Raw genomic sequence first — 144,179 nt, 5'->3', positions numbered from 1 at the left:
AAAGCAAATTGCTTCCCTAAGCTTGAATGAGAAAAAAAAAAACGAATCAGCTGAATTCTAGAAATGTTAAGTGATCTATTGGCCCATTAATGTTACCACATTCCTTTTAGAGGAGTGTTCAAGCCCCATGCCTCTATTTGAAACCGTTCCATAGAAGTGTTATGGGGTTTACATTGTATACCTATTAGAAACCTAATGCAATGTTCAGTTTACTTTCCTCCCCATTCATGTCCCAGAAGAAGCAAGGAGCTTGGGAATGGTTCTCACGGTTGCCTGTGCAATGGGGAGAGAGAAGTGAAAGAAGATAAAAGAGTCTAATGGGACAGGAGAACAACAGAGAAGGGGTAGAGGTGATGCACTGGCCAGGGAAAGGGAATTGGGGGGGGGCTGACAGGGTGTTAAGACAGAGGATCTTTACAGCTGATGGATGGGATGTGTCTGACACACTCGGCTGAATTATGTTATCAGCAGCACTTTGCCTTAAGTAGTAGAGGACTTTGTACTGGGGAGTGAAGAAAGAAAAGGAGAGAGGAGGGGGCCATGGAGGTCAATGAATGAGAATGCGAAGAATGAATGAAGTGGGTGGAGAAAGTGAGACGGGATCAGGTAGGAAAGTTCAAGTAAAAGGTAAAAGATGCAAATATCAGTAGGATGAGCGTCTCCTCTTAATCAGTAGATAGCCCCATATTCTGCGGTTATTTTTGAATACAAAAAAGCTGTACTTCCAACCATTTCTAATTCTAGTCTGATTCTAGTTATATATTCGATATTGGCCCCAAGGTTCCATTTGCACAGAATACGGATCTCACAGCAGTCAGACACCCTGGGCCACAGTGTAAAATGTAGGCTAAATCTACGTTGGCTGTTCCCCACCCTTATCCTATCACGCCCAACCTTGTAATTGTACCCCTAAATTCACCTTGGCCTCAGAATGTGACCCCTTCAAATTCATATTTGAACTTGTATGTTAGAAGGTCTAAATTGTGTGTCTAAGAGGCGTCCTTACAGCCAGGATTCCTTGCTCAAATGTGAATCCAGATCCTACCTACATATATACATATATACATATACAAGTTTATTTCCATGCCTCCTGGTATAAGGGTTTTGTCCATCGGGAAGGATGGAAAGTTGCAACTACAACTCACAGCAGCATCAGTTACCCTTATGTCCCATACTCATGTCAGTCGCTGCCACTATATTCTTACAGAACTATTAAATGTGACAGTTTCTGTTTCTTCTGCACTGAATGTCCCTAAATATTTCCATTGAAATATTTTGAGACAAAACATTCAATTTCAGTTGTTCTGCTTAAACTTTTTTTTCTGTCAGGGCAATGTCATAAATTAGATAATAAGTATGTTTGCAATTTGTTTTTCAATAGGGATAGTTAAAATGAGTGCAGAGAGTTCAGTGAGGATATAAATCTATAGAATGTTCCCACAGGCCATTAGGCCAGTTGCTACTATAGGCACCATCTCTCCTTACTATATTATACTTGCTATCCCACAGTCACACTCCCTTCCTAGAGACTATTATCCACTGTTAGTATAAGCACCATCTCTCCCTACTATACCTGCTATCCCACAGTCACACTCCCTTCCCAGAGACTATTATCCCACTGTTACTATAGACACATCTCTCCCTACTATACCTGCTATCCCACAGTCACACTCCCTTCCCAGAGACTATTATCCACTGTTACTATAGGCACCATCTCTCCCTACTATACCTGCTATCCCACAGTCACACTCCCTTCCCAGAGACTATTATCCACTGTTACTATAGACACATCTCTCCCTACTATACCTGCTATCCCACAGTCACACTCCCTTCCCAGAGACTATTATCCACTGTTACTATAGGCACCATCTCTCCCTACTATACCTGCTATCCCACAGTCACACTCCCTTCCCAGAGACTATTATCCACTGTTACTATAGACACCATCTCTCCCTACTATACCTGCTATCCCACAGTCACACTCCCTTCCCAGAGACTATTATCCCACTGTTACTATAGACACATCTCTCCCTACTATACCTGCTATCCCACAGTCACACTCCCTTCTCAGAGACTATTATCCACTGTTACTATAGGCACCATCTCTCCCTACTATACCTGCTATCCCACAGTCACACTCCCTTCCCAGAGACTATTATCCCACTGTTACTATAGACACATCTCTCCCTACTATACCTGCTATCCCACAGTCACACTCCCTTCTCAGAGACTATTATCCACTGTTACTATAGGCACCATCTCTCCCTACTATACCTGCTATCCCACAGTCACACTCCCTTCCCAGAGACTATTATCCACTGTTACTATAGACACCATCTCTCCCTACTATACCTGCTATCCCACAGTCACACTCCCTTCCCAGAGACTATTATCCCACTGTTACTATAGGCACCATCTCTCCCTACTATACCTGCTTTCCCACAGTCACACTCCCTTCCCAGAGACTATTATCCCACTGTTACTATAGGCACCATCTCTCCCTACTATACCTGCTATCCCACAGTCACACTCCCTTCCCAGAGACTATTATCCACTGTTACTATAGGCACCATCTCTCCCTACTATACCTGCTATCCCACAGTCACACTCCCTTCCCAGAGACTATTATCCCACTGTTACTATAGGCACCATCTCTCCCTACTATACCTGCTATCCCACAGTCACACTCCCTTCCCAGAGACTATTATCCCACTGTTACTATAGGCACCATCTCTCCCTACTATACCTGCTATCCCACAGTCACACTCCCTTCCCAGAGACTATTATCCCACTGTTACTATAGGCACCATCTCTCCCTACTATACCTGCTATCCCACAGTCACACTCCCTTCCCAGAGACTATTATCCCACTGTTACTATAGACACCATCTCTCCCTACTATACCTGCTATCCCACAGTCACACTCCCTTCCCAGAGACTATTATCCACTGTTACTATAGACACCATCTCTGCTATCCCACAGTCACACTCCCTTCCCAGAGACTATTATCCACTGTTACTATAGGCACCGTCTCTCCCTACTATACCTGCTATCCCACAGTCACACTCCCTTCCCAGAGACTATTATCCACTGTTACTATAGGCACCGTCTCTCCCTACTATACCTGCTATCCCACAGTCACACTCCCTTCCCAGAGACTATTATCCACTGTTACTATAGGGACCATCTCTCCCTACTATACCTGCTATCCCACAGTCACACTCCCTTCCCAGAGACTATTATCCCACTGTTACTATAGACACCATCTCTCCCTACTATACCTGCTATCCCACAGTCACACTCCCTTCCCAGAGACTATTATCCACTGTTACTATAGACACCATCTCTCCCTACTATACCTGTTATCCCACAGTCACACTCCCTTCCCAGAGACTATTATCCACTGTTACTATAGGCACCGTCTCTCCCTACTATACCTGCTATCCCACAGTCACACTCCCTTCCCAGAGACTATTATCCCATTGTTACTATAAGCACTATGTCTGCTATTCCTTAATGAGAACACAGACTATAATTAATCAGGATGGGTTAATATGAAAGAAACCAGAAATAATTAAAAGAGGACACTCCTGTTTATTGATGTAAAAATACAAATACTGCCTAAGAAGCATCAATAGCAGCAAATATAAATGAAAGGGGTTGCACAGGTCAGGGACCTTGACTAATTACACTCTACTAATTCATTGCTTTCTTTGGTAAATGGTATTATGTAATTAATGTATTAGAGGCTCATGATCATTTGCCCTTTGAAGTACAAAGGGTGCATTTATATTCCTACAGGAATCCCGGGATTATTTATAGGCTATCAAAGAAGATTCATTTTGCTCCAAGCTTAACTTTAATGCAGGACACTACTGATGCCTTTATGTTGCTTAGTGGATTATCCCCCTTTATTGAAGGACCCAAGATCTGTTTCATATGTTGCTCCATAGAGAAACTTTCACTTCAAAGTCGGATTATGCAGGTGATTGCCGGGGCCGTTATGTTGGATCATTCCCATGGTCACTTTTTGTCAGTTTTTAATGACTTATGTTATTACTTTAATAAAAAAAGAATATCCAGCAGTTATAGAAAGTGGCTGTAAATATCAGCCGGTAATACCCTGTCTGGGAACCACATGTTTGCCCTTAATTAAGGTTGTATTTATGGGATTTTTTTCCCTGCATTGGTATCTGGAGAGAACTCAAGCCAGTGGCAGAAGTAAATGTTCAAGTTCAAGTTTTAAACACCCCATCATGCTTCTGCACCAGTCCCATCAAGTAATAAACACACATTTGGTTTTCTCCCAGTACCCTCGACTTTCCAAGTGGTCATCTCAGATTTACCTGTTGTAGATGCACCATTGAAAGGTCAACTTTCATCCAAACTGAACACAAGTAGGGCAGTGGTTGCAGTCGGGTGGTTGCTTTCCAACATCTTACCACCTGCTGATGTCCTATGGAAGGCAAAAAAGACAATTTAGAACACCTGCCCAATGAACATCTCAAACCAAGAGGAGTAATATGACGTTGGAGTCCAGTTTGCTTCTATAACAGCCCCATCTCTTCTTTGAAGGTTCTTACTAGATGTTGGACCATTGTTGGTAGGAATTGATTCCATTCAGTGACAAGAGCATTAGTGAGGTAGGACACTGATCTTGGGGATCAGGCTTGGCTCAAACTAGTGTTCAAATTCTTCCCCCATGAATTTAGTTGCATCAAGGTCAAACCAGTCAAATTCATCCATTATCATCTCAGCCAACCCATTTTGTATGGACCTTGTCTTTTGCATGGGGCGTTATTTTGTTACAATTGAGTTGGGGAAGCCAATGATATGCAAGGCCTGCAGTACAATCTATGGTACTTGGACAACTGGGGTAAAGGCTACTTACCATGGAAGTCAATGTGAAATGAGCTACCATGACTGCATGATAGATTTTGTTGCCCACTGCTCAGAAAATGCATTGTTTTCCATAGCCTACTAAAATATGCAAGATATTAGCTATATTTAACACCCGCCATTGTATATATGATTTCTTTTATTGCTCATATTTGCTTGGAAGGGATGTCCTCAGACCCTAGTCACTGGTGCCATCTCATGATACTTGTAGAAGGCTATACATCCCCTAATAGTTGAGAAAAAACAAGTTAAATGGGTAATACTGTATATTGTACTTTATATTTGATAGTATGAATTCCACAGCTTAAATAACTGTATCAACACTGAGGCATCTTCCATGTGGGTCTGTTAAAAAGTATACAATCGTCTCCAAATCTACTCCAAATATTTTAATTACAAAGTCAAAGTTCTTTGTTTTCTAAACATTTCACTTTATTTTGTGGCACAAACTTTATGTTTTGATGATTGATACCCTTTACCATATCCAACATTGTGTGCTCTACAGACTAGTGATTGGCGCCCCATTCAAAAGCTAGGATACACTCAGTATTGGGATCCATTATTTACTAAACAATATATTTCAGTAGCGTTGTTATTCCAGGTGTAGGGCTCTTAGTATTGTTTTTTTCTAAGTAGACCTGGTGGATTCCTCAAACACAAGGAGAAAGCTGAGTGTGAGGTCCTCTAGCTAATTGTGTTTGTTGTTTTGTTTAAATGCCAATCATCGTCTAGCTCAACTTCACACTCTTGTTGACAAGCTGATGGAGGCCTGACCCCCCCATAGCAATAAATAAAGAGCGTTCTTTCCTTTAGACCTTTAGGTTATGAAGGTTGGACCTGATCTTTGCACTACAGCATAGTTAGAATAACAACAGACATGGGTGCAGCCCTTCAACAACAACAAATACACTGATTAGTATTTCCATTCCTTTAAGGGAAAGTTAACCCTCCTTTTTCTTTTTTATATGTTTGGAGTGCAAGTAGAGGAAGATACCCAGGGACCTACAAATAGTTTTATAGGAACAGTGGCTGGTAGAATGTATATCAAAGCGAGATGACTAAAGTAGGGGCAGATTTATCCAAATATGAAGCCATCTAAATGTCTTCTGTTGTTTCTGCTTTAATGAAAAGGTTATGAATACAATCCCCCCTCTCTGTAAATTAGAAGGATATGAACGGTTCCGGGACCAGGGGGTAAAGTAAATTCAAGGGTGGTCAAGATCTTTGCTTTATAAATTGAGAACGAATGTTTAAATTACAGTAACATATATTTAATAAGCTCTGTGAAAAGGAACATTCCTGGTACCTGCAGATCCGACCATGAGACATGGGTGTAACTAATACGTTAGCCAGGGTTTCAGCTCAACAGTGAGTGCCTTCTGGGCCTTGGGCCTCTGTTTCTCTGAACCATAACTGCCCTAATGGAAACAGCACAAGGTAGGACATAGTCTACAAGCAGATCTTGCTAGAGGGGCCAGGAGTTTCTAGTTACACGCCTGTGTGGAAAGGAGTGGAAAGAAAACCACCACAATGTTTTCCCATTTTAGGTTCATCAGTGGAATTTCCCCAGAAGCCTTTCTTTTCAACTCAGCTGGTTTTTCTAGAAGGATAAGGCTAAGCCCACATAGTGAAGAAGCCATCAAGGCTCAAGGACAGGCTATGAGACCTTCCGAAGGTGCTTCATTGGCACAATAAACACAAAGTTGTTTGCGAAGAATAGAAACAGATCCCCTTGTGGTGTATTTACAAATGCAATGCAAACTGGCCTGTTTTTGTAACCGCAGTGCTGTTTTTTCAGCATAATTGTGGCCACCTTGTAAGTTGAGTCCACTACAGCTTGTTTTACCATTCAAATTCCTGCCTTGGCACAGCTCACCTTGCCTAAACTACAGCTTTCTCTCAGCCTGGCTGGCCACAAGTTCCCTTATTACCTCCCCCGAACCTCCTAATTTGTAAATATCCATTACAAAATAACCAAAGCACAGTAGGACCCTTCTGAAGTCAAGTTATACTCTACCAGTACAGGACATGGCATGGTGCTTTCCAAATGAAATCAGTGCTACCAGTGCAGGTCCAGACTGGGACTCAAAACAGGTCCTGGCATTTCAAGTACACAGAGGCCCAAACAGCCCCCTGTACCAGTGCCAATGACTGTTGCCAACACCTGAACTTTTCTACCTTTCCACAGATGATGAGATGATGATGGAACTTCATGGAACAAACTTGACTTCCCTTTTCTTAGCTTGACATGGTTTTATTTCTTGGATCTTTTCCACTTGGAACCATTTGCTGAGCCAAGTTGGCTCCTCTGTATATGAAGCTTTGTTCACATTCCATCTAATTGTAGACTGGACACTGGCAGGGGACCACATTTCCCTGGACATCAACTCCTTACAGTGTCCCAGAAATACATTGACTTTAATGATGTTGAGCCAACTTGTCTAAGGTCACTAATAAATCTGGAATATTTAGTGCTTTTAGAGCTCGGTATCATAAGAAGAAGAATATGTAAATCAAATGCTTTTCTTGGCAATGTTAAAACAAACCAAACAACAGTTTATTTTCAATGTCAGAATAACTATATTCCAATGTTTAAGAGTTGATACTGGTATGAGGAATAGATAGACTGTACCATGTAGACACTGCCTCCTGTGTGCTTAAATCCAGACAATTGGTATAACCTTGTAACCAGCTGAATCAGCAGCATTATAAGGGCTACAGACAGAGCCACAGTGCCACCATTCTGCTTCCTTGCAGATAAATCACTTTGCTGTGACTCTAAAGCAAGAAAATGCATGAGAAGAGCTTGGGGTATTAATATAGTAGAAGGGTGGGCACAATGGCTGGTTATTGACCATAGAGAGAGAACTACTACTTTTTTGCTTAGTAATGATTGGTCTTCTAACTGATCTCATAGACTGCAATTTAGATATAAAGCCTATCCTGTGCATATTACTTGCTTTGATGCACCCTGAGTGGGGTTTCTACCACCACAGGTCTCCTCACTGGCAGAATCATTATTGATTCTTTTTATCTGGTTGGATAAAGATGTCGGGCAGGGATATGTTCCAAATTTTCATTTTACAGTTGTCACTGTGACAATAACAGTGTTCTACAATTTGTTCTCTGTAATACAATATGCTCATCTATCTATCTATCCCTCTATCTATCTATCTATCTATCTATCTATCTATCTATCTATCTGTCTGTCTGTCTGTCTGTCTGTCTGTCTGTCTGTCTGTCTGTCTGTCTGTCTATCTATCCATCCATCCGTCTGTCTGTCTGTCTGTCCATCTGTCTTTCTGTCTGTCATCTATCTATCTATTCATCTATTTACCTAATAATTTACCTAATATCTATCTATCTATCTATCTATCTATCATCTATCTATCTATCTATCTATCAATCTATCTATCTATCTATCTATCTATCTATCTATCTATCTATCTATCTATCTATCTAGCTAGCTAGCTATCTATCTATCTATCTATCTATCTATCTATCTATCTATCTATCTATCTATCAATCTATCTATCTATCTATCTATCTATCTATCTATCTATCTATCTAAAATAATTATATACTTTGGAGAGATTTAAACAAAGCCCATAATCCCTACTTATTCGTGTAACAACGTCAGGGTTAGGGTTCTGTTTTGTCGTAATGTAATTTGATGTCGGGCTCTGGACTATGTTGTCTCCGATACACTCTGACGTGTTTTCGCTATATTTTGGTTTCCATGGTGACTATGATTGTCCACCTTCTGGGATTTTTTTTCTTGTAATTTAAATATGTGCATTTCCTTATATCTGTAATCATATTATTTAGGAGCCAATGCCTGGAATGGAACTAATAACATCTCAAGTATTTGCTGTGTTTGAAGACCTGCTTCTTACTCTCAGTGATGTTATTATGGGACAACATTAGCTGGAGGTTGTGTGAGCACAGATCACGTCTCCCAGGTGAAAAGACTCTGCCCTAGAGCATTATCATATGATTATCTATCATCTATCTATCTATCTATCTATCTATCTATCATCTATCTATCTTTCTATCAGTGTTTAGGAGCTGTCCAAATGCTGGCTCTATCTATCTACTATATATTTATTATCTATAATATATATATAGTAATAATAATAATAATTATAATAATAATAATAATAATTTACCTAATATCTATCTATCTATCTATCTATCTATCTATCTATCTATCTATCTATCTGTGTATATATCTATCACATCTATATCTACCTTTTAATCTATTTAACATCTATCGATCTGTCTCATTTGCTCATCATTATTAGTTTAGGATCACACTCACTAACAGGTTTCTGCCATCCAATAGATAGGGGATTTATGGATTTTGGAAACATTACATGTAAACAATAAAAGCCAGGGCACAACAAAACAACAAGCAGCATAAGAAACATCCCACTTCATGGGGAGGTCATTGCCAGATGAGCCATTGGAGAGATTGTGGTCTTATAATGAAAGGAAAACACATGGGCCTGAACTGTTTGTGAAGATGATTCCCATTAGACTCTCTGAAATTCCCCAGCCTCATGTCATATAGTGACTTTTCCTTCTGGAGCTTCCAACAAGCAGCTTTTCTCCATGTGGAAATAATCAATAGCTGAGAGGAAAGCTGCTCCCATAATTAAGGAGGCATAATGGTTACTCAGCAGCCGGAGGAAAGATCAACTGTCCACCACCAAAACGTGTGTTGATGGGATAAAAAATATATGGTCCCCAAGCATATGTTTCCCAGCCATACAGTGTACAGGGACATAAGGACACCACATGGGGTTGAATCCCAAAGGCCACGCAAGGGATCGGAGTAAAGTGTCTTGTGATATAAACGTTGCAGTCAGTCCCAGAGGTGACTGGTAAAATTTAGGAGCAGATACATTCCAATCTGCCCCTCTCTCTCTCATTTCTTTAAATTATTGCTTGTTTTTATTGAAAATCACTATTAATGTTGGCCAGAGTGTTGACCTGGCAATGGCTTCATGTACGAGGCAGTTCTGGTTACAATAGACTGCAGGTTAGATATTCTCATATTGAAAACATATTGAATAGCAGTGACATGCTGAGAGCTCCTTAGATTTTTCATTCTCATTTCATGATTAAAATGATCAAATGACCCCAAGGGAGAAGAACTCTACCGCCACCCCAGATTTCCAAACATAAATTAACTGTTCAACTGGAATATCAGCCTGGCCTAAATTGCTGATCCTTTATTTGTTGTGCAACCCCCAGGAGGGGTCCCTGGAAGTGTTCTACAACATATATGTTTGGAGAAGAATTATCAGAAGAGAACATTAGGGATGAGAAAAGTTTTTCTCGTGGGCGTTCTACTGAGATCCCTCGATTGACTACGTCTGTCTCATATCCTCACATCAAGATTGATTTCTTGCCTGACATTCAAACATCAAGATTGGCTCCTTAGTCTGACATCCCTGTCTCAGGATTGATTAGGTATTTTGTTGACGTCTGTCAATCATCAATCAGAGGAAGCAGGAAGCCTGAGATAAATGTGGAACACCGTCATGTAATTTCATGTTCCCATTGACCCAATGCATTTTGGCAACATTTTGTGGTTTTGTGCATTTTTTAGAATGGTTTCACAGGTTTTGTGAGGAGGACCAATCTCCCGACTAGTTCTCCTTCAGATGGAATGAAAGGGTAGCTAGTGAAGTTGAGATATGAGAGCCCAAAGATCTTGAGATTAAGATAAAAAGGTTCACCAGTGTCTCTGGAGACATGAACAATGGTCATAAAGAACAGGCTTGGTTGGGGCAGGCAGCAGATATGTAGAAACCAAAACTGGCAACAGCAGAATGCAGGTACAGACAAAGGGTCAGCAGCAATATGCAAGAAGGTAAAGTCCATGTCCAGGTCAAGCTCAGCAACAGTAATCAGGAGCACCAAGCAAGGTACAGAGGGAAAACAGGCAAGAGTCAAATGTCCACTTCAAGGATCAATCATTGACTCACCAGGAATGTCCAAGCACTATTCTGAGAGCTGAACCAGTTTAAAATGTGTCCTCCAGTCTTGCCAAATCTGGGCTCCTTCCTTGAATGAGGGGACCTGCACCAAACTGTTCACCACTAGCATAAGATCCATGCAGTTGGTTTGGACCAAGCCCAAACTAGAATTCTGTAGATTTTGGCAAATGGCAGAAGGGCTGCTGTAAGATGTCATAGATATATTGAACCTGTGGGGATTGTTTGGACCTCTATGTGCTTGAAATGCCAGGGCCTATTTTGAATCCAACCCTGGTTTGGACCCTTATTTCTCATAAGAACTTAATGTGTCCAAGTTTTGGGCCCTCTAAGACATCCAAACTGTCAACTAGGGAAAGGGAAATACATTCCTCATTATTCTGCCAGATGTAAATTGAGTGTTCTCTTCTCTTCTCTGATTCTGCATCTCATCTTTATCAGTTTTCAGCAGAACTAGTGGGATAAAACCAACAAATGACAGAAAGTAGAATGTATGCTTTGTGGCATTTGCATGGGATTATCCTAATCTTATTTTAATTGCAAACAGTTGCATGTGTGGTTCATTGTTATATTTGGATACACCACAAATAATTTGTATTATAAGATAACATGGCCAAGCCCTTGTGCGTGCGAGTCTCCATCTGCTTCGCTTTGTCCACCCCCTGGTTCATCCTACTGACACTTGTAATCTCTATAAATAACACCTCTCTGTATATAACTGTTCTACTTGGTATTTAAAAAAAACAAATAATCCAAAAAAAAAAAAATAGGGTTTGTGCTAAAAATAGACCCTGTCCATGTTAAACTGGGGTAAAATGAAATGTCCCTATTTTTGTTCTATTTGATTGAAGAGCTTTGCAGGAAAGTTAAATGCCAGGTATCAAGAGGGGCAAGAAGAAGTCGGTGCTTTCCATGCAGAGTTTATATAATGATCTATATTTGTGTGAGATTCCTCTGTAGATTTGCTGTGGGATGAGATGGATTTATTTAGTCTGTAGCTCACTTTCAGAAGCAGGTGGGAAAACTTTGAATAATGATGAGTTTTTGCTTTTATAATAAATGAGGTTGAGATGATAATGTAGAAGACATTCTAGCAACTGACGCCTTTTACAGTCATCTCTGCCTTAGCATCAACTCTTTTTAATGCTTTTTATTACCCCTCTATATAACCCCTCTTTATAATGCTCCCTATTGTTTTTTATAACCCTCCCTATAACTCCTTTTATTGCTCCATATATCCCTCCCTATAACTCCTCCTATTGCTCCATATAACCGTCTCTATAACTCCTCCTATTGCTCCATATAACCCTCCCTATAACTCCTCCTATTGCTCCATATACCCCTCCCTATAACTCCTCCTATTGCTCCATATAACCCTCCCTATAACTCCTCCTATTGCTCCATATAACCCTCCCTATAACTCCTCCTATTGCTCCATATACCCCTCCCTATAACTCCTCCTATTGCTCCATATAACCCTCCCTATAACTCCTCCTATTGCTCCATATAACCCTCCCTATAACTCCTCCTATTGCTCCATATAACCCTCCCTATAACTCCTCCTATTGCTCCATATAACCCTCCCTATAGCTCCTCCTATTGCTCCATATACCCCTCCCTATAGCTCTTCCTATTGCTCCATATAACCCTCCCTATAACTCCTCCTATTGCTCCATAAAACCCTCCCTATAACTCCTCCTATTGCTCCATATACCCCTCCCTATAACTCCTCCTATTGCTCCATATAACCCTCCCTATAACTCCTCCTATTGCTCCATATACCCCTCCCTATAACTCCTCCTATTGCTCCATATACGCCTCCCTATAACTCCTCCTGTTGCTCCATATACTCCTCCCTATAACTCCTCCTATTGCTCCATATAACCCTCCCTATAACTCCTCCTATTGCTCTATATAACCCCTCTCTACAACTCTCCATATAATGACACCTTGTTTAATATCTCCTTATTATTTACTATATAATAATAACTAATGATATTGCTGGGATTACGATTGTTTTACACCCTATGCATTTTACCACTTCTTCGTGTTCTTATTTCTCCATGAATCCTCCACCAGTAATTCATTCCATTCTGATGATTTCCTTTAATAAATGATCTTTCTCCTCATTAGCAATGTACATCCTTTGGTGCCTCCCCGGAGATTCCTCAATTTGTTTCATTTGCAGATTTACAAAATGATAGAATTATTAGAGGAAATGAAGTGAGTGTGCCCAGGGCAAAAGGTTGCAGATGCGTTGGGCATGCCATTGAGGGATAGTAAGGTACTCAGTAAGCCCGGCTTATTACAGGGACACAAATCTTTATAGGAAATGATAGATCAATGAGTCTTTTTGTCTCACAGCTCAAAGGTCATTTGGCAAACGACTTAAACATTTGTGAATTACATGCCATAAATATTTCTATATCTTGGGATATGCTGCACAGCATCTTCTGCACATTAAAGGGGCCCTTTTGTCTTCCAGGATCAGATCTATACCACTGAGCACAATTTGCCTCTTCTTTATAAAGGAAACCGCAAAGAGAGGGATGGGGGTGCCTTAACACAGGTTTTCGATTTTGGAGACTCAGCTGGTTTTAATACAAGTCTAGTCATCTCTATTAGTCTTTTATAATCAACAGGTTCTAAACCATGTTACATTCCTTGCTCTATTTTATTGAAGAGGATTTATACTGAAAACAAAGATGCAAATTCTGTCAAATAAAGCCTCAAAAACATTCATTCTCCAATGGAACGTGGGCTAAACTAGTAATGGACAGTAGGATTATTTTTGCCCCCAAGCTAAGGAACAAGCTAAGGATCACTGTAAATGAAACATATTATTTTTATGTATTACAAAAGGTGTAAATAAAGCATTTGTTATTTTACAAATGGCCAAGAGGCCCCCTCTGGAACTGTGGACCCCAAGCAGATGCCCTAGACCAGTGATTCCAAAACTATGGGGATGTTGGAGTTGGAGTAAGAACTGGGGTGATTGGTAGTTCTCTCTCCAAGATACACCTGAAAGCCCATCTTGAAGGTCAGTAAAATTTGTGGTACAATAGAGATAGAGGAGAAGACTGAGTTAACACATGGGGTCTGGGTGTACATGCTCCAGAGCTACAGCTCTAGGTAGAGGAATCCAACCATGGAGAAACTGTAGGCACTCACAGGTCCCACAGACAGAGGTACTTCTGTTTCTCCATGGTATAAACTTTGGGGTAAATATGTTTCCCTGTCCCTTGATATTCTTGAAACTATGACTGAAATACCAATATTTTCCTATGTCTGAGCTTAGAGGTGCCATGGCCAAAGGTTGGACTTTCAAGCGGGGCTCCAATAAAAATAATCGAGTGGAACGCATTAGCCTTGTTTGTAAGAATGACCTTGCAGATTGGGGGGCAGATAAAAAGGGTATAGTGATAAACAGTGAGGGTATAGTAGATGCCTTCCTTATACTGAGTGGGAAACATTCTCCTCGTTGAGTGTCGATGAGGATCCCAACTCACTTAAGCTCCAAAAGTGTGACAGTCCCACAATCTGTGTTATATCAATATGTGATAAAGCGTTTTACTCATTCTCACCTTAATTCTTTCCTTTGAACGTCACAAGGTCACAGGAGATCTTTCATCCCATCCACTTTAGACGTTTCTCCTCTCTCGTGAGTGGTTTTAATTAACCTTAAAGCAAGATTGTGGCACGGCGCTGACAATGGTTTTACATTTTTCTTAAGAGAGTAACAGTTATACCTCACTATCGAGGCCAGATGTGTAACAATACTCAGCCGTTGACACATCATCATTTATATGCCATAAAGCAGTTCTAATATAGCGGGATTGTGATTACAAAGGAGACATTTTTCATGGTAATGCAATAACTTATACTAAAGTATAAGGTTTTGATTAACAAATATGGTTTTTGGTAGCACATTTTAAGGGAATATTGTACTGTAAGATATTAGGATATCAGGAGTTCTTTTACCCTATCAAGCCACAAGACAGGTTAAGTAGTTCTAGACAGGTCACGGAATTTCCAGTTGGGGGTAAACCATGTGTTGACATCAATAAGCGCCATTTATAAAGATATATTTTATAGGTTATTTAAGGTTTTGGCATATAATAACTATGAGATTAAGAGATTAAAGGAGTGCCCCACACACACCCCTAAGGCCACTCACCCCATCTGGGTCCTCCACATGCTGATGGCGCAACACCCCATGACCCCCACGTGTACCTTTGCTTTTTCTGTTGCAGTCAGGGAAGGCCGGGGGGAAGAGAGTCCAACCGGCCCAGTCCGATGCTGCCTCTGACAACTAAGTCCCCCTCCACAGACCCTTCTCCCACCTCCCAAACTGTACGACCAGGGACTCACCAAAAATGTAGGTGCCATCTCATGGCACTCTGGTCCTCTACACTAAAGGGGTCCTGAGTTGTTAGAAGGACATTATTTGAGAATCATGCTCTGATTTTAAAAAAACAAGGCCAGTGTTGCTCAAATTATAATATATAAGAAGTCCTTACAGCCAGATTTTTTCTTAGACAACCTATCTATGGTCCTTCAGTTGGCAAAATACAACATTCAACAACCTCTCAAATTTGTATTTCAACATCAGCACAGGGGCCTGGCCCCTCAATGACTTTTAGCTCTTCACAAGAACTAACAGTGGCCCTGTGTATAGTACTGCCTTATTGTGATAAAAGTTATGTCGCTTTTATGGAAGGGGGTTTGACGCATATTTAATACCTCATGTAGATGCTAAGTCATTTTTAAGTATCATAACTGTTGTTCCTGGCCCGTAACTCTTCCTGTACAAGGTCTTGTCCCCCATGAGACCAGAAATGCTCTAGTTCAGAAGGAAAAGGTCATGGCTTTATTTGGAGACAAAAAACAAGAACATGTGGCCAACTAGGATTAGGATTAATGAGGTCAGACAGATAAATTAGAACTGTGGTTTTAAAGGAAGGAAAATAATTTGGTAGTAAATTGAGATACTAAAAGAGGTTTGTAACTCAATTTGTTGCATAGGGGTATGTCTGGTGTATTCAGTCTGGGCAACAAGGGAATAAATAACTTCTAGCTGTGCCCCTGTGATAGACTTTAGGAGTCCTTAGATGCCAGTGGATTAAGGCATTACTGAGCTGCTTAGCTGTTCAAAGAGCAAGTAGAGCCTTGATTAAAATAATTTTTTAATTATTAGTATTAGGGAAATGTGCAGCTTCCTGTGGTCGGCAAAGTTACAGTCCCCCAAGCTGAATTTACTTTCTAGATTTCTTCTTCTCCTTCTAGTACTAATCAAAATGATCTTAAGATTTATCTGACTACCAGCCATTACATGTTCTGTGTGATGTATTTAATAAAGCGTAAATAAAGCAGGTGTTCCCAACATGAAGGACCATTTTTATGGCTTCAAATGAAAGTTTGGTTCCTCAAGCCTCTGTTCCTAACATCCTCTCATGTACTTGTAAAGAGTAATCATATCACTTTGCAGGTGCCTTATGTCCAGAGAAAACAACCCCAAAAGTCATTCCTCCTAGTTGAATTCGTCCATTCCTCTTACCAGTTCTGTTGCACATCTCTGCACTCTCTTCAGCTCATTAATATCCTTCTTCAGGACTATATTTAAGACAATGCCTTACCAGGGACCTGTAAAGAGGAAAATAATAATTTTATCCCTCGAGTTAATGCCTTTATTCAAGACAGCACTTGAGTTGCTAGTGGATGTGCGTGAGAATCTCTGTTATAGGTTATCCAAACTCAAATTCACTTCAGAACTGCAGGTTTGTTCCACTAGCACCCTAGGGTGTTACAGCCCCAAGACCAGTCTTGGAATGTTCAGAACTGGCTTCAGGTCTCCTGCATGGACATTTCAGTAATGAAGATGGATGCTATGAACTCTTAATCTCAATAGTGTGGCTGATCAATCACTAAAGGCAGTATTGCACTGTATCTCATAACATCTCCTGGAATTCATCCAGAAGTCATTGGCAACTTTAGTTTCTCCTCACCATAATTTCTCTACATGAGAATGCGTGAGTGAAGGATGGGCAAAATTATGCAACGCTCCCCTTTTAATCTCATGTTTTTAACTGTTTTGCTTGGATATTTCCCTGATATAATGTACAGTGAGGACTTGAACCTCTAAGAAACATAAAACAAGAGGTCCAGCCTTAACTGGACCACACACACCATCCCCATGTCTCTCCCTGTAACAGGAGCCATACAAAAGGCCTATTATAAAAGCTCGCCCCTTGGACAGAGTTTTCTGGGTTATTGATTTATTGAATTAACCAAAAAGTAAGAAGAGACAACTTCAGACGGCATTCATGGGTAGATCAATTATATAGATATGCGCTGGAAAGATGAAAACATAGACATTTAGCTATTGATTGCCAGTCAATGGCCTGGGGGTAAAGGAGACCAGTAGTCTACAAACTCTAGAGCTCTTAGGATAAAGCCATAACACGAAATAATGGTTTGTTAGGTTAACATTTGAATCAGATGTGTCAGAATGTAGGAAACCCTTTTAATCATGTCACACAAACAAATAAGAACATAAGAAGATCAAGACCATTGAGTCTTCAAGATACCTAGTAATTCCTGAAGGTCTCTCAGAAATGGCAGATCTTAGTAGATGCAAGGACTGACATCAACACCTCAACCGAAGTACATTTAAACAGGTCATGGAATTCTAAAGTTGACTATTAGCAATAAGCTAAAAAATGCCATTTTGTTTCTAGTGAACCATAACACAGTAAATTATTTGCCTTCCTAATAAGCCTCTTCCCAGCTTATAATTTAAAATGCAATCGGGGGTCGTTGATACTAGGAACCAAAAATATGTTTCTTTGTGAGGCTGGGCACATGCACAGGTATGGGACCTGTTATCCAGAATGCTTGGGACCTGGGGTTTTTCCAGATAAGGGATCTTTCCATAATTTGGATCTCCATACTTTAAATCTACAGCACAATTGGATACCTCAGTGGGTGGGTTGGGACAGGTTGCGTAGGGTTCCTATAAAGTAGTTAAGTGGATCACTGAGTAGCAATTAAAGATCTTAATCCAAAAGTGGGCAAAAAAAACAAAATTCCCAGGGCTATGTAAGTCTCCATAATAAGCATTGGTATCTTAACAAAACGCACCTTCAGGCATATCTGTCCAAAAAAATAAAGATATATATTGAAGTCTAATTGGAGCTCATCAGGATTAGCCTTTGGGCAGAAATTCAATCCTATGGAGAGAAAAAATGTTTTTTCTCTGCAGATAATGTTAATGATCCACAGTTCTTGGCTGTTTGCTTTTTCTCCTTAATTTATGCGGGGGGGGGTTGGTGCCATGTTCCATTATGTTTCTTTCTGTCAGCTTTGTAATAGGAAGTAATGAATATGCTGAGATCAGAGGGACACAAAGCTGCTGCTTCACATTCAGCAGGGCCTGCCTATCCTTTGGTTTCTTTGTACTGCTGGTCATGACTGTGTACAAACCCCTGAAACATTATTGATATAGTCAACTCTTTTCCAGCCAGTGTCGGCCTCTTGCTTCTTTCCATTTGGCCTATTTCATGGTCATTCCCTTTTTCTTTATGGGAACAAAGAGGATTTCTAATGGAGGAATAGAGTATAGTATGTAGAGAAAAAAGACTGGGAGAATAAAGAGGTTGAGTGGGAAGGAGAGGAGGTATAATAGTTTGGAAAGTGGGCCCTCAACCTAAGGTCTTCTGGTGGGCCCCTGGCAGTGGTGTAACTAGATGTTACTGGGCCCCACAGTAAATTCATCTTAAGGCCCCAACATATCCAGAATAGGGTTTCCACCCGGTCGATAAAGGCCTTGGCCCTCACCAATTTGCTTAGAACTTACTTTTTTCGGCCTTCAGGCCATCTCGCGACGTGGGCCTTTTGCGGCACGTTATGTGGTTCCGCCCCCTTTTTTGCATCACAGAATGTCCCGTTTGTTCCCGCCCCCACCGGCCGGTAAAAACATTGGCAAAAAAAGGTGGCAATCCTAATACAGTACGTTGAAATTGACAATTTTTTGAGTCTCATGGGGCCCTCTATACCTCCTGGGCCCCCTGCAGCCGCTTCATTTGTAGTCACGCCCCTGGCCTCTGGCATCCCAGTCCAGAACTGTTTCCAGCCAAATCTTAGTTTCCCACCATTTACAGTATTTCAGGCATCTGTGACTGCGTACATACCCCTGAAACATTATTGATATAGTCAACTCTTTTCCAGCCAAAGCTTAGTTTCCCACATACATTTCAAGCACCTGTGAGTCTAAGGTGCCCATTTATTAAACCTCAAATTTATCTGGTCGAGGTTTTAAGTGAAAAAAAAAAACCTCGACTTTGTAGAGATTTATCATACCCCAAAGCTGATAAAAATCGGAATATTCCATCTCAAACCTATCGAGGTCACGAAGAAGCCAACGGCAGATGTCCCTGAAGTTGTTTCTTGACATCGTGATCTGCGCTGGATAATCGGATAAAATCAAGTTTCTGGAGCAGCAATCGTACGATATGTTTTTTTCGCTTTGACTTTGGCAAGTTTGGTCGTCTTTGTTTTCATTAAAAAAATTAGATTAATTTGAGTTTTAGTAAATAATGCCCTAAATCTTTAAAGTTCAAGGCATTGTGAGAATTGGAGTGTTGGCTGGAGGGGAACTGGTTCCTGGTACATATAGTCAAGAGCAGCAGTGAAGGGAATAACAAAGGACAGACTGATAGAGGAAGCAAGGATGGGAGGGACATATTTAGAAACAGTCCTTTATAATAATAATGAAATAAATGAATAATGAAAATGCTTACAGGTCATTTGTTACCGTTGTGCATTATAGGAGATGACTCCAAGCCAAGTAGTTACTCTTTACTGGAATGGGAAATAGGCTCCTGTTCTGTCCATGTTGCCGGAGTGCTTCAGTTACTATGACATTTAATTAACAGGCAAATAACTTGTTTTACATCAGTCTGGGAGAAATATCCCTACTTAAAAAAAATCAAAGAGTTTATCGACGAGACTGTGAAAGGAGTAATTCCCAAGACTTATTCCATTTTCAGGAGATCAATGGAGAGAAGAGCAAAGAGGAATTTACCTTTAGCTTTTACTCGCTGGCAGACGGAAATCATCTAAGCAGCTCTGCTTTGGCTCTTTCTTTTGTTTTTGTTTTTTCTCAGTTATTTGCTTTTATTCTGCCTCTCGTCAAAGTTCTGTTCAGCTGCTTCAGACAATTTGTCATTGGAAACCACAAACAATGATTGGGGGACCTTTACATTGTGGTCTAAGGGGCCCATATATTGAACCTCAAATTTATCTGGTCGAGGTTTTTCGTGGAAAAAAACGTTTTTTAGAGATTTATCAAACACCAAAGCTGCTAAAAATCTGAATCCAAAAATATTCCATCTCAAACCTATCAATGTCATGTAGAAGCCAACTCCCTGAAGTTGTTTCTTGACATTGTGGTCTGTGCTGGATAATCCGATAAAGTCTGGGTTCTAGTCCAATAACCGATAAAGTCAAGTCCAAGTGTTGACATTGTGGTCTGGGTTCTCGTCCGATAACCGATAAAGTCAAGTCCGAGCGTTAATCATACAATACGGTTATTTATCAAAATCCTAATTTTTCAGATTTTTTAAATAAAAAATTTTGACCAAACTAGAATCCACGATTTACCCTTATTTATCAATAATAATACTTAATACAATTCAGATCAACAAAAACCACGACTTTTTCGGATTGTTGCATGAAAAATGTTAATTTTCCCATTTGAAATCTAAAAAGTCCTAATTTTTCGTGAAATCATCGAAAAAAACCGAAATGTTCGGATTATCACACAAAACCCAACGCAGACAATTATATCTTCCAATTGCAAATAGGACCAATGCCGTTGACTTCTACAGGACCACGACAGGTTGAAGATGGAGTATTTTCAGATTCTGACTTTTTGCAGCCTCAGGGTATAATAATTCTCAAAAAATTGGGGGGTTTTTTCAACAAAAAATTCAGGTTCTATAGTTTTTAGCATTCGGACTTTAATAAATAACCTCCTAAATCCAATACAATTGGATACCTCAGTGGGTGGGTTGGGACAGGTTGAGGTGGGGCAAAGGATTCCTAAAAAGTAGTTACGTGGATCACCGAGTTGCAAATAAAAGTCTTAATCCAAGAGAGGGCAGTGGGCAAAAAAATAAAAAAATGCCCAAGGCTATAAAAGTCTCCTGAATAAGTATTGGTATTATAATAAAATGTACCTCTAGGCATATCTGTCCAAGAAAATAAAGAAATATATCCAAGTCTAATTGGAGCTCATCAGGTTTAGCCTTTGGGCAGAAATTCAAACCTACGGAGAAGAAAAATGTTTTTCCTCTGCAGAAAATGTTAATGACCATCAGTTCTTGGCTGTTTGCTTTTTCTCCTTTATTTACGTTTTTTTTTTAGGTGCCACGTTCCGTTATGTTTCTTTCTGTCAGATTTGTAATAGGAAGTAATGAATATGCCGAGATCAGAGGGACACAAAGCTGCTGCTGCTTCGCATTCTGTACGGATCATAGGACTAATGGGAATGAAGGATTTGTTCGGGGACTGTCGCGGGATAAAAATAGGTCCCATTCGCTGCTGTGGAGCACATTTATCAGGCGGTGCACTTGAATTTGATTGTAATGTTCAAAAACTTGTAAAATTAAACTTATACACAGTAGAATCCCCATTTTACGTTTTATAGGGGACCAGAAAAAAATGGTGTAAAATCCAGGAGAATGTATTATGCATAATATATAGGTGGGACCACAAAACAACAATTTAAAATGAGGGAAAACTTAAAATCGGGGGATGTAAAATGGGAGTTCTACTGTATCGCTGTTTTTAAAAGTGTCCCTGGGCAGCGGCGATGTAGGGTCCTGTATTGGGTCGGAATAACTGCAGGTTTCAGGAGGAAAGCCTCCAGCTCCAGCATTGGACTGGGGGGCCCGGGGACCACCGGGGCTGCTGCTAGGGCCCCCCACCTAAGGCCCCCCACCCCAGGCGCAGAGTGCCCTCTGGCTCCCCTCCGTGAGCCGCAATCCGCCCCCCCTGCGGCTCCCTTTATTTTCATTCAGCTGCGCAGGGGTCCAGGAAGGGAAGATGGAAGCTGCTTCTGGCTTCCGCGAAAGCACTGGTTCTGGGCCGGCAGGGCCCACGGGTTTTTTCCCAGTGTTCCGCCAGCCCAGTCTGGCATTGCCTAGCTCCCTGACTGCAACCCTGGACTGGGATTCAAAATAGTCCCTGGCATTTTAAGTACACAGAGGCTCAAACAGCCTCCACCAGCCCACTAAATAGTCTATGGTAACTTACTGCAGCCCCTCCGGCATTTGCCAGAACCCACAGACCTGCCTGACCTCCATGGGTAACCTGCTGAGATACCAGGCTTGATTGCAGGTTCTCATCCCAACTGTCTCCCCTCAGTTAAAAGATCATTTTCTACCCCTGACCTCGTTGATACTCCTCGTTGAGCGACACCACATCCAGCAACTGTGGCATCACTCCTGGTTTCACAAATCCCGGGTCGGATTAGAAAGTAACAATTTGCAGGTAGAGGTGGGAAGCAGGGCTCAGGTCAGTGGGTCCAGTTTGGGTGGACCCATGGAGGTCTTTACTGCAAGGAATCCATGGGATAGGCAACAATAATAGTGGCACAGCACCCTGGGCTGGTGCATTTTCCAGGGACGGGTAGCGATGGCCTGGGGTCAGTGGTTAGAGATATCATTTCTGGGTGGTGCCTACAAACTCAATAGCCAACACTAGACAAGGTGGGAATTCTTTTAATTCAATGGAATATAAAGACTGTGACTAGTGCCGCATTTTACATAAACCGAACATTATCTTCATATTTGTGTATGTGTGTGAGTTACTGCTCCTTTAATAATCTGCTTCTTAGTAGAAACAACACTTTCTAATTCTCCGTGGGCACTTAATTACATTATTATCTCCTTAAAAGGTCTTTGTCTCCGAAGACAATGACATTGTGAGAGAAACCCAATAATAATAACAATAAAAAAAGGAAGGAATGAAAAGCACTGGATAATAAATAGAAGGGTCTGTAATTGAATGAGTAAAAATAACTGTTTATTTATAGAAGTGAAATGAAGCATCTGTTAATGGTTTGTAGAGATTCGGAACTTGCCAATGGATACGGCCGTCAAAATCCAAAAGTTTTATTGCTGGGTAGAGACCAAGGGGCCGCAACAAGTCTAATTATGCTGGAATTTAGACTCTCTATTGACACTCTATTGATACTCTATAGTCACTCTATTAACACTCTATAGACACTCTATAGTCACTCTATTAACACTCTATTGGTATGCTATTGACACCCTATTAACATTTTATTGACACTCTATAGACACGCTATAGACACTCTATTGACACTCTATAGACACTCTATTGACACTCTATAGTCACTCTATTGACACTCTATTGACACTCTATTGACACTCTATAGACACTCTATTGACACTCTATTAACACTCGATAGACACTCTATTAACACTCTATTGACACTCTATAGACACGGTATAGACACTCTATTGACACTCTATAGTTACTCTATAGACACTCTATTAACACTCTATTGACACTCTATAGACACTCTATTGACACTCTATTGACACTCTATAGTCACTCTATTGACACTCTATAGACACTCTATTGACACTCTATTAACACTCTATTGACACTCTATTGACACTCTATAGACACTCTATTGACACTCTATTAACACTCTATAGACACTCTATTAACACTCTATTGACACTCTATAGACACTCTATTGACACTCTATTGATACTCTATAGTCACTCTATTGACACTCTATTGACACTCTATAGACGCTCTATTAACACTCTATTGACACTCTATTGACACTCTATAGACACTCTATTGACACTCTATTAACACTCTATAGACACTCTATTAACACTCTATTGACACTCTATAGACACTCTATTGACACTCTATAGACACTCTATAGACACTCTATAGACACTCTATTGACACTCTATAGACACTCTATAGACACTCTATAGATACTCTATAGACACTCTATTGACACTCTATAGACACTCTATTGACACTGTAGGGAGAGGTTGAGAAAAATCATATAGTACATTTTGACACTCTATAGACACTCTATAGACACTCTATTGACACTGTAGGGAGAGATTGGGAAAAATCATATAGTAAATATAACATCTATTTACCTAACATAGTAACTGCATGTATATATACAGGTATAGGACCTGTTATCCAGAATGCTTGGGACCCGGAGTTTTTCAGATAACAGATCTTTCCATAATTTTGATGTTCATCCCTTAAGTCTACTAGAAAATCATATAAACATGAAATAAACCCAATAGGCTGGTTTTGCTTCCAATAAGGATTAATTATATCTTAGTTGGGATCAAGTACAAGCGGCTGTTTTATTATTACATAGAAAAAGGTAATAATTTTTAAATATTTGGATAAAATGGAGTCTATGGGAGATGGCCTTCCTGTAATTCAAAGCTTTCTGGATAAAGGGTTTCTGGATAACGTTTTCTATTCCTGTATATCGATATGGTAAGTGGCTACAAAGCTCCATGTAGGGTGCTTGTTCTCCTTTATTGACACAGTAATGTTTTGAATTGGCTTTTAAGTCAATGTCACAATATGGTGCATGGCTTGGTAGATTGTGGGTGGGGTCTAAGGCAGGAGGAATGCTGACGAGGCGGAGAGTAATGGCCGCTCCCAATGATATGAATTAACACAATATATACAGATTAATACAGCTTCTTTGCAGAATACTCATAACGGGTTTTATATATTTCCCCAGAGTGCAAGTGCTAAGGGGTGCAAGAGTATGATCCTCAATACTCTGTTAACAAGCACTTGCACCCCAGGAAAAGCCGCTTTGCTTCTCAATTCCGCACAAGGATCATTCGAAAATTCAGGGATACTTTCACTTTAAGGGACCTTTAAATACTCAACATTTAAGAGAGAAGCAGCCGGCGTTTTTAAGTGAGTAAATGGTAAAAGTGGGATAATTATCGATCCTATGACATATTTGTGCAGGTCTGGTGCAGATTTACTGAGTGATGAGAATAAAGTCGAACTTCTGTCCTGGTGTAATTTTAAGGCTCCATTTATCATGCCGTTTCTTTCCTCCAGAAGCTGCGGGCGCCGCTCCAGAGGGTCTATAACAAGGACGTGGGACCACTTAAAGAAAATCTTAATCAAGGATTGGAAACATAAAGAGGGAGTTAAGGGCGATGCATATTTCTCCCGTCAGATTGTTATTCACAGCAGAGAATGTGCCTGACAGCTCGGCATTTGGGAATAGCCGGGATATTATTAAAGACACACACACAGTGGCCGAATAGTTCAGGTACAAAAGGAATATTTCTTTTTCTGCCAAAACACGGGAAATTAATCCAAGCTGAACGACTTTATTCTCAGTTGTATATATATATACAGTATATAGAGAGAGAGAGAGAGAGAGGAATCCACCCACAGAGGTAACTGCTTTGCACTTAGGGGAACGGGGCAAGTGTAATTCTGATGTACAGAAGGTGGGCTGGGTATTGGGTAGGGCAGAGGTGGGAACAGTAGGAAGGCTGAGGCCAAATCAGGGTTGTTTAACCTGAAACCTTACAGCTGGTGCTGAAATTCAAACCCCAGGATCCTCCAGATGTACAGTAGATACTGAGAACATCTTACTCATAATAAAATATGGAAGCATGGTGGTACTGTGGGTAGGATTGCCAACTGGTACTGCTGTGGCCTTAAACTGGTCGTTAATGGGAGCAGGAAGGTGGGTGGAAAGTGGCCACATCAATGGGCAATCAATGGAATCTTCTAAACTCCTTGTTCAACATTGGGCTGATATCAGTCATGAAGTCCATACACAGGCCAAGAATAAGGCAGTTGCTCTGAGAAGAATGGAGATGATGTCCAACAACCAGAGAAGTTATCCATTGCAACGAATCAGTGATGAGCTTCAATGAGACTATAAATGCAAGCAAAGATTTCATTGGTCTCTTAGAAAGAAGTTAGGGAGGCCCAGGGCAAAAGTTGGAATAATCCAGTTCAGAAGTTAGAGAGGCACTGTGCAGAAGTTAAGGAGGACCAGTGCAGACGTTGGAGCTGCCCAGTTCAGAAGTTAGGGAGGCCCAGCGCAGAAGTTGAAGTGGCCCAGTTCAGAAGATAGAGAAGCTCAGAGCAGAAGTTGGAGTGGCCCAGTTCAGAAGATAGGGAGGCCCAGAGAATAAGTAAGGGAGGCCCAGTGCAGAAGTTGGAGTGGCCCAGTTCCGATGATAGGGAGGCCCAGCACAGAAGTTAAGGAGGTCCAGTGCAGAAGTTGGAGTTGCCCAGTTCAGAAGATAGGGAGGCCCAGAGCAGAACTTAAGGAGGTCCAGTGCAGAAGTTGGAGTTGCTCAGTTTAGAAGATAGGGAGGCCCAGAGCAGAAGTTATGGAGGCCAGTGCAGAAGTTGGAGTTGCTCAGTTCAGAAGTTAGGGAGGCCCAGTTCAGAAGTTAAGGAGGCCCAAGGCAGACATTAGTGTTGAAGCCAAGTCCAAAGCCTCTGCTACATTGTTCTACCAAAGTAACAGACCAATAGGCCACAGCTGGATTTTTAGGTAACAGTCCCTGAAGTGCAAAATGTTTTTTGTGAGTGGCTGAGACACCTCCCCACTGGGCCTGTCTGTGCCCTATAAATCCATAGGGACAGCAGGTGCCCGTGTGTGTAGAGCCCAGTTTAACAGCCTCCTTGTTAAATTCTTTAACACCAGCGGTAAAGCAATAAATGTACCTTTTCTGCTCTTTACTAAGTCGGAACAGACTGTGCCGCATTGTTCTAGGAACACAATGTAACTTTAGTGACCTTTTTTGTGCCCAAAGCAAATTGATTTTATTCCCAAGATCTCAAGGTTTTTTTTCTTATTGTTAAGGATCTGCGTTGCCTCTCTCATTGCCTAAAATAGTCATTAATTACCTTTCACACATTCTGAACTGGAGCATTAGCATCACAGCTTTCAGGGCAGACTATATTTACAAGACAAAAATTATATAATTTTCACAGAGGTTTTTTTAAATATAATTTTTTTGGCAATTGTAATAAAATATTATCAGACTCTGCAAGTATATGATTAATATTGTCTGGACATTATCCGTAAGATAGGGAAGGACAGGAGATGATATATATGTGGTCCCTGAGGAATCTGTGACCAGGGGAACTATGAGTATCACTCATGTATTACAAGGGATAATGTACCCCCTACTGTAAATTATAAGGATATTAGAAGTCACTGAGGGGTTGTTCTGTGACCATATAAAGACACAAGGCTGCAGGCTGAGTTATACAGGGAACTCTGAGTATCACTCATGTATTATAAGGGATAATGTACCCCCTACTGTAAATGATAAGGATATTAGAAGTCACTGAGAGGTTGTTCTGTGACCATATAAAGACACAAGGCTGCAGGCTGAGTTATACAGGGAACTCTGAGTATCACTCATGTATTATAAGGGATAATGTACCCCCTACTGTAAATGATAAGGATATTAGAAGTCACTGAGGGGTTGTTCTGTGACCATATAAAGACACAAGGCTGCAGGCTGAGTTATACAGGGAACTCTGAGTATCACTCATGTATTATAAGGGATAATGTACCCCCTACTGTAAATGATAAGGATATTAGAAGTCATTGAGGGGTTGTTCTGTGACCATATAAAGGCACAAGGCTGCAGGCTGAGTTATACAGGGAACTCTGAGTATCACTCATGTATTATAAGGGATAATGTACCCCCTACTGTAAATGATAAGGATATTAGAAGCCACTGAGGGGTTTTGTGACCATATAAAGGCACAAGGCTGCAGGCTGAGTTATACAGGGAACTCTGAGTATCACTCATGTATTATAAGGGATAATGTACCCCCTACTGTAAATGATAAGGATATTAGAAGTCATTGAGGGGGTCTGTGGCCATATAAATGCACAAGGCTGCAGGCTGAGTTATACAGGGAACTCTGAGTATCACTCATGTATTATAAGGGATAATGTACCCCCTACTGTAAATGATAAGGATATTAGAAGTCACTGAGGGGTTGTTCTGTGACCATATAAAGGCACAAGACTGCAGGCTGAGTTATACAGGGAACTCTGAGTATCACTCATGTATTATAAGGGATAATGTACCCCCTACTGTAAATGATAAGGATATTAGAAGTCACTGAGGGGTTGTTCTGTGACCATATAAAGACACAAGGCTGCAGGCTGAGTTATACAGGGGACTCTGAGTATCACTCATGTATTATAAGGGATAATGTACCCCCTACAGTAAATGATAAGGATATTAGAAGTCATTGAGGGGGTCTGTGGCCATATAAAGGCACAAGGCATGAAGCTAGACATTTTTACAAGAAGTGAAGTCAATAACCTGAGAGTGGAAGTGCAATAGAGAAAAGAACAGTGGGATACATTACTGTGAGTGTATAAGCTAAAATAATGAACAAAAGGAGGAAAATGCTCTAAAAGCTAACAATCTAATGAGACGTGGGATTTTTTTGCCCTGGTGTCACTGTCATGCACTGAAATGTCACTGGAATGACAGAGGTCTGTGTCATGCGCTGCCGCCCTGCCTATGAACTCAGCAGTAGAAGTGGGTCCTGCAGGGAGACAATGGGTCCATTCTGCTGCAGCTCAGACAGATAAGGAGCGAGGGGAGACCCACACGATACAGTCACCCGTTCTGCCACTACAGAGAGATGACAGTTGGGTACAGTGACCTCCAGGGTGGGGGAATTACGTAGGAGGAGAACTGTACCATAGGAAGCTGCTGATGAGTTGGATCTCAATTTAACCCTTTCTCCCCCACATCCAGAGTAACCAGGACACATTGAGCCGTCAGCTTTGTGCACCTGTCAAAACTGTCACCCGAAATAAAGTCATTTGGTCTGACTGCAGGTATGTCAGACGCCATTGATGCTCTTGACCTGCAGTTTGGTCTGGACCCAATTGGGAATGGAAGCGGAGGGACTGAGAGGTGCTGAACCCCATTTTAGCAGAATCACCTGCACTTGCGGATGTTCTTGTGCCCTAAAGTTATTAACATTATTCATGTATGAGGGTCCTATAGTATTTAGGTTAATAAACTAAAGGGGTAATTATGGGTGCAAGGGGCAGTACCAGACCTTAGTCCTAACCGCACCCTTCTCTGGACCTTATTGCTTTAATAAAACACAACAGTGTGGAGTAACTAGATGTAACTGGCCCCACAGCTAATTCATTTTAGGGCCCCAAACATATCCAGAGATTGTCCTGGGTTGAGGGAGTCTTTAAGCCTTTAGTTACTGTAAGGGCGAGGGATGGGAAATTTTAACCTGTTTCGCCAAAAAATAGCTGCCGGTGAAAATTCGGCAAAATGCATTAAAGTCTATGAGCGACCAATTTTTTTTGACACGTGACATTCATATTGCGCTGGCGTACGCTTCGCGGCACTTCGCCAGGCGTAGTTTCGCCAGCGATACGCAAATTCACTAAAATCCGAAGTTGCGCTCAGGGGTAGCGTAAGGTTGCGAAGTTGTGCTAGCATTGATTCGCTAATCAAAGCGAAGTTAGCGATGGTTAATTTGCATACCGCGCCAAATTCAAATTTCAATGGAGGTATATGTAGCATCACTACACAAGCCTGGGAAACCTTCAAAACATCAAACAAAATGTTTATTTTGCCCTACACATGTGCCCACTGTATAGTTAAGTTGCCATGAGTTAGGAAATGTAGGGGGGAAGGAGGGGAGCCCCAAAAATTTTTTCGATCTTTTTCAGCCTATCACCCATAATAAAGAAAAAATTGTAACTTTTTTTGAAGCAATCCCTATCTACTCTATTGCGCTTCGCCTGGTCTGAGGTGGCGAAGGAAGTCTAGCGTAAAAGGTAGCGTTCAGAATAATTTGCGCGTTAGTGAATTTGCGTAGTTACGTCCGTTGCGCAACTTTGACAGGCGTCAGGGTGCGAAGTAACAGTAGTGAAGTTACGCCAGCGTCCATTAGTGCATCGGCGAAGTAACGAAAATGTCCAACGCTAGCGAATTGCCCCAGATGAAGTCTAATTCACTCATCCCTAGGGCCCCTCCTGATCTCAGCTGACAGTTGTGTGCCCTTACAAGCTGCACCAGCAACAGCTCCCGCCTGGAAATAAGAAGGACATGAGCATCCCATGGCACCTTATCCCTCCCTATTGCTTCCTTAGGTGCCCCGTTGTCATAGCAACAACCCTCTCAGTCTGGGTGCAGGTCTGAACCCAAGAACAGCACCCCCATGTGGCCTGACCAGGACAAATTGTACCTTTATAAGTGAGGAGGGGCCACGCTCTCCCCTGCTGACATTTATTCTGCCATCAAATGACCTTCACTCAACAACTGTCACATTCTGGGACCTGAAAGTCCCTGGGTGGAAGAAACGGATATACTGTAAATAAAAAAAGAATTTCTAGAGAGGAGACCAGATTCGTCTGATATTTTGGCAAAAGCATGAAATGCTTTCAATAAGGGACCCTGGCAAAACAGACCCAAAGCTGGTGAGGGAATTACTAGGGATGCACGGAATCCAGGATCGGGTCGGGATTCTGCCTTTTGCAACTGGATTCTGATTCATCCGAAACTTTGTGCCTGGCTGAACCGAATCTGAATTTGCATATGTAAATTAGGGACCGGAAGGGAAATCACTTGACTTTTCATCACAAAACAAGGAAAACAAAACTTTTTCCTTTACCGCCTTAATTTGCATATGCAAATTAGAATTCAGATTCGGTTCGGTATTGGACCGAATCTTTCACGAAGGATTCAGGGTTTCGGCCGAATCCCAAATAGTGGTTTCTTTGCTTCCCCCACTTGCCCCTGATGTGGGTTCAGGGGCTGCAGTTGAAAATGTGAACTTTTTGGATAACGGGTTTCTGATGCCAAACCTGTACTTTCATCTGCGTTTCCCCACAGTGGACCCCTCGGATACTCAGGTCCCAGGCCTATAACCGTTCCCTTATTCCACAGCAGGAATCAAAACAGATCCTGGTACCATTGTGTTTCCTAATGGGCCTTATTTGCCTTTAAACACCCAACCCATCGTTGTTGAACTGTAAGTCAATACCCCCGTGTTGTATTGAATTAGCCTTTGTGTATAAAGTCACTTGTATAAATATCACTTGTAGGTCAGACTGCTCCTTTAATCAGCGATATCATTAGTTGCATCACTAATCCCAGGAGGTTCTGACCCGTTCGACTTGTCGCTGGCACTTTTCCTGCCGGCAGATGCCCAGTCCGTGGGGAGCCGATGCCCCTGTCACTCTTGTTATTCTGATTTCTATTCCTGTAAAACCAGAAGCTCGTGCAGAACAAACCCGCTCCTTGTCTGGACCTTCCTCTCCTCGCCCGGCACCCGCTGCCCTTTCTTTCAGTGTTCTGCCCCGGGGACAAAATATCTGCGGCGGCACCTCAATGGCAGCTTTGTGCCACTCGGATAAGGATAAAACTGTCATCTCTGCACAGAACAGGCTGATCTTCCTCTCTCTGTCATTAACCCGTGAAGCAGGCGGCACTGATATGATTGAGATGCCAGTTGCTTGGTCCCCACAGCCTAGAATGCTATCTATTATCTTATAGACATTATCCAGAGACCTGGTATCCACCTAGGATCCAAATTACAGGAAGGCTGTCTCCCATAGACTCCGTTTTAATAAAATAATTAAAATTCTAAAAAACTGATTTCCTTTTTCTGTGTAATAAGAAAACAGTACCTTGTACTTGATCTCAACTAAGATATAATTAATCCTTATTGGAGGCAAAACCAGCCTATTGGGTTTATTTCATGTTTATATGATTTTCTAGTAGACTTAAGGGATGAAGATCCAAATTACAGAAAGATCTGTTATCTGGAAAACCCCAGGTCCCGGGTGTTCTGGATAACAGGTCCCATACCTGTACTTGATCCCAACTAAGATATAATTAATCCTTATTGGAAGCAAAACCAGCCTATTGGCTTTATTTCATGTTAATATCCAGACCCCTTATCCTGAGCATTCTGGATAACACAGGGATCCCCAACCTTTTGAACCCGTGAGCAACATTCAGAAGTAAAAGGAGTTGGGGAGCAACACTAGCATGAAAAATGTTCTTGGGGTGCCAAATAAGGGCTTTGATTGGCCATTTAGTAGCCCTTATGTGGATTGTCAACCTACATTGAGGCTTTCTTTGACAGTGCACCTGTTTTTTCCCCATCAAAACTTGCTTTCAAGTCTTGAGTTCAAAAATAAGCACCTGCTTTGAGGCCACTGAGAGCAACATCCAAGGGGTTGGAGACCAACATGTTACTCACGAGCTACTGGTTGGGGACCACTGGGATAACAGGTCCCATACCTGCATTTTCCTTTATTCTGCACACTCCAAAAAAAGCTTTTGCCCAAAGAATTAACAGATGGCAAATATATATAATAATAATATTGTAGCCCAGCAGTAACAGCAAAGTCTATTTTTATATTTGCCCCAGAGGGGGGAATGGTCAGACCTTATTGGGTGCCCCCAATGCAGCCACTGGGTCTGCACTCTTTATAATTACATTCCTGTTTTATAGGGGTGGTTTCCCCTTTGAGTTAACTTTTAGTATGTTATAAAATGGCTAATTCTAACCAACGTTTTAATTAACCTTCGTTTTTTTTCTTTTTTAGGGTAAGGGCTAGGGATGCACCGAATCCACTTTTTTGGAATCGGCCGAATACCGAACCGAATCCGAACCCTAATTTGCATAAGCAAATTAGGGGTGAGAAGGGGAAAAATTTTTTACAAAAAAATCATGTGATTTTCCTCCCCACTCCTAATCTACATATGCAAATTAGGATTCGGTTTGGCCAGGCAGAAGGATTCGGCCGAATCTGGCCCTGCTGAAAAAGGCCAAATCCTGGCCAAATCCCGAACCGAATCCAGTATTTGGTGCATCTCTAGTAAGGGCACAGAAGAAGATTCGGGGAGATTTAGTTGCCCGGCAACAAATCGCCTCTTCTTCAGGTGACTAATCTCCCTGAAAAGCTTTCCCGCCGGCTAGAATCGAAATCACCAGTGGGATGGCACTCGAAGCTCTTCGTTTTCCGAAGTCGCCCGAAGTTGCCTCATGAGGAAACTCTGGGAAACGAATTGATCCAAGTGCCATCCCGCCCAGTGACATTCTAGGCTTTTCAGGGAGATTAGTCGCTCGAAGAAGAGGCGATTTGTCGCCGGGTGACTGAATCTCCCCAAATCTTAGCATATGCCCTTACCCTTATAGTTTTTGAATCATTTGCCTTCTTCTTCTGACTCTTTCCAGCTTTCAAATGGGGGTCACTGACCCCATCTAAAAAACAAATGCATTGTTATTTCTCCTCTTTCTATTTTGGCGTCTCCTAAACTTGATTATTATGTAAATTTTAATGTATTGATGTTTTTAATTAGTATCAGCATATAAGGCATTGAGCCCTTGCTGGCTCCACCTCTGATGAAGTCCCAGAATGAGGCATGAAATGCGTCAGGTGATCACATATGTCATAGTCTAGGAGTTAAGTCTCAAGGATACCTGTTTTTAATACACGCTTGGTAATATAGTTTTTTTGAAATTCACCAGTGGCTTGTTCTACTAAACTCCTTTAAGGGCATGTAAAATAGGGATGTGGAGAAGTTTCTATGGCCTATGATGAAGTAACAGAGGGTATGAAACGCGTAAGGGGGTAAGGCGAAATACCAGTTGGTCTCTATGTCTATTCTTTAACCTAATGTTAAAGGAATACTGTCATGGGAAAAAATGTTTTTTTCAAAATGAATCAGTTAATAGAGCTACTCCAGCAGAATTCTGCACTGAAATCCATTTCTCAAAAGAGCAAACAGATTTTTTTTATATTCAATTTTTAAATCTGACATGGGGCTAGACATATTGTAAATTTCCCAGCTGCCCCTGGTCATGTGACTTGTGCCTGCACTTTAGGAGAGAAATGCTTTCTGGCAGGCTGCTGTTTCTCCTACTTAATGTAACTGAATGTGTCTCAGTGGGACCTGGATTTTACTATTGAGTGTTGTTCTTAGATCTACCAGGCAGCTGTTATCTTGTGTTAGGGAGCTGCTATCTGGTTACCTTCCCATTGTTCTGTTGTTTGGCTGCTGGGGGGAAAGGGAGGGGGTGATATGACTCCAACTTGCAGTACAGCAGTAAAGAGTGATTGAAGTTTATCAGAGCACAAGTCACATGACTGGAGGCAGCTGGGAAATTGACAATATGTCTAGCCCCATGTCAGATAAAAAATCTGTTTGCTCTTTTGAGAAATGGATTTCGGTGCAGAATTCTGCTGGAGCAGCACTATTAACTGATGCGTTTTGAAAAAAAAAGAATTTTCCCATGACAGTATCCCTTTGAATAAAAACTAGCTTTTTAACTTTATTTCTGAGTTTTTGGGGATATTTGGGATTGTTTTTCGATATCTGTGCCTTTTGAACTGGGGGCCAGTAACCATGGCCATTTCGACAGGCCTTCTAAATTGCAGCATTTAATTGTATTTTTTGGTTTTTTGCATCCACCCTAACCCAACCCAAGGCTGAGAAGGAACTTGAAGACCCAAGTTTTAGGGGTACACAAGGTGATGGGCAGTAAATGAGGGACTGGCCCTGGAGACCACGTGAGCTCTATGTGCTGTGACTGGGCAATGGTAAAAAATACATCAAATTGGGAATAAAATGTAGATTCTAAGACATTTATTATGCTGCGTATTTTTTTCATGGCCCAAAAAAGTGCCAAATACAGAATTGTTTTGACTGTGTATATTTAGTAAGTCTTTCATGTCATTGTCCCGGGAGAGAAAACATTATTCTGGGTCTTGTTAATAACCAGATCATTATCATTTCTTCTAGGAATCGCTCAATTCACTCCAGTGTGCTCCACTTTCTACAGCTCCCGAAGAATTCCTAAACATCCAAACGTCCCACTGGGATTGTCTTTTATCTGCGCTTTTATATTGGCGGCTGTACGGCAGCCCCCCAGGGACACAGCGAGAAACACAAAGAGAGAGAAGCTTTCAGCTCCACTTTCACCTGTAAATGACTTTGGGAGAAGCAGGAAAGAGTTTTATGGAAGGCGTGAGATTAGTGGCTAATACAGAGGTGATTTATCTGTCAGGATAATGGATCCCATTGCTGGGGAAAGGCCATAAATTTTGGAAAGACCCTGCACAAGGTGGATGGGGGGCCTGGATGACTTCCAAGGGAAAGTCGATATTGTGTAAAATATTAAGAGATACGGAGGGGGAGGCTGTAAATTGGAGGGGGATAGAGAGAATGGAAGGCAGGGAGCGGGTGAGTGATGGATTGCACCAGAGAGACGGGAAATATCAGCCTGATTAATAATTAGACGTATGGGAGAGAGAGAGAGAGGGGGGGGGGGATAGAGAGGGAGATGGAGCAGAGAGACAGAGACATCCGAGAACAAAAGAGAAGAGACAAAGGGAAATATTTGTAGAGGGGTAATGAGACCCACCTGGAAGGGGCCATTCAGAAACACATGTTCTTATTAAACATGATCTTATTATATGTTGGGTAAAGTATCCAAAACAGCCAGGACCTGGGGTTTTATGGATAAGGGATCTTTCCATAATTTGGATCTTCATACCTTAAGTCTACTTAAAACAAAGCCAATAGGCCGATTTTAATTCCATTAAGGATTAATTATATCTTAGTTGGGATCAAGTACAGGTATGGGACCTGTTATCCAGAATGCTCGGGACCTGGGGTTTTCTGGATAATGAATCTTTCCGTAATTTGGATCTTCATACCTTAAGTCTACTAGAAAATCATATAAACATGAAATAAACCCAATAGGCTGGTTTTGCCTCCAATAAGGATTAATTATATCTTAGCTGGGATCAGGTACAGGTATGGGACCTGTTATCCAGAATGCTTGGGACCTGGGGTTTTCTGGATAACGAATCTTTCTGTAATTTGGATCTTCATACCTTAAGTCTACTAGAAAATCAAATAAACATTAAATAAAGCCAATAGGCTGGTTTTGCTTCCAATAAGGATTAATTATATCTTAGTTGGGATCAAGTACAAGCGACTGTTTTGTTATTACAGAGAGAAATCAGTTTTTAAAATCAGAATTACTTTTAACTAAAATGGAGTCTGGGGAGACGGACTTTTCAGAGCTTTCTGGATAACGGGTTTCCAGATATGTGAATGGAAGAGCCTTGCCTTAGCCGAGCAACTTCTTGTTGTTATAAGGGGGTGCAGTGGTGTAACAGGGGGCCATGGAGGGGGTCCAAGCAATTTTCCTTTATGAGAAGTGTCCTTTCATAAAAATCTTAGGAATCATGTAACATATAGGGGGTTATTTATTAAAGTCTGAATGGGAAAAACTTTAGTGAAAAAAAACTCAGGTTTGATTATACCTCAATGATGGAAAAAGTCTGAAAATCCGGCATCTCAGTGAGAGAAGTAGTGAAGATATCCTGATCGGCGCTGGTTTTCGGGAAAAAAAACGATTTTCACGTTTGTTTCCCACACTGTACTTTTTCAGGAAAATTTATTGATAAATAAGGGTAAATAACATATATATAGTATATTTCAGAAAATAATGGGATAAATTTGGATTTTGATAAATAACCCCCATAGTGTGGGAGAACTCTGGGTGCCAGTAGGGTCAGTAGTCTAGTTACATCCATCCCAAAAAAGGGATGACGTTACCAGGGAGAGGATGGGGTTTGGTCTGGATCTGGGGTGTGGTTGGGACGTAACAGTATTTGGCAGAGCCCATCCATCATGCCTTTATATAGTGCTGGAACGCCTCAGTGGCTTATAATATCCTTATATTTTACAACAGGGGGCAACTATTACAAATTGAAAGTGGTGGTTCACCTTTAATTTAACTTTTAGTATGTTATAGAATGGATAATTCTAAGCAACTTTTCAACTGATCTTTATTTTTTATAGGTTTTGAATTATTTCCAATTCTTTCCAGCTTTCAAATGGGGGTCACCGACCCCATCTAAAAAACAAATGCTCTGTAAGGCTACAAATGTATCGTTATTGTTAATTTTTATTACTCCTCTTTCTAGGCCTCTCCTATTCATATTCCAGTCTCTTATTCAAAGTAATACATGGTTACTAAGGCAATTAGGACCCCAGCAACCAGACGGCTGAAATTACAAACTGGAGAGCTGCTGAATAAAAAGCTAAATAAGTCAAAATCTCCTGTCTGTCCTTTGTAATGTGGCCGCATGCAAAATGCCACGGTCATGAGCCTATTTGTATTATACATATGAGGCAGGAATCAGAGGCTGCAATTTGCATTATTTACAGGCGTTGCTTGGGATTCATTACAATAGGGAAACTGGGGCTATTGTATATCAAAGGGCAAATAATGTCTTGTCACTGCTTATAAAGACCTGCCTAATAAAGAGGTAGAAGGTGTTTGGTCTTTGTCTCCCTCTAGTGGTGAGTAGTGGCATTCGACTGTGACCCTCTTGGCTGCTCAGAAGAAGGGATTTCAAGAATATAATATAAATAACCTTACTGTGTTTTCGTATATCTTTTTATGTAAATGCTCCAGTTCAGCCTTGCTTTATGGCAGAGATTCTAAGTATGAACTCAGCATATGGGCACATGTCTCGCACGACACATAGAAAGATAATTTACCTTCTGTCTAGGACAGAATGGACCTGAGAGCAAGATTGTAGCCAGAAGGCAGACTGCTGTAGAGCCCTATGGGTAAAGTGGGTAGATATGCGATTCGCTATTCGGGCTGCGGGTTCGGGTCTTAGAAATTGGTTCTGTGCAGGACTCTTGGCTGCTGTGAGTCCCCCTTTTCCTGCCCCACCAGACCCCATTGTGGCCACATAGTTTTAATAGTTTAACCTATTTGTAGACCATACATAACCTGGGCGTCACTTTATAACACCCCCATTATTTAATTTTTTTTTACCAATTTACTGGTTTAAAAAAATTCCCATACTGGGGCTGGGGAAACAAGGATTCAGATGGGTGTTAGTGCTGAGTGCTGCTGCTGAGGAACACTGAGCTCTACCACCCCACTGGCAGAATTGGGGTCTGACTGCTGCATGGGCATCTTCTTTGAGAGATGTGTGGAAAGGCTGTAGCCATAATTGGAATACTCAGAGCAGAATACTCTACTGGATACCTCTGCAAATTTGTTTCGGGGACCCCACCACCAGTAATGAACTGCACCTGTAGCCCAAACCTGCACCTCACTTCCCCTCCTGCTCACTCCTGGTAGATAGAGGCAGGGTGTGAAATAGAACTATATAGCAGGGTCTCCTATATTATAGTTATCTCTGACCTAGAGAAAAATCCTATGTGGGCACAGGGACAATATCAAGACCCCCATACAGTGATCTGCCTGGAACCAAACCCAGAACTCCAGCACTACAAGCAGCAACACTGTGCCAACATCATTAACTATTCCCCTAAAAGAAAATAAATTCTGGCTATAAATCGTGCTTGTATTAACCTTATTTTTCAGCACAAAACGTTGACATTGATTATTGCACCTTATTATACCCAAATGGGGTTGATTCCTATTAGCAGAACATTCGTGGTGGTTCCGAAAAGGAAATGTCATCTCTGGACTCTGGTGCCCTCCTGTGGCCACAATGAAGAATGTTAACGAGTTTTGCTTTGTATTTTCCAGACAGTAAATTAGTTATTTTATACTATTATCTTCTCTTCCACATTTTATGTCTTCCTGTTATTTCAGTCTATTCCAATCTGCAGAGTCTTTATTTTATGTTTCTGTGTTATTTCTCTTATTTCTCTGCAGTTTGGGGTTATAATATGTATAATATATATAATAATGTGTTCAATTGATCTCGCCTCCCTCACTGGTCCCCTTTACTTTCTCTCCTGCAATTGCTTGGTCTCCTGTCTTCCATTTCATTCTTCCCCATGTCCCCTCGTTATGTCTTTATTCTTTATTCCTCCTTTTGTCTTAGCTTCGTTTTCTCATGTTAATGTTCTCCCTCTCCCCCTTATCTGCAATTCCTCTCTCCCAATTCTGTGATCATTGGAATATTCTTGACCATTAGCTTTCCTCTTGGATCTCCTTATATCTTACCCTTATATCTTATTTATATTCCCAGTCTTCTCTTGTGCTTTTACTATCTACTATCTTTCTCTTCTGCTCTTTAACTTTTAGTATGATGGTTTTTTTCTGGTTATTTAGCTTTTATTCAGCAGTTCTCCAGTTTGCAATTTCAGCCATCTGGTTGCTAGGGTGCAAATTTCCATGCAGTGATGTGAATAAGAGACTGAAATAGGAATAGGAGAGGCCTGAATAGAAAGATGAGAAATAAAAACTAGCAATAACAATACATTTGTAGCCTTAGGGTAAGGGCACACACTGCTATATTGGGAGAATAGTTGCCCAGCGACAAATCGCTTCGGGCGACTAATCTTCCTGGGATGGCGACTAATCTTCCCGTGTTGGCAGACGGAGCGATACGTTTTCCAAAGTCGCCCAAAGTTGCCTCACAAGGAAACTTCGGGCGACTTCGGAAAGCCGAAGCGATCCAACTGCCATCCTGCCGGCGATTTACATTCTAGCCGGCGGGAGGGCAGTTTGGGGAGATTAGTCGCCCGAAGAAGAAGAAGTGATTTGTCGCTGGGCGAATCTACCGAAATAGCAGTGTGTGCCCTGGCCCTAAAAGAGCATTTGTTTTTTTAGATAGGGTCAGTGACCCCCCATTTGAAAAGCTAGAAAGAGTCAGAAGAAGAAGGCAAATAATTTAGAAACTATAAAAAAATAAATAATGAAAAGTTGTTTGAAACTGCCCATTCTATAACAAACTTAAAGTTAATTTAAAGGTGAACCACCCAATTAACCTTATGGGTGCTCTACAGACACAAGGATAGCACCTTCCATAATAGAAGGATCCAAGAACACGTTGCAGGCACTAAATTAGACCAAATCTTCAATAAAAAGCAACATTTCACCTTGAATGGGATCAACACAAACAGAAGATATAAGGGGAATCCGAGGAATTGAAAACAACTCTCAATTTAATTTTGTTCTAAAATCAGATGAATACACTGTGGGTCTCCATGAACAAACCACGGGCATTCTGTACAGGAATAGAGAAATGAAATGAGAAGCATCTCAGGTTCCCCAGCTGAATAGCTCCATATGCTCTAAGGGAAGCGGACAAGGTAAATAGAGGATTAAAGTCGGCTCAGTATTCTTCATAATATCCCCATAATAACCCCAAACTATTAGGTACCTATCCCCAAAGACCAAGAAGAAGAAAAAACTAGATAAGGGTCTCAGCAAACCCCGAGTAATAGAAAGAAAGATCAGAAGAGCCCACATAATGTTGTTCAAACCATGAATTGTGAATGCAAAGGCAGGTGCCTGGTGAAGTGGTGTGACCCTGCATGAGACAGGCCAGAATAACACTCAAATGAACGAGACTTGGAAATGAAGCAGGAGGGTCCAATTCGCATTCCCTCGTACATGAGCACCGGGGGGCCACCAGCTGAGACCAGTCGACTTGATTACTAGATATCATAATAAATCACGAGCTGAAGCTGCTATGAAGAATATCCAGCAAATGTTCCCTGATGGGGACATGTGTAGCATTTCTGGAAAGAAAAATAAGGATTTCACAGACCCTCATATTCAACCGTATGCAGAGCCCCTTCACTGCCAAGGTCAGACTGGGCCAGTGGGACACTGGGAAAAAAACCCAGTGGGCCCTGGTTCTTGTGGGCCCCACTGTCCGACCCTTGGCCACGGTGCTCCTCTCCCATGTTGATCATGGATGCGATAAGACTAAAGTGGTGCGTGCGAAGGCACCCCATCTGAATTAATAATGGTTCATTTATGTCTCCAACCACAGCTGTGGTCGTGCCAAACTAGCAGTTAACAACATTCATTAAAGGTACACGTGGCCAAAGGTCATCTTTGCACTTCCCTATAGTTGAACTTGGTGCCAGGGGTTTGTCCGGCCTGCTGGCCATGCAGGGTCATATTTACCATATAATGCCTGTGACTAGGGGCAGCAGCTTTAGGTGGGTGTCGTTTGGTGCCTATATGGTAAATATGGTGCTGAAAAAAGAAACACTGGGTAGTTGCAGGATAAATAGAGCAGGTCCTTCTGCCCATGCAGTGATTGAGGGTTGAGAGGTCAGGCTGAAGTCCTAAATACTGCATCTTGGATCGACCACCACCTTCAAGCTTCCCACAGCGAGCCATGTAATTAGGCCTAAAGAATCAAACGCACGTCGTTTTGAAAAAAAACAGAAATCACATAAAATTACACGGAGTAAGATGATACGTCCTCAGCTGGAACACTCACTGCCGAGTTCCAAACGTTCCCGGGAAGAAACACCAGGACAAGCCTATCTGTCGGGAGCATGGGGGTTTTATGGGTGAGCAGCTACACGAAGCCTGCACCCCTTTATAATGTCAAGCTTTGGCTGGAGAGATGCAAATGTCACCGTTGTCCTGCGTCGTTGCAGCAGGATAATTCCTTCTGTGAGGGAATAAATGGTTCTTCACAATCTAGTAGGTGCCAGGAGAACATTAACTAGAGTTAACTGTAAAGTCTGGTGGAGAAGGTCCAAGGCTGTTTATCCATGGTTCAGCTCAGGTTCCTTGGTTCAGGTTCCAGTAAAAGAAAACTGTAACCCTGATAATTATGTGAGGGTGCCCAGGGATCATAACTTATTGCGTGCTTCTTACTTGGAGGGGGAAGTAGAGTAATGCCCCAACACAATGTAAGATCTATACAGAATGGCTTTGCTGAAACGGAAGTACAAGAACTAACTAGTCTGTGCAGTGCCCTGACCTCTACCCCACTGAACCCCTGTGGAATGAACTAAAACCCGACTGTGAGCCAGGCCTGATCCCCAACATCACTGTCCAACTTCACTAATGTTCTTGGGGCTGAATGGAAGCAACTCCCACCGACAATGGTCCAACAGCTTCTGGGAATCGTCTCAGAAGATTAGCATCAAATGGAGGAGCAACTTCATATTCATGCCCTTGGTTTGGGATAGAGATGTTGGACAGGCAGGGGCTCTGGATACTTTTAGGGTGGTGGCACACAAGGCTACTGAAGGAGATTAGTCTCCCAGCGACAAATCGTCTCTTCTTCGGGCGACTAATCTACCCTTCATGCCTTCTCGTCGGCTAGAATGTAAATCGCCAGCAGGGTGCCACTCGAAATGCTTCATTTTCCAAAGTCGCCCGAAGTTGTCTTATGAGGAAAATTCGTGTGACTTCTGAAAGCTGAAGCGATCCGATTGCCATCCATCCGGCGATTTACATTCTAGCCAGTCGGTAAGGCATTTAGGGGAGATTAGTTGCCCAAAAAAGAGGCGATTTGTTGCCAGGAGACTAATCTCCCCCAGTAGCCTCGTGTGCCACCACCCTTAGCAATATTGAGTATACATATATATTTATTGACACTGACATGAAGAACCATTACTGGCCTGGTGGTCAACTTAACTCTCAACCCTTCCATGACAAGACCAACACATAGCAACCAATCAGCAATTAGATTGGAACAGTCACCCACCAGTTAGCAAAGATCTGATTGGTTGCCATGGGCAGCGTTTGTCTCCAATATCAATAAATAGGCCCCTAAGTGTACGGGGAAACCAGAGATTAAGATTGACGCCTGACATTGCTGTGGTTTAATGTTCCATTCCATCTGTGAGGTGTTTGTATAGTCTACGTATTTGTATTTCTATGCTAAACTAAAATCTCCCTGTGTGAGCAGATGGTTCAGCCCAGCACCACTACAGTCAATAGGGTGGCTGAACCACAGGTGGACACAGGTGGGGGTGGTCTCAGTATAGTATATTGTATATGGGAGTGTGAGGAAGGACAGAGAGAACCAACTGACACCTAGCAAGCTGGAAAGCTTCTAGTAGAACTAAAGGGTCCACTCTCTACCCCTAATAAAAACGAAATTCCCACTATAGGGTTGTTTGAAAGAGAACTGCTATAAATCCTTTGATGCATGATTAGGCCTTAGAACATTTGCCCCGCCCCCAAGACGTGGTTGAGAAATTGGTAGAAAAGTAATTATATAATTTCATCTGACTGAAATAATCGAGCGCAAATGCGTTGTCACGTCAAGCCCAATGTAACCATGGGAGGTGTAGTCTGCAAGCACACAGCACGCCTAAGGCAAAGCGAACTGCGAAACTACAAGTACCACAGTGCACCGCGCGGTCGGGGAAGCCAATAACAATGTTGCTGTGGAAAAAACAGGTAAAGATTGCGCATGCGTCTTCCGGAAGCGTGTTTCATGTGGAGGTCAGAGCGGAAGGAGGTGAGAGATCATTAGCCGTGTGGAAGAACAGGGATAAAAACAAATATATTTGTGGCAGGGCGGTAAAACGGTAATGTTTAACGAGGAAACTGTGCAATTGTAGTTATAGTAATGATAGTGGGCGGCTCTCAATGCATGCTGGGAACTCTGAGTCTAACTACAACTCCCTGTCACTGCCTAAAGGTCATTGTAGCTTCTACAGGCACTGATAGTCTTCAGTGTGTGACAATTCCGCTGGGCCCCAGTGTATCAGTTGTTTTAGGGCCCCACTAAACCTTAAATAGAGTGTGTTTATCAGCCAGTGTCCCTGCAGCCTCAGGGTCTGCCCCTCTGTACTTCCAGCCCTGACAGTTGCACTTTGGGGGATTCTTATTGACAGGGATCAATGGGAGACTCGCTGATAACTGGTTCAGTATGTGACTATGGGAAACGTCTTGCTAGCGGCATCAATGGCTTTGCTTGGCTCAACAGAGCTTACGATTAAATTCAACTAATTATTGGCTCCCTGGGGAATGAGTAGGAAATCATGCAGTGTTTAAGTGCTGGAGCAGACGATGGGAGAAGATAAAATGGATAAGGCCGGTTTATATAGTGAATCAAGTACCCCCTATTGTAAAATATAAGGATGTTACAGAGCAGTTCCATGACCATATAAAAGCACCAGGCTGAATATACAGATCCTGGAACTCCGAGGTCCTGCAGCGGGTCGGGTACCCACAGAATGAGGGTAGGATTTTTAGGTGTGGGTATAGCTGCGGGTCTCATCTAAATTTCTTATGTATTTTAGTCCTTTTAAAATGTTACAAACCGTGTTTCTGCCCCGCCCACTTTTGATGATGCCACTTCCAGTTTGCAGCAACATCACTTCCTGTTTGATGGTGGTCGGCGGGTTGCGGGTCGGGTTGCAGATACGGCAGTTGCGGGTCTGGGTCAGGTAGCGAATCAAAGTGGGTAAATATGCAGGTTGCGGGTCGGGTCCAGGTCTTAGAAATTGGTTCAGTGCAGGACTCTACTCCGAGGTGACTTCTAAAGCTGGCCATAGACGCAGATTCGTACGATTTACGGACCGTGTGTGAAGAGTCCCAACGAGATCGGTCGTTTGGACGATCGACTGACAATAATATCTCTGCATGTATTGCTTCCCAGTAGAATCTGTCAGCCATACGTTCGCACGATTGCTGTGACGGGTCGGGCAGGACATCGGCAGGTTTGTTGTCTTTGCTGCTTTATTTTATCTGAATGGCTAGGGATGGGCGAATTTGACCCGTTTCGTTTCACCAAAAAAATTCGCTACCGGTGAAATTTCGCTGACGTCCATTAAAGGGATACTGTCATGGGAAAAAAAATTTTTTTTCAAAATGAATCAGTTAATAGTGCTGCTCCAGCAGAGTTCTGCACTGAAATCCATTTCTCAAAAGAGCAAACAGATTTTTTTATATTCAATTTTGAAATCTGACATGGGGCTAGACATATTGTCAATTTCCCAGCTGCCCCAAGTCATGTGACTTGTGCTCTGATAAACTTCAATCACTCTTTACTGCTGTACTGCAAGTTGGAGTGATATCACCCCCCCTCCCTCCCAGCAGCCAAACAAAAGAACAATGGGAAGGTAACCAGATAACAGCTCCCTAACACAAGATAACAGCTGCCTGGTAGATCTAAGAACAACACTCAATAGTAAAATCCCATGTCCCACTGAGACACATTCAGTTACATTGAGAAGGAAAAACAGCAGCCTGCCAGAAAGCATTTCTCTCCTAAAGTGCAGGCACAAGTCACATGACCAGGGGCAGCTGGGAAATTGACAAAATGTCTAGCCCCATGTCAGATTTCAAAATTGAATATAAAAAAAATCAGTTTGCTCTTTTTTTGACACACAACGCCATACAAGTCTATGGGCGTCATTTTTGCGGCGAAACAAGGTGAAAAAATTCGCCCATCCCTACTAGTGGCAGGGCACCGACCGATCATTCATCCGATATTACAGGTAATCTGCACGTCCATGGCCATCTTAAAATTCCTCATTTTGCAAGAGTGTGTACTTTATTTATTATAATACTCACGTTTCAGTGAGTCATGTGACAGAAATGACATCAGAACTCACTGTTTATAACTGATGACATCAGAACTCACCGTTTATAAGAATATAATTTACAAGATATTCATGGCTTTTGTGTATTATAAGGATATAATTTACAGGATATTCGCGGCTCTTGTTTTATATAAAAATATGGTGCGATTGGAAGGTACGTTTTAACTCTTGTTTCTTTCTAGCTTTGATAACAACCCGTGGGACCAATGGCAGCACGACTGTTAGAGACGATTGGAAAACTTGGCCTGGGATTGGCTGTGGCCGGAGGGGTGGTGAACTCCGCATTGTATAATGGTAAACTTCCAAATGTCTTTATATCCTAATTATTATTACCATGTATTTTTAGAGCACCAACATATTGCACAGCTCTGTAAAATAAATGGGTTTATACAAAGAAATCACATGATTTACATACATAGACCATAGAGAGTTACATAAATAACTGCCCGTCTCAATTTGTCATGAAAACAGGACTCTCAACCACACGTAACTCTTGGGTTTGGCTATGAGGGGTTTCTCAATCACCTTACACGCAGGTTAGACTAACATCAGACACCCCAAAACATACCAACACCCAGAAAATCCATTTGCTGCCACCGTCTATTATTAACAGGCGATAGAAACCTAATGTGACTTCCCCTGCCTCTATCACAGGTAATAACTCGCACTACAACAATGCATCAAACACTCTCTCCTATGGTAGATAGTCAGGGGTTCAACTAGCACTCCGGCAGCCAAAGGGTTATCTCCTGCTAGCCATACTAGTTTAACCCATTCCATGCTTAATACATTCTCCTTTTGTTTTTTCAATGTGTGTTCTGCTCTTTATTCTGAGTTCTGTGTCATTCAATTCTGCAGTCCTATTCCTTTCATTCTTTCTCTGTTGTTTATAATCAGTCCTAACACCCCCTTTATTTTGTCTCTTTAAGTGGACGCTGGACACAACGCAGTGATGTTCGATAGGTTTCGAGGGGTGCAGGATGTGGTTACTGGTGAGGGAACCCATTTCCTTATTCCCTGGGTCCAGAAACCCATCATTTTCGACTGTCGCTCTCGCCCTCGCCAAGTACCTGTTGTTACAGGTAGCAAAGGTGAGTGGTACCAAGCTTGTTCCAGGGTTGTTTAAATCTTTTAAAAATCCAATGGTGGTTGTTTATTTATTTTTTATTTTTTTTACTGAAGACCTACTCATTTCTTTTTCTAGATCTACAAAACGTTAACATTACACTGCGTATACTTTTCCGGCCCATGGCCAATCAGTTGCCGCGGATCTTCACCACCATTGGAGAAGATTATGATGAGAGAGTCCTGCCCTCCATCACTACTGAGATCTTGAAATCTGTAGTGGTAAGTGCCAGGATTTCTAATCCCTAATTAAAGGGTCATGATTTTTATGATGTAGTTTTTATTTCTAAATGACACTGTTTACACTGCAAATAATTCGATCTACAATATAAAATTTAATTCCTGAAGCAGCAAGTGTATTTAGTTGTAATATTGGTGTGTAGGTGCATCTCAGGTCATTTTGCCTGGTCATGTGCTTTCAGAAAGAGCCAGCACTTTAGGATGGAACTGCTTTCTGGCAGGCTGTTGTTTCTCCTACTCAACGTAACTGAATGTGTCTCAGTGGGACCTGGATTTTATTATTGAGTGTTGTTCTTAGATCCACAGCCATTTAGCAGTAAAGATCTGTGTCTCCAAAGATGCCCCAGTAGCTCCCCATCTTCTTTTCTGTTGATTCACTGCACATGCTCTGTGCTGCTGTCACTTATTGAGCTTAGGGAGCCACTCACAATATACAGTACACATAGAATAGAAATGTCACAATATAAGGCTGATTAGTAATTTAATACACATAATTACTACATGGCAGCACAGAAACCAGTGCAATTAGCATCAGAATTGAATAATCAGCAAACCTGTAGCATCATCTTATATTACAGCCAGGGAAGCTCATTTTCTGCTGGATAATTAGTGACGAGCCCTAAGCTTAGCTTTTCAACAGCCAATCAGAGCCCACTGAGCATGTGAGTGTCACAGACACTTTCCAAGATGGTGACCCCCTGTGACAAGTTTGAAGTCCTGGATCATTGCTGCTATTGACAAGCTCAAACTTTAGGCTGGTGCACTATATAAAATATGGTATTTTTAGCCATATTAATTTTTAGTGTTTAGTTCTCCTTAAAGGCATTACAAGTCATCGTGAAAGGATTTGTACAAGTAGTTTTTGGTTTTGATTAACTTTTCCATGTATAGTTGTATCAATTCTCTAAAATTTGTGTTCCAGGCCCGGTTTGATGCAGGCGAGCTAATCACACAGAGAGAGCTGGTGTCCAGGCAGGTGAGCGAGGATCTGATGGAGAGAGCAGCCACCTTTGGTCTCATCCTGGATGATGTTTCACTGGTGAGGACATTCCCCTTCCTGATCAATATACCAGATGATTGTAAAATGTCTAAATAACGTTCGTTTAGAATCCTAGAAATCTCTGGATGGAGAGACACTTTGAGCATTTTTTTGAGAGGTGGAATTAAAGTACAAGTAGCATATGTGGAATTAAGTCATGAAAGGAGGTTGTTTTTGATAAAAATAAGTAAGACTTTCTCCTGTATGACCATATGGGTCAGTACATAAGAGCAAACCTGGTTCCTCTCACTCATATGACTAAAGATGAAACTACTAATAAAGTAGCTTGCACCCTGTACTATGATGCTCCTGTGAGACCTGTGGAATAAAACAAGTGCTTGGCACAACAGTCTTGCTGGTGGAAGTTGTAGTAACACGAGTGGGACTGTTAAAGTTGGCGAAAAGCTGCTGAAAATCCATCGGAAGAAGAACAAAAGAAATGATTGGGTAAAAGAATTTGCAGCAAGGATATTTTCACACTTAGGGATATGTAAAGTAATCATTTACTGATGTGAGAGCCTTTTTCCATAGATGTGAGTGCAGTTTAATACAAGCCGCCCCAATTCTCATCGGTTTTAAATCATCCCACATAGTTTTGACGGGCAAGTGTCTAAGGGGTCCTGAAACTGACCTTCAGGTGTATTGGCAGTCAAGTGCTGTTTCTGGACCATGAGTGGGTTTGTGTTTAAATCAAATACAATTGATTTAACTCTGTGATCTGTCAGCTGGTCCTTTCAGTGTCTCCAAGCCTTGGAATTAAAGGAGAAGAAAAGCCACGGAGGCATTTTATTGCCAATAGATTAGCTGCAATAGAAGTGCCCTGTTTGTTTTGGATAGCAGCTGCAGTATTAGCTTGGTGTGACATCACTTCCTGTCTGAGTCTCTCCCTGCTCACTCATAGCTCTGGGCTCCGATTACAGCATGGAGGGGAGTAGGAGCAAACTGAGCATGCTCAAGCCCTCGCCCTGGAGGTTTAAGCTGAAAACAGGAAGTCTGATTTTTCATTCTAGCCGGCGGAAGACAAGGGGAAGCCGTTCGGGGGGATTAGTCGCCCCGAAGAAGAGGCGATTAGTCACAGGCGACTAAATCTCCCCGAATCGCCAGGTGTGCCTGGACCTTTCTGATAAGGCTTACTTAGTGTTAACATTTCCTTCTCCTTTAAGAGTCACGTGACTATCCTCATTAGCCAGCGCAGCTGTACAGTCAGTATTTGACACTCGACCAATCGGCAGTTTGGGAATTCCCCCCAGGCCTAAATCATCCTAATTTCTTTCACAAATTACCTGGGATTTATAGACACTGTGATAATAGATCCCCTTGGCTTTTGGTTTTAAACCTAATTGTTAGTAGTGGGGTAACAAGAAGATTAACTTCCTGCAAATGGGAAGACACTTTTATCTTCTATCCATGTCATCTATATGGCAGTTTTGCGTTATTAGTGTGGTGTATAATTTACAGACTCTAGCGCTTCTTTTATTTCCCTCCCATCCAGACACATTTGACATTCGGTAAGGAGTTCACGGAGGCCGTAGAAGCCAAACAGGTGTCCCAGCAGGAAGCAGAGCGTGCCAGGTTTATCGTCGAGAAGGTACTTGAGTGAAAAGGGTGCTTAGTTTCTAGCATGTTATAGAATGGCTAATTATAAGCAACTTTTCAGTTGGCCTTCATTTTTTTATAGTTTTTGAAATATGTGCCTTCTGATTCTTTCCAGCTTTCAAATGGGGGTCACTGACACCATCTGAAAAAGAAATTGTCTTTTCTACTTTTTATTACTTTCTATTCAGGCCTCTCCTATTCATATTCCAGTCTCTTATTGAAATCATTGCATGGTTGCTAGGGTCATTTGCACCCTAGCAACCAGATGGCTGAAATTGCAAACTGAAGAGCCGCTAAATTAAAAGCTAGATAACTCAAACAATAAAAAATTTAAACCAACTGCTAATTGTTTTGGGTATATCACTCTACATCAAAAGTTCCCATACTTTAATGCGGGGTCTACTTCTAGTGATGTTGTCCCATTAGGATCTACATCCATAAAAGTATTGTTGCCATTCTTTTCCATGGAAAATATGACTTAAATATTGATTGATGAGAAAATGTATATTGTTATATTTAACAAACAACTGCTTCTTAATATAATAAATATCTGAATGAAAAGCATGAAACAGGAGAGTGATCTATATAAGCTGTGCCTTGAGATCTACTGATCACCTGCTAAAGGTCTGGATCCCGATCTAAAGTAAACTTATAAATAATGGTGTATGGCTCCGTTCTTAGACCAAAAATCAAAAATGAAAAAAATTATAAGATATTAAGTGGTCTCTTACCAGGGAAACCCCCAGTCCAGAGGTTGCCAATCATTTTTTTGCAAAATACGAGGAATTCAAAAATAGGAATAGACCAACTACTAGTAAAGCAGTAGCCAGAGTATATAAAAAGTTAAAAAAGACTTTATCAGGACATGAATAAGCCTAAAGGTGGCCATACACAGAGAGATCCGCTCATTTGGCGAAGTCGCCAAACGAGAGGATCTCTCCCCGATATGCCCACCTTGAGGTGGGCAATATCCGGCTGATCCGATCGTGGGCCCTAGGGCCCAATGAGCGGATCCTAACGGTGGCTTTACGGGCGGTCGGATCACAGGACCGCTTCAATGAACAGATGCGGGCGCAATCCTACGCGATTTTTAGTCCCATCCGATCGAGATCTGACGACTTTCGGCCAGATCGGGGAAGCCCATGTATGGCCACCTTTACACGTTTCGTGCTTAAGGTGGGCACTTGCTCATAGGCTGATCACGATCTACCTTTTAGGCACCCCTGCTCTATATCATACTAAGGGGCCCATTTACTTAGCTCGAGTGAAGGAATAGAGGAAAAAAACTTAGAATTTCGAATGTTTTTTTTGACTATTTCGACCATCGAATGGGCTACTTCGACCTTCGTTTCGAACAATTCGAACTAAAAATCGTTCGACTATTCGACCATTCGATAGTCGAAGTACTGTCTCTTTAAGAAATACTTCGACCCCCTAGTTCGCCACCTAAAACCTACGGAGGTCAATGTTAGCCTATGAGGAAGGTTTCCATAGGCTTCCTAACAATTTTCTGATCGAAGAATAATCCTTCGATCGATGGAGTAAAATCCTTCGAATCAATTGATCTTGATTCGAAGGATTTAATTGTTTGATCGAACTATTATTCCTTCGATCGTAGGAATAGCGCTAAATCCTTCTACGTCGATATTCGAAGTCGAAGGATTTCAAATCGGCAGTCGAATATCGAGGGTTAATTAACCCTCGATATTCGACCATAAATAAAGTTGCCCCTAACTGTTCATTTAATGGTGAACAACCCCTTTAATGGGACACAGGAAACTGAAAACTAGACGGCTTACAGTTGTATAAATGTGTTCGGTATGCCTAAAGAGAGAGAGCGTATAATATATGATCGATTTTGCAGATATGTCCTAATGGTATACAACATCCAAAATCCTGACCCGTCTCTTTGCGTCTCCTTTTCAGGCTGAACAGCAAAAGAAAGCAGCCGTCATTTCAGCAGAAGGAGACTCCAAGGCAGCAGAGCTCATTGCCTCCTCACTAGCGGACGCTGGAGATGGGCTCATCGAGCTGCGCAAACTGGAAGCCGCAGAGGATATTGCGTATCAGTTGTCTCGGGCTCGTAATGTCACTTATCTGCCCTCAGGACAGTCGACGTTATTACAGCTGCCACAATAATCGGATGATCCGCTGCCACCCCATTTTTTATTTTTGTCCCTAACATAGGTTTTTGTTATTGTCCCTGTTACCTTGAGAGATGTTACAGAAGATTGAGTATGAAGGTGAATCTCCTGCAGAGCAGCCTTAAACGGAACGGACTTTAACCATAGAGCTATTTGAATCCTGCCCTTATATTTCTGCATTTTCAATTGAATACAAATGTTTTTCAATGGAGGGCGTGATACATTCTTGTTTGATGCACTTGTATATGTCACAAGTAAAATCTGGCCTAATGTGGCTTAATAATAAAAGTTCTTTCTCAGAGGATAATTATCTGATACAAATCCGATCTCTCATTTATAGCGGAACCTTTTAAATCACCTATGGGTGATGGAATGTAAACGGGAAGTGACTTTATACATCTAATGGGGACATGTCACTATGGATTTAGTAAGTTGTTTCCCTTGTGTCCCCACTGCCACTCAGCAGCCCATTATTGAATTGGTAGCACTAGATAGGTACCTAATATATAGAGACAAGAGGAAAGTGTTGGAAGGGTTACTGTCTGCTCTCTCTCATTTCCCTACAGAAATAGGGATTGGTAACACTAGATAGGTACCTAATATATAGAGACAAGAGGAAAGTGTTGGAAGGGTTACTGTCTGCTCTCTCTCATTTCCCTACAGAAATAGGGATTGGTAGCACTAGATAGGTACCTAATATATAGAGACAAGAGGAAAGTGTTGGAAGGGTTACTGTCTGCTCTCTCTCATTTCCCTACAGAAATAGGGATTGGTAACACTAGATAGGTACCTAATATATAGAGACAAGAGGAAAGTGTTGGAAGGGTTACTGTCTGCTCTCTCTCATTTCCCTACAGAAATAGGGATTGGTAGCACTAGATAGGTACCTAATATATAGAGACAAGAGGAAAGTGTTGGAAGGGTTACTGTCTGCTCTCTCTCATTTCCCTACAGAAATAGGGATTGGTAGCACTAGATAGGTACCTAATATATAAGGAGAGACAAGAGGAAAGTGTTGGAAGGGTTACTGTCTGCTCTCTCTCATTTCCCTACAGAAATAGGGATTGGTAGCACTAGATAGGTACCTAATATATAGAGACAAAAGGAAAGTGTTGGAAGGGTTACTGTCTGCTCTCTCTCATTTCCCTACAGAAATAGGGATTGGTAGCACTAGATAGGTACCTAATATATAGAGACAAAAGGAAAGTGTTGGAAGGGTTACTGTCTGCTCTCTCTCATTTCCCTACAGAAATAGGGATTGGTAACACTAGATAGGTACCTAATATATAGAGACAAGAGGAAAGTGTTGGAAGGGTTACTGTCTGCTCTCTCTCATTTCCCTACAGAAATAGGGATTGGTAGCACTAGATAGGTACCAAATATATAGAGACAAGAGGAAAGTGTTGGAAGGGTTACTGTCTGCTCTCTCTCATTTCCCTACAGAAATAGGGATTGGTAGCACTAGATAGGTACCTAATATATAGAGACAAGAGGAAAGTGTTGGAAGGGTTACTGTCTGCTCTCTCTCATTTCCCTACAGAAATAGGGATTGGTAGCACTAGATAGGTACCTAATATATAGAGACAAGAGGAAAGTGTTGGAAGGGTTACTGTCTGCTCTCTCTCATTTCCCTACAGAAATAGGGATTGGTAGCACTAGATAGGTACCTAATATATAGAGACAAGAGGAAAGTGTTGGAAGGGTTACTGTCTGCTCTCTCTCATTTCCCTACAGAAATAGGGATTGGTAGCACTAGATAGGTACCTAATATATAGAGACAAGAGGAAAGTGTTGGAAGGGTTACTGTCTGCTCTCTCTCATTTCCCTACAGAAATAGGGATTGGTAGCACTAGATAGGTACCTAATATATAGAGACAAAAGGAAAGTGTTGGAAGGGTTACTGTCTGCTCTCTCTCATTTCCCTACAGAAATAGGGATTGGTAGCACTAGATAGGTACCTAATATATAGAGACAAGAGGAAAGTGTTGGAAGGGTTACTGTCTGCTCTCTCTCATTTCCCTACAGAAATAGGGATTGGTAGCACTAGATAGGTACCTAATATATAGAGACAAGAGGAAAGTGTTGGAAGGGTTACTGTCTGCTCTCTCTCATTTCCCTACAGAAATAGGGATTGGTAACACTAGATAGGTACCTAATATATAGAGACAAGAGGAAAGTGTTGGAAGGGTTACTGTCTGCTCTCTCTCATTTCCCTACAGAAATAGGGATTGGTAATTATAAATAGGTGCCTAATGTAAAGACCCTACTCTGATTCCGTTTCCTATATAATTTATAACCAAACACTATGGGGCAGATTTACATAGGGTCGAATATCAGGGGTTAATTAACCCTCGATATTCGACTGCCGAATGTAAATACTTTGAATATCAAAGTCAAAGGATTTAGCGCTATTCCTACGATCGAACTATCGAAGGAATAATCGTTCGATCGAACGATTCGAAGGATTTTAATCCATCGATCAAAGGATATTCCTTCAATCAGAAAATTGTTAGGAAGCCTATGGGGACCTTCCCCATAGGCTAACATTGGCCTCGGTAGCTTTTAGGTGGCGAACTAGGGGGTTGAAGTATTTTTTAAAGAGACAGTACTTCGACTATCGAATAGTCGAACGATTTTTACTTCGATTCGAAGTCGTAGTCGACTTTTCTTCTATTCCTTCTTCTATTCCTTCACTCGAGCTAAGTAAACTATGTTATTCTGTTTATCTCTTGTAACAAACAGCAGGAAATGGTATAGGGGCCCTATACCATTTCCTGCTGTTTGTTACAAGAGATAAACAGAATAACATAGTGTGTTTGGACAGACCTTATTTTGGATATTTTACAGCTTCAAATTGTCACTTTTTAGGCAAATGTCACATGGGCATATTGTATCCCTGCACGTTTCCGTCATTAACTCCTGTTTCATGAATGTGCCTCCACTTTCAGGCTGAAGAGCCTCCTGTAAAATAAGCCGTCCGTGTAGAGGAATTTATTTTGTGCTGATGTGACTACTGAGTTTCTTTGTGACCACAGAAGGTTGCTTTATGGTAGCAAATCTAGAAACATGCTCAGTATCCGAGCCGGTGTCTTGCACCATCGTTTGCCCTGTATTTGAAAAGGTCATTAATGTTTATTAAGCTGCTATTTGGATATGCCTTTTGGCTGAGTTAATATGAGAGTGAGTGATAAGGAGGGAAAGTAAAGAGAAATATGGTGCCAAAAACTTTCTGAACAGAAGTATTAACTGCTGGGCAAATTGTGTAATCACTGGGCAAATCAATGGGTGGTTCACCTTCAAGTGAACACTTAGTATATTATAGTGTGGCTAATTCTAAGCAACTTTTCAGTTGGTCTTTTTTTTTTTTTAATGATTTGCCTTCTTCTTCTGACTCTTTCCATCGGGGGTCACCGACCCCATCTAAAAAACAAATGCTCTGTAAGGCCACAAATATATTGGTATTGTTGTTTATTCCTCGTCTTTCTATTCAGGCCTTTCTTACTCATATTCCAGTCTCTTATTCAGATCAGTGCATGGTTGCTAGGGGAGTTTGGATCCTAGCAACCCAATTGCTGAAATTACAAACTGGAGAGCTGCTGGATAAAAAGTTAAATAAGTGAAAAACCACAAATAATAAAAAATGAAAACCAGTTGGAAATTGTCTCAGAATATCCCTCTCTACATCACAGAAAACACAGCTCAGTTCAGTGGGTGTCCTACACTGCACATGCGCAATGATTTCTCTAATCCCTCACTCGGCGCATGCTTATTGCGAGTGTCAGAAGGTCGCCTCTCACGGCTTTACATGCGCATGTGCAGAAGTTAACTCCTTTTGCTCAAACGCCCTGACGTACACAAGCTTCGCCAGGCCACGTCGCGCATGCGCACCGTCATCTAGATGTCCGGGCTGAAGCTCTCTCTGTCACGGCGCAGGCGCGCGTTCGCTTTCCCTGCCCTCCAATTGCCCTGCGCATGAGCAGTGAGCGGCAACACGTCCCTTGTCCATGCGCAGATCGCTAGGCAGAGCCTGGAGCTAAGGGGATGCGCGATCCCGATACGGAGCGGGCAGCGGCCACGTAGCTGCGCGGCGCCGGGGGCGCGCACGGACAGGGGGGGTCTGCTCGGTGTAGTGACGTGAACGGCGGAGGAGGCCGTGGGCAGCAAGAAACTCCCCGGGAGCCATGGACCGAGAAACCCCGGGAGGGTGGGTAAGTGACATACCGAGGTGATTATTGTGCGAGGAGCGGGAAATGCAGGATGAGGCCTAGTGAGAAAGAGCAGGATAAAGGGGCACCCGAGGCTCAGAGCAGCCGCCTGAACTGATCCTCTCTCCGGCCTGTGTTGCCTTCACTTTACCCTGACACCTCCAGCCTCACAGCTTCTCCTCTCCTCCCTGGGGCCCCTCACACTGGCCCTTGTTGGGGGAAGGGTGTGTTACTTGTTTGTTACTCACCCCCTGCACATCCCTCACCCTTCTCACCCCCTGTTCAGCCCTCACCCTACTCACCCCTCACCCTACTCACCCCCTGCACATCCCTCACCCCCTGCACATCCCGCACTCTACTCACCCCCTGCTCAGCCCTCACCCTACTCACCCCGCACTCTACTCACCCCCTGCTCAGCCCTCACCCTACTCACCCCCTGCTCAGCCCTCACCCTACTCACCCCCTGCACATCCCTCACCCTACTCACTCCCTGCACATCCCTCACCTTACTCACTCCCTGCATATCCCTCACCTTACTCACTCCCTGCACATCCCTCACCCCCTGCTCAGCCCTCACCCTACTCACCCCCTGCTCAGCCCTCACCCTACTCACCCCCTGCACTTCCCTCACCCTACTCACCCCCTGCACTTACCTCACCCTACTCACCCCCTGCACATCCCTCACCCCCTGCACATCCCTCACCCTACTCACCCCCTGCTCAGCCCTCACCCTACTCACACCCTGCTCAGCCCTCACCCTACTCACACCCTGCTCAGCCCTCACCCTACTCACCCCCTGCTCAGCCCTCACCCTACTCACCCACCTCAGCAGCCCCTGCACCTCCTGGGGAAACGTTCTGCCCTGGGTTTCCATTGTGTCCCATTTGCAGAGAGATGAGGGATGTGGCTGGGATTCATTAAACAATAGGGGTGTCCCAGGTCTTCTCATGGGGTCCCTGGCACCCACCCTGTTGTGTCCATGATATAATTATATTTTGCTGTTATCAGCAATTAATCCCTATTGGAACGAGCCAGAAGGAAATCTATGACATAAAGAGGTTGTTCACCTTACAAACACTTCTTTTCACTTCTGTTGCTTTAAGATTGTTCACTGGAAACAGAGACTTTTTTTCAATTACTTTCCATGTTTTATTTTTACCCTTTCCCAAAAATGTTCCTGTCTCTATTTCAGTCTGGCAGCTCAGTGATCCCCTGAACTGTTACAATTAGTTGCTACAATGAGTTGATCCATTTCTCATCTCTGGAGTATCAGTAACTATTGTATCAAGTCTAACAACTGCCTGTAATGAAACTCGCAGGGACAAAGATAAGAAATGTATCAACTAAATGTATCAATTTAGATCAGATAAAGGGGTTGTTCACCTTTGAGTTATCATTTAGTAGGATGTAGAGAGGGATATTCTGAGACAATTTGCAATTGGTTTTCATTTTTTATTATTTGTGGTTTTTGACTTATTTAGCTTTTTATTCAGCAGCTCTCCAGTTTGTAATTCCAGCCATCTGGTTGCTAGGGTCCACATTCCCCTAGCAACCAGGGAAGCAATTCGGGGAGATTAGTCGCCCCAAAGAAGAGAGCAACTAACAACTAACTCTCCCTGAATCTCCAGGCGTGACATTACCCTAACAGACTAATAGTTAACTTAAAGGGGAACTACCTCTTTAAATAGTATGCAAACAGTGGTATTGCTTATGGAAATGGCAGCAGTATGGCAACTCCAACATGAAAGTAACAATAATATAAAGAAAAAAGCGATGGCTCTGTGCGCTGTACTGTTTGTCCTTATCCTCTTGTAATAGTTTGAGGCCCAGTTTGGGATTAACTGCTGAAAGCTGCGGGTATGATCTTTAGTAAATGTTGCCTAAAGCTGCCCTGTTATGGATGAGTACGGCCTCAGCTTGTTTTCCACTAAATTAGGTGGATTATCTGATAATTTAGTATATTTAAAGGCTCTGATAGTTTGGGAACTCGCAGTGACGTTGCTATGGTTCCACCTCTCTTAAAGGAACAGTAACACCAAAAAATGGAAGTGATTTGAAGCAATAAAAATATAATGCAGTGTTGCCCTGCACTGGTAAAACTGATGTTTGCTGCAGAAACTCTACTATAGTTTATATAAACAAGCTGCTGTGTAGCCATGGGGGCAGCCATTCAAGCACAGGATACACAGTAGATAACAGATAAGTACTACTATAGTTTATATAAACAAGCTGCTATGTGCCATGGGGGCAGCCATTCAAGCACAGGATACACAGTAGATAACAGATAAGTACTACTATAGTTTATATAAACAAGCTGCTGTGTAGCCATGGGGGCAGCCATTCAAGCACAGGATACACAGTAGATAACAGATAAGTACTACTATAGTTTATATAAACAAGCTGCTGTGTAGCCATGGGGGCAGCCATTCAAGCACAGGATACACAGTAGATAACAGATAAGTACTACTATAGTTTATATAAACAAGCTGCTATGTGCCATGGGGGCAGCCATTCAAGCACAGGATACACAGTAGATAACAGATAAGTACTACTATAGTTTATATAAACAAGCTGCTGTGTAGCCATGGGGGCAGCCATTCAAGCACAGGATACACAGTAGATAACAGATAAGTACTACTATAGTTTATATAAACAAGCTGCTATGTGCCATGGGGGCAGCCATTCAAGCACAGGATACACAGTAGATAACAGATAAGTACTACTATAGTTTATATAAACAAGCTGCTGTGTAGCCATGGGGGCAGCCATTCAAGCACAGGATACACAGTAGATAACAGATAAGTACTACTATAGTTTATATAAACAAGCTGCTGTGTAGCCATGGGGGCAGCCATTCAAGCACAGGATACACAGTAGATAACAGATAAGTACTACTATAGTTTATATAAACAAGCTGCTATGTGCCATGGGGGCAGCCATTCAAGCACAGGATACACAGTAGATAACAGATAAGTACTACTATAGTTTATATAAACAAGCTGCTGTGTAGCCATGGGGGCAGCCATTCAAGCACAGGATACACAGTAGATAACAGATAAGTACTACTATAGTTTATATAAACAAGCTGCTGTGTAGCCATGGGGGCAGCCATTCAAGCACAGGATACACAGTAGATAACAGATAAGTACTACTATAGTTTATATAAACAAGCTGCTGTGTAGCCATGGGGGCAGCCATTCAAGCACAGGATACACAGTAGATAACAGATAAGTACTACTATAGTTTATATAAACAAGCTGCTGTGTAGCCATGGGGGCAACCATTCAAGCACAGGATACACAGTAGATAACAGATAAGTACTACTATAGTTTATATAAACAAGCTGCTGTGTAGTCATGGGGACAGCCATTCAAGCACAGGATACACAGTAGATAACAGATAAGTACTACTATAGTTAATATAAACAAGCTGCCATGGGGGCAGCCATTCAAGCACAGGATACACAGTAGATAACAGATAAGTACTACTATAGTTTATATAAACAAGCTGCTGTGTAGCCATGGGGGCAGCCATTTAAGCACAGGATACACAGTAGATAACAGATAAGTACTACTATAGTTTATATAAACAAGCTGCTGTGTAGCCATGGGGGCAACCATTCAAGCACAGGATACACAGTAGATAACAGATAAGTACTACTATAGTTTATATAAACAAGCTGCTGTGTAGCCATGGGGGCAGCCATTCGAGCACAGGATACACAGTAGATAACAAATAAGTACTACTATAGTTTGTATAAACAAGCTGCTGTCGAGCCAAGTATGGTGACCCAAACTGCTGAAAGTTCCCATATCTGGAGCATTCTGGAAAACAGGTCCCATACCTGTACTTGTATTTAGAAACACTAACCAGTACTTGTTAGAAAATAGTTGCCGTGAAAGATACTAGAACAAACGCTTGTCAGGTGATTTCAGTGCAAGTCTGTAGGGGGTGCTATGGCGGTGCCCAAAACAGCTCCATGTGCCATTACTGTTAAACCTATGGCTGGTGGAGCAGTCTGTGTTGCCATTAGGGAGGCACAGAATTCACTATTTTGGATTTGGCCGAACCCCTGAATCCTTCACGAAAGATTTGCATATGCAAATTAGGGGTGGGAAGGGGAAAACCTTTTTTACTTCCTTGTTTTGAGACAGTCACATGAGTTCTCTCCCTACCCCTAATTTGCATATGCAAATTAGGACCCGGTTCGGCCCAGCAGAAAGATTCGCCCAAATCCTGCTGAAAAAGCCTGTATCCCGAACCGAATCCATATGCAAATTAGGGGTGGGAAGGGGAAAACCTTTTTTACTTCCTTGTTTTGAGACAAGTCATGTGAGTTCTCTCCCGCCCCTAATTTGCATATGCAAATTAGGGTTCGGTTCGGCCCATAAGAAGGATTGGGCAAATCTAAATCCTGCTGAAAAAGGCCAAATCCCGAACCGAATCCTAATTTGCATATGCAAATAAGGGATGGGAAGGGGAAAACCTTTTTTACTTCCTTGTTTTGAGACAAAAAGTCACGTGATTTCTCTCCCTAAGCAAATTAGGATTCGGTTTGGCTTCGGCCGAATCCTGCTGGAAAAGCCAGAATCCTGAACTGAATCCTAATTTGCGGGAAGGGGAAACCCTTTTTTACTTCCTAAAGTCACATGAGTTCTCTCGCCATGCCTAATTTGCATATGCAAATTAGGATTCTGTTCAGCCCAGCAGAAGGATTCGGCCGAATCCCGCACCAAATTCTTGATTCGGTGCATCCCTAGATGCCAGGGAAGGAGAGGGCAAATGTTCTGCCTACTGTATAAAGTGAATTCAGAGTTGAAAAATAATGTTTATTTGTAAAATAAAAGAATATAAATCATTTAAGGTGATTGCAAATGTGTTTTAATTGATTTGGAGGCTGGGAGTGTGTGGCTGCTTGTGTCTGTCACTTCACATTGTAATGACAAGGTCAAACTGTTTCTGCTATGGCTCCATTGCATTGTAGCAATGCTGTTTGGGTGGGCCTTGCACTTCTACGGCCCATATAAAAAGTGAATGCTGTGATTGTGAAGGGCAGATTTAGATGTCGTTCGTACGAGCAGAACACCATATTGAAAGTGTTGTGTACTTCTCTGATTATAGTTTGACTCCACGCTCAATGGAACCCAGCAATATCTTGGTTATTTAAAACAATACTGAGTGGTAATCATTCATGTGGGGTAAGCAGTGGCCTTAAAGGGATCCTGTCATCGGAAAACATGTTTTTTTAAAAACACATCAGTTAATAGTGCTGCTCCAGCAGAATTCTGCACTGAAATCCATTTCTCAAAAGAGCAAACAGATTTTTTTATATTCAATTTTGAAATCTGACATGGGGCTAGACATTTTGTCAATTTCCCAGCTGCCCCTGGTCATGTGACTTGTGCCTGCACTTTAGGAGAGAAATGCTTTCTGGCAGGCTGCTGTTTTTCCTTCTCAATGTAACTGAATGTGTCTCAGTGGGACATGGGTTTTTACTATTGAGTGTTGTTCTTAGATCTACCAGGCAGCTGTTATCTTGTGTTAGGGAGCTGTTATCTGGTTACCTTCCCATTGTTCTGTTGTTAGGCTGCTGGGGGGGGGAAAGGGAGGGGGTGATATCACTCCAACTTGCAGTACAGCAGTAAAGAGTGATTGAAGTTTATCAGAGCACAAGTCACATGACTTGGGGCATTTGGGAAATTGACAATATGTCTAGCCCCATGTCAGATTTCAAAATTAAATATAAAAAAATCTGTTTGCTCTTTTGAGAAATGGATTTCAGTGCAGAATTCTGCTGGAGTAGCACTAATAACTGATTTATTTTGAAAAAACAATTTTTTCCCATGACAGTATCCCTTTAAAGGATAAGTAAACCTTTAAAATGAGTGAATGTAGAATTGATGATGGTGTTATTCTAAGCACTTTTGTAATTTACACTCATTATTTATTTTCTTTTTATTCCAAGATATTAAGGCATACATATATTGTTAATATGAATGAATTTTGTTCGAACAGCGCCACCTGCTGGTCAGTTTCCCACCAGTCTGACCAATCAAGGAAGTTGTCAGGAGAAAGAAAGAGGCTGATGTTCTTCTGCTTAGGAATAAAATTAAAAACTTTTCTCAAATCTTTCCTAAGCCGAGAACATCAGAGCAGCTTCATCTTTCTCCTGACAACTTCCTTCAAGTTCTATAAAACCGTGGGCAACACTGATTTTAATATAAAAGAAAGGCAACAAGTTTCCTTTAAAAAATATAAAAAAATCGAGGCCATCAAACAGAGACTTTATAGTGACATCAATTTACTTGTCTTACATTTTTTACAAAAAGTGAAATAACATCTTTATTCAAAACTGTGTTGCATGTGGTTAAGTATCTTTGCTGGTTTGAGAAATATTTTTTAAAGGAGATTTAAAAAAATGTAGGATGCAATTTCTAGAGATAGGGGGGAAGATAATGGGCCTTTGTAGATCAAGGTCACTTGCTGATCATTTACTTCTCGTTTTTTGCAGGTAAGGTTTTGTAACGACCACTCATTTTAGGAGGGTGACTTGGACTCTCCAAATTCCAGAAATACTGGAATTTAATCCTGTTTTTGAAACTGTCATCCTCATCACACATCCATCACCTTGCAGGGGGTCTGTACTATCTGGAAATGTTGCGTCCATCAAATGTTCAACCTGACCCGATGGGGCAGACGGCTAACTCCTGCCAAAAAATGCTGGACAGTCGCCCGGCAGATGTTTCTGGAATGGTCGTCAATGACCCATGCCTGATGAATATCCCAACCTCATTTTACCACAGTACAAACCAGGAGCTCGATTTGTCTAACAAAACGTTCAAGAGAGAAGTTGGTGGTCCGTTCTCTGTTATGATGGAAAATAAAATGGGGAAACCACATCTCCTTGAGACGGATCAGCAAAACTTCTTCCGGGACAGCAAACCAATCAATGAAGTGCATTCTGTGAAGGGTGAGAGAGAAAATTCTGGGGAGTCGGAAGAGGAGGAGGATGATGATGACGATGATGATGATGAGGATGACGAAGAAGGAGAAGAAGATGAGGATGAGGTCAACTACAAGAGAGAACAGATTATTGTGGAGGTAAACCTCAACAACCAAACCTTGAATGTCTCCAAGGGGGACAAAGGTGTAGCCCAGGATTCTTCACACATCAAGACAAGCAGCGATGACGAAGAAGGAGATTCCGGAGAAGATGATCAAGACAGTCACGAGGATGAAGAAAACAATCCTCTGCCATTGGACGGTCAGACCAATATGCAGCATGGCAATCAGGACCAAAAAACTGAGAACTCAGACATGGTGGGTGGTGATGGAACCATACCTGCCAACTCCACAAAGGAACTGGGTAAGGGCGGGGAGGCTCCAAAGAGGAAGAAAAAGACCCCAAAGGAGCCTAAATCGCCCTCTGACAAAGCAAAATCAGAGGAAAAAGAGACCCTGACCTGTGACAAGTGTCCCCGGGTCTTTAACACTCGTTGGTATCTGGAGAAGCACATGAACGTCACGCATCGGCGCATGCAGATCTGTGACAAATGTGGCAAGAAGTTTGTCTTGGAGAGTGAGTTGTCTCTTCATCTACAGACGGACTGTGAGAAAAACATACAGGTGTGTGCAACATAACATAGCTGTGGATTTTGCTGGGGGGGGATTCTAAGATGGGTTTTCATAGTTTAATTAACAGTGAGACTTGAGCTGATCTAGAAGTGTTTATTCCCCAGAATACATATCAAACAGGACCAATGAATATTACAGATATTGGCCTCTTCCAACCAGCCTTTTAGCTGGTCTTCGCTTTATATTTTTATACTTTTTGTTTATTTTCCTTCTTTCTCTTTCCAGTTCTCAAATATCTGTAAAATTCATCGGTCCTATTCAGTCTCTCATTCAACCACTGCCTGGTTCCTTGGGTAAAACAAAAAATGGCCTGTGATGTGATCGTTGTGTTTGTGACATTTCTCTTCCATGTAACTACAGTGTATCACATGTAACAAGACCTTCAAGAAGCTCTGGTCCCTTCACGAGCACATTAAAATAGTCCACGGCTACGCAGAGAAGAAGTTCTCCTGTGAAATCTGCGAGAAGAAATTCTACACAATGGCCCATGTCCGTAAGCACCTGGTCGGTAAGTTTCCCACTGCTTTCTCCCACATTGCGGCGATGTCATATGTTAGTAACGTCTTGCCGTCGAGACTCTGCTTCATGTGGTCCAACATTTGTTTGGGCCCTTAGCCCAGAAAGTCCCGCACATAATAAAGCATCACCGTATTGCAGACACACAAAAACAGTAAATAACTATTCATCCTCATTTAAGTTTTCAATCAGCTGCCTAGTAAACAATGTCTTTGTATAATTGTATTGCTGTCATGGGCTCTCTGCTACAATTTTTATTTTTTTTTGGAGGTATTAGCAGGATTACAGTTCCTCATGATAGCGCTGGACTGTCTCAAGTTTATAATTTTATTCTTGTCCATGAATTAACGTTAGAACTGTAGTGTGTGTGTGTATATATGTGTGTATATATATATATATATATATAATACACAAAAGCCATGAATATCTTGTAAATTATATCCTTATAAACGGTGAGTTCTGATGTCATCAGTTATAAACGGTGAGTTCTGATGTCATTTCTGTCACATGACTCACTGAAACTTGTGTATTATAATAAATAAAGTACCCCCAGTTGCAAAATATGAGGATATTAGAAGTTACCTTCGACCTCGTGTTTTTATATGGTCATGAAACTCCTCTGTAACTTATAATATCCTTATATTTTACAAGAGGGGGTACTTTATTAACTATATATATATATATATATATATATATATATATATATATATATATATATATATATATATATATATATATATATATATTATATATATATATATACATACATACATACATATACATATATATATATATGTATGTATGTATATATATATATATATATATATATATATATATATATATATATATATACATACATACATATACACAAAAGAAACAAATCTGGTGCACAGCGATAAAGAGAGAAACGCCTGTGTGCTGGTCAAATGTCCATGATAATTATATCCAAAAAATACAGCTGCACCAACAGGACTTTTATGAAAACAAAAGTGCTTTTATTCAACGTTTCAGCCCCGTACTTGGGCCGTCCTCAGGAAGTCCTCACTATATATATATATATATATATATATATATATATATATATATATAAAAATTCAAAAGTACCTGCACTCACGTTTCGGCCCTCGTGATAAAGGCCCCAACAAGGGCCGAAACGTTGGAATACACAAGTGATGTGTCAATAAATCTGTTTGATTAAACTACTGGAGTGCTGGTCCATTTTGAACTGTGTGTGTGTATGTATGTATGTATGTATATATATATATATATATATATATATATATATATATATATATATATATATATATAATTGGTTGCATTTCCACCCAGGCACAGCTATTATATTTATCGAGAGTGCCGGCATCTCTTGGAATTATATATATATATCTATAAATAATCAGAATGATCGGTGAATGTCAAGTAAACTTCAGTTGCCTCGTCCTTTGCAATATGCAGCTAGGCTACACTTTGCACAGCATACACTAGGTGGCGCTATTACTACAAGCTATCCTGACCGGTTTCCATTCTATTCTAAACTATTCCGTAACGCAGTAGTCCCCATAAAGTTCGATTGGGTGCATCACTCTCTACATAATACTAAAAGTTAGTTTAAAGGTGAACAGGCCCTTTCAAGTTGAATGTTACTGTCTATGGTATTTCAGTCTGGCAGCTCTGTCATTTCAGGCGCAGAATCTGAACTGCTACGATTTGCTCCAATAGTTGATCCATTTCTCAGCAGCGTCTGTGGAATATTAGCAACTATTGTACAGTATATTGTACAGAACTAAAGATTGGGGGCGTTTTTGGATGCGCAGATCTCCCTGCTAAAGGGCTGTGCCACCCAAAAACATAATGTGCTTTAAGTTCTCCTCCTAATGAGTTTCCAATGAAAACGCATAAAAATGATACATTTGTCGTGTGCACTGTAAACATGAAGCCAACAATGAATGTTCTTTTCTTTATGCAGCTCACACAAAAGACATGCCATTCACATGCGAGACGTGCGGCAAATCGTTTAAGAGAAGCATGTCCCTGAAAGTCCATTCCCTGCAGCACTCGGGAGAAAAGCCTTTCAGATGTGAGGTAAGAAATGACCGTGTTACCTGTGCTCCCCTGCTCCGTGCCCCGCTTGTTCTTTAGTGCAACGCAAAAGGCCTATTTCCAGTATAAAGCCTCAACCCCCGGCCTTCCCACGGATCATTTTGCTTTGTTCTCCTTTACTGTAAAGCAGCTTTGTTTGTGAACCCACTGCTCCTTCATACAGTCGGCCTCTTCAGCCCAGCCACTTCTAGGTTCCAGAGCATTACAGCTTATTGTGTGTTTATACGTTGCCAGTTTCTGCTTGCTGCTGTCCCTCATTTGTGTAATTGAGCACAAATTCAGCAGGGTTTTCAGACTTAATCTTCCCACCATGTCATTTCTTTTGACTTTCTTTTAGTACAATGTGTAAATGATTGCAGACCTATAATTACGCAGATTCCCACCTGCGCTGTAGTCCATATTCTAGTCAGTAAGTTCAGTTAAACTATAAAATCTCATATTTGATTGTTTACTATGGGCAGTACGGCGGCCCAATGGTTAACCCTGCTGCCATTGGAGTCTTGTGTTTAGTTCAAGGCATCTGCAAGGAGTTTCTATGTTCTCCCCATGCTTGGGTTTCCTTTGGGCACATTTTCTCCGTCTATATCTGTGTAATAACGTTTCAATCATCCTTTTCCTTCTGAACTCAGAACTGTGATGAAAGGTTCCAGTACAAGTACCAGCTGCGGTCGCACATGAGTATCCACATCGGACATAAGCAGTTCATGTGCCAGTGGTGCGGCAAGGATTTTAACATGAAGCAGTACTTTGATGAGCACATGAAAACACACACTGGTACGGTCGACTTTTATTTGTGTGGTGTTTTCTGTTTAGCAAACCTGTAAAAAAGACAGATTTTATGTGATCTTCAAATTAGAAATTTATTTTTACAGTGAATCAGTAGTCATTTGTTGTTCAGTGGATTTTAATTTTAACATAGGAAAATGCTAGCAGGAAAAGCCTTGCTCGTCTATTGTGGATCCGCAATAAACGAGCAAGGCTTTTCCTGCTAGCATTACCCATGATGTGCTGGTGTGTTCTTTTCCTATGTTGTATTTGAGGCTGCCAATTCCTCTATCACCGAGCACCTGGGATTCACGTTTAGTTGGGTGTGCGAGGGGAATTCTTCCCTTTTTTAATTTTAACAGCCTTTAGTTTAAAGCTCGGCAGGTTGAAAGGATTATTATTATCTTCACTAGATTCCGTGTTTCTTCTTTTAGGAGAGAAACCCTTTATCTGTGAAATCTGTGGCAAGAGCTTCACCAGTCGCCCCAACATGAAGCGCCACCGCCGGACCCACACGGGTGAGAAGCCGTACCCTTGTGACGTTTGCGGCATGCGCTTCCGTTTCTCCAACATGTTGAAGGCGCACAAGGAAAAGTGCTTCCGAGTCACCAGCCCAGTTGGTGTTCCTCCAGCCTTGCAGATTGCACTCGGCAACCCCACACTCTCCAACCCATCACAGGGTGTCACACACCTTCCAACGGCCCATGTTCCACCCCCCAGCCCCACGCCACCACTGAACCTAAACGTTCTAAATACCCTTCCTCCGCGTCCCATCCCACACCCATTCTCCCATCTGCATTTACACCCACACTCCCACACACATCACCTTGCAGTACCCCCTGTTCCTCACCTACCACCACCCCCAGCCCTCTTCAAGAGTGAGGCATTGAATCATCGGGGACATAATGACGACAGTTTCCTCCGACACCTGGCAGAGAAGACTAGTGCAAGCCAACATCATTAACACCAGTGCCAGCCTCCAGGTAGAAGTGCCACCCTAACGTGTGGAACTGCCCCACTTAGGATTTTGTTGAGGAACACTTGCTCTGGCGAGGCTACAACAACACAACAAACCTTTTTCCTTTGCTGAGAGTAGTAAATGGCTAAAAGGGTGATTGCAAACCTTAATTACAAAAAACCACCGTAGCCTAGAGCAATGCTGCATCTGTGGGGTGGCATACACAAGAGTACAGCATTATTTTAATCTATAACATGTCACCCCAATGTGGCACAGAGTCCGGTCCTGCTGGTGGTGTGGCCAAGTGTGGAGCAGACTAACCAGACCCTTCCGGGGGTGATTAACCTGGTTGAAAACGAGTTAAGAATTCACTTCACATCGTGGGGTGTCCGCCCCCAGCTAGCTCGATATAGAATGACTTTTTGGAAGGAGAAGAAGAAACGTTGGGGTTCCATCCCGCTGTATACTAATCTCTCTCTCTGGCCATTTTCCTTAAAGCATTAAAATACAACATTTTTTGATCTTCTCCCTTCATATTTACAGTCCGACAGAGTGTAGAAAAACAAAAAAAAAGTGTCGTCAAGCCTCAGATGGATGGGCGGCTCCTGTACTCTTATTTTACTACCGAAATTATTTTAGAGGATTTTTTTGTATAGACAGAATCTAGTCTGATGTATTTCAACAAAAGCTGTGTAATTTTTTCCCCCACCTCTTTTTGTGTAGCTTTACCCTTTTGTCGAACGTAACTCTCTATTTTTTTGAAATAATTATCCACTTGGATATTCAGAGATTTCCATTTTCCTGGCATTCAGTCGTCTATTTTGCTCTTTTGATTTGTAAACGTGGTGTGCATTTAGGGTCCCCCCATTCCCCACCCTTCCCCAAAAAACTTTAAAAGTGCAGTCCCCTTGTGTAGTAGTGTAACCATCGTGTTCATGTCACCTCCCAACCACTCCACTTTTATACTGTAGCCTTAAATCAGTCTCATTGTGATGACGTGGGATTGCACCTTTAAAGCTTGTCCCGTTTTAGTCACTCTTCAAGGCTACCGTTAATAAAATAAAATCCATCCTTTCCACTTTTCTCAGTGACCTGCGAGAAGCTGTTTGTGTGACACAGAAGGGTCGGCGCTGAGATGCCAAGAGGGCAAAGGGAAAGTAATGCTTAGACACAAGGCGACCAATAGCGTCTTCATAATCCGAGCCATATTAGAAAAAACGAAACAAAATGTCTCCAGTGTATTTAGAAAAGGATTTTTGAAATGTTCTTCTGTCGTGTCGGGTAAGCTGTTATTGTAATTTGAGTGTTAACTGGGCCAAAAAGACAGCCTTCTTATTGGCTCACATGATGGGTGGTCGCGGGCTGCATATAATCAACTAAGTTGCAGTCCATATCACTAGATGCAGCTTGAGGGTAGAGGCATGTGCTAAGAGTTAAAGGGAAATGAGAGGCCTACAATTAAGGTTCTAGCGGTAATCAATGATCATTTGTGGGGCTTCAGTGCCAGTATGGATGGGATTTAAGCTGTTTTTGTCCTTTAAACATTTCTTCTATAAGAGTAACTCGTTACTGATGTTTAAAGTGAGACAGAACATCTGCATGAAGTCACTTGCACTGAGTAGATAGTAGAGCAAATACACAATTCAGATGGTGTCTGTATTTAAACCAACAGCAGCCATTTGATTGGGCACGTACCAAAGTTCATTGGTCTTGACTATTCCCACGGTTTTTCCAATCCGCCCTGCATCTATCGATGACAATATGATAATGATAGGTACATGGGAACACTACCAGGCAGTTTTACAAAGTGCTATAATTTGAGAATTAAAGGAGAACTGAAGCCTAGAAATTAATATGGCTACAAAGGCTCTATTTTCATATAGTGAGAGATTCAGCAGCCCTATAACAGTAATGATCAGGCCTTAGAATATCTCCCCAGGAGCTCCCCATGTTATTTGGCCGTGTCGGTGACACTGCACATGATTGGTCTGCTCTCGGCTGCTGTTAATCATAAAAAATCTGAGCAGATGATTTTTGGTCATGGAATCTAAAGCTACAGGGCCAATCATTAAATTCTGAAGTCACTAGGTCCAGATCTGCTTGTTGGTGGCCACCTAAATACCTTGTCAAGCTTTAGTCGGCCTACAAGCTCGCTGCTTCTCAGTTAATGGTCACAGATGGAGCATGACTTGTAAGCACTTCATTGATCTTTGCTTCTACCTAAACCATCAACCCAAAACTTTAAACTCCTTTGTTTTGTGGAGAATGGATGTTAAAAGTGGGGAACAGTCAGTAATTTGTGCCTTTTTTATCCCTTATAATGAAGTGCTTAAATGAACTGACTAATGTCCTCTGTAACCCTACTGATCTTGTAAGTTTAGTTGCCTTTCAGGCTTAAAGTCTGAAGATGCCGGAGATGTGGCTCTCGTTTATTGCCTGTAGGCAACCTATTAAGACACTAACTCTTTAAAGCTGTTGTTCCCGCCCCGCATCTCTCCTATATTGTATTTTTTCTGTCTTATTTTATTTATTTATTTATTCTGTATGTTAGAAAAGGTCTTTAATATTCCGGAACGATGCTTCTCTTTATCACCCGCTGTTTGGTCGCAACAGAAGGTCACCATTGTGAAATCGGAACCAGAGAATGCAGTCGGAGGGGGGCTTGCTTTGCCTCGTGTCGGTTCCCCAAACCTTGTGAAATGTTAGCGGTAGGAATAGTACTGTGCCAAACCCACTACGTTTGCCCCCCCCATGCCTTGTGGATTCATGGGAGCCAAAGCAAAAGAATGAAATATATATATTTTAATAGTATAGGGAGAACAAACACAGCCTCTTTTCATTGAGAACCCCTTGGAACATTCGGAGGGGCTTGTTATTTCCCCTAGATCAGCCACTTTCATGTAATCCTTTTTTGGTTTTTTTTTTTTGTTTTTTACATGTCTGTATATAGCGATAAATTAATGTTTTGAGTGAATTCTGAATTCAGGCAGATAAGGTACTTTTCGGTTTGGGTTTTCCAACGGCGTTCGGTTTATAGGAGTAGAAAATAAAATTGTAAAACCCCACACCAAGATATAGGAAAATAACGATTTGCAAAATGGGTGTCGCTATTTAAATGTAGATTTTTTTTCCCCCTTACGGGCACCATATTGATGATGATGATGATGATGATAATAAAAGTGTCATGTTTAATTCACTTTGGATGTAGGACGTGTGTGTAGGAGTCGGGCGTAATCTCAATCAAGCCGAATGTTCCTATTAACGCATAGTGGTAACAATTGGCTTCTGATTTCTCTCTCTTTCACTCTATGCTGCTGTCTCCCCACCCGCCACTCCCCTCGCTTCACTTAGCATTGCTCTCTGTTCATTTCTCCCAATGCAAAGAAGTGACATCAGACTAGAATAAAGAGAAAAAAAAAAGTAATCAAAAACACCACAAACCTCCTGTGTCTATGATTTTCTTTTTCCGGACGGCGAGAGCGTCTCCTTTCTAGTTTCTTCCGACTTGGCTTCCGCCATGTACCTGTATTTACAAAAAAAACTAAAATAAAATGGTGCTGTCTATATTTTATTATGGTTTCATGGGTAATTCCATCCTGGGGTTGTGCACTGTTGTTACAGGCACGGTTTATTGCTTTTAAGTAGGGATGCACCGAATCCAGGATTCAGTTCACGATTCGCCCTTTTTCTGCAGGATTTTGGATTCGTGTTTTTTCATTACAAAAACAAGGAAGTCAAAAAATGTTTTAAGCTGCGTGCACAGTTCTCTTCCCCCCTATTTCCCTAATTTACATATTAAATTAGGGTGCAGATTCGGCCAAGTCCTAAAATAGTAGATTCAGTGCATCCCTACTATTAAGGTCTGTTCTTACAAACATTTCATCTAAAGTAGCAATAAAGTGGAACCAAGGCTGTGTTTTATATGCTGAGGTTACTGGACCAACCTAGAGGTTCAGCAGTCCTATAATAGTATTGGTCAGGGCCTTCAAAGTTGTCAACAGCAATTCCCCAGGTTGATCTTGTTAGGCCAGTGGCACTGCACATGCTCAGTGCGCTGCCAATCTTGACCTGAATGTATTACTAATCAAAATGTATATTGTGAGTGGGTCCCTAAGCTCAGGTACATGGCAGCAGCACAGAGCATGTGCAGTGAATCGGGAGAAAAGAAGATGGGGAACTACTGGGGCATCTTTAGAGGCACAGATCTTCCCTGCTGAAGGACGGTGATGGCCGTGGGCTGGTACAGAAACCCGTGCTTTATACATGTCTAGACCAAATTTTTGCTTTATTTATATTTTAAAGGGAGAAGGGCATTACAAAAAAAAGGGGATAACCTGACCTGTATTGTAAAGGGTTAGTGCTCCCCAAATATATATGAGAAGTTTGCAAGTGCCTTATGATGTCCTGTTAGTCTGTGCTCTGAGGGAGGGATTTTTTTTAGTAAAGAGATACTGAGAAGAGGCCAGGACCATCAGAGTTTCAGACCGTAAGCCAATAAATGTAAATTGCTGTACAACTGACATTACCTTTATGATTTTTTAATCCAGACAATCGTACTTTAAAGAGATGTGCTTAATGTCCAAGGGTCACGTGATTGACCCCATACCCATCCTATCTGCTCACTGTGGGTAGCCATTGCTGAATCCTTACTATTGTACATTTTTGGAGACTATATTATTCTAAAACAGCCATGAAAGAGCTCTATGAAGATGTTGGGGACCATAAAAATCTCTTAGGAGGGCCACATCCTACCCATGGGCCTTGGGGTTAGACAGAGAAACTAGAGAAGGAGGAGATCTGTCTTCTACTACATCTGCTACAGCATTGGCCTGAATTCACACAATGTCTTATACAGTTTTGTACTTGGCTACATCTCCTTGCTTTTCATTCCATCAGAGTGCGGGGGCATTGTTGGGATAATAGAGCTCCCCAGCCAACCGTTCCTTATCGGCAGTCACATCTGGTTATGTGTTCACAGCATCCAATTTGTGACCTTCAGAAGGATTAAGGTTTTGAGGATTTCTCTGCATAATCACTAAAAAAAAAACCCAGTCAGTGCAACTGAATTTCATAAACTGTGTGGGGGAGGAAGAAATTGTTTTCATAAAGATATTGATGGAGTCTTGCCATGCACATACATTGACAGTGGCACTTAAGTCTGTTGCATGCCTGTAGGCTGTGCTCCCCAACCTGTCCAACTGGCTTCCTAAGTGGGGCTCAGACTAACGGCAATTTAGGGGAGATTTGGGTAGAATGCCAATATTGTGGGGGGGGGGGCTTCCTCGATATTCCTCGAAGTATGTCTGAATGTCAGATCCAGTGATGTTCTCATATGTCTGTAGCCTTGTAAGTAGTTATATTGGGACTATAACCATATATGTTGGACCTCACTATCGGATCGATTGACCTCAGAGATGGCCATTGAGAAAGAGAAGACATCTTTGCCCCTAATGTTATAGTTTCCAATGCCATGGCTTTTATTTACCAAACCTTGCTTGTTTTTCTGGTCCAGTCTATCAAGGGTACCATTAGGGTTGTTGGTAACTATCTACCTCTTGCACTTTGGGGTGGGGTAAATATCCTTTGTTCTTATGATAATGCCTGCTGCTGTGGTGCTAAAGTCATTGGCAACTGTGCATGTGCAAGGTCTGCTAGACTCAACACGTGAGTAAGTAGGGGTGAGTGCTGCCCTATGGGTATGTTGGAAGTACATTTACAGAAATGCTTTGGCTTTAGCTGCTTCACACATAGGCACTGGCTCACCTACCACAATCCATTCCAACTCTAGGCTCTGCATTGACACAAGGGGTGGTAGACCTGTTTTGGAAAGCACCGAACCCGAGCTGTGGCTTTACATGCCTGTGGTTAAGCAGCTGCTTCACACATAGGCACTGGCTCACCTACCACAATCCATTCCAACTCTAGGCTCTGCATTGACACAAGGGGTGGTAGACCTGTTTTGGAAAGCACCGAACCCGAGCTGTGGCTTTACATGCCTGTGGTTAAGCAGCTGCTTCACACATAGGCACTGGCTCACCTACCACAATCCATTCCAACTCTAGGCTCTGCATTGACACAAGGGGTGGTAGACCTGTTTTGGAAAGCACCGAACCCGAGCTGTGGCTTTACATGCCTGTGGTTAAGCAGCCTTACCATTTTAATCCCTTGTTTCTACAAGCTACCGTATGATCCACTGGCAGGTACTCGAGATCCTAATTAAAGAACAAACTGCAAGTTATACATTAGTGTGTCTAAAATAGTTGTGTAATTGGAAGCCCCCTGGAATTCTAACATGCTCCGTTGTCTGGCCGATCCTGACCACAAGGTACCTTGCAATTATCTGAACTGGAGGTCTCGCTGGGCAAAGGGCGTTCCCCTCCCTAAATAGAAGAACCTCTGAGGCTCAGGGTGTCTCTATGGGTTTTGTGGGATTATTCATTTATTCTTGTGTCTAAATAGAAGCTGCAATTGAGAAGGATTCCAGGATCGAGATGGTTTGCCATGCTCTGTTTTTTTAATTAAAACCCTGCTCCTAAATGCTCCTATCATGGTTTCCTTTCAGTGTGTGTATTCAGATGGTGTTTATATATTACCCAACTTAATGAACTCATGTAAAAAGATGGGGGGGTATATTTCCCCTTTAATTATCTAAATCCGTTCCCTGATTACTGGACCTAGGCTTGCAATATTAATATGTGCCAGTAAAGGATCTATCACTGTTTTTCCATTTCTTCCTGCTTATATCCAAGGCTTTCATTTTGCAGTAACAAATTCTCACTTCCTCATGGCTCGATAATATTTGCAGGTTTCTATTTCCTCCATGTTTGCACTTTCTTGGTTTGGTTGTTCTAAAAATGCAAATATTGAATTATTTTGAGCAGTATCCCTGTTTTTTTTTTGGGCCATGAAATGAGTGGAAAGAACAGCCTCTCGCAATTGACTTTATTCTCTTTACAAGTCCAGCCAAGGCGTATGGGTTTGTGCTCAATATGGCTGATGCAAGCTCATTGAGTTCCCTCCTTGATTTATGAACCGTTTGCTGATCGATCTGGATTTTCTAGATATATGATGACTGGAGACTGCGTGGAATTCTGGGACTCAAACGAACGTGAAAATTCCAGGGCTTAAAAGGGTCTCTCACGAGACTAATTGTAAATAGGGTGAACACAAGCTGTTTATAACAATTATAATAATGCAACTACATGTGTGTGCCCAAAATATTTACACATTCACAAAAGTCACATTATTGCTGAGGTGTATTAAGAAATTAAGTATCTGTGCCTGAGGTCACAACTGTCATTGGTACAACAAACTGTGAAAATCCTATTTAATATGAGCCAGATTCCATGAACAACATCAGCCATGTAATTACACCTTCCAGTGTTAATTATTTGTTTCATAACTGTTGTCTTCAGAGATAAGATAATGGATGTTCTAGCCATATAGTACCTGAAAGCTGTGATTGTTACAAGCTCAATGATATGGTAGTAAGAACAATCGTTCTCAAACCTTGGGATCTATAAGATTACAGTTCCTCAAGAGATTCTGCAGCAGTACTCAAGGGAAAACTTGGGCTTGACTTTGAAGGTACTGGTGGGTATCTCTTGATGTTCCTCAACATCCAGATGTGTGGAAGACAATGTAGGCGTGTGGTGTGGAAAAATGTATGTATATATTTTGAGAATGGATTTAATCCTTACTAATGCTCACTAGATGCAATGCTCCCTGCAGGATAAGACAATATCTAATCTATCAATAGATACCAACGTTACAGATGAAAAGTGTCAGGCTTCAGAAGCAAGTTGATACGAGAAGAGAACGGAGCCAGAAATGATGCCGAGGCTGTGAGCACTGAGTCAGCAGGATTGTCTGCCATTGACAGAAGGTTAAGGAGGTTTTGATGCTTAAACATAAATTATTGAATATCTCCGAGAGAGCAGCAGAACCTCTGGAAAACGGAGGAAGGGAGTTGGTGCACAAGAGATACAAATGGATCAATTACAAAAGGTAAGATGTAAACCAAGAAGCTGCTTAATTATACATACCCAGAGAGGGGAGGATCACTTTGTCCCAACACTGCTCATTGAGTAACATGGCAGAATCTGTAGCAAAAGAAAAATCAGAACATTTTGCAATGTGTATTAAATTGTCAAATACATTCTGCACATTCTATGATCTACAGTAAATAGAAATGCACTTTGCACTGGTCACAATGTGGTGACGCTGATAAATGAACCCTGCCCTCAAAGCTGAATGTACTGTCGGTAGCGCGTAGAGCTGTGTTGCGACCAATCATATGATGTCTATGCAACATAAACTTGCGCCGCCCGCCCCTTCTCTGGCGTCAAAAAAAGGGGTTGTGTGCCTATAATTAAAGGGTGCCCTGAAGCAGAAACTGGTATAGTATGGTTGTGGGCAATAGCGTAACTAGATGTTATTGAACCCCACAGCAAATTCAAGTTAGGGCCCCAAAACATTGCCAAATTGACCAAATCTACCCAGATATGTTGATCATTGATTATGGATTTAATGGGCCCTCTACACTTCTAGGTCCCCCATCAACTGCTGGGTCTGCTTCCTCTGTAGTTACGCCCCTGGTTGAGAGGAAAGAAGAGCTCAAACTGAACCAGTCTTCCACCTGCAAACCACGCCAGGGTCGGATCGGGCCGACAAGACACTGGCAAAAAAGTAGTGGGCCCCCAGCCAGGGCTGTATTTAGGTCTGATGCCGCCCTATGCATCGGAATTAAACACGCCCCTATGTCATGTGTGTTGAAGTCATGTGACGTATTCAACAATCACTTCCGCAATCTTCCTTGGACCCCCTACCCCTCAGCTCTGTCACCCAATTTCCTATGGAAATCCGTGGTGGAGGGTGGGGAGGGTTTAAAAAAAAAAGGCACCCCCAAAACCGTGCCTCGGGGGCCTCTATATAAATACGGCCCTGCCCCCAGCCCTTGTGAGCCCCGCCAGCCCAGTCCTGATATTGGCGCTGCCCCTTCCACCTCATTTCTGGCCCGCGGTTGCAGTCGCAAATAGGAAAAAGGGTAAGAGTGGGGGAGCTGGGGGGGGGGTTTGCAGCTGCAGAGGGGTAAGGCCTGGCCAAGCTCTTCACCGCTGGGTCGGGGGGTGGTGTGGGGACCCCGAAGCAGCAGCCCTGGTGTGTGCTGGGCTCCTCAGTCTGACCCTGAACCCCGGGTCCTGCAGGTTTCAGGACGACCTTCCTTTAGTTGCAGTTGGCTGGGTGGTCCAGGGCTGCCGCCTCAGGGGAAGACACCATAGTTTATTTAGTTGCTCGGCTGTGATTGCGGCTGGTGGGTAGGAAAGGGTGCAGCACACTTTTATCGGCCGGGTCAGTAAAATACCAGCCAGATGGCAACCCTACACAGGGTGGGCAGCGGGTCTTGGTTGGTGGGGCCCAGTTAGGGTTGCCACTTGGCCGGTATTTTACTGACCCTGCCGATAAAAATGATGGTTGATCCCAATGTTATTAATAGGGAATAAAGATAAATATATAGGAAGGTCAGTGATCCCAATGTTATTAATAGGGAATAAAGATAAATATATAGGAAGGTCAGTGATCCCAATGTTATTAATAGGGAATAAAGATAAATATATAGGAAGGCCAGTGATCCCAATGTTATTAATAGGGAATAAAGATAAATATATAGGAAGGTCAGTGATCACAATGTTATTAATAGGGAATAAAGATAAATATATAGGAAGGTCAGTGATCCCAATGTTATTAATAGGGAATAAAGATAAATATATAGGAAGGTCAGTGATCCCAATGTTATTAATAGGGAATAAAGATAAATATATAGGAAGGTCAGTGATCCCAATGTTATTAATAGGGAATAAAGATGAATATATATAAGGTTAGTATTTCTTTCCAGCGGCTTTTCTCCAAGTGTCCCCCCGGCCCAGTCCGACCCCGACCCTGGGGATAATAGCCCTGGACTAAAGGCCTCCCCATACAAACAAATGATAAGGGTATTTATGAGAAGAACATTAATGATATATTTATTCTATTTCGTTTACAAAGACATAAAAGGTCACTAGATTGTGAGTATTTTGTGGCAGTGAAACTCCCAGTTAGTTCATTTAGCTCAGGAAACACCAAACACGAATATTTACCTCATAATGACAAATAGAATAAAAACAAAGTGTACACTGTAATGAGTGAATGTGTTTGGGGTGTTTATGACTGAGACTGCCCGTGAGTGACAGGACACAGGGTCCCTCAGAGACATTATTATCGCCTCACAGACACAGAGCTAAACCTGCTCCCTCTGACTGAAATACCTCACATATGGGCGTCACTGCTGTCACAGCTCAAGCTTCCCTCCCCTTAGTCACCGCCCACTCTACAGCTTGTGAATGGGAATGGGCGTGGCCAGCTAGCGATATGGGCAGAACCATCCGCCCTCTTGTGGTGTCCTCTGATCGGCAGAAGCGGCCGCGTATTGGCTGGCTTTCCCGTGACGGCGAGGGATACAGCCGGTTATAAAACCTCCAGGGAGATAACGAGGAGCGAGAGAACATCAGTGTCCGCGGGTAGTGAAGAAAAACCTTGGGGTACAAAGGTAAGGCAAACTCTCCCCCCTCCACACATGGAACATCCCGTCCTGACCTTCATAGAATGACTGTACCGGTCGATACCACTAATGGGGCATACGGGGGAATAAGACAAAAGCAGAAACTGGAAGCGACCACTAGGGATGGAGGTCACGGGGGGATTCCGTAGTCAAGGTGACACGGAGGAGGGATTAGTGGTTTATTCCTATTTCTACTCATTCTGTTCAGTTTATGTTGATGCCATTTAATTGTTTATTTGCAATTGGTTTTTATCTTTTTTATTATTTGTGGTTTTATTTCGCTTTTTATTCAGCAGCTCTCCAGTTCGCAGTTTCAGCCATCAGGTTGCTAGGGACCAAATTCCCCTAGCAACCATGCACTGATTTGAATACGAGACTGGAATATGAACAGGAGAGGCCTGAATAGAAAGATGAGGAATAAAAAGTAACAATAATAAAAAATGTGAAGCCTTACAGAGCATTTGTTTTATAGATGGGGTCAGTGACCCCCATTTGAAAGCTGGATAGAGTCAAAAGAAGAAGGCAAATAATTGAAAAACTATAAAGAAGAATATATTAAAAAGTTGCTAAGAACGGGGAATTTTATAACATACTAAAAGTTATCTTAAAGGTGAAGCACCCCTTTTAAATGAACTGTTAGAATGATGTAGAGAGGGATATTCTGAGACAATTCGTTTTCATTTTTTATTATTTGTGGTTTTTGACTTATTTAGCTTTTTATTCAGCTGCTCTGCAGTTTACAGTTTCAGCCATCTGGTTGCTAGGCTCCAAATTCCCCTAGCAACCATGCATTGATTTGAATAAGAGACTGGAATATGAACAGGAGAGGCCTGAATAGAAAGATGAGTAATAAAAAGTAACAATAACAATACATTTGTAGCCTTACAAAGCATTTGTTTTTTAGATGGGGTCAGTGACCCCCGTTTGAAAGCTGAAAAGACTCAGAACAAAAAGGCAAATAATTCAAAAACTCTAGGAAAAATAAAGTTGCTTACAATTAGCCATTCTATAACATACTTAAAAGTTGACTTAAAGGGGAACCAGCCCTTGCCATGACCAAATTAGAGCTTATATGAAGAGGTCTCGGGACTCATTGAATCCTATTGATGTCAAACACTGGCGACTTTATGTTACGCCCCCGCTTGTTCTTTGTGATGGGACGACCCTGCAGTTGGTGAGAGTAGTAGTTGCTATTCCAATAGCAAGTATAACTGGCAGTGGTGTGTCCTGTTTAAATGGTAAGAAATGTATTTTTATAGTGGCAGCTGGATCAGAGTTGCTAATCCTTTGGTGGCCCAATCAACATCAAGTTTTACTGATAGAGATAGAATTAGCACAAGGAGAACATTTCTTTCACTTGCAGTCCTATATATATTAGGCTTGGGGAGGATCTAGGCGTGTGGAGAGGATCTAGGCTTGGGGAGGATCTAGGCGTGTGGAGAGGATCTAGGCTTGGGGAGGATCTAGGCATGTGGAGAGGATCTAGGCATGTGGAGAGGATCTAGGCTTGGGGAGGATCTAGGCTTGTGGAGAGGATCTAGGCTTGGGGAGAATCTAGGCTTGTGGAGAGGATCTAGGCTTGGGGAGGATCTAGGCGTGTGGAGAGGATCTAGGCGTGTGGAGAGGATCTAGGCATGTGGAGAGGATCTAGGTGTGTGGAGAGGATCTAGGCGTGTGGAGAGGATCTAGGCTTGGGGAGGATCTAGGCTTGGGGAGGATCTAGGCGTGTGGAGAGGATCTAGGCTTGTGGAGAGGATCTAGGCTTGGGGAGGATCTAGGCGTGTGGAGAGGATCTAGGCGTGTGGAGAGGATCTAGGCGTGTGGTGAGGATCTAGGCGTGTGGAGAGGATCTAGGCTTGGGGAGGATCTAGGCTTGGGGAGGATCTAGGCTTGGGGAGAGGATCTAGGCGTGTGGAGAGGATCTAGGCGTGTGGAGAGGATCTAGGTGTGTGGAGAGGATCTAGGCTTGGGGAGGATCTAGGCGTGTGGAGAGGATCTAGGTGTGTGGAGAGGATCTAGGCTTGGGGAGGATCTAGGCGTGTGGAGAGGATCTAGGTGTGTGGAGAGGATCTAGGCGTGTCAACTCTTGTTCCACTACTCTAGCTCCATCGTCTCCAAAGCCAAGACAAACAACACCAAGGGGCAGATTTACAAAAGGGCGAAGTGGCTAACGCTAGCAACTTTTTGCCAGAAATCACATCCGCAAGGGACATCGCCAATTCACTAAAAGGCGAAGGCGTCAATTCGCTAACGAAACAGCCCGTGACTATCGTTTGTTCGCACTCTATCGCCAGGCTATTTTTCGATCAGATGATTAATCATTACTCCGCAAAGTGCCGATTTTACTGAACATTATCTTTTTCGCCAGAGTTGACTTCGCCACTAGGGTTGGCAAAGTCAATTCATTTTCCTATTAATTGGGATGAAGCTTAATTTTTACCGGCCAGGCCTTTAAAATACCGGCCAGGTGGCAACCCTATTCAGGTCCTCAGACCAGGCGAAATGCTGAAAAGCAGCTAGATCTTCCTTAATCTTCTGTCACTTACATCATATCCTGTGTGCCGAAAATGCATTAAAGTTCCAAAAACGCCGGCGACTTTTCCTTTTTTTAAGGGTCAGTCCACACAAGCAGAGTCGGGGAGATTTAGTCGCCTGGCAACTAATCGCCTCTTCTTCTGGCCGAAGTTTCCTTGTGAGGCGACTTCGGAAAACGAAGCGCCGTGAATGCAGTTCGGGGAGATTGTCGCCCAGAAGAAGAGGCGATTAGTCGCCAGGCAACTAAATCTCCCTGAATCTGCTCGTGTGGACTGACCCTAAGAGGGATTTTCTGCTCCCAACAGTCCTAACAAACTTTTTTTGGGTGACAGGTTTTCTCCAGACATTTCCTAACATTCATTTTACAGTGGGCTCATGTGCAGGGCATTATATTAACTCTCTTGTCTTTATTAAGGTTCCCTGAACATTTGTAAGAAAAAGTGGTAACTTCAAGCATTTGCACCAACATTTATACTAAAGACGTCCATACAATTTTAAATTACCCGGCGTATGCAAATTGGCCTAAGTGCAAGGTCACTATTCGCTACACACTAGGCACAAACGAATGATCTTCGCTATGAAATGCTTGCTTTGCCAAAGTAACGCTAGCGAAAAGTTGCCAACGTTCGGCGCCCAGGGCGCAACTTCGCATATTAGTGAATTAGTGTAGTGGTAGCAAATTTGCGCCTGGCGAAGTGGTGTCGCTGTCGACAATTCACTAGTGAATCTGCCACCAAGTGTCTCCAAGAAACCATGTTCCAGAGCAGATCCACAAGCTCTAGAACCATACTCCCTGCTCCATCATTGATACCGATCCAGGTCTTGGAACGTAGTTTCTAATATTATCGTTGCTTTCTCTCCTTATATCAGTAAAACTGGCAATTGCTAAATGGACCACTCGCAGTCAGAACCAAACAGGTAGATATTCCAGAGTTTGGAAAGTCCTAGCTCTTACTATATATAGATCTATAACCGACTAACACACTCGTGTTACACAATCAGGGCTGGGTTGAAGAAATGCCCCAAGGGCTTGTAGTCTGAATGGAAGGACATATTACAGCCGTACTCAATTGGAAGCTGCACCTCACATTTTGGGTGCCTTTTCTGTTTTTCAAGGTAGTTACCCATTGGACGCTAACCATAGTTCAGGAAAGATTTAGGTTTAATTGTTTATTTAAAGTACTTTCTCCCCTTCAAACGCTCTACAGTCTGTCAGGCTTGATTCTGTTTCCACCACTAGAGGACTGTGGACCTCCATGTCTAACTAGATGGCAACCTTGTCGCATCAGGCCAGCTGTCGGAGGATGATACAGGCTGCCAACTGCGATGAGCCTGTGAGATATCATCGGCTAGACTTCCCCTTTTTCCACAGCTTCCATTAAGTGCACCCTGTCCTAGATCTAAAGTAGTATTTTATTTATAAGCAGGACTTTTGGATTCCTATTTCCTCTTAAAGGAACCTTGGCACCTAAAAAAAAAGTCTGCATCATTGTAAATCATTTGAAGGGAACGGAGAACTGCCTTCAGTTGCTCCTAAGAAGAGTTACCAGGAAAATAACTAATGAACTGCTGACTGGGTGGATAGCAGGAGCCTCTATCTTGGGCATCTTTGGGTGGGGAGTCCTGAGACTTAATTGACATCTCCTCTGCTGGTTTAGCTTAGTTTATGTTGGAAAGGAAAACACATAATGGCAGTTCTCCTTAGATGAGGCCTTCACCAGCTTTTCCTGACCCATGGTTCAGCATTCCCTATTGTTATGCATCTGCCTTCAGGTTGGTCAAGAGCTGACTAATTACTACCTCTAAAATATGTGTTTACTAGTTCTTTATTAGAGATATTTAAGCTGGGCATGTTTTTCTAGAACTGGTTTTGCCATTTTGCCTGTACTGCCTTGTGGCATCTCATTTGGGCAGTTTTAATAGGTGACTCTGCTATTCTTCCAGACCCCAGTTCTACCAAACTGTATATTTCATCTGCTGATACCCCTATTTAACTAAAGGATGGGGCATTGGCAGAACCAATCATCTAGGTCTTGGGTCCTCCTTACCTGTGAGCCACATTCAAAAATAGGTTGGAGAGCAATACAAGCATGCAAAGAGTTCTTGGGGTGCTAAATATTGGCTATGATTGGCTGCTCCTATGTGGACTATTAGTCTACATGAGTTTCTGGTTGGCAGTACACCTGGTTTTTATGTATTGAATTCAAAAATAAGCATCTGTTGGGAGCAACATCCAACGAGTTGGTGAGAAACATGTTGCTCATGAGACACTGGTTTAGGACCACTGATCTAGGTTATTCATAATTGTGGTAAAGACGAGGCTACCCTAAGCCCACCAACAATGTGCTCTACAGCTTGAGCCACATTTCTTATCCAGTGGAGGTGCACCCAGACCCCAAACAGAAGTTCTCTTTGTATAAGCGCTAAGCATGTTTGCACCTCTTTCTGCACTTCTGTCCAAGGTGCCTGTAAGTGACTCCTTATGTCTTCAACCTTCGCTGACTCTTAAGAATGAGGAAGTAGGAAAAAAAGCACGGTAAGAGTGAATGTGCAAAAAAGGAAAATAAAGGATATTGTTTCTGCTGAGTAATGAGACCTTGAGTAAGAGAAGATGGAAGTATATTATCTATAGTCAAGTCAGCAGTTTGCTATCAGCTCAGCCTTTACTCTCTAGGCCTCACATGCTTATCAGACTGGTCTCACCCATTGGATGCATCACTACTAAAATGTTCATTTGAGTTATAGGTCTCTGCAAACTGTAACCAAGACTTTTTTTTTTATCATACAGATTTAAAGGATGGCCTCCTCCCTCAAGTACCTCCTGATATTTGACTTTGATGAGACGATCGTCAACGAGAACAGTGATGATTGTGTGGTTCAGGCTGCTCCGAACCAGGAACTTCCCGACTGGCTGGCCAGTACTATCCAGGATGGTTTCTATTACCAGTATATGCAGAAGATGTTAAAGTACCTGGGGGATAAAGGGGTGAAGTTGGCGGAACTTAGATCTGTTTATGAACAAATCCCACTGTCCCCTGGAATGCCCAATCTCTTCCGATTCCTTATGAATAAACAAGATCGATTTGAGATAGTACTTATTTCTGATGCCAACGTGTTTGGAATCGAGAGTTCCTTGAAGGCTCATGGGTTTCATTCTCTTTTCCGTAAAATCATTAGCAACCATACTAAAGTGGAAAAAAATGGATACCTCTCTCTAGAGCCCTATCACGCACACACGTGCCCTAACTGCCCAGCCAGCATGTGTAAGAGGAAGATCGTCACAGAGTACCTGGCAGAGAGATCGAAAGATGGCGTGACCTTTGAGAAGGTGATGTATGTTGGCGATGGAGCCAATGACTTCTGCCCATCCGTTTTGCTAACTGCCACAGACGTTGCTTTTTCTCGGAAGAATTACCCCATGCACCAGCTAATCCAAAAGGAACAGCAGAAAGGAACCTTCCAAGCAAAGGTAGTTCCCTGGGATTCTGCTGATCTAGTTAGGGATTATCTTCAAGAGCTTCTCAACAAGTCCTAGGAACATTAGGTCATTGCGCATCAGTAAAAGAGACACTAAGCCACCAGAAATTGGAACATTTCTGGTTGATTTCTCTATGCATCTTAATTTAATACTTTTAGGGTTATTAGGAAAAATAACAAAGATACTTCAACTTAAAGAAACGTGGTTATGAGAGTCTCGTGAGTTTGGTGTAGCTCTGCTGAGAGTGATATTGCTCTACAAGTATTAACGCTTTCTTTAGGAGATGGTTATGCATGGACCAAACTTTACTTTTCTTCATGCTCAAGAACAATTCCAGCCACAAAGGTTCCTGTTACTGAAGAACACATCTTGAAGAATTCTTAATACATCACAGTAAGGATCGGGTCTTCAGAATATCCTCTTCAGCCCAAGAAGAGGCTGGAATGAAAGCAAACATAGGACCGGTAAACTACAGGGTCTTAATATTTTACACCATTGTGCTCTTCCAATAATGTCTATTTTTGAAAAGCAAGAAAATCAAACAGAAATCATGAACTATATTGCTGCATATTTATATTCTATCGTATGTCATATTGTGCTTCCGTTGTACAGGAGCCATCATCAGAGCAAAAGACCTTTAAGGTGGGCATATACAGTATAAGGTAATGGCTTGGCCAACTGTTGGCCACTCTATGGTCCCAAAATGATCCCTTCCCCTCAATCAATGTTTTCAATCAGATATTGATGGGGTAGAACGGAAACTGCTAAGGACTATGTCCTTGTTGGACATGGTCTGAGGCACAAGAGTTACCTGATCATTGACCAGAGGACCAGATGATTGGGATAACCCAATTTGGGTGCTAAAACACGTGCTCACTTGGTGAATGTCCTGCATTTGATGGTCTTGTCAAGGGTTCCGCCCCATTTAGAATCAAAGCACGGCTTTATAATTATTTTTAATGAAATTTCAGCATTGTAATGAATCCCATTTTATTTTAAAGGGAATACATATAGCATAGTGCTGCACACAGAAGAATACTGAAATGTAAAGAACAATACACATTTGAGGGTTAGTGTAAAAAAAACTAATTAAATTGGCACTGGGTTATGTAATTGGAAGCAACCAATTCGCAGGAGGCATTCACCACCATCCGTTGATATGGGTTACTGGTCCTGCTGCAAAAGTTTGCCCCATGGACATCATGTTCCATTGGGTGGAATATTTTGAGATGGTTGGGTTTACGCTTATATATGAAAAAAAAACTACCGCCTTGTCAATTTTTAAGGATTCAATGATGTGGATTTGGGAACAACGGCATTTTAGGAAATTGTATTTATTTTTAAAAGCATTGGGTTCCTCTGTACCCGGTATTTTATCGTTATTCTGTTCATTTAGGACTAAAGGGAAGATTCTAAATAGAAATGCTGATTATGAAATGCATCGTGACATCCCTGCTTTTATCATAAAGATGTGAGGGTGGACCCTTTAATATTGTATAGTAATTCAATTCCAGGCTGAATATCCTTTTACTAATCACTTGCTGCTGATTGGTTGCAGTAAATATGCCCTTGCCTGTTGTAACCAATGGGAGAGCAGAGAGACAGCAGAACACTAATACCCTTGATGTTAGCACAGGATGCCCTTAGCAATGAAAAGGTGTTTATTATTATAATTATTTTTTATTATTGTTATTATTATTATCATCGTTATTTATCAGAAATACTCACAGGGTAATAGTGTAAGTAGTCTGCTTTATTGAGATACATACTTTTTCTTTTAACTGAACCAGTTCTGTTTATGTTGTCAAATTCTTTTCTGTTCTCTTAGTTTGATGTCCTTGAACTCAGGATTTTTCACCTGCAAATTTGAGGTTGTAACATTTCTAGGCTTCATGTCGTTACTTCTCCTCTGCTAGAAATTTGCTGGCGCTATATAAATAAATGTTAATAACAATAATAGATACTACCTCTCCATTCAACCCACATGAAACCTTGAGACCAACATGCCCTGTTGGTCTCTATAATTCTTGTAAATTATCCATTGCTTCAAATAACCACTTGCTAGAATTGTTATATCCCCTGTAGCTCCATATTACTTATTGCTCCATATAACCCTCCCTATAACTCCTCCTATTGCTCCATATAACCCTCCCTATAACTCCTCCTATTGCTCCATATAACCCTCCCTATAACTCCTCCTATTGCTCCATATAACCCTCCCTATAACTCCTCCTATTGCTCCATATAACCCTCCCTATAACTCCTATTGCTCCATATAACCCTCCCATAACCCTCCCTATAACTCCTCCTATTGCTCCATATACCCCTCCCAATAACTCCTCCTATTGCTCCATATAACCCTCCCTATAACTCCTCCTATTGCTCCATATAACCCTCCCTATAACTCCTCCTATTGCTCCATATAACCCTCCCTATAACTCCTCCTATTGCTCCACATAACCCTCCCTATAACTCCTCCTATTGCTCCATATACCCCTCCCAATAACTCCTCCTATTGCTCCATATAACCCTCCCTATAACTCCTCCTATTGCTCCACATAACCCTCCCTATAACTCCTCCTATTGCTCCATATAACCCTCCCTATAACTCCTCCTATTGCTCCATATAACCCTCCCTATAACCCCTCCTATTGCTCCATATAACCCCTCCCTATAACCCCTCCTATTGCTCCATATAACCCTCCCTATAACTCTTACTATTGCTCCATGTAACCCTCCCTATAACTCCTCCTATTGCTCCATGTAACCCTCCCTATAACTCCTCCTATTGCTCCATATAACCCTCCCTATAACCCCTCCTATTGCTCCATATAACCCCTCCCTATAACCCCTCCTATTGCTCCATATAACCCTCCCTATAACTCTTACTATTGCTCCATGTAACCCTCCCTATAACTCCTCCTATTGCTCCATATACCCCTCCCTATAACTCCTCCTATTGCTCCATGTAACCCTCCCTATAACTCCTCCTATTGCTCCATATAACCCTCCCTATAACTCCTCCTATTGCTCCATATACCTCTCCCTATAACTCCTCCTATTGCTCTATATTAGGGATGCACCGAATCCAGGATTCGGTTCGTGATTCGGCCAGGATTTGGCCTTTTTCCGCAGGATTCAGATTCGGCCGAATCCTTCTGCCCGTCCGAACCGAATCCTAATTTGCATATGCAAATTAGGGGCGGGGAGGGAAATTGAGTGACTTTTTGTCACAAAACAAGGAAGTAAAAAGTGTTTTCTCTTTCCCACCCCTAATTTACATATGCAAATTAGGATTTGGTTCAGTATTATGCCGAATCTTTCTAGAAGGATTCGATTCGAAAATTCGGATTTGCTTCGGCCGGGCAGAAGGATTTGACCAAATCCTGCTAAAAAAGGTCAAATCCTTTGCCGAATTCCTAACCAAATCCTTGATTCAGTGGATCCCTATTCCAAACCCTTTCAATGTTGTTTTATCCGTGGGTTACTCATGACTTGGTTCCTTATCTATAATGGAAACTGGATTAGATACATAAAATGCAATAAATCCTTTTGTAACCTTATTCCTTATTATGTTAGAGCCAGAGAATATTGTATAATCCTTCCATTACTGGGAATCTCCCGGCTCTGCTAAGAAAGTGCTGAGCTTTTCCAGGTACAACTTCACTCTACTGACACAGCACAATGCCTTGATCTGTCTTTGAGGGTTAATAATTAAGAATATTGATTGTGCTCTCGCTAAAGCCATAAAAAGCTGGTTGTTATCAGAAGAACAGCTGGTATATAGCAAATAATATATATACACATATTTATTTTTATATGTCAGCATGTGACAATATATATCTCTATCGTTCTGCTAGAATTATGGAGTAGACTTGGCTTTGTTTGGATATTGTGCTTGAACAACATTAAAGGATATTTAAACCTTTTATTTAGTAACTATTTTTTGTATTGGACGGAGCCTAGTCTGGTCTAGTTCTAATACCCTGATATGTTTCAACTGGAGCTACGTCGTTTGTTATACTTCATACGTTTCCACGAGTCATGTGACACAAGTGACATCACACGGTTCTGCTGACGAGTGATGACATCAGTAAGTACCGTTTATAAGGATCTATTTTTTCTGGTTGCTCGTGGCTCTTGGGTTATAAAAAGTGAGTTCATTATAATATGCCATTTTATCAGATTATTTCCATGTATATGATAAATAAAAAGGGGCTCAAGAGCATTTAGGCCCAGTGCTGTTCCTGTGGTTGCACCATTCTGCTTATCTTTCCCGTTTCTTCTCAGAAAATGTGTAAATATATTTTTCTAATAGAAATGTGTCTTTCTACATGCATGAAATATTAGGGGCTACTGGATGCACACAGGCCTCCATGATACATTGGTGATACTAGGAGGTGGTACTAGGAGGTGATACTAGGAGGTGATACTAGGAGGTGGTACTAGGAGGTGATACTAGGAGGTGGTACTAGAAGGTGGTACTAGGAGGTGGTACTAGGAGGTGATACTAGGAGGTGGTACTAGGAGGTGATACTAGGAGGTGATACTAGGAGGTGGTACTAGGAGGTGATACTAGGAGGTGGTACTAGGAGGTGATACTAGGAGGTGGTACTAGGAGGTGTTACTAGGAGGTAGTACTAGGAGGTGGTACTAGAAGGTGGTACTAGGAGGTGGTACTAGAAGGTGGTACTAGAAGGTGATACTAGGAGGTGGTACTAGGAGGTGATACTAGGAGGTGGTACTAGGAGGTGATACTAGGAGGTGGTACTAGGAGGTGGTACTAGGAGGTGTTACTAGGAGGTAGTACTAGGAGGTGGTACTAGAAGGTGGTACTAGGAGGTGGTACTAGAAGGTGGTACTAGAAGGTGATACTAGGAGGTGGTACTAGGAGGTGATACTAGGAGGTGGTACTAGGAGGTGATACTAGGAGGTGGTACTAGGAGGTGATACTAGGAGGTGGTACTAGGAGGTTGGAGGTGAGGCCAAAGGGGAAGCAGAAGTGGGATACAGGCAGAACAGGTGCTTTATTACCATAAACTGAGAAGTCAAAAAGATTTATGTACCAATTCCACAGCCCAGAGCCGCGGACCTGTTTGGATACCTGGAGAAGGAGGTACCATAAACTAAATAGAAAGATTTATGTACCAACTCCACAGCTATGGAGTCAGAGTCATGGAGTCGGAAGCAATTTCGGCACCTGGATTTACCGTAAACTGAGGAGTCGGAGTCAGAATCTAAAGATTTATGTACCAATTCCACAGCTCAGAGCTGTGGAGTTAGAATTTTGGGTACCTGGAGTAGGAGGGACCATAAACTGATGAGTCAGAGTCGAAGATTTATGTACCAATTCCACAGCCCAGAGATGTGAAGTCAGAAGCAATTTCTGAGTCCACGACTCAGAGTCAGTCTCCACAGCTCTGGGTACTTTAAAAAAATAAATAAGAAGCGGAATATTTGGCTCAGCTGAACTAAAAGAGAGAGTAACGACTTTTTTTCTTATTATATTCTTTTCTTTTTTTAAAAAAAAGTGAATTCCAAACCACAGAGAGTCAGGGGAAAGGAAGTCCGTCTACAACGTTTTGTGATTCAAAAATGACTCTCTCCGTCCTGTGACTCATTTTCTCATTCACTATCATCTTTCACCCACTGCTACAGCTGAACTGTTCCCTTGTCCTTTTCTGCCGCGTCAGGGGTTATAGATTAAACTGTGCGGAGCACTGGCCTCCAGTAACCTCAACAGATAAAATCTAGAGAGGCCAAAAGCAAGTTTAACCTGAGGATTTTAGAGCTCAAGGAGTTCCATGACCCACTACTAAGGTGGCCACCTTGGAGTTCCATGACCTGTATAAAAGTACTCGGCCTTGTGTCTTTAAAGGGATCCTGTCATCAGAAAACATGTTTTTTTCAAAACACATCAGTTAATAGTGCTGCTCCAGCAGAATTCTGCACTGAAATCCATTTCTCAAAAGAGCAAACAGATTTTTTTATATTCAATTTTGAAATCTGACATGGGGCTAGACATTTTGTCAATTTCCCAGCTGCCCCTGGTCATGTGACTTGTGCCAGCACTTTAGGAGAGAAATGCTTTTTGGCAGGCTGCTGTTTTTCCTTCTCAATGTAACTGAATGTGTCTCAGTGGGACCTGGATTTTACTATTGAGTGTTGTTCTTAGATCTACCAGGCAGCTGTTATCTTGTGTTAGGGAGCTGCTATCTGGTTACCTTCCCATTGTTCTTTTGTTCGGCTGCAGGGGGGGAAAGGGAGGGGGGTGATATTACTCCAACTTGCAGTACAGCAGTAAAGAGTGATTGAAGTTTATCAGAGTCACATGACTTGGGGCAGCTGGGAAACTGACAATATGTCTAGCCCCATGTCAGATTTCAAAATTGAATATAAAAAAATCTGTTTGCTCTTTCGAGACCCTTTAAAGGGTCGTGGAACTCCCCAGTGACTTAGAATATCCTTATATTTTACAATTGGGGGTACATTATTCCCTATATAATTTACTTGCTTTAGGATTAACAAATATTCAAGCTCCTGAGCTATTTTTATATATTTATTTTTAGCCGAGATCGAATTGGAACAAAAGCCTGTAAGCCTTCTATGTGTTCAGGTCGGAGGTTACATTATTCCCCTATGAATACAGGCTCGAGGCAGTTTATTGATTCTTGCGCTGATAATCTTATTTACTGAAATAGCTTTATCTCATTAATGTCCTTTCTACTCTTCTGTGTGTGATCCTTTATTTACTTATTACTCATTACAGTTTTGCTGGCCTCGTCATATGAAATTTTATAATGTTTCCTAATTGAAATCTGTTTTCTAATCTTTCTTGCCATCAGTGTGTGTGATCCATTCATTTGGGTTATAAGCCCCCTAACAGTATGATGACCCCAGAAAACCATATATAGAAAGTACAGATTGTACAAACCAGGGTACAAGACATGTTTCTGCTGCAAAATACCAAAACGCTAAGTTTTGATAAAAAGAACATGCGATGAACCATAATGCATAAAGACATCTTCAGTTGAGGTTCATCTGAGGCTAGAAACCCAATGCAGGTATTTGGCATCAAAGTCAACATTCCTTTGATGAAGTGTCTACAAGACTTCACACCTTGAGCAGGTATTAAGTCTTTGACTTTGGATGTACTTTGCACCTACAGGAGCTCCTACTCATTGGCCACCAAGCCCATGGCCCTACAGGAGCTCCTACTCATTGGCCACCAAGCCCATGGCCCTACAGGAGCTCCTAATCATTGGCCACCAAGCCCATTGCCCTACAGGAGCTCCTACTCATTGGCCACCAAGCCCATGGCCCTTACATGGCAGGACAATAAGATTTCAGACACAACACTTTGCACCCCAAACCAGAGCTGGAGGTGGAAACGGGTTGCACCAGAGCTTGAGAAGGAGTTGGACCAGACAATTCTAGAAGAAGGGAGGGAAAAAAAGAAAGGAGCATTTTTGATAAAATTATGGACAAATTGTCCTTCATAAATGAACTAGAGGAATACCAACAAAAGCCTGTAAGCCTTATATGTATTATTGTATGATAATGATCGGACTATTTTATTTTAATAATAATAATAATTGAACATATTACATCTAAGTAGTGCACAGACATGGCATGGTGTGGTAGGATGAAGAAACAGAATCACGTCAAGACAAGGGTTTATGGGCAAAAGCTCAACCATGGAAAGATCCATCGCCTTCAGTGAAATTGTCTTTTGGTGGAATCAGTAGAAGATTGTTGTGCATTGAAACAAATGAGCCGGGGGGTGGGTGTCTTTGGTCTTTCAGAACATTTCAATCTGCGTTCTTCATTTAACCGCCGGCGCTGGGGCAATCGTCCCCTGAAGGTCGGCCAATAAATCAATTCCGTACTGAGGCCAAAAAAAAGGTCACACTTTGCAGCCTGATACAAATTGCCCTACTACGTTCACACATTTATCATCGATGATGCAAAAAAGGAAGCTGTTGCTTTTTGTGGTTAATTAAATTCATGCCTGTTACACAATTATCTGACAGTATTAAAGGATAAGTAAACCTTTAAAACAAATGAATGTAAAACCGATGAAAACATTTTGAAATTTACATTTTTTTTTTTTTTTTTTAAACGATTCCAAGATATTAAGGGAAATGTGTACTGTTAATATGAAGCGCCACCTGCTGGTCAGTTTTCAACAGAACTCCAGTTTTTAGAAGAAAGAAAGAGGACTGTTCTGATGTTCCTCAGGTTAGGAAAAACATCAGAAATATGGGATTACTTTTCCAGTGTCGGACTGGGCTGGTGGTACTCCAGGATAAAACCAGATGGGTGGCCTTCATGGGCTCTCTGAATAACCTTAGGGAACATTATCTATATACATAGAAAAGTAACATTACCAGTATCTGTGGTTGACCATCCGTTGAACGGACTTTGAAGCCCTGGCTAAATATCTGCTGGAGGAGGAGGAGGAAGGATTTCCATTGATTCTGGATAAAATGGGAATTGAGGCTCTGCAGGAAGGGCAGAGAAAATAGAGTCATAGTGGGAATTATTCGTGCCAACAGCAACCAATCAGCAGCTGGGTTTTACTAGTCCCGTTAGAAAAGGAAAGCAAATATCTGATCAGGGTCTACTAAGTCAACTGAAAGGGGAGCGAGTGCCTTGTGCCCCGACGTAGGGTCAAGCACTTTGCACAGCTGAAAACACAGGAATCCGCAGGATTGAGAAGGTTTAATTACAGCCAAGAAGAAATAAAATAGCAGAGAAAGGTCATACATGTGGGACAAAATAAAAGTCACAGAGAATGGGAAAATGTTGAATTCATTATGAAGTGATTGTCTGGCTCCATCTAGTGTTTAGTTTGCCAACTGCAATGTTATTTATTTGCTGCAGAGACGTTGGACCCAGGGCTTCATTCATGAGCAGCGACATACGTTTGGGTCTGGCTGATAAACTTGGAGCAGACATTGCTCTGTAATTGTATAACAAACTCATATACAAGTTGTTCTCTTTGTTGGGGCACTTTATCTACGGTACGTGTCCCATCCTAATGATAAAACCCAGTACCTACCATAGTCTGCTGCCCAAGATGTATTATTTGTTTCCTCATCAGCCGGGGGGGGAAGGAGTCCGGGATCAAAGAAATCCAGGAGAGAATCGTAGGCTGTGAGTTAAAGGAAAGGAAAAATTAAGCTAAAACTGTGGAATGACATAATGGAGAATATTATTACTTTATCATTTACAGTAGGGGGTACATTATCCCTTATAATACATGAGTGATACTCAGAGTTCCCTGTATAACTCAGCCTGCAGCCTTGTGCCTTTATATGGTCACAGAACAACCTCTCAGTGACTTCTAATATCCTTATCATTTACAGTAGGGGGTACATTATCCCTTATAATACATGAGTGATACTCAGAGTTCCCTGTATAACTCAGCCTGCAGCCTTGTACCTTTATATGGTCACAGAACAACCCCTCAGTGACTTCTAATATCCTTATCATTTACAGTAGGGGGTACATTATCCCTTATAATACATGAGTGATACTCAGAGTTCCCTGTATAACTCAGCCTGCAGCCTTGTACCTTTATATGGTCACAGAACAACCCCTCAGTGACTTCTAATATCCTTATCATTTACAGTAGGGGGTACATTATCCCTTATAATACATGAGTGATACTCAGAGTTCCCTGTATAACTCAGCCTGCAGCCTTGTGCCTTTATATGGTCACAGAACAACCCCTCAGTGACTTCTAATATCCTTATCATTTACAGTAGGGGGTACATTATCCCTTATAATACATGAGTGATACTCAGAGTTCCCTGTATAACTCAGCCTGCAGCCTTGTGCCTTTATATGGTCACAGAACAACCCCTCAGTGACTTCTAATATCCTTATCATTTACAGTAGGGGGTACATTATCAATTATAATACATGAGTGATACTCAGAGTTCCCTGTATAACTCAGCCTGCAGCCTTGTGTCTTTATATGGTCACAGAACAACCCCTCAGTGACTTCTAATATCCTTATCATTTACAGTAGGGGGTACATTATCCCTTATAATAACATGAGTGATACTCAGAGTTCCCTGTATAACTCAGCCTGCAGCCTTGTGCCTTTATATTGCACAGAATAACCCCTCAGTGACTTCTAATATCCTTATCATTTACAGTAGGGGGTACATTATCAATTATAATACATGAGTGATACTCAGAGTTCCCTGTATAACTCAGCCTGCAGCCTTGTGCCTTTATATGGTCACAGAACAACCCTTCAGTGACTTCTAATATCCTTATCATTTACAGTAGGGGGTACATTATCCCTTATAATACATGAGTGATACTCAGAGTTCCCTGTATAACTCAGCCTGCAGCCTTGTGTCTTTATATGGTCACAGAACAACCCCTCAGTGACTTCTAATATCCTTATCATTTACAGTAGGGGGTACATTATCCCTTATAATACATGAGTGATACTCAGAGTTCCCTGTATAACTCAGCCTGCAGCCTTGTGCCTTTATATGGTCACAGAACAACCCCTCAGTGACTTCTAATATCCTTATCATTTACAGTAGGGGGTACATTATCAATTATAATACATGAGTGATACTCAGAGTTCCCTGTATAACTCAGCCTGCAGCCTTGTGCCTTTATATGGTCACAGAACAACCCTTCAGTGACTTCTAATATCCTTATCATTTACAGTAGGGGGTACATTATCCCTTATAATACATGAGTGATACTCAGAGTTCCCTGTATAACTCAGCCTGCAGCCTTGTGCCTTTATATGGTCACAGAACAACCCCTCAGTGACTTCTAATATCCTTATCATTTACAGTAGGGGGTACATTATCCCTTATAATACATGAGTGATACTCAGAGTTCCCTGTATAACTCAGCCTGCAGACTTGTGCCTTTATATGGTCACAGAACAACCCCTCAGTGACTTCTAATATCCTTATCATTTACAGTAGGGGGTACATTATCAATTATAATACATGAGTGATACTCAGAGTTCCCTGTATAACTCAGCCTGCAGCCTTGTGTCTTTATATGGTCACAGAACAACCCCTCAGTGACTTCTAATATCCTTATCATTTACAGTAGGGGGTACATTATCCCTTATAATACATGAGTGATACTCAGAGTTCCCTGTATAACTCAGCCTGCAGCCTTGTGCCTTTATATTGCACAGAATAACCCCTCAGTGACTTCTAATATCCTTATCATTTACAGTAGGGGGTACATTATCAATTATAATACATGAGTGATACTCAGAGTTCCCTGTATAACTCAGCCTGCAGCCTTGTGCCTTTATATGGTCACAGAACAACCCTTCAGTGACTTCTAATATCCTTATCATTTACAGTAGGGGGTACATTATCCCTTATAATACATGAGTGATACTCAGAGTTCCCTGTATAACTCAGCCTGCAGCCTTGTGTCTTTATATGGTCACAGAACAACCCCTCAGTGACTTCTAATATCCTTATCATTTACAGTAGGGGGTACATTATCCCTTATAATACATGAGTGATACTCAGAGTTCCCTGTATAACTCAGCCTGCAGCCTTGTGCCTTTATATGGTCACAGAACAACCCCTCAGTGACTTCTAATATCCTTATCATTTACAGTAGGGGGTACATTATCAATTATAATACATGAGTGATACTCAGAGTTCCCTGTATAACTCAGCCTGCAGCCTTGTGCCTTTATATGGTCACAGAACAACCTCTCAGTGACTTCTAATATCCTTATCATTTACAGTAGGGGGTACATTATCCCTTATAATACATGAGTGATACTCAGAGTTCCCTGTATAACTCAGCCTGCAGCCTTGTGCCTTTATATGGTCACAGAACAACCCCTCAGTGACTTCTAATATCCTTATCATTTACAGTAGGGGGTACATTATCCCTTATAATACATGAGTGATACTCAGAGTTCCCTGTATAACTCAGCCTGCAGCCTTGTGACTTTATATGGTCACAGAACAACCCCTCAGTGACTTCTAATATCCTTATCATTTACAGTAGGGGGTACATTATCCCTTATAATACATGAGTGATACTCAGAGTTCCCTGTATAACTCAGCCTGCAGCCTTGTGTCTTTATATGGTCACAGAACAACCCCTCAGTGACTTCTAATATCCTTATCATTTACAGTAGGGGGTACATTATCCCTTATAATACATGAGTGATAGAGTTCCCTGTATAACTCAGCCTGCAGCCTTGTGACTTTATATGGTCACAGAACAACCCCTCAGTGACTTCTAATATCCTTATCATTTACAGTAGGGGGTACATTATCCCTTATAATACATGAGTGATACTCAGAGTTCCCTGTATAACTCAGCCTGCAGCCTTGTGACTTTATATGGTCACAGAACAACCCCTCAGTGACTTCTAATATCCTTATCATTTACAGTAGGGGGTACATTATCCCTTATAATACATGAGTGATACTCAGAGTTCCCTGTATAACTCAGCCTGCAGCCTTGTGACTTTATATGGTCACAGAACAACCCCTCAGTGACTTCTAATATCCTTATCATTTACAGTAGGGGGTACATTATCCCTTATAATACATGAGTGATACTCAGAGTTCCCTGTATAACTCAGCCTGCAGCCTTGTGTCTTTATATGGTCACAGAACAACCCCTCAGTGACTTCTAATATCCTTATCATTTACAGTAGGGGGTACATTATCCCTTATAATACATGAGTGATACTCAGAGTTCCCTGTATAACTCAGCCTGCAGCCTTGTGCCTTTATATGGCAGCTGGGACAGGTTTCAGTGAATAATTTGTGAATTTGGAGCTGCAGATAAAGGAAACATTACCTTCCACTGAGGTGAGGCTGGGAATTCCGACAGTGTCATTAGAGGCCAGAGGAGGAGGAAAGTCACTGAATTCCAGGTCTGAGATGAAGTCGGGAAAATTGGAAACTGGCAATGAAAGGGGAGAACAATATCACAGTCTCAGAGACATTTTTAAACCTGATTTCCTTTTTCTGTGTAATAATAAAACAGTGGCTTGTACTCCACATCTTCCTCTATTAATTCATCTGATGTTGTTTAGAAACGCCTAGTCCTGGGAGCTGATACATTTCACAGTAATTATCGCACTATTTTAGTCTTTTATCACTTAAAAGATGTTCGTGAAAAGGATTAATTCTATTGTATAAGTATCACAATGAGATTAGAATACCGCTGTGCAGAAATGTAGCATTAACGCTTGCGATATGTCTATTAACACTTGCGGAAATACGTCGAGATGAATCGTTGCATAAATAACGCATCTTAAATAAGGCACAAAACCTTTTGTGAATCAGCCCCATAGAGGGGAACTAAAAAATTACATTTTGCATGTGCTGGTGGGACGCAGTGCTGATCTGCAAGTGGTGAGTAATTCAGCAGAAGAACTGTAGGGGGCAGTGTTGCAACATGGGGAAATGTAACGTCCATTTAAGCAACTGTTCTCTTTTACTCGTATGGTGCAGCTTCAATAATGAAAGCAACAGCTAATTGGATTATAAAACCCAGGACAAACATTGCAATTTATATCAGCTAATCCAACCGAAGCAGAAAGATCAACATTTCATTTGCTGATATTTCCTGAACCAAAGAACATTTCTAACGCTCCGGCTCAGTGTGAGAATGATTTCATGGGTTTGGGTGCTGAATGTCTGGGCAATAAATGTCTGGGTGTTTAGGAGGTGAATGTCCGGGTGTTTAGGAAGTGAAAGTCCGGGTGTTTAGGAAGTGAATGTCCGGGTGTTTAGGAAGTGAATGTCCGGGTGTTTAGGAAGTGAATGTCCGTGTGTTTAGGAGGTGAATGTCCGGGTGTTTAGGAAGTGAAAGTCCGGGTGTTTAGGAAGTGAAAGTCCGGGTGTTTAGGAGTTTAATGTCCGGGGGTTTAGGAGGTGAAAGTCCGGGTGTTTAGGCAGTGAATGTCTGGGTGTTTAGGAGATGAATGTGTGGGTGTTTCAGCAGGGAATGTTTAAGTGTTTGGGTGATGAATATACGGGTGTTTAGGAGGTGAATATCCAGGTGTTTAGGAAGTGAAAGTCCGGGTGTTTAGGAGTTGAATGTCCGGGTGTTTAGGAAGTGAAAGTCCGGGTGTTTAGGAGATAAATGTCTGGGTGTTTCAGCGGGGAATGTCTAGGTGTTTGGGTGATGAATATCCGGGTGTTTAGGAGGTGAATATCCAGGTGTTTAGGAGGTGAAAGTCCGGGTGTTTAGGAGGTGAATGTCGGGGTGTTTAGGCCGTGAATGTCCGGGTGTTTAGGAAGTGAAAGTCCGGGTGTTTAGGAAGTGAATGTCCGGGTGTTTAGGAAGTGAATTTCCGGGTGTTTAGGAAGTGAATGTCCGGGTGTTTAGGAGGTGAATGTCCGGGTGTTTAGGAGGTGAATGTCCGGGTGTTTAGGAGGTGAATGTCCGTGTGTTTAGGAGGTGAATGTCCGGGTGTTTAGGAGTTGAATGTCCGAGTATTTAGGAGTTTAATGTCCGGGGGTTTAGGAGGTGAAAGTCCGGGTGTTTAGGCAGTGAATGTCTGGGTGTTTAGGAGATGAATGTCTGGGTGTTTCAGCAGGGAATGTTTAAGTGTTTGGGTGATGAATATACGGGTGTTTAGGAGGTGAATATCCAGGTGTTTAGGAAGTGAAAGTCCGGGTGTTTAGGAGTTGAATGTCCGGGTGTTTAGGAAGTGAAAGTCCGGGTGTTTAGGAGATAAATGTCTGGGTGTTTCAGCGGGGAATGTCTAGGTGTTTGGGTGATGAATATCTGGGTGTTTAGGAGGTGAATATCCAGGTGTTTAGGAGGTGAAAGTCCGGGTGTTTAGGAGGTGAATGTCGGGGTGTTTAGGCCGTGAATGTCCGGGTGTTTAGGCGGTGAATGTCCGGGTGTTTAGGAAGTGAAAGTCCGGGTGTTTAGGAAGTGAATGTCCGGGTGTTTAGGAAGTGAATGTCCGGGTGTTTAGGAAGTGAATGTCCGGGTGTTTAGGAGGTGAATGTCCGGGTGTTTAGGAGGTGAATGTCCGTGTGTTTAGGAGGTGAATGTCCGGGTGTTTAGGAGTTGAATGTCCGAGTATTTAGGAGTTTAATGTCCGGGGGTTTAGGAGGTGAAAGTCCGGGTGTTTAGGCAGTGAATGTCTGGGTGTTTAGGAGATGAATGTCTGGGTGTTTAGGCAGTGAATGTCTGGGTGTTTAGGAGATGAATGTCCGGGTGTTTAGGAAGTGAAAGTCCGGGTGTTTAGGAAGTGAAAGTCCGGGTGTTTAGGAGATAAATGTCTGGGTGTTTCAGCGGGGAATGTCTAGGTGTTTGGGTGATGAATATCCGGGTGTTTAGGAGGTGAATATCCAGGTGTTTAGGAGGTGAAAGTCCGGGTGTTTAGGAGGTGAATGTCGGGGTGTTTAGGCCGTGAATGTCCGGGTGTTTAGGCGGTGAATGTCCGGGTGTTTAGGAAGTGAAAGTCCGGGTGTTTAGGAAGTGAATGTCCGGGTGTTTAGGAAGTGAATGTCCGGGTGTTTAGGAGGTGAATGTCCGGGTGTTTAGGAGGTGAATGTCCGGGTGTTTAGGAGGTGAATGTCCGTGTGTTTAGGAGGTGAATGTCCGGGTGTTTAGGAGTTGAATGTCCGAGTATTTAGGAGTTTAATGTCCGGGGGTTTAGGAGGTGAAAGTCCGGGTGTTTAGGCAGTGAATGTCCGGGTGTTTAGGAGGTGAATGTCTGGGTGTTTAGGAGATGAATGTCTGGGTGTTTCAGCGGGGAATGTCTAAGTGTTTGGGTGATGAATATCCGGGTGTTTAGGAGGTGAATATCCAGGTGTTTAGGAAGTGAAAGTCCGGGTGTTTAGGAGTTGAATGTCCGGGTGTTTAGGAAGTGAAAGTCCGGGTGTTTAGGAAGTGAAAGTCCGGGTGTTTAGGAGATAAATGTCTGGGTGTTTCAGCGGGGAATGTCTAGGTGTTTGGGTGATGAATATCCGGGTGTTTAGGAGGTGAATATCCAGGTGTTTAGGAGGTGAAAGTCCGGGTGTTTAGGAGGTGAATGTCGGGGTGTTTAGGCGGTGAATGTCTGGGTGTTTAGGAAGTGAAAGTCCGGGTGTTTAGGAAGTGAATGTCCGGGGGTTTCAGCGGGGAATGTCTAGGTGTTTGGGTGATGAATATCCGGGTGTTTAGGCAGTGAAGGTCCGAGTGTTTAGGAAGTGAAAGTCCGGGTGTTTAGGAGGTGAATGTCCGGGTGTTTAGGAGTTGAAAGTCCGGGTGTTTAGGAAGTGAAAGTCCGGGTGTTTAGGAGATGAATGTCTGGGTGTTTCAGCGGGGAATGTCTAGGTGTTTGGGTGATGAATATCCGGGTGTTTAGGAGGTGAATATCCAGGTGTTTAGGAGGTGAATGTCCGGGTGTTTAGGCGGTGAATGTCCGGGTGTTTAGGAGGTTAAATTCCGGGTGTTTAGGAAGTGAAAGTCCGGTTGTTTAGGAAGTGAATGTCTGGGTGTTTCAGCGGGGAATGTCTAGGTGTTTGGGTGATGAATATCCGGGTGTTTAGGAGGTGAATGTCTGTGTGTTTAGGAGGTGAAAGTCCGGGTGTTTAGGAGGTGAAAGTCCAGGTGTTTAGAAAGTGAATGTCCGGGTGTTTTGGAGGTACTGTAAATGTCCAGGTGTTTAAGAGGTGAATGTCCGGGTGTTTAGGAGGTGAATGGGTGTTTCAGCGGGGAATGTCTAGGTGTTTGGGTGATGAATATCCAGGTGTTTGGGTGGTAAATGCCTTGATGTTTCCGTACTTACTGCTTTTTGATATGTGGTTTTCTCCCTGAAGAAGAGGGTAAGATTCCTGAGGGAAAACAGGAGGCGGGGGAGGAAGAAGTTCCATGATTGTAGTGTCCACAAGTGGAGAAGTGCTGTTCCAAACTCTGCAAAGGAATCAAATATTGAGAGAGACTAAAGAGAGAGAGACTACAGTCAATGGGAATCACCGCCAAGCTTCATGCCTATCCCTAGACTGGACCAATGAGTTTTAGTGGGGGGGGGCATTTCTAGCATTTTTATCCCCTCCCACAGAATGAGAATACCTCCTAGTTTTCTGTTACCCCAATGGTTTGCTTCTTTCAGACCTAAAATGTATTGGGTCTAGGATGGACAGTATTGGAGTTGGTGATGGCTTTGAGAGGGGGGTACAATAACAAACTTACGGTGGGGTAGATGGAGGTGTCATCTCAGGTATCTGTGGTACAAGAACTGGGTCTATAATCCGAAGACTTCTCCTAAGAAATCCAAAGTACATTAAAGTTTATATTGTCAACAACACCAATAATAAAACCACTGTACCTATGTGCAGCCATAGAAGACGTAGAGTGTCTTCAAAAAGACAATGGAGACATTTTTCAGTTCCCCTCCAGAGCACTGGCCAATCATAATCCGTCATGGGTTAAAACAGCCATTATAATGCTCAGCTTGGCAGCAATGTTCCCTTTAATTACCTGTAGTCAGTGTGGGCAAGAAAAGACTATTTTTCGAAATGATGAGTCTACTTTCCATAAGATATTCATTGAATGTGTATCTATGTGACCAATCAGCTCACAGGCCAGTCAGCATTTAGATACATGCCTTTTTCCAGATATCTCAAGTTGTGTCCATGTCAGTATGGCCATCACACAAGTAGGACATGGCCGTTCTTTCACTTCAGGCCTTGTCTAGATACAAATGCTATGTGCAGTGCAAGTATAGAGAATGGCCTTTAACCCCTGAACCTTCAACAGTGGAGAAAATTTTTGAAGAACCTTATCATATGCCAAGACTCAAGATCTAGATACATCCCTGATGTTGATGGTTGAGCAAAATTCCAGTCACTGCTAATAGAATTAGTCCAGTCTATAAAGAAAAATATAGAATGTATAGATCTCAGGTACTTACCCCAGGGTACCCTGTGAGTTTGCCAGTGATTTTGAACTAGCCCTGCGAGACATGGTTCCTGTTTTTGATAGCTGGCAGTCAGATTCCTGTGGAGAATTAAATCGGCATAGTGTACATATACAATATCATCACAAAAATGTTTGTGGTGGAAGGATAGTCAACTTAGGGGTGGAGATGGAGATAAACATGGCAGTTGCACTGGGTCCCAGCAGTAGAGGGACCCAGAGGTTCGAATAAGAACTGTGTCTTAGAATGAGAATGAACCAAAAGAGGAAACTGAATAGGAAGAAAATACAGACAATCAAGCCGCAGAAGGTCATTGAGCCAAGAGATCAGGTGGCAGTTTATAGTCCATGTTTGAGAGGGTGGATTAATCTCTAAAACAGTGATGATTAAAGCCCCCCCCATGAAGGTGCAACCTTTGGTCAGGGTTTCCTTAGCTCAACTAAATATGTAAACAGAATAACCCCTAATGCAACCGAACTGACCTCCAAGCTGGTGTCTCTTGGATAGCAATTGCCATTCTTCTTAACTCTCATCCTCACTTGCCTTCAGATTGAGCCACTTCTCCAAGCATCTCCTAGGGGCCAACCTCCACAGTTCGGCACCCAGTGTTCTTAGATTCTGCTTATTGATTCTCTATTTTTCTATATTCTCCCTAATACTTCAAAACTGGGAGAATACTTCTCGGGCGATTCAAAGACAAGAGCTAGGGGCTTTGATGTCAGAGGGTGTCAAGTGTATTGCACAGCAGGATCCCTTGGTGGTAGGGCTGGCACTTAATATACTGTACATAGGGCTGGGATTCTATACTAGTGGGTTGACCTGTTTTGTTGGTAGTTCGTCTGATATTCAGTCTTTGAGGATCTCTTGGCTGGTGCACATCAGATTATTTCTGTTATGTGTTACAACAGCAGGAGATTAGTAGTCTCAAGAATGGGGAACTTCTCACTCACTTGTAGCACCTATTTTTGTCCTCCCAAACCACTTCTCTCTCTGTGCTTTCTCAATCCTCGCCCTGTGGTTAACAGAGGCGCCGGTGACACAACAGCTTACTTGAACGAACATGCGTTTTCTGTTCCTTAAATCAACTCCAATAAAATGTCATGTCCTTTACCTCTTCACTTGAATTGGTTTACCTTAGGCATCCCTTAGTATTTAGTGTCAATTAGAAGTGAAGACACCAAGGAGAAGAAAATATTAAAAAGCCCTGAACCTTGTGTGGGTCAATCAATGGGGTACTAGGTGCCCAGTGCTATTGGGCACAACGAATCCCTGTATTTATCTACAGCCATAGGGCAGACAGCAAGTAGAGGGTTCCACTGGAATGCCCTCGCTGTAGCTAATCAAACCCAATATTCTTACCGTAATTCCATGACCGGTTTGATCCAGGCTTTTAAAATTGATTGGAATCCTGGTATACGCCGGGTGTGGGGCTTGGTTCCCCTCAGTCAGTATTTTCTGAGCCTGCAACCTTTTCTTTCTGGATGCCAGAGACCCTATTTTCTGGCGGGAGGCCTTCTCCACGTGAATATCTAACTTCTTTAAAGGAAGAGACAGGTATCAAATGATGATGATGATCAAATGGTGATCAGCAGGTAACTTACTCACCTGCTGTTGAAGAGCTATTATCTAAACACAGTGCTCCTCAAAATTCCATAAACCATGGAAACCACTAGCAACCAATCAGTGATTGGGTTTTTTGGACTAGATTTAGGTAGAACAATGAAAGCCAACATTTGATTGGTTGACATCCATTTGTGTGGGGTGTTTTTTAGGTTCTCCCTGCCACACCACGTTTCCCTCAAGCTTCTACCAGCTTGTTGTAACCAAAATAATAGTTGTAACAAGTAGCCATCTTCCCTTTGCAAATCAGCATTTGGGGGGTAAACAAAATGACAAGAGGCTCAGGAGTGTCCTCCTATTCTCAAATGTCAACATCTACAACTAGGCCAAAGGTGTGTTTCCCACACATCAGTTCAACAGCAAAAACCATATTGAGGCAGCTAATGACACTAATCATGCTAGTTTTCCCTAATTGTATCTAGGTCTCTATGAATTTTTGTTGAAAATTCCCTCCATGCAAACAGTGCCTACCAAGATCACGTCCAACCTCAAAGATGTGCTACCAAAAGCTTATATAGATGGGGTTCGACTTATGTACCTGTGAGATGTTCCACACGTTGTTCTCATGCTGGTGAAGGATCTGGCTCTGCTCTTGCAATATCAGCAGCATTTCTCGGGCCACCATCCCTACATGAGAGGCCACGCTGGCCAGTGTCTGAGTGACAAGTGACATGGTGTCCTGTAATGCCTTTTTCTTGTCAGAGGCCTGGGAGATAATCGGTTAGTAAGAGCAGTTAGAGAGAAAAAGAGTATATTGGGAAAAGTCTTAAAAAGTATTGTCTGGTAAAGCCAGCACCATCTTGCCAGGCCAGTTACTCCTGCACTAAAGCTCCCAGGATTCTATGGTGCCTGGACCACTAGTTTGCCAATAGCTGGAACATCATTGAGCTGGAGAGAGTGCAGAGACTAAGTGCAACTAAACTGGTTAGAGGGAGGGAAGAGTTAAATTATGAGGGGAGACTGACAAGGTTGGGGTTGTTTTCTCTGGAAAAAAGGCGCTTGTGAGGGGTCATGATTAGACTTTACAAGTACATTAGAGGACATTATAGACAAATAGCAGGGGACCTTTTTACCCATAAAGAGAATCACGTACCAGAGGCCTCCCCTTCAGACTAGAGGAAAAGAAGTTTCATTTAAAGGAACAGAGTAGGGGGTTCATCACAGTGAGGACAGTGAGGTTGGGGAATGCACTGCCGGGTGATGATTCAGTTAATGACTATAAGAGGGACTTGGATGATTTCTTGGACAGACATAATACAAAGGCTATTGTGATACTAAACTCTATAGTTAGTATAGATATGGGTATATAGAATTTAATTAAAAGTAGGGAGGGGTATGTGTATGGGGCTGGTTTCCATTTGGAGGGGTTGAACTTGATGGACTTTGTCTTTTTTTCAACCCGATTTAACTATGTAACTAACTATGTAACTATATAGGCCTCTTTAGTCAATTGTCATCTCTTAAACAGGCAGCACCGACTTAGACCTCCAGCACAAACCACCTACACCATCAGTCTGGGCAATTTCCATTACACTTGTGAGTCACCTTAGAAGACTGTCTGTGTGTTGCTGTCTCTAGTGTCTCTTTGACATTTCTAGCTGCTCAGTCATTGGCAGGTCATTTCTTTCTGGGTTTTCTCTCTACTACTAGACTCTCTCTCTCCACTCTCTACTTCTAGACTTCAGCCAATGTATTCTCCCAGCTAAGAGTCCAGCAGCACCGACATAGACCCTCAGCACAAACCACCTACACCCCCGGTCTGGGCAATTTCCATTGGCAGGTCATTTCTTTCTATTTTTTCTCTCTATTTCTAGAGTTTCTCTCCACTCCACTTCTAGACTTTCTCTCCACTCTACTTCTAGATTTCAACCAATGCATTCTCCCACCCACTCACAGCACCCACTCACCTCCATGTAGTTCTTCTCACAGTAGTCGGCAACATTGTGCAGGTTGGCGTAGCTGTCTCTCAGAGCTTGTCTCACTGCAGTTACTTCTCTGGGGCTGTGTCTCGGGGCCTCTCTCTCAGTACTTGAGGCATCAGACATTGTTCTGCTGCTGTTCTCAGTGAGCGCGTCGACTGTGAGAAAGAGACTGCGGCTCCGAGGCACTTCCTCAGCATAAACCACAATGTAGAGTGTGCTGAGACAGTGACTGTGGCAAGAGCTGACACAGAGATCTGCATTGTATGTACATTCTCACCACTCTTCCCATTGTTGTCCATCAGTTGCCTATAAACACATTATAGCCATAGCTAACGTTGCTGTGCAGCCACTTGGGGGCCTGCATGCTATTTGGCTTTGATCTCATACTGTATTCTCAAATGGATCTTGCTTGAACATGTAAGAATAGTAAGAGCAGTACTAACCTTTAGTGAGTGGGAAGAAGCAACATGGGTCTCTCCGAGTGCTGTTGTGCTGGTGGAGAGCACTATAGGGCAGAAAGAGACATTATACTCAACAAATTTAAAAAGAAATATGTTAACATCGCTTCCCCCCAAGTATACCTACTCCCATGACCGAGTTAGAGTTTGCTCATATAGTTCTTGTAAAGGGGTTTATATTATGGTGTATAATTTAGTCATTGGGGAGTGCCTACTGACTTCAGCGGAAACCAAGTCATGGGGGTTCAAGGGTTGGGACGGGCTCCACTGAGGAACTAGAATAGAATACCCTAATACCCAACCCAGAGGCCTCAATCTCATCCTTTCTGTCTTTTAAGATGACTGACTTGTCCACTGTTTGGCACCCACCAAAAGTCATCTCTTACTTTACACACAGTAAAGTGTGGGGCTGGTTACTGGTACCGATCCCTTGTGAAACCCAAATCGGGGTATTTAAGATCATAACTTATTTCTGTGATGCCTTACACTAGGGACGGACACATTTAATCACCACGGATGCTTCAGAATTGAACATTCACAGCTCTTGGTCTTGGCCATGTTTGCCACATTGAGGCCGAATGATCAGGTTATAAATAGCTAAAAACGTCTCCTTCCTTTTTATATCCGTCAGATTTCATTATGAATTGGGTGTGTATAAATAGAGCTTTGGTTTATCTGGTTCTAATAATTCTACACTGATTCAGGGTTTTGAGGGCCGATTTGAGTTGGGCATGGTCTATTGCGTTGAAAACCGAATATCGAATATTATTATTTCATGGTGGATGTGCAATATGTTTTACTGGGTCTATCAGAACAGATAATGGGAAGTGAAACCACTTCCTTTTAGAAAAACACAACCATTCACAAAAATGTGCACAAATAGACTTTCCACACACCCGGACTCTCACAAAGAAACACAAAGTCTGATTATATACATGTAACTCAAACACACACATTTGACTGCACAAGACAATTAAAACAGACCACAAATTGAAATTGGTTGTATACAACACGGACTTTAACCCTGAGCTTAAAGGGGACCAGTCACCAAGACATAAAAAGCTGTATAATAAAAGTCCTTTTCAAATGAAACTTGAAATACAAATTCTTTTTTTTATTAAAACATTCATAGTTGTTGTAAACTCATTTTAAGATCTCAGCTGTCAATCAAATATTGTCTGCCCCTCCTCTATGCCTTAGACAATTACTTTCACTTTCCATTCAGCACTTCCTACATGTCACTGCTCTCCCTACTTTCCCCCGTTCTCTTCACCATTTAATTGTGTAACCAGAACATGGGGATGGACATCAGGTCCCTCATTCTGGTGCACAAATAAGATTCTGAGATGATACAAGACTTGTCTTAATAACAGTGTCCACAAAATGGCTCCTTCCTTCTTGCTATCATTATGAGTTCCCAGACCAAAGAAAACAAGATTCAAATCATTTCTGAAGTTTAATTATAGTTCATTTTGCTTGATTAACACCATAAAATAGGATTTGGAAGGCGACGGGTCCCCTTTAAAGAAATGATTGTTCTACCATAGACGAAGTTGGACAGCACAGCATTAGCTAATGGCTTGACCAGAAATGGAACCTAGCAGCTGAAACTAAGAGCTTGAACTGGACATCTGTCATGTAAGCAGACTGATACCAGTATATTTAAATGCTGGTTTTGAACCTCCTCACTGATATCATTATCCTCTTAGGGAATCCAGATAATAAGATCAAAGAGGATTCCAAGTGATCGGAAGGTTAATATGGAGTCTCTTTGAGCAATGACACAATGCCTTCCCTGTCCAAGTCACTGTTCCTCTTAAAATGTTACAGCTCATGTCGGTTTGGAACATATTGTTGGGTATCAAAACCCAAACTAGTCATAGAGATGTCTTAGTTCTCGTAATAGTAGCTTATCTAGGGCTTTGTGTTTCTGCTTGCAGAGTAAAGACATACAATATGTAACCCTAAATGGGGACTATACATGATTAATTTGGCACTTTTGACATTACCCCAGGAAAATATAATAAATAATGGGTTCTCGACAGTTTTCCTATTGTAATAATTGAGAATGGCCATAGGTTATGGTCAGAAGGGTTTATAGGTCATCATGCCAATGTCATATGCTGTACACAGATGCTAAGCTTGGCAAACAAGGGCACAGAGCTACCATAAGTTCAGCAAGTGCATGGACACTGGGGCCTGGACAATTTTAGAGGGCCTATTATCCTAAAAATTGAACCTGGTAAGATATTTTTCAGTGCATTTCCTTGAACTGGGTCAAATTGTTCTGAACTAAAGCATCCAAAGGATATAGCACAATGACTTCTGGAAGACCTCAACTTGCCTGCCTGGAAAATTGGGACCAATAAAATATACCTCCAAGGGTGTTATTCTCTTGCTCTCTTTGTCAGACATCTTAAGAGATCCAGTAGTCCAGTAGTGTCCATCTGAGTGTGGTAACCATCATAAACCTAATAATTGCTCATGGGAGCAGTACAAACAGATCATGATGAGCCTTACATGACTTAATGGGTGATTCTAAATATTGTTTTTTGGCCATGATTGATGGCATTTTGGAAACTTTTACCCCTTGTAACCATCTTACAACTGCTCAGGAACCATCAGGGTAAAACTTTAGTCTATTGAGAGAATTGAAATTTACAGGTAAAGGGTGGAAAGGAAAATTAGAGGCACAATTAGAGGCAAACAGTCTAATCAGGGGATCAATGATTAGACAAATACATATAGAAACAAAAATACAGATGGGTAAACATGTGGTAGGTTGAAGGAAAGTAAAGCTGCCCATCCACAGGCAGATTCCCTTGTTTGGCAAATTCATCACCCAGAAGGGTCTATGGCAGTGATCCCCAACCAGTAGCTCGTGAGTAACGTTGCTCTCCAACCCCTTGGATGTTGCTCCCAGTGGCCTCAAAGCAGGATCTTATTTTTGAATTCCAGGCTTGGAGGCAAGTTTTGGTTGTATAAAAAACAGATGTACTGCCAAACAGAGCCTCAATGTAGGTTGACAATCCACACCAGGGCTACCAAATGGCCAATCACAGCCCTTATTTGACACCCCAAGAACATTTTTCATGCATGTGTTGCTCCCCAACTCCTTTTACTTCTGAATGTTGCTCATGGGTTCAAAAGGTTGGGGATCCCTGGTCTATGGAGATCCATGACATGTAGACATATCAACATCTGATGTACTTCTCATTCGATGGGATTTTTTAACCTGCCTAACTGATATCTGGCCAATTTACTGCCAGATATGGAACTGGCAGGCGCCGTACATGGGACAATAAGCTGCTTACTTGGTCTGCAAAGTCTGTATAACCAACCAGTAGGAAAAGAAGGATAAAAGTGTGGCTGAAAGGTGAAAACAAAAGACAAATGGAAAATGTGAATATAAAATACCTTAAGCAGATAGTCCATTAATCAGTAGTTTATTTCTTTCAGTAAAAAATACAACATTCTGTCATCTATTTTAATATCATAATTGTTATACACAAACAGCTTCAGAACACATATATTCTCAGCAGTGATACTGAACTCTAAGCAGGATAGACATGAAAGCCATTTATCAGATTAGGATTAGAAAGATGACTTCCATCTGTAGTCTTATATACAGTGTAGCAAAGAAGAAATCAGATCAGAGACCAGCAGGCGTCTGGGAGAGCTCTCACTCCGCATTATCCATGAATAAACATCTTTGTAGAGAAAAGAAACCCTAACCAAAGATTCCTCTATCATCTGTGTCTCACCTTAACCACTCCACGAACAATGGCTCAAGACATGACGGAGAAGGATATAATGAAGATGGAAGTGGAACAGCTAAAGAAAGAAGTCAAAACAGAGAGGGCACCGGTAATTTTTCTCTATTTTCCTACTACCCCTCTCAAACAAAACCTCACTTGTGTCAAACAGCCGCTATATAAATATACAAACTCTTTCTCTGAGTCCTATTGTTGCTAAATGTGGGAAGTATTTTATAGACAGGGACAAGTTGAAGTCAGAAACAAAGGTCTTCATAGAGGACGTGGAAGTGGACTTATAGTATCAATTAAAGCCATGTCATCAGGGAGATAATGATCCAGTCCTGGCGTTTAAAGTCCAGATTCTATGTTGCTAATAAGTGTGGAATGAGGGTTTTAATATGCATCAATATCACCCCGATGGCAATGGGTTTGTTACAACTTTATTGAGCTTTAGTATTTTATTGAGCTCCTCCAACTTGCTGAAACTCTCACAGGTCTCTCATGGTGACCTCTATATTACTTTACATACTGCTGCTTACATACCAACCTATTGATGAATATACCCAATGTCCTTAACACTGTTTGCTTTATAGTAACATAGTAAGTTAGTTCAACCTTTTAACTCTGTTGTAACCTGCCTACCAGTTGATCCAGAGGAAGGCAAAAAAAAAAACATTTGAAGCCTCTCCAATTTGCCTCAGATGGGAAAAAAATTTCTTCCTGACTACAAGATGGCAATCGGACTAGTCCCTGGATCAACTTGTACTATGATTTACCAGTATCATTTACAATAATAGTTTTTACGCATGGCACTAACATTTTTATTATACAGTACCAGGAACATTGTTATGACCTAAGGGAATCCCTGACCAAATGTTAGACTTCAAAGAGGGTTAAAAAACAACACTGGCTTACAGTTTTTTATGCAATATAAGTCAGTGGTTCTTATTTGTGCTCTGGCCTCACCCTCTACAGCTTGGGTCTCCAACCTTTTATAATCATGAGCAACATTTAGATATAGAAAGTGTTGAGGAGCAATGTGTACATGAAAAATGTTCCTGGGTGGTGCAAAATAAGGGCTGCGATTGACCATTTGGTAACCCCTGTATGGGCTAGCAGCCCACAGAAGGTTCTGTTTGGTAGTACACTTGGTTTTATGCAACCAAAAGTTGCCTTCAAGTCAGGATTTCAAATATAAGCACCTTCTTTGGGGCCACTGAGAGCAACATCCATGGAGTTGGCGAGCAATGTGTTTGTTTGGTATTTCAGAGACTTGCTTTGTCCAACACAACCAAAATAGCCTAATTGCTTCCCATGATAATCCACCTGTAAGCAGTTACTGAAGTGCTTTCAAACTGTTTTCATAGAGGTTGATGAAGGGTGACTCTTAGGTACGAAATACAAGTAGGAATAGTGTAACCTGTATAGATGCATTACCATTGAGAACTCATTAGACCAGGGGTCCCCAACCTTTTTCCACCCATGAGCAACATTCAGATGTAACAAGAGTTGGGGAGCAACACAAACATGAAAAATGTTCCTGGCTAGTGTAAGTAAGGGTTGATTGATTAATGGTAGCTCCTATGTGGACTGGCAGCCTACAGGAGCCTCTGTTTGGTAGGACACCTGGTTTTTATACATCCAAAACTTGCCTTCAAGCCAGGAATTCAAAAATAAGCACCTGCTCCAAGGCCACTGGGAGCAACATCCAAGGGGTTGGGGAGCAACATGTTGCTCACGAGCTACTGGTTGGGGATCACTGCATTAGACTATTCCTCATGCTGTTTTTAAAGCATCATAAGCACGTTATGCCTACATTCATCCTCAAAGCACACCACCACCGCAGGTCCATAGACATACCTTATATTATAGCTGAATATTCATGGTGCAAGAAAACTGAGTCATTTAGGTTGAAAAGGACCCAATGTGGGAAACCAAAGTCAGAATGTATAATCTCAAAATTTAATCTCAGCATATCTTTTAGGATTCACATTAGCCTGACCACAATCCAAAAACTGACCAATTTTAAAGCCTTATGCCTCAGTCTTCAGTAGATGAGCTTCTGGATTGTGGTATTGTGCATATCTGTTAACATAGTTCACAGACACGACTGGTTTGTCCATTCTACTCAGTATTCAGCTAAATCCAAAAATGATGCATGATTTGGTGCATCCCTACCTAAAACACATGCATTTTTCGGCATGTTGTGCCTCTTTTGGACCTCTATCGTAGTTACATTTTTGGTTTGGTTCAACAACATTAATAACTTCTGTATTTCATTCCAGGTTTCAACATCTTTATCAGAAATGAAGACTTATATTGAATCTCTTACGCCCGAAGATCCTTTGATAAAAGGAGTTCCAGATGACAGGAATCCCTTTAAGGAGAAAGGCGGATGTTCGATATCCTGATGAAGGGCTAAACAATCTCCACTGTGCAATAGGATCACAATATGGAACTTTCATTTTTTCATTGAATCTCACTGTTAAGAAGAGATAGAAGGCAAGCCTGATTCATAAACCAGGCTTGGGTCCTGAGCTTAAAAAACATTTGTTTAATTGGGTATGTATTATCTGTGATTAGTGTCTCTGGACAATTAAAAAAAATATTCCAAAAATATTCCAAAATTGCTACTAAATCAATTTGCCTTTCATACAAATTTGAGATTGAATGTATGGATTTGTTGGATAAAAGGAGCCTTTCATACACAATGTTATGGTCTTGTTCGAATTATAATTATATGTTAATTAGCAGCTAAATTCTTATTCCCCAATTGACTATAGATTGGTTTTAAAGTTGGCTACACCTTGGCCTGAGCGAAACAACATTTAAAGTGCACCCACAAACCTCATGCCCACAAAGACCTTATCTTCCAATATTTTATGGGGTATTTTCATTTAGGACATTATAACATAAATAGTCAATTTTGATGATATTTTAAGTAAAACTAAGTAAACAAATATGGCCACTGGTGACAAATTCAATGGAGGATCTTCCTCTTGGTGCAAGAAAAATCACCCGACATGGGTTATATTCTTGCCTTTATACTAAAACAATAATATTTATTAAGACTTTAAAAAAGAAGGTATTTTGTTATTTTAAATAAATTTTTCCTATTTGAAAATGAAAAAGGACATTTCTGAACAGTATGCTTCTGTTGAATCTACCCTACCATCAGGTCCAATAATAATGTGATTTTGTAACGTTTTCAACAGTTACAACCACAAAGGAAGCCATGAGGGGAAACCATAAGTGCATGAATATTTTCGAGGCCTTGAATGCATGCATTTATTTTTTTTACAAAGAATTCACCAAACATTTCCGTTATTTAGAACTCGATAGGCCCTGAAAGGAACCCCACTGAATATCCAAAGGCAATAGCAGTTCAAGGAGGATAAATGGTTTGACATTGCTTCTAACTTTGTTCTGGTCTTCTTCTCTAGCACCTGGAGTGTTCACATCTAAGTCCATTTAAAGGGATCCTGTCATCGGAAAACCTGTTTTTTTCAAAACACATCAGTTAATAGTGCTACTCCAGCAGAATTCTGCACTGAAATCCATTTCTCAAAAGAGCAAACAGATTTTTTTATATTCAATTCTGAAATCTGACATGGGGCTAGACATTTTGTCAATTTCCCAGCTGCCCCCAGTCATGTGACTTGTGCCTGCACTTTAGGAGAGAAATGCTTTCTGGCAGGCTGCTGTTTTTCCTTCTCAATGTAACTGAATGTGTCTCAGTGGGACATGGGTTTTTACTATTGAGTGTTATTCTTATATCTACCAGGCAGCTGTTATCTTGTATTAGGGAGCTGCTATCTGGTTACCTTCCCATTGTTCTTTTGTTTGGCTGCTGGGGGGAAAGGGAGGGGGCGATATCACTCCAACTTGCAGTACAGCAGTAAAGAGTGATTGAAGTTTATCAGAGCACAAGTCACAAGACCAAACCAGTAAAGCAGTATTTTTTTCTTGCAGTATTTTTTTTCTCAGATGGTGAACATTTTTGCCATTTTTGTCGTGAAAAAAACTGTGCTTATCCTTACAAGAGATGGTAATGGGCAGATTTGGGGGTGTTTTTCCTCATATGGAAATGTTGGGAGGTCTTCAAATTGCTTTTGTGAATCCAGTCACACAGAGAGACTGAATATTCAGAGTATTCTGCAGGTAAACTGGTATATGGTTGAGCTTCTTCAATTCAAGACCCCCTTGAAGGCTCTACCTTTGCTCAGGGTTCCTTTGCTCATCAACACACAACAAATAGAAGGAAGACATTGATATATCAATCATTCAACCACAGTTTCAGGAATATCCAGGATGTTTCACCCTAAATCTCATCCTACTTTACACTTAACCTGTTCTTTCACATGAATCGTAGGAGAGCAAGTATGCATTCTCTCAGAATCCCATCCTAACGGCCTTTCGAGCTGGGCTGCCTTTCCCACCGAGAGGGGAGGGGTTGGGGGAAGTCCGACAATTTGGGACAGAGTGACCCAAGGTCTGATTTGCATGCAACTGAAAATTCAAAAAAAATGTATTTAAAATATAATGTGGGAAATGCTAATCAGACTGCTACTCTATGGTCTCCCAAGGACCTCCCAATAATGCTCTTGGTACAGCATTACAAGTCAAATCTTTATGCTGGAGCTGTTTTACTTTAGCCGATCTGTATATTTCTGTCCATTGTGATTTTATCCCGCCATGTTTAAAAGCGGCTCCAGAATTAAATTGAAAGTAGTCGACATAATTAACAAGGAACAGCAAGACTAGAAATACTACATTGGTGCATGATGAGCTGAAAATCTAAATTACTACAATAACTAGGAGTCATTTTATTGGCCATTTACAAGTCGACTTACGGGGATGGGACCAAAACACTCTGGGGTTAAGCCCAATTTTTATGGGGTCCATGAACCGTGACGGTCTACCCTACATATACTCAATTGTGATGGTATAAATATAAAAAAATTGTGAATTCTAAAAATCTCAAAACTAAGGACAAAAAAATCTATTTATGTTTATATATGTTTATATAGCGCTAATTGTGTATGCAGTACGGTACATTAATAGCAATACAAGAGTGGATGATCAGTGCAATAATAGACTATAAATACTAAAGAACATGTACATTCACGATTAAGATCTAAGAGTTGAGAGACGGAGGAAGGAGGTCCCTACCCAGTGGAGGAGATACTTGTAGGAGAATAATAAGTGCTGCAGTTTACAGTGGAACCACTAAGAACCAAGGTTGAGACAGATGTTGTGCCAGAGCTTCAAGAAGTTGTCTTTGAATTTATTCTAAAGAGGTTAAAAGAGGATTCTGGAGGAATTAATGGGTGGCATTCCTCAGGTTTTGAGCAGCAAGAATGGAAAGTTTAAAAGTGTGATTCAGCAGCGAAAGTGGGTGGTGTGACCAGTTGGCTCTTGAAGGAGCAGAAGAGTCAGCCATGAATGTATGGAGACACAAGAGAAGAGATGCAGAGGAATGAAGGGTTTTGAAAGTCATGAGAAGGAGTTTGTAGGTCATTCCTGGTTTAATGAGAAATCAGTATACATATTGCAACAGAGAAGTCTCAGATGAGAAGAGGAAGCAGAGCTTAAGACTGGACTGATGAGAGGTGGACATTATGGAGGCCAGTCATGTCAATGTCAGCATGTCAAAGAATATTTCAGGTTTTTCTTGCAAGGTTTATGACAATTATGATAATTTCATTATTAGTGAAATTGCCAGGCAACAACTAAAATATTAATTGTGCTATAGTTTTCCTGGCACAGTCACCGCAGCATTTCTTGATTTGCCCTGGGCAGGTAAAATCACAATACCTTATTTTTAATTAACTGCCAAGAGATGGAATGCTTGATGTGTTTGCAACATACTTGAGCCAAGGCTAATATTATTATTGTAAATATTAATATTAATGTTATTATACCATTCTCCCCTATCATTGTGTGGTCTATGGACTTCTTCTCTTCGTGTACAGGGAAATTTAATCATAACAGGAACAACCCCCGACCATTGCACTTTTCAACACTAAACGCCCTGAAGAACCCCCCGCCACTTCCATGAGAATAACTCCAAACAACAGCCTTGCTCTCCCTGCACCTGACCTTCAAATGTAGAAGATTGGCAACCACCATGTTCCCCTGCATCACTTGAGGTACCAGTCTTTTAAGCCCGATTTGTTCTCTCTTCAATGAAGAATTTTCTGGTTGAAGATCAGTGCCAGGTTGCATTGATATGGAAGTCCTGCTGCAAACCAACCAAGTCATGAAGGTGATGATCAAACCCAGGATGTTTTTTAAGTCTATATTCCTAATGGTAATTAGGCAATAAGGTCTCAAAGACACCCACAGCAGATCATGGAGTTGGTTGATGTCTCCGCAAGGTTGGTAGCAGGACTACCAGTCCTATGCACCCTTGCCCTAATCTTCAACTGGCAAATTGTTCAGTGAAGAGAGAATTAGATGAGGTTCAAATGCTTGGAGATCAACATAAGGAAACCTGGGACCTCAAGTTATGCAGAGGAACATGGTGGTCTGCTTTGCATCTGGAGATCAGGTATGGGGGAGCAGTCCTATTTTCTGGAGGTGCAGGAAGCAGTAGTTAAAAAATGCATTGGGGAAATAGTTCCCCTCTAAAATAATCAATGTGATGCAAAAATGAAGCCCTTATACTTAGTCCTTGGTGCAGGGAATGGCTGCTGCAGATGGTGGTTTGATGTTGTGACATTCAGATCATAGGCACAGATTAAGCACAGAAATGTAGTCTCATACCACCTTTAACCGTTCAATGCAGCTTGGCTCGCTTCTAATCACCGCTTCATCATACTCTTTACATAGGATTAGCAGTCCCATTTCAACACCCACGTTGGTGTACACAGTAACACAAATTCACCAGCACTTTCAATGTACACAAGTCCCAGAATCCTCTGTTGGACTCACACAGTCTCTTGGGAGTGGTTTCTCTCTTACTCTCTCCAACACTTCAACTCAGTGGGGAATCACAGTCTCTTTCTCAACTACACACACACAAACACACCTCCTTCCTACACATGGAGGGGTCCATGGGCCACTCAATCTCCTCCAGCTCAAGGAGGTCTCCAGGAGGAAGCACTGAGGTATAGTCCCGGACCTTCTTTTATCTGCAGCCCACCTGCAGCCTAATTACCTAGCTACCTCTAACTGGGCAGCTGAAAACACTCAATGGAGCATGGAATGGAATGCCCATCTTTCTTTCTTCCATTCACTCCAGGGACCAGTTATTTAGCTTTTCCTAAAACAATACACAAATTCAGCCATGGTGGCTGCAACAACAAACATATCTTTCCTCGAGTTTTTAATTCACCAGTCTAATGGTGGTGAAATATACACAATATTGTGCCCTTTTTAACCACATCTCTTAACAGTGTGGTCCAACTCCCTTCCACCCCCAGCAGCCCAGCTCATTAAACTAGGAGTAGAAGTTAATGTTAAAAGTCACCTGCCTCCACTATGGCTGCTGGGATTTGTAGTGCCATCCATTGTTATTCGTAGAGGCTAAGTGCCCAACCGATCATCTCAGGGAATGCTGGTTGCTGTGAGGCTGGAAAATGCTTTGGAACAAGACCGGTGCAAGACATTGGCGCATTTACATGGAAAGTGTGACTATTCCCTATTTACAGAAACCTTACACCATGTTGTACATACACAACTGGTCTTCATTTTTTTATTTATTATGATTTTTGATTTATTTGTTTTCTTCTTTAGACTCTTTCAATCTTTTAAATGGGGGGGGGGGTCACTGACCCCAGCAACCAAGCCAAAAAAGAAATCTCTAGTTCTGGGAAGCTATTGTTATCGTAACTTTTTATTCATTATCTTTCAATTCAGACCCCTCTCCTATTCATCTTGCAGTCTCTCATTCACACCCCAGCTTGGTTGCTGGACCCTATTTTGGACCCTAGCAACCAGACAACTGCTGAATTTCCACATTGGAGTGGTAAAAAGGAAAAAACCCAAATAATTAAAAAACCACAGATTAAAAAAAAAAAAAAAAAAAATGAAGACCAACTGGTTAAGCATCCACAACAAATCCAAAATTAAAAAGTTGGGTGCACAGCTAATTTTCCTGCAGGTATGAGACCTAATATCAGAATACTTTCTGGATAGCAGATCTTTCCATAATTTGGATCTCCATACCTAAGGGCTCTTACTCATGAGCGTTTTTACCTGCGCTCCCCTGCGTTCCGTTTTTCGGCGTTCAGCCGCAGGGGAGCGCAGGAATAGACGCATTTCATTTTTTCAAATGGGGCTGAAATCACACAGGCGCATGTAGGCGCCGAACGCTGGAAAAATGCAGCATGTTGCGTCTCAACCTGCGTTCGGCGCCTACATGCGCCTGTGTGAGTACAGCCCCATTTGAAAAAACGAAATGCGTCTATTCCTGCGCTCCCCTGCGGCTGAACGCCGAAAACCGGAGCGCAGGTAAAAACGCTCATGAGTAAGAGCCCTTAAGTCTACTAGAAAATCATTTAAATATTAATTAAAACCCAATAGGCTCGTTTTGTTTCCAATAAGGATAAATTATATCTTAGTTGGGATCAAGTACAGGTATGTATGCTTGGAACGTGGCATTTTCCGGATAACCAATCTTTACGTAATTTGGATCTTTATACCTTAAGAGAAAATCATGTAAACATGAAATAAAGCCAATAGGCTGGTTTTGCTTCCAATAAGGATTATTATATCTTAGTTGGGATCAAGTACAGGTATGGGACCTATTATCCAGAACACCTGGGACCTGGGGTTTTCTGGATAACAGATCTTTCTGTAATTTGGATCTTCATACCTTAAGTCTACTAGAAAATCATATAAACATGAAATAAACCCAATAGGCTGGTTTTGCCTCCAATAAGGATTAATTATATCTTAGTTGGGATCAAGTTCAAGCGACTGTTTTATTATTACACTGAAAAAGGAAATCAGTTTTATAAATTTGGATTATTTGGTAAAATGGAGTCTATGGGAGACAGATTTTTCCGGTATTCTGAGCTTTCTGGATAACGGGTGCCCGGATAACAGATCCAATACCTGTACAGGTATAAGATCCCTTATCCGGAAACCCGATATCCAGAAAGCTCCGAATAACGGAATGGCTGTCTCCCATAGACTCCATTTTATCCAAATAACCCAAATTTTTAAAAATGATTTCCTTTTTCTGTGTAATAATAAAACAGTCGCTTGAACTTGATCCCAACTAAGATATAATTAATCCTTATTGGAAGCAAAACCAGCCTATTGGCTTTATTTCATGTTTAAATTAATTTCTAGTAGACTTAAGGCATGAAGACCCAAATTACGGAACGATCCGGTATCCGGAAAACCCCAGGTCCTGAGCATTCTGGATAACATATCCCATACCTGTACTAGAAAATCATATAAACATGAAATAAACCCAATAGGCTGGTTTTGCCTCCAATAAGGATTAATTATATCTTAGTTGGGATCAAGTACAGGTATGGGGACCTGTTATCCAGAATACTCAGGACCTGGGGTTTTCTGGATAACAGATCTTTCTGTAATTTGGATCTTCATACCTTAAGTCTACTAGAAAATCATAAAAAAACAAAATAAACCCAATAGGCTGGGTTTGCCTCCAATACGGATTAATTATATCTTAGTTGGGATCAAGTACAAGCGACTGTTTTATTATTACACAGAAAAAGGTAATTCGGTCATTTTAATTATTTGATTAAAATGAAATCTACGGTATCCCGTCATTTGGAGCTTTCTGGATAACAGATCCCATACCTGTGTTGGCCACCCCAGGAGTGGGGTGTAAAGAAAACGAATTATTGGGGAGTGGTAGTGTCACTTTAATTCCTATACAAATATATTCTGTATTGTGGGAACAGGTTTGTGTAGCAGTTACACAGGTAGAGGCGGGGTTGGGATAAAGTGTGAGCAGATAACGAACCTTAAATACAGGTTTATTGTAGAGAGCAAGTTATCCTCCCGGCTCTGGTGATTCTCTCCTTGGATCCAAATTAATGAACATGTTTCTGCTGAAGGGAAAACGCACATGTTCTGGGTTTGGGCCACGGAAGTGGCTGTTTGGGATTCTCATTGTTTTCATCGCAGGCTGCGCTTTTCTGCAACACAAGAAAAAGGGGCTTATTGGAAGAGCAACCACTCAGCACCCCCAGGAACAACTGCCCCCTTTGTATTCTGGTGAAGAACTCAGGTCCAAGTTCAGCTACAGCGATATCAAGTAAGTTCCGGCAGGTGTTTAATTAGGAGTAATTGACATTGTTAAAGACATAGACCTGATCACATTACCTGCCTTGTAACATGACTTTGTATTAATAACCACGATGGAGGCTGCCATATTGTATAAAGAATGCCCAGCAATGCATGGAGGGTCCTAGTCGGACCCCGCTTGATTCAGAAATGCAAATAACTGGCTTTTCTGCTTTATTCACGCCTTCAAACACCAGCAGTAACCCCAAACATTGACTTTAAATATTATTCTGACCATATCAAATCATTTTTTTTGCTTTGAGGGAGAAATCGCGCTGGTATTTGCTTTGGAAATCCCTTTGGCTGCGTTCGACGTATCGTTTTGTCTAAACAAAGCCTCACCCTGCTAACGACTGTTACGCAGATAAGCTCGAGGTGAAAAGGAAATATCTAACCACTGCAACCTAGGGATCTGTTATCCAGAAAGCTCCCATGCAAATAATTCACATTTTTAAAACGGATTTCCTTTTTCTGTGTAATAATAAAACAGTCGCTTGTACTTGATCCCAACTAAGATATAATTAATCCTTATTGGAGGCAAAACCAGCCTATTGGCTTTATTTCATGTTTACATGATTTTCTAGTAGACTTAAGGTATGAAGATCCAAATTATGGAAAGATTATTCATGATCCAGAAAACCACAGGTCCTGAGCATTCTGGATAAGAGGTCCCATACCTGTACTTGATCCCAACTAAGATATAATTAATCCTTATTGGAGGTAGAACCAGCCTATTGGGTTTATTTCATGTTTATGTGATTTTCTAGTAGATTTAAGGTATGAAGTTCCAAATTATGGAAAGATTATTCATGATCCAGAAAACCCCAGGTCCCAATATTCTGGATAACAGGTCCCATACCTGTACTTGATCCCAACTAAGATATAATTAATCCTTATTGGAAGCAAAACCAGTCTATTGGGTTTATTTAATGTTTATATGATTTTCTCGTAGACTTATGGTATGAAGATCCAAATTACAGAGAAATCCATTATCCAGAAAACCCCAGGTCCCAAGTATTCTGGATAATAGGTCTCATACCTGTACTTGATCCCAACTAAGATATAATGAATCCTTATTGGAAGCAAAACCAGCCTATTGGCTTTATTTCATGTTTATATGATTTTCTATTAAACTTAAGGTATAAGGATCCAAATTACACATCCCATACCTATATTTTAATTGCGTATACACGTTGAACTGGAAAATTAAGGATTTTGTCATGACTTATTAGTTACACCCAAATAAAAACAGGCAGCTTTGTTGACTGCTGATAAAATTGGACCTGCGGTGTGTGGAAAAGGTTGACGTTACTCATAAGTCAACTTGTGTTTTTTATGACCAATATTCTTTTTTTTCTTAATAACAGATGGAAAAAATAGATAAAGTTCCTTACAGTGTTTATTTGCATAATGGACCGTCACTTTATTCTAGTTATTTAGATGTATAACTGGGCATGGTTCAGTGTCTGCTCTTGGATGAGGTGTGTCCTAGTGTGGGTCAGAGAGAAACAGTGGGTGAATTAGAAGGGATCCTGGGATTGGACGGGTGCTCCTTTTACAAAACAGGGTAATGAGGAAATAGAATTTTATTATACCGTGTGTGCAGTGCCAATTATAATAAGACAACTTTTTTTATTGTACATGTTATTTGTATTATTATAATAGTTAGGAATTAATATATTATACATTAACAGAGATAACTATATAACCAATTCCTGCTTCATTGGAGCCAACAGTCTAAGGTCCATAATTAAGACACCAGGTTCAAGTTCAAAGACCACTCAAACAGGCCTTTGTGTTACGGGGCTGAGAGGAGCAAGGGCTCTCTACGTTTTTAAATATGGCTGTCGTGCAACAAGCTCGTTACCATTTATCTAAAAATATCTAAGGATTGGTTACATATTGAAATTGCAAGTTAGGTATAGTGAATACTCTGCTGCTCACTGGATGCCGAAGGGGAGCCTTGTCCAGGTTTGGAAGGCAGGGAGGTCAGGGTTACTGTAGAAAATGGGGGTAATGTTTAATGTGGAGGTATGTAAAGGGTTACAGGAAGGGCTGCTTCCTCTTTCCTTTGGCACCAAAGAGAGAAACCCCCTCTTTCCCTCCGGTCCTGGAATTGTTTGGTGGGAAGAGGTGGGGTCGGTAGTATATAAATACATTAGGGATGCACCGAATCCACTATTTTGGATTCGGCCGAACCCCCGAATCCTTTGTGAAAGATTCGGCCGAATACCGAACCGAATCCGAACCCTAATTTGCATATGCAAATTAGGGGTGGGAAGGGGAAAATGTTTTTACTTCCTTGTTTTGTGACGAAAAGTCACACGATTTCCCTCCCCACCCCTAATTTGCATATGCAAATTAGGATTCGGATTTGGTTCGGCCGGGCAGAAGGATTCAGCCGAATCCCGGATTCGGTGCATCCCTAAAATACATGATAATAAATAGTCATGTTTATAACTGTAGGATGTGGTGTTCTCAAGAGCGCGCACCCCAAACCACTCGCAGGCACGTGGTCCTCACTAATTGACTGGCTATTGCCCCCAGACTTGATCAATGCTAAAAACATTATTCTAAGTATCAACTTAAATGTCATACGTTTGCTACTTGTCTAGTAATCCATAGCAAGCAATCGGCATTTGCTGTTTGAAAACCATTGTATGATTGGTTGCTATGGGTCACTAGGTGTGGATAAACGTTCGACTTTTCATTGCCTCTTCACATTGGCTTTAGGATGATCAGACAAAGCCCCCAACACCTCTCTAAGACTGATACAATCATATACTGTATTTTTATAAGGGTGGCATTTAGGAATTTCTTTTATGGAAACCAGTAGGCTGGTCACCTCTAGTAACTGGGAATGAGAGATTGAAGTGGCAGGATTGGCGCTGGCTTTAATTCTCTGGACTGAGCTGTTGTCAGGATATTAGCAGTTTTATACTGACCAAAAAGGAGAGCGGCTAACATTAAAACAATAGGTAGAATACATTTTTACCTGTTAGCTCCCTCGGGGCCCAAACATAATTTAATTTATCTATTATTATTATTATTATTATTGCATTTAAGGTTCCACATCACTGTTGGAAGAGAGGCTTCTTCAGCTTAATCCAGCAACTGCCACCTCTCTTAACTGTCATATACTGAAGAATCAAGGGGAGTTTCTAGGGGCGGTGGATGGAGGTTTATTGTAAATAAATCAACGTACCACTAACAATATAATCAATTAAGCACGGTAATACCAGCAGCTGCTTAGATGTACGTTTAGCCCTTTGTGCTACAATTTACAGCACTAATACGAAGGCACCAGCCTCATGATAGATCAAAATCAATCAAAAGCTACTGACCTAAAAAAAAGTCTTTGTACAGGGACATTAAAGGGGCGGTTCACCTTTTTTAAGTTAACTTTGAATATGTTATAAAATGGCTAACTTTGCAATTGGCCTTCATTTATTCTTCTTCCGACATTATTACTAATCTTTCTATTCAGGGATTCTCCTATTCATATTCCAGTTGTAAATCTTAATCAAATCAAGGGTGGGGCCTAGACAGCTGCAACAATGACTGGGGTTTGCAAGAAAGGGTCAAGTTTGTAGAGGATTATGGGTGTGAGGAGTAAACGGAGTATGTGACATGACCAAGCCAGCATGATGAAAAGCTCAAAATAAGGTACGTTTTAAGAGAAAAGAGAATAAACTATGATTAGAAGGAAAGAATGGAAGAAATACAATAGAACAAAAGATTTGGGGGACAAAGGACATATTCTTCAACCCTTTCTTGTTGCCATTAAGAGAGTGTGTCATATAGAACTGGTGGCGTTTTATCAGTGGGGTGCATATCTGCATGGGGGACCACCTGCTGGGTCATACCATTTTTACAGCTCCCCCTGCCAAATGCGATACAGCCAATCGAACATCTTCACTTGCATTCCAGGTTCCATTGGTGTTGCCCCACGTCTCCTGCTTTTGAAGGGGGCAAGAACCTGCAGGGCTTGTGCCGAGTCCTGGTTACGTTATTTAGGGAGCTATATGTGAGATGGCATAGTGTTGTTGCTAGAGGGAAATGCATGTAGGGACCAAAGATCCCTCCTTAAAAATCAGTTATATATACCTTGGTATATCCTACACTGTGCCATTAAGTGGAGATTGCTGCTCTGGCTGTCGTGTGTATACGCTCGAACTGTATTACCAATAGATTTACCCACCATTCCTTCTTTCTGTAATTCCAAATTCCTTTGTGTTTGTTTTTTTTTTTTTTATTTGTTCTGTAAAAATTCAATAAAGACATATTTGAAAAAAAAAATCAGTTATATTAAAAGAAGAGGGCTGGATGCTTCTTTGGATTCTGGGTGGGGTTCAGTCTATTAAGTCAGTTAAATCGTCTTTTCCAAGCACAGCTCCAACTCACCTGCCAATTGCTCCAAGGCTGAAGCTCCGCTGTGAAGCCATGCATTCCAGAACCTTAAAAGGACTTGAACTGGCTAAATGCTACCACCAGCTCCTGCCCAAAAAAAGACTCCTTCTACAGACGTCTATCGTTGCTATGTCTGTGCTTTGTCTTACTTTTTACCTGACTCTAAATTACATGGACATCACCCAAGAGCCACCAATGGGCCCTGGATTTCTTCCCTCCATTCAGCTCAATACGAGCAGGTAAACTTTACAAATTCTGGAACCAATGTGGTTTTTAAGCTCCCAGAACTAAAAACTTAATGCATGTCAAAATATTGATTTTGTTGGTTTTGGAATTAATTCCAGTAATGCATTGCATGGGCTCCATGATCCGTAGCACAACCTCTCCGAGATATACTGTAAATAAAAGCTAGCAGGGTCCTTACAATTATATGTATCCAGCACTCCGGAAGAAATGGTTTAAATATTAACCAACATAATTTCAAATATGCTAATTTATTACATTTTTTTTCCTACTTAGGAAAAGATATGCAGAATATGAGGCTGCACAGGTCTAGGGATACACAGAGGTCCATATTTATAATGCTGTACAAAACATAGATATCTACTGTATATCTAAGACTAGGGTTCCCAAGCACTTTGTTCATTTCCTATGCACTGAGCACTAACACCTGTCCAAATCCACTCATTCCAAAGCGGTTGCTTTGTACCAATGCTTGGTAAATCCTTAATTTCTAAAACACACCAGACACCGTAACTGTGTAACGCAGTGTCAAATTCTTGTAAAATGCATTTCAGATTTTAACAGCCAATAATCTCAATAAAACCGTTAGACTTTGGAAATGACAGTTGGTACCAACTATTTCAAGGGTCAGAAACAGTTTCCTCTAACCTGGACTTTTAATCAGTTCTGACTGGGAAATAACAATTAAACCATCCCAATTGAAGAAGCCTCGCTCAATACAAGAGCCAAGTTCTTCAGCATCACATATATTTTGCCAATAACTCAGTGACCCAAACTGTGCACCAGACAGTTGATATTGTTAGTCACAATAAAAGCAGAACCCATTTCGTGCCAACACTTATAAATGCCAATTTTTTTATCTTTGTCCCTTTAGAGTCTTTAATATGTTTCCAGAAAAAACAGATTGGTAAAGCCCTACCTAGTGTCATGGAAATGTTCTGTTTGTGCTGCATGGCCACAATGATAAACACACAATTGAAAAATTTACAAAGCAAATATTGTATCCTTTTGTTCTTTACTTGCAGGCACGTACACATACAGGCTTGCTCTCATACAAGCTGTCTCAGAAATAAGCTGGCACATATAGGATGCCTCTCTCAAACATTGGCACATACAGGTTGTCCTCATCTATAGGTTATGATTTACACATGCTTCAAGGGTGCTTCTTGACCTGTCGTTTGATTTACTCCAGTGCTGAACTGAGTTGGATGATTAGGATGTCCAGCCTTAAGTCCATAGTCAATACTCTACGCCAGTATGCAAAATACAGATATTATTTTCTGAAATTTTCTGCATATTGGGGGAACTCTGGGTGAACAGATGTATCCCCAGTCTGGGTACATATTGATATTAATGACTGTTGATGGTAGATGAAGACTTTAAAGCAGTTATTCCCAACTAGTGGCTTGAGAGCAACATGCTCTCCACCCATTTAGATGTTGCTCCTAGTGGCCTCAAAGCAGATGCTTTTTTTGGAATTCCTGATTTGGAGGTTGCATTAAAACCAGGTGTACTTCCAAACAGAATGCAATTACAATTAAACCGCACCTGCTGTTTTGGCCAATTAGTCCTTGGGTGCACGTCCAGAGACCTGTTCACAAAGGTTCTCCACCATACAAATATTTTCTTCCAATAGACAGCACTCCAATAGTATTAAAACCGTCTTTATTGCTTATAGGACAGCAGCACAAATGCAACGTTTCGAGCGGCACTCCACTCTTTGTCTTTTGCTTGACATAGAGTGGAGTGCCGCTCGAAACGTTGCAATTGTGCTGCTGTCCTATAAGCAATAAAGACGGTTTTAATACTATTGGAGTGCTGTCTATTGGAAGAAAATACTTCCAAACAGAGCCGCCTGTAGACTGCCAGTCCAAACAGCCAATCACAGCCCTTATTTGGCATCCACAGGGGCTGTTTTCCTTCTTGCATTGCTCCCCAACTCTTTTTTTACATTTGAATGTGACTCAAGGATCCAGGCACAGGTTATCCTCATATGTGTGTCATTGTATTTTGTGTTTTCATTTGTATTCACATTCTATTTTCCATACGAATTTCTATTTACATGTAGTTTTGTAGAAGAACTTTTTATACTTGTTATGGATTTAAATTCAAACCACCCTTGGCCCCAAGGGCAGCATCACTTTGTGTGGAAATGTTCCGTGTGCCACTTAGAAGGACACACAGCCAAAACACTAGAGGATATGCCAGGCATGACTAATCATTAGAACTGGCAAGTCTGTGTAGAGAAGCAGTAAAAGTGGTGATTTGGCAGGGTAGTCACCCTACAGTTGGCATATTCAACCATATTTCCTCCTATGACTTATATTTTCACAGGTTGGTCTTTTATTGTGGTGAGACCTGGGCCAAAAGAAGCTTTTTGAGGCCCCAAATTTTAAAATGAAGCACAACTATTCCAGCTTGTTTGTTAAAGGTGCCATGACATCAGCCCTGACCCACCCTGCAGGTTTTAAACTGCCTGATACACAAACTGGTTCTGACCTTTGTTCATTGACCCCAGGTTATGGGCCCCACCCAATATCCTGGTGGCTCCAGCGCCGGCGCCATCTTGCTCCACTATGGGCGCGCGCCTCCGTGTCCCTTAAAGGCGCAGGTGCGCTGGCGTGATGACGCCAGCGTGCAATGGCGCCAAATTTAAACTATAAATAGTCTGAAAGTGCTTCCAGAGGGTGCCCGTGATAGAATTGTTTTTCTAGTGGTTCCTGAAGCCTTGTGCTGTTTGTTCTTGTAAACTTTATCTGTGATTCCTGGTTTTTGATGCCTGCCTGTTCCTGACTATTCTGATATCCGAACTCTGACCTTTGCCTGCATTTCGACTACTCTTTCTGCCTGATCCCATCTGTTTGATTACCCGGTTTTGACCCTTGCCTGCCTGACGATTCTTGATATCTGCCTGCCTCGACCCAGCCTGTCTGACGATTCTCTCGCCTGCTCCATTTGTACTGTGACCTTCGGCCAAAAGACTTTGCTAACAGCCGTGCCCCTTTGCCAGCCAGAACATCTTGCCTTGCACCTCTCGTTAAGTCCAGGTGGCACCCAAGTAAGCTGAGGGCTCCTCCCGAAGCCCAACGGTGGTCACACTACTGGTGAAGCCGAGCTGAGACCGGGGTACTTGGCACTTGTTCTGGTTTTGGGTGCCGGTCGTGACAGTTTCTTTTTGCTGCCCCAGGTAAAGTGCTGCTGGAGGCAAGTTCTCATCTAGCTTTCTGGAATAAATAACAATGAGTATCTGTCTGTTCTGAATCCCTTTATTTGCCAAACACTGGGTTTTTCCCAAGCTTTATGTGTTAGCCTTGTTTATTTCTAATACCTAATTATACAACCGTCCAAGGATTTATGTGGAGCAGCAATAACAACGTTGCATTTTTTTAATGACTTTTATGAGTACACTGCATCGTATAACCCCCTCCCTTGCTAATGGTCTGGAGTTTAACAATGTCTTTGCTCAAATCCCTCTGAAGGTGAACCGCTGTGAGAAATACATTATGGAAAATATGACATACCAGCCGTTTATGCAAAGAACCCCTTAAAATGGTCTTCATTATTCATTTTATTGGTTCATTTAAATTAATTTGCCTCCCTGTTGTGTATTTCTGGGCTGCAACTGACAATGCTATCTGGTTGTCACCATAACACAGAGCAGGTTCAGTTTTAGGTTTATTTTTTTAAATACTTTATTTATTTATTTTTTAGACCCTCTCCTCTCCAGTTCATCCTCTGTTAGGCTAAATAAACTCCAAACAAATCTACAAATTTTTACTGACGACATTTTATTGATTTGTCAAAGATCCCAATAAACATCTCACATTTTTTGTTATCGTTTGTGGATTCACAATTAATATATTCAAAATGGAAATTATGATCATTTATGGCCTAACTTCAACTAAAATTTTAATTAATTTTAAGATTGTCAAAACCACAACATGTATTGGATATCAAGCATATTTATACCAGCAGATCTTCATGGACTTTATCTGTTAATTCAGCGATAAAAGAATATTGTCACAAATGGATAAATGTTCCTTTAATAAATTTGTCTATTTTCATTTATTTTCCCAAAACGAATTTACCCTATTATTAATCTGCCTCTCCTCATAACATAAAGACATTCAACTCTATTCTAGAATGGTTCTCTCTAAAGGAAAAATATGCAAACGTACATTTAGGGGCAGATTCACTAAGGTTCGAGTGAATTTTCGAAGTACAAAAAGTTAGACCATCTTCGACCATCGAATACGATACTATGACTTCGAATTTACCTCAACTTTGATTCGACTATTCGACCATTCGATAATCGAAGTACTGTCTCTTTAAAAAAACTTCGACTTCAATACTTCCAGAGCAATTTTCTATATTTGAAGGAAAATCGTATGATCGTACGAAAAAATCATTCGAATCGTACTACGATCAGAATACGATTGTACGATGAATAAAATCCTCCGCCTTTTGAATTTGAATGTCGGAAGATTCTATTCGATGGTCGAATCTCTAAGTATTTTCCACTTCGAAATTCGACCCTTGATAAATCTGCCCCTTAGACGCTTTAATTGATTCAAATGAAAATAAAGACTTCATTGTTTCCTGAAAAAAACAAGCGAAAGAAATAAAGGAAAATTATTTGCCAATTTTTACACAATTAAAGCCAACTATCAAACCATGATATACTTAACAATTTTTGTAAATACAGGATTTTCTCCATCAAATCAAGCCCTGCTCATGACAACCTGGAAACAGAAAGATATAAAATTAATAAAGGACTTACTTAGCACAATGTGGAAGAATATTAACAAGAAGAATTATAAGATAAATTCCAAATATCAATAAAGAAGTTACATTATCACCAAAGTGCTCATTGTTTTATACAATTGCACAAAAAAATTCCTCAATCGACAAAAGATTCAAATTTTAAACTTTGAATTCAACCAGCTTTTGTATAATTCCAATTTAAAGAAAAATTAATATACTTCAAAAGATTTTACTCCTCATCCTCTAGAATTGACTGTAAACAATGGTCCAACTTGGTAGACATCATAATGAAATTTGGTGAGACCAGCATTTTCATTGGATTCACCTTGTTTATAAAGGCTTTAACTCAAAACAAAGTTGGTTCTTCACATATGTCTGAAATGCAAAGAAAGTGGAGGAAATTTGAGATTATTCACAAAAAAAACATCTTTGCACAGAAATACTACTTACAAGTTACAAATATTAATTCTTATTTCTGTAACAACTGCAAGTGAAAGAGAGACTATAGGGTCCCCATTTATTAAACCTCAATTTTTCTGGTCAAGGTGTTTAGGGGGGAAACTCAAAATTTTCATGGAAAAAAAAGAACTAGAATTTTTAGAGATTTGTCATACCCCAAAGCTGCGAAAAATCCAAATCCGAAAATACTCCATCTTAAACCTATCGAGGTCATGTAGAAGTCAATGGCAGATGTCCCTGAAGTTGTTTCTTGACATTGTGATCTGCACTGGATAATCCAAAAAATTTGGGGTTTTATCCAATAATACTAAAAAGTTCGCAGCGAAAATTCAATAAAAACAGAGAGTCAATCGTATGATACAAATTGTCGTTCGATTTTTTGTTGCTCTTATTTTTTTTGGAGAAAAATTATTGATAAATGTGCTAAAATCATGGAAGGGAGTTTATGTTTTCATAAAAAATTTGATTAATTAGATTTAATGTGCAGAATTAGAAAAAGAAAATTTCATTGCAACTTGATATATACTCGCTTTTGCTAAATTACTTAGGGTTGTGTAGAGGTATTATTACCAAAAAATGTTATTATTAAAGCTTCAAAATTTCCAAAATCGATTTTTAAAATAAAATTTGAAATTGAAAAATACATTTTTACCTTGAGAAAGTTATGCGAAACGCATGTTAGCAAGCTTTATTTATGTTTTATATTTATTGAAGAAACTTTTCTCCTTTTTAACAATTTTTAACCAACCGATCAGCAAAACTTCAGAATTGTAGCCAACTGAGTGCGGGATTCATTTCTTCTCGAATCTCATTTTACTCTAAGGCACTGGGTATTTGTGTGTTTTTTTAGCGAAGTTAGTTCTCCTACAATGAGATAAGTGTAAATACTAGACCACAGTCCAAAGTATCCTGCCTCTCCCTCGTGTGGCGTCCCAGTGCCTAGAAAATCTACAAATGGTAATCTTCGGGACAACTCCATCTCTATACTGTTTTCTGTTTCTGATCTTTTACTCATGAATTGTCAGCGCTTTTTTTTTTTTAATCAACATGTTAATTAACTCACTTTTTACAAGCACTTTAGGTAATTAATTTTTTATACACTCAATTGATTTTTTGAATTAATTACCAATTAATTAATTTGTGTGCCGGCACAGAATTGATTGGTATTTATACACATGATTGAATTGGCACTTAGCACTTTATAAAACACGGTAGCACTTTATATTAATTATAAATCGATTTTGGAGAGCGTGGGGTTTCACTGCTATTCTCTTTAAGATGTGCACCTTAGTCATTCTCAATAACTATTCTATTTTGTGAAGGACTTGTATAATTATATTTTAAATTGTATCTCTAGTTTTAAATATATGTATTATACTGAAAGATACGAGTATTACAATTTGTTTTTGACTTAAGATCTGTTCATGCTATCGTGATTTTATCCAATATGGATACCTCATCTCTTTTTATGTTAAAAATAATACAAAATACAATAATACAAAATAAAATAATACAATAATACATAATAAAAAGCAGCATTTACAAAAATATAATTTTATGAAAAAATTGCACATATTTAATAACAAAATTCTACGAAAAATAAATATCTATTATTCCAAAGCATCCTGTCATAAAAATAGTTTGATTCTATATTCTGTTTTGTGCTACGCTGCCAAAGCAAATGGCTGCAATCTGTGACTTAATTCAAAATGAGTCAGGCTAAATGTCAATAAGCATCTGCCACTTATTGCCAAGATATATATAAATATATATATATATATATATATATATATATATATATATATATATATATACACACACATAATACACAAAAGACATGAATATCCTGTAAATTATATCCTTATAAACGGTGAGTTCTGATGTCATCAGTTATAAACGGTGAGTTCTGATGTCTTTTCTGTCACATGACTCACTGAAACTTGTGTATTATAATAAATAAAGTACCCCCAGTTGCAAAATATGAGGATATTAGAAGTTACCTCGGAGTTCCATGACCTGTATAAAAACAATCGGCCTTTGGCCTCGTACTTTTATATGGTCATGAAACTCCTCGGTAACTTATAATATCCTTATATTTTACAAGAGTGGGTACTTTATTCACTATATATTTGTTACCCCCAACAAATCAAACTAAGAAACCCAGAACTCACAGGGGCGGGAGATCAGTGCGTCATTAAATTAGGTCTGTAGGTGTTTAAATTGTATTAATTAAATTAATACGCACAAACTGGTCCTGCATGGAGCTTTAGGGAACTTAATACTGAATTATTCTGTATTTAACTGTTTTTTTTCCACCAAACAATAAATTAGATTTAGATGAAAGAAATGTGAGACTGCTAAATGGAAGAAGGGAAGTGGGCCCAAATGGAGTAACATTTAGGGGCAGATTTATCAAGGGTCGAGTTTCGAAGTGGAAAATACTTCGAAATTCGACCATCGAATAGAATCCTCCGACATTCGAAGTAGGAGGATTTTATTTATTGTACGATCGTATTCTGATCGTAGTACGATCGTACGGTCGTACAATTTTCCTTCGAATACAAAAAACTTCGGCAGGTTTAAGTTGGCGAAGTATTGAAGTCGAAGTTTTTTTTAAAGAGACAGTACTTCGATTATCAAATAGTCGAACGATTTTTACTTCGAAGTCGAAGTAAATTCGAAGTCGTAGTATCCTATTCGATGGTCGAAGTTTCAAAAAATTACTTTGAATTTTTTAACTTTGAAAATTCCCTCTAATCCACTTCGACCCTTGATAAATCTGCCCCACTGTGTTTTCCACATTACTTTCTTTCTCAATGAAAAGCAAACGCATCATCCATAAAAAGAAATTATATTTTTTGATTCAGCAAACAAAGATCAGCGCTTTCTTCTGTCATATGTCTAGAATTACTTTGGTTAAATACACTATTGTCATCACTCGTTCAACTGTCGGTCTGTTGCTAACGAAAAAAACCAAGCTCCGTTCACATGGATATACAGATTTTATTTTTTTCCTAAAAATATTGTTTTGTGTGATTGTTGTTTGAGCCATAGTAACTTTTCTGCTGCTAGGATTCAAGGAGCTTGTTTGGGAAAGTAACTAGTTTTTCTTTGACTTTCAGCAGTCACTCCCTGTGGCTTTTTTTCATGGTGTGTTGGCAGTTAAATTGCGTTTGACAAAGCAAATGCTCTATTGATCAGCATAAGGGAGAACTGGCACCGAGCCTATCTCAATAATACACATACACATTCGTTGGGTTATACCATCTACTTGCTACAGTAGGGGATTTTTTTTATCCAAGTAGTAGTTTCAGTTGCCAATATAATGAATTTTGAAACCGCACCACCAGCTGGTCAGTTCCAGTAGCTGTATGGTCAAAAACATATACCGTATATACTCGAGTATAAGCCGTGTTTTTCAGCATCCAAAATGTGCTGAAAAAGTCTACCTCGGCTTATACTCGGGTCAGCGGGCAGTAGCTGAGATTGCAGTCACTTTTAATCATTCCTATACCAACAGTTCACTTGGGGAGAGACTGCAATATCACACAGCGCCCTCTGTTGGTTATATGAAAGAATAACAGTGACTGCAATATCACACAGCGCCTCTGTTGGTTATATGAAAGAATAACAGTGCGCCCTCTGTTGGTTATATGAAAGATTAACAGTGACTGCAATATCACACAGCACCCTCTGCTGGTTATATGAAAGAATAACAGTGACTGCAATATCACACAGCGCCATCTGTTGGTTATATGAAAGAATAACAGTGCGCCCTCTGTTGGTTATATAAAAGATTAACAGTGACTGCAATATCACACAGCGCCCTCTGTTGGTTATATGAAAGAATAACAGTGACTGCAATACCACACAGCGCCCTCTGTTGGTTATATGAAATAACAGTGCGCCCTCTGTTGGTTATATGAAAGAATAACAGTGACTGCAATATCACACAGCGCCATCTGTTGGTTATATGAAAGAATAACAGTGCGCCCTCTGTTGGTTATATGAAAGATTAACAGTGACTGCAATATCACACAGCACCCTCTGCTGGTTATATGAAAGAATAACAGTGACTGCAATATCACACAGCGCCATCTGTTGGTTATATGAAAGAATAACAGTGCGCCCTCTGTTGGTTATATAAAAGATTAACAGTGACTGCAATATCACACAGCGCCCTCTGTTGGTTATATGAAAGAATAACAGTGACTGCAATATCACACAGCACCATCTGTTGGTTATATGAAATAATAACAGTGCGCCCTCTGTTGGTTATATGAAAGAATAACAGTGACTGCAATATCACACAGCGCCATCTGTTGGTTATATGAAAGAATAACAGTGCGCCCTCTGTTGGTTATATGAAAGATTAACAGTGACTGCAATATCACACAGCGCCATCTGTTGGTTATATGAAAGAATAACAGTGACTGCAATATCACACAGCACCATCTGTTGGTTATATGAAATAATAACAGTGCGCCCTCTGTTGGTTATATGAAAGAATAACAGTGACTGCAATATCACACAGCGCCATCTGTTGGTTATATGAAAGAATAACAGTGCGCCCTCTGTTGGTTATATGAAAGATTAACAGTGACTGCAATATCACACAGCACCCTCTGCTGGTTATATGAAAGAATAACAGTGACTGCAATATCACACAGCGCCATCTGTTGGTTATATGAAAGAATAACAGTGCGCCCTCTGTTGGTTATATAAAAGATTAACAGTGACTGCAATATCACACAGCGCCCTCTGTTGGTTATATGAAAGAATAACAGTGACTGCAATATCACACAGCACCATCTGTTGGTTATATGAAATAATAACAGTGCGCCCTCTGTTGGTTATATGAAAGAATAACAGTGACTGCAATATCACACAGCGCCATCTGTTGGTTATATGAAAGAATAACAGTGCGCCCTCTGTTGGTTATATGAAAGATTAACAGTGACTGCAATATCACACAGCGCCATCTGTTGGTTATATGAAAGAATAACAGTGACTGCAATATCACACAGCACCATCTGTTGGTTATATGAAATAATAACAGTGCGCCCTCTGTTGGTTATATGAAAGAATAACAGTGACTGCAATATCACACAGCGCCATCTGTTGGTTATATGAAAGAATAACAGTGCGCCCTCTGTTGGTTATATGAAAGATTAACAGTGACTGCAATATCACACAGCACCCTCTGCTGGTTATATGAAAGAATAACAGTGACTGCAATATCACACAGCGCCATCTGTTGGTTATATGAAAGAATAACAGTGCGCCCTCTGTTGGTTATATAAAAGATTAACAGTGACTGCAATATCACACAGCGCCCTCTGTTGGTTATATGAAAGAATAACAGTGACTGCAATATCACACAGCACCATCTGTTGGTTATATGAAATAATAACAGTGCGCCCTCTGTTGGTTATATGAAAGAATAACAGTGACTGCAATATCACACAGCGCCATCTGTTGGTTATATGAAAGAATAACAGTGCGCCCTCTGTTGGTTATATGAAAGATTAACAGTGACTGCAATATCACACAGCGCCATCTGTTGGTTATATGAAAGAATAACAGTGCGCCCTCTGTTGGTTATATGAAAGAATAACAGTGATGGCAATGTCACACAGCGCCTTCTGTGCACACAGTAATTCATTTGGCAATTCTCTGTCACCATCAACTTTGCAAAGAAGTCCGGTTGATCGCTGGGGGGGTCGCTTTGGCGTAATGTGTGCTGCTGGGAGACAGGGCTGTAGTTGTGTCAAGGCTTATACTCGAGTCAATACGTTTTCCCAGTTTTTGTAGGTAAAATTAGGAACCTCGGCTTATACTCGGGTCAGCTTATACTCGAGTATATACGGTATATATATATAGTCTTTCAGAAAGAAAACCGAGGAGTGTTCTGATGTTGCTCTGCTCAGGAAAGAGATCAGAAGACCTTTTCCGCTTCTCTGTTTTCCTTCTGGATGTATATTTCTCTGATTGTACAGTTACAGGAACTGACCAGCAGGTGGGAACAAAATTCATTATATTGGCAGTTAATAAAAACTTTAATCATGCTAAAACTGAAAAATATTGCATTTAAATGTTAAAGGGGTAGTATACACCCATTAAGACTTTTTTTTTCCCAACATGATCAAAATAAATAGAACCTATACTAATAATGCATTCTGCCATTTATTTTAACTAAAAATTATTTTATATTTCAAAGTACAGATCACTCATTTGCTTTTTACACTTCTTCCTGCTCTCTCGTTAGTTTAAATAATCATATTGAACTTTGTGTAAACAACCCGCACCCTTGCTCCATTTCTGGTGTCACTTTTTTTCAGTATTATAATTTTAACAATTCATCCAATACAGCCTCTACCAAAATAGCCAGTGTGTCTGCCCCACTGAGACATGGGGCCCAAGAAGAATTGAAGTTTTTAATCTCAAGAAATATCTGAATCCAAATGATGCTGAAGCTATGAAAGCAAGAAGAAAGAAGGAGTATGAGCATTACAGCAAGAGGTAAACACTTCTATGAATGCCAAGCCTCGTTAACTCTTATCAATGTACAAATAAGGGTATTGATTTAAATCACATCTAGCTGGATTAGTTAATGAAGCTCCCCCAGATTTTTGGATTATTTTATGAAGACCCCCTAAATCCGTTTTTTCTATTTCCTTTAGGCATCATTCCCATGGTATTCTCATAGCTGCTCCAAACTCCCCCCTTGGCTATCCAACCCACGGTGTCCAGGTTAAACCTCTTCATACTATCCTGCTCCCGGGTAAGCGTTGGGTTTTATTACTACATCTGGTTTTGTATCAATATGTTTATGGCTGTATTACCAGATAACCAGGACTAGGTGAACTCTTGTCTAGGAAAATGCACCAGTGTTGACTGGATAATGTCCCCTTGTTGTTGTGTAGTGGACCAGTTATCCAACATGACCTGTGTGTTGTATTAAATACAAAAGATTGTTTCATACAAAGACGTCTGTTGAGTGTATACTGAGCTGGGGATGATTAAAAGCCTTCAAAGCAACGTGCAGTACACATACTACTTTGGTTACAAGATTTATGCTCCTACTTTAGAGCTGCCAAAAACCTTTCATGGGGAAAAAACTTGAACAATTAAAGGGAATGGATGGTCCGAGTTGGAAATGGCCCAAACATTTATAGTTGACCCCTTTCTTGTACATGCTCAGTAGAAGCCTTATTAGCATGGCAGGTGTGCACATGTAGGGAGTTGAGAAATAAAGGTGGCCATACACGGGCAGATAAAGCTACCGATATCAGTCGATGAGACCAATTTGACAGCTGATCTGCCCGTGTATGGGGGCTTCCCGATCTATATCTGGCCACGATATCGATCGGGAAGGTTTGATTTTTACCCGATCGACCCGTTGGAGCCCCTTGGCATATCGTAATCCAAGTGTTCGACCATACGGCCGAACGTTCGAATTACCCCCGATATAGCCATGCCGTTAGTGGCATATCGGGGATGTCGCCAAATGAGCAGATCTTTGAGTCTATGGCCAGCTTTAAGGTCACCTTACTAAGATCATATTACTTCAGTCCCACCAGCTTAGTGTTGCAATATATAAAAGCAACCAGGCCCGGACTGGCAATTTGTGGATTCTGGCAAATGCCAGAGGGGCTGCTATAAGGTCCCATTGAAAGTCAGTATTTAGTGGGCTGGTGTGGCTGTTTGGGCCTCTACGTGGGTTAAGTGGGCCTCTGTGTACCTGAAATGCCGGGGCCTAATTTAATTCTCAGTCCGGACCTGAAAGCAACTATAATAAGAAGTGCTCTGATTTTATAATAGAATGGAAACGATTGTGCCTAAGCCTAAAAGCATGGCCTAGTAATATTGTTGTTTATGAATGATATACTCCAATATAAAGCATTCAACCAACCAAGCAGGTTGTGCAGGCCACAAGGTAACAGAAATAACAGAATTACTGTAGATCTTGTTCTATTATTTTCCATTCGGTGTACATTTCTGTCCTCTAACGTTCATGTTTCTAGCCTTAGATATAGGACTTATCTGTGTAAGCGGTGGTGAGAGGATAGGTAGTATATGGGATAGTTTAAAGGATAAAATCGTATATTATATATTTAATTACTGTACAACTGTACAAGGTCCTACTGATACCTAGGTGCTTTACAGTATAGATAATCGATACACTTGTACCCAATGGGCCAGATTCAATTCAATGAGAAAAAGTTATCACGTGAAAACTCTTGGACGAGATTACATTTCAGGAGAAAAAACTTTTCTCCAAATTCAGTTATTTTTTTCCCATAGACTTCAATTGAGTTTTCACATGATAAACCTTGAGATACATTTTTCTGAATTGGATTGCATCTCTAGTTGAATCTCGTCCATGACTTTTTTCTCACTGAATTGAATCTGGCCCAATATGTGCTGTACCCTGCCGTATATCAACACAAATATATCTTTTCCTTTTAGGGTTACAAGTAAATGCTGACCTTCGGAACTACGTGGTACAGTACAAAATAATTCCTGCTTTCATTTAAATCCTCCTAAAGTTAATTTGACCCACTTTAAACCAGCAGTTCCCAAACCTGCCCAGTATTTATATAATATTTATATAATATAAATGTAAGCTTCTAGTTTTACCTATGCTATTCTTTGTCTCCATTTAGGTAACATTGGAAGCCTCCTTGGGGACCTTTGACACCCTAGTGAATACATTGGATATAAGTGAAAACGTAGTTTCTGGGAGAGGAGAAAAACGTTTTGTCATAAGTACACCTGACCAGAATTTACTGAACCACATCCTGAGCCACATTACCTACACAAGTAACGTTTATGATATCGACAGTCTGGATATCAGTAAGAACTCCTCTTTTTTTAATTCTACCATGATACACTCTTATGTGAATATGAGGGCAGAGTCAAGGTTCAAAGAATAGACACTAACCACCATGTTTTAGCACACTTGCCCTGCACTTTACTACATGGTGGTGCAGATATACTAATCTTTGGTAGCACTGTATTCATGAGGAGCATGCATGTAGGTGTCCCAGCCCCTACATTGCTTATCATTTAGATCTCACCTTTACCTACAGTAGTAATTGTCTGCCTTTTTTATTTCAAGGTTCTCTTGAAAGTCTGACATTTGATCCGAGCCCTCACGTAGCTCAAAACAAGGCTACAGATATAGGGAAATATTTGCCTATCAGTCATTCAACATAACAGGACCCAGACTCACCCAAGCTTCCTTTTCAAGCTATCCTCGAGGGACTAACGAAGATTCAGTGTCCCCAAAATCATGAAGGGCATGACTTAACTGCAGTCATCCAAAACTGGGAAAATGAAGTGGCACCATGCCTCGTAGGGTAAAAAATACTATTTATGAAATCATTACAAAATGTAGGTAGCTGGAGTATATGAGACGCCTAATGTGTTTTGGGAACACCCCTTAATCATAGGCTAAACGTTATGACGGTAAATCAGACTTTTATACATACAACAACAGTGCCATCTATAGAACAGAATGAAGAATACAGATAGATTAAAATATTAGGAACTTGTATTTTAGGAGAATGAGTGACAGAAGCAACCCCTACGGGTAACTAGGGTTGCCACCCGGCCGGTATTTTACCAGCCTAGCCGGTAAAACACCTTGCCAAGTCCTGGGCCGGTATTACAAATTTAACGGCAATGCAGCTGCCGGTAAATTTGTAATACCCTTAAAAAGACCCCCTCGGCCAGCCCCCAATCCCCTGTAAACTTACCTTGTCCTTCAGTTCTTGTCCTGGCCGCGCTGTGGCCCACCCCTTTTTGACATAATCCCGCCCCCTTTGCCGTCACACCACGCCCCCTTTTTGTGCCCGCCCCACACCAGCCGGAATTTTTTTTGGGAATAGGTGGCAACCCTAAGGGTAACCCATTAAAGAAAATGCTTAATTTAAACCCATAGTCAACTCATGAAAAATTAGGCCAAGACAATCAACCACTGAGAAAAATGAACAATAGGGAGGCAATGATGTAAAATACAAGGCAAAACCATGAACATGGATACAAGGCCCTGATGTAAAAAACAAATCAATAAATATAGATCAGATTATATACGAGATATCCCACCTAGAGTTGCGTCGCATGGGGGCATGTGTATTTAATTATAATATACAAAAAGCTTCTCTGGAATTCAGAGTTCTTAGAAAATCGCCTCCCCTAAATGAAGTCCAGACTTTTTCTATAATTTGAACTTTTAAATCCTTGGAGCCTCTGCTCATACAATCTTTAAAATGTCTGTCCAATGTAGAATTGGGGTTTTCCTTGTCAACGGAATGAAAATGTTCTCTAATCCTACTTTGGAGAGAACGGATGGTATGACCAACGTATTGTTTATGGCAATTCAATCGTTCCAACAGATAAACTACTCCTTTGCAATTGCCGTTGCCATAGTGTCTCCAAGGACTCCAAGGCTTTAAAAGTTCAAATTATAGAAAAAGTTGGGACTTCAGTTAGAGGAGGCGATTTTCTAAGAACTCTGAATTCCAATGAAGCTTTCTGGATATTCAAATTAAATACACGTGCCCCCACAGGACTCAACTCTAGGTGGGATATCTTGTATATATTCTGATCTATATTTATTAATTTGTTTTTTATATTGGGGCCTTGTATCCATGTTCATGGTTTTGCCTTGTATTCTACATCATTGCCTCCCTATTGTCCATTTTTCTCAGTGGTTGATTGTCTTGGTCTAATTTATCATGAATTGACTATGGGTTGAAATTAACCATTTACTTTTATGGGTTACCCTTAAGGGGTTCCTTCTGTCTCTCCTGATTGGTTTTAAGATACCAGTTCCTTATATTTTAATCTGTATGTATTCTTGATTCTGTTCTATAGATGGAGCTGTTGTTTTACGTATAAAAGAGTGATTCACCGTTGTCTCGTTAATCCTATTATTAAAGGGGTGTTCCCGAAACACGTTGGGCGTCTCATATACCCCATGACTTAATAAATAGTATTTTTTACCCTACGAGGTGGTATGTCACTTAATTTTCTCAGTTTTGTATCAGTCATTCAACCACAGGTCCAAGAATATCTAGGACTGCAAATAGGTTTTCTCTCTAAATGTATATACATATGCACCTACACTGGTTCCTAGGACGTAAAACCTCCCTTGGTTCAACAAACCCAAATATGTCTCTTCTAACTTGTATAAATGTTGAAAATAAATTATGTTTTTCCTGCAGTTACATTTACTATGGATCAACATGAAGCCAAGATTCCAGTATCAATCCGACAGCCACCAATGATACGTTTATATGACCCAGGAGCAGGTAAATCACTTAGGACTATGCAATAATGTATTTATCAACTGGGGCAGAAACCAAAGTATATCCAACTTCAGATGTTGATTTAATCTGATGATTGTTTCTCTGGATTAACCTGAAAATAAACAAGATTAGGTTGGCAAAAACCTAATGATAATTTAACTTGAGCTTCATGTTTAAAATTAATGTTAAAACCTTTTTTGGAAAATGCATGAGCTCCCCCTCCCGTTGGGTTGCTATTTGCAGCTCCAGCAGGAGGACAACCTGTGATGCTCACCTCCTGTCATGGCAGAAATACCCCTGACTAAACCTGAACCTGATGTGATAGTAGGGTTTGTAATAAAGTGAATTCATTTCCATAGAGAGCCTCTGTGTGTAATTGGACTGAGAGTATTGTGTAGAGCTTAGAGTATTCAGTACATTTCCATTATTCTGACCATTATCTGGCAGTAGAATGTCCCTCTTATAACCTACATTACAGATAACTGAACTGTTTTTTTTTTTCTTTATAGAGCAGAAGATTCAGTCATTGGTCACAATAACCACCAAAACCTTACTGCGCTATGACAAGCTGAAAGCTCTGATAAGTAGCATTCGCCAGTACTACCCGGAAATCAAGATCATTGTAGCAGATGACAATAACGTAACCGAGAAAATCGAGGATGATAATGTTGAACAGTATTTCATGCCATTTGGAAAGGTTTGTACTGATCCCAATTGACTATGATGGTTGTGACATGGTACTTTACATGGATGGCATCTGTACCAATTTATTTTGGTAATTATAAGGCCTTAATATTGACACCGTATTTGATAATATACAATAGTCCTCTGTTTTGGCATGAAGTTCTGTATAGAAACAGAAATGTCCATGCTAAAGGCCTCAGACAAGAACTTACTCCTCAGTGATGTATCGTTGGTGTTACAGGGCTGGTTTGCTGGAAGGAATCTTGCTGTATCTCAGGTGACCACCAAATATTTCCTTTGGGTGGATGATGATTTCCTCTTCACTAAGGACACCAAGATCGAAAAGCTGGTGGATGTGTTGGAGTCAACAAACTTAGATGTGGTAAGAGGATGCAGAAGTTCCTTCCTATGAAGGACAAATGAGGATTTGTTCAGTTGCATTGTATCACTTGATGCAGTTAGAGAACCTGAAATGCAACACATTTTGTATGTTGTGGGTTTCAAATAGCGAGCTTTGAACCTGACCTGAACTTCAACACCAACATGAATGTGTATCCAGGTCTCAATTTGTAAAGCATTGACATGTTTAAAACTTCCATGCACTTATACTGTTTCCATTGATATTGGAAAACCCCATTTTTAAGGCTGAAAAGTTGGAGGCATGTCCAAGTCACAGTCGTGAAAATTTAGTTATTGTAGTAACATGTAATAAGATCCAATTACAGGTATGGGACCTGTTATCCAAGGCAGTTAACCAGAGTCTGGTTGCTGCATTGGGGAACAGGGGTCTGTACAGGGGTCCTATGGTCTATAATTGGCTTTATTATCTCTGCTTTACAAATAAATACTAGTAGTGACCCTTCTTTGTGTCCAATTCAGGTTGGGGCCAGTGTGGATGGCAACCATTTCAGTTTTCGACTCCTGCTACAGGAAGGTGGTGAAGAAGGGGACTGTTTGCACTGGAGAGGAGGGAGCTACCAAGAAATCGAAGGCTTTCCAAAATGCGTGCTGACCGGAGGAGTGGTCAACTTTTTCTTGGCACACACAAACCGCGTCTTAAGTGTTGGGTTCGACCCAAAACTCAACAGAGTGGCACATACTGGTATATATTCATTCTGTATTTATAAATGTCCATTTTATAGGTTAATCAATTCTCCAAAACAAGAGTGGGGACATGATCATATATATTCAAAACCATAGGTTTGTCTCCCTTCGGTGGAACGGGTCATATATACTTGGAATAATAGCTAAATGACTGTTGGACAGTAGAGTAGATTTTTTTTCTCTTTAGGAATAATTCACACTAGTGTATGCTACTTACATGTTAGACCGTACCGCAAACAGTAGATGATGTGTAAAATTCAGCTCTTGCTCTTGTGTTGCAGAGTTTTTCGTTGATGCATTGGGCCGACTACGCGTTGGATCTTGTAGCGACGTCGTTGTTGGGCACCAAAAAAAGGACCTATCAGTTTTGGGCTCCAAGGATGAAAAGGCCAGAATGTATAATTCCTTCAGAACAAATACCAATGAACAAGTGACAATGAAACTCACACTTCATTACTTCAAGAACAGATTGAGCTGTTTTACAAAACATTAAAACTTCTGGAATCTGGAAAGGACATGTATTATCTCAGGGAGCAATGGTTCATGCCTTACATGGATAGATGTAAGGGTTGTCCATCACTGTTATTCAAGTTAATTCATGTGTTCCAGGGTTTGACGGGATGCTTACTAACCAAGAGCTTCATAGTACTGTATATTACATTGCACGGCTAAGGTGGACCAACTGTTTGGAAGAAAATCACTTGATAAATGAACCTTGGAAAAGGAACATTTCCCTGTGAATTGTACCTGGCAACAGGTATCATGACACAGAACAAAAAGAAATGCTTGATTGCTAGGGTGCAATGTACAGTATGTCACCAATGGGGAGATCTCTTGGGACATGGACTCTTCTCTGTTAAGTCAAGGAATAAAGCAACCCCAGCACGTAGGTGAATGCAGATATGCAGAAGGGATATTCTTTGCACTAAAAACGTTATATTAAAAAATTAATTTAATAATGCTCTAATTATTGTAA

At 41.3% G+C, this 144,179-nt stretch overlaps 6 protein-coding genes across 12 annotated transcripts in view; 5 read left to right on the top strand and 1 right to left on the bottom strand.

Annotated features, from left to right (window-relative positions):
• The first annotated feature begins 43,168 nt into the window (after positions 1 to 43,168).
• Positions 43,169 to 51,798, top strand: phb.L (prohibitin L homeolog). 3 transcript variants are annotated; one of them, XM_018234006.2, is made up of 8 exons: positions 43,240 to 43,255; positions 44,405 to 44,462; positions 45,530 to 45,641; positions 46,277 to 46,438; positions 46,552 to 46,694; positions 47,635 to 47,751; positions 49,244 to 49,339; positions 51,274 to 51,798. In XM_018234006.2, exons 3-8 carry the CDS (start codon positions 45,554 to 45,556, stop codon positions 51,484 to 51,486), a joined length of 819 nt encoding a protein of 272 aa, XP_018089495.1. In that variant the 5' UTR covers positions 43,240 to 43,255; positions 44,405 to 44,462; positions 45,530 to 45,553; the 3' UTR covers positions 51,487 to 51,798.
• Positions 51,799 to 55,435: 3,637 nt separating this feature from the next.
• On the top strand, positions 55,436 to 68,547 carry znf652.L (zinc finger protein 652 L homeolog). 2 transcript variants are annotated; one of them, XM_018234341.2, is made up of 6 exons: positions 55,436 to 55,695; positions 62,208 to 63,322; positions 63,692 to 63,839; positions 65,814 to 65,929; positions 66,577 to 66,721; positions 67,147 to 68,547. In XM_018234341.2, exons 2-6 carry the CDS (start codon positions 62,351 to 62,353, stop codon positions 67,674 to 67,676), a joined length of 1,911 nt encoding a protein of 636 aa, XP_018089830.1. In that variant the 5' UTR covers positions 55,436 to 55,695; positions 62,208 to 62,350; the 3' UTR covers positions 67,677 to 68,547.
• Positions 68,548 to 71,372: 2,825 nt separating this feature from the next.
• Positions 71,373 to 84,341, top strand: phospho1.L (phosphatase, orphan 1 L homeolog). Of its 2 annotated transcripts, none has more exons than XM_041576886.1 (2): positions 71,373 to 75,677; positions 83,591 to 84,341. In XM_041576886.1, the coding sequence occupies exon 2, from the start codon at positions 83,600 to 83,602 to the stop codon at positions 84,335 to 84,337; it is 738 nt and encodes a 245-aa protein (XP_041432820.1). In that variant the 5' UTR covers positions 71,373 to 75,677; positions 83,591 to 83,599; the 3' UTR covers positions 84,338 to 84,341. The 2 variants fall into 2 exon arrangements, with proteins under 2 accessions (XP_041432820.1, XP_018090289.1); XM_018234800.2 differs by lacking the exon at positions 71,373 to 75,677 and adding an exon at positions 77,543 to 78,255.
• Positions 84,342 to 84,631: 290 nt separating this feature from the next.
• On the bottom strand, positions 84,632 to 106,067 carry abi3.L (ABI family member 3 L homeolog). 2 transcript variants are annotated; one of them, XM_041576885.1, is made up of 10 exons: positions 105,719 to 106,067; positions 104,350 to 104,517; positions 103,551 to 103,727; positions 102,186 to 102,271; positions 101,465 to 101,536; positions 101,061 to 101,185; positions 97,121 to 97,225; positions 93,345 to 93,437; positions 92,671 to 92,784; positions 84,632 to 84,718 (listed from the first exon to the last, which is right to left on the bottom strand). In XM_041576885.1, the coding sequence occupies exons 1-9, from the start codon at positions 105,854 to 105,856 to the stop codon at positions 92,717 to 92,719; spliced, it is 1,032 nt and encodes a 343-aa protein (XP_041432819.1). In that variant the 5' UTR covers positions 105,857 to 106,067; the 3' UTR covers positions 84,632 to 84,718; positions 92,671 to 92,716. The 2 variants fall into 2 exon arrangements, with proteins under 2 accessions (XP_041432819.1, XP_018090288.1); XM_018234799.2 differs by lacking the exon at positions 84,632 to 84,718 and adding an exon at positions 91,826 to 92,168.
• A 3,773-nt stretch (positions 106,068 to 109,840) lies between these two features.
• LOC108701981 (guanine nucleotide-binding protein G(I)/G(S)/G(O) subunit gamma-T2) lies at positions 109,841 to 112,566 on the top strand. The gene is made up of 2 exons (XM_018236991.2): positions 109,841 to 110,058; positions 112,235 to 112,566. The coding sequence occupies exons 1-2, from the start codon at positions 109,975 to 109,977 to the stop codon at positions 112,358 to 112,360; spliced, it is 210 nt and encodes a 69-aa protein (XP_018092480.1). The 5' UTR covers positions 109,841 to 109,974; the 3' UTR covers positions 112,361 to 112,566.
• Positions 112,567 to 119,886: 7,320 nt separating this feature from the next.
• Positions 119,887 to 144,179, top strand: part of LOC108700822 (beta-1,4 N-acetylgalactosaminyltransferase 2) — a 24,468-nt gene continuing 175 nt past the window's right edge. Inside the window, exons 1-10 of one of the 2 annotated variants that reach the window (XM_018234798.2) lie at positions 119,887 to 120,192; positions 136,470 to 136,619; positions 136,781 to 136,881; positions 138,570 to 138,604; positions 138,767 to 138,956; positions 141,332 to 141,418; positions 141,925 to 142,112; positions 142,341 to 142,481; positions 142,979 to 143,201; positions 143,485 to 144,179. The exon at positions 143,485 to 144,179 is cut by the window's right edge and continues 175 nt beyond it. In XM_018234798.2, coding sequence (XP_018090287.1) covers positions 119,972 to 120,192; positions 136,470 to 136,619; positions 136,781 to 136,881; positions 138,570 to 138,604; positions 138,767 to 138,956; positions 141,332 to 141,418; positions 141,925 to 142,112; positions 142,341 to 142,481; positions 142,979 to 143,201; positions 143,485 to 143,696 — 1,548 coding nt within the window. In that variant the 5' untranslated portion in view covers positions 119,887 to 119,971 and the 3' untranslated portion in view covers positions 143,697 to 144,179. Of the gene's footprint in view, positions 120,193 to 124,602; positions 124,871 to 136,469; positions 136,620 to 136,780; positions 136,882 to 138,569; positions 138,605 to 138,766; positions 138,957 to 141,331; positions 141,419 to 141,924; positions 142,113 to 142,340; positions 142,482 to 142,978; positions 143,202 to 143,484 lie in introns of those variants that run through there. The other variant, XM_041576556.1, reaches the window with a different exon arrangement.

The sequence above is a fragment of the Xenopus laevis genome, chromosome 9_10L (assembly GCF_017654675.1).
Source record: "Xenopus laevis strain J_2021 chromosome 9_10L, Xenopus_laevis_v10.1, whole genome shotgun sequence".
Classification (NCBI taxonomy): Eukaryota; Metazoa; Chordata; class Amphibia; order Anura; family Pipidae; genus Xenopus; species Xenopus laevis.
Note: the sequence above shows the minus strand (reverse complement) of the source record. Positions and strands in the feature narration are given on the sequence as shown.

Excerpts from the sequence above, each read along its gene's own strand:
- phb.L (XM_018234005.2), top strand. The coding sequence starts at position 45,554 with ATGGCAGCACGACTGTTAGAGACGATTGGAAAACTTGGCCTGGGATTG. Across the intron at positions 46,695-47,634 it reads AGATCTTGAAATCTGTAGTG|GCCCGGTTTGATGCAGGCGA; the intron begins GTAAGTGCCAGG and ends TTTGTGTTCCAG. Across the intron at positions 49,340-51,273 it reads CCAGGTTTATCGTCGAGAAG|GCTGAACAGCAAAAGAAAGC; the intron begins GTACTTGAGTGA and ends TCTCCTTTTCAG.
- znf652.L (XM_018234341.2), top strand. The coding sequence starts at position 62,351 with ATGTTGCGTCCATCAAATGTTCAACCTGACCCGATGGGGCAGACGGCT. Across the intron at positions 63,323-63,691 it reads ACTGTGAGAAAAACATACAG|TGTATCACATGTAACAAGAC; the intron begins GTGTGTGCAACA and ends ATGTAACTACAG. Across the intron at positions 63,840-65,813 it reads TGTCCGTAAGCACCTGGTCG|CTCACACAAAAGACATGCCA; the intron begins GTAAGTTTCCCA and ends TTCTTTATGCAG.
- phospho1.L (XM_041576886.1), top strand. The coding sequence starts at position 83,600 with ATGGCCTCCTCCCTCAAGTACCTCCTGATATTTGACTTTGATGAGACG.
- abi3.L (XM_041576885.1), bottom strand. The coding sequence starts at position 105,856 with ATGTCTGATGCCTCAAGTACTGAGAGAGAGGCCCCGAGACACAGCCCC. Across the intron at positions 104,518-105,718 it reads GTGAGAAGAACTACATGGAG|GCCTCTGACAAGAAAAAGGC; the intron begins GTGAGTGGGTGC and ends ATTATCTCCCAG. Across the intron at positions 93,438-97,120 it reads CAGCCTCACCTCAGTGGAAG|CCTACGATTCTCTCCTGGAT; the intron begins GTAATGTTTCCT and ends TTTAACTCACAG.
- LOC108701981 (XM_018236991.2), top strand. The coding sequence starts at position 109,975 with ATGGCTCAAGACATGACGGAGAAGGATATAATGAAGATGGAAGTGGAA. Across the intron at positions 110,059-112,234 it reads TCAAAACAGAGAGGGCACCG|GTTTCAACATCTTTATCAGA; the intron begins GTAATTTTTCTC and ends ATTTCATTCCAG.